The following is a 144,179-nucleotide window of genomic DNA, read 5'->3' as shown; positions in this document are numbered from 1 at the left end:
TGGCCCTGTTACACTGCAACACAGATCCCAGGTACCACAGATATGGCGGAGGGGGGGAACTCAGGAGACAACTGGGACTTAAGGGAACATATGAAACTCCTACCCACCAAGCATGAAATTGAGAAATATGTTGAAAGACTGGAAAACTTATATAAGCAAGAGTTATCCGCAATTAAAGCTAATGTGCAAGCTATAGAGGAGAAGTCATCCTTGCATGATCACAGCAGCAAAAGTTGAGGAATTGATAACTCAAGAGGAGCATAGAGACCGTCATATCAGCCATCTCTACTGCCTTCATGACGATATTGAAAATCGCAACAGAAGAAACAACATAAGAATTAGAGGGCTCCCAGAGTCCACCAAAATGGAGGACTTAATCCCTACATTGCAAGGACTATTCAGCACTATCCTAGGGAAACCTATCTCAGACCGGCTAGAGATGGATAGAGCACACAGAGCCCTAGCCCCATTAATCCGGATCCGTCCATACCAAGGGATGTGATTTGCCGTCTCCACTACTATGCAGTAAAGGAGGAGATAATGAAAAAAGCACGTAACTTCTCCACGATTGACTTTGATGGGGCTACCCTGACGATACTACAGGATCTAGACATACCTTACTCTTGGAGGTTCCCATTCCAGATAATAGTCTGCAAGAATGGTCACCGTGTGGAACTGCGAGATCCTGAAGACCTTGATATGTTTCTCACAGCACTAGAATTACCACCCATCCAGCTACCGGACTGGCAGACTATACCATTTCTCCCATCCCGTTCCACGAGTAGGAGACCCAGAAGATATCTCCCAAGGATGGCAAATCCGGAACATCCCACTTGAAACTGCCATAGGGACCGATGTATGGAAACATCTGCAATGTCCCTTGGTTAGTTCCAGAAGTGAGCAACTAGACTCCACAAATGACAATACATATGTAGTTACAAGACTTCATCTATTTACCTGTTCTATTACGGTAGGTTGAGTTTAATGCTTTTATTTTGGTAACTCCTTCTGTTCCACAGGGTTTTACTTCTCCATCAGATTCATTTGCCTCGCCATTACACTACCATCTGGTGAACTTTGGTTAAGAAAGTTTGTATTGTTAATTGATAGCTAAGGTTTTTCATGGGCTTCTCAGCCTCAGGGTGGCTTCCTCGTTCTGTCATTAGAAGTCCGTCTCCTATTGTAATTCTCATCTTAACTGTATAAGTGACAAGTTAGTCCCTTCTCTGGGGACCGGTTTCCTGATTCCTTACTTTACTTTCTCTTTCTTCTCTCTTTTGCTCTATTTCCTCCTTTCCCTAAATCCATACTTCCCTTGTTAAGCCTAGTCTAGACTGTCCACTGGTTAGGAGATCATCTTCTTTCCCCCAGAAATCATAAGCACCCTTAAAACGTATCATAATATTGGGGAACTCTTGAGCTATCTCTTAACTTCCTCCTTTCACAGCCTCTCCTAGCACATACGAGAGCAAAACACCTGAAAGTCCTTCAGTAATGAGCCCGCCTAGCGTTAAACTTGCCTCATTAAATGTTCAGGGTTTTAACAGCCCAGAGAAACTTTCTGGGGTCTTATATGGCATGCACAGAGAGAGGGTACAGATACTATTGTTGCAGGAAACACACTTCAAGCAAGACCACATACCAAAAATTTTCTCTAAATACTACACTTACTGGGTTCACAGCATCAACCCAGAATCTAAATCTAAGGGAGTTTCAATTGCTCTTCATAAATCTTTGCCTTATACTTTAGAGTCACAGACGGACTCCTCTGGACGGTTCCTGTTCCTGAAGCTGAGGATCCATGAGAGAGTGTACACCATCGGGGATGTATACCGTATTTTTCGCCCTATAAGACGCACAGGCCCATAAGACGCACCTAGGTTTTTGAGGAGGAAAATAAGAAAAAATATATTTTGAACCAAATGGTGTGCTTTTGGTGGGTTTTGAACTAATTGTGGTCTGTGGATGGCGCACTGTTATGGGGGATCTGTGGGTGATGCACTGTTATGGGGGATCTGTGAGTGACGCACTGTTATGGAGGATCTGTGGGTGACACTTATGGGGGGGGATCTGTGGGTGACACTTATGGCGGATCTGTGGGTGACACTTATGGGGGATCTGTGGGTGACTCTTATGGGGGATCTGTGGGTGACACTTATGGGGGATCTGTGGGTGACACTTATGGGGGATCTGTGGGTGGCTCTTATTGGGGTCTCTGAATGGCACTGTTATGGGGATCTGTGTATGACAGTTATGGGGGGGATCTGTGGATGACACATATATAGCATCTTATGCTATGTGTCATCCACAGATCCCCTCCATATGTGTCCCTGTAGTGAATGACCCTCAATACAGGGGGTGGGGGTCGCATCTGCTTTTATAATGACAGCGGGGCCCGTGCAGTGACTGTATTCTACTACACGGGCCCCGCTCACTGTATCGTATCTCTAATAGTTAATTGTTATGTATATACCGTAATCGCATAATCAGCGCCTGTATACTTACAACTACAAGCGCTCGGTAGGTAGCAGAGAGGAGAGAGGAGGGAGGAGGCAGGCCGGGAGGACGGGCGCTGGCAGCCTGAGTCACTACGTCACGCGCCTGTGCCGCCTGCTTCATTCATAAAGTGGGCGGCGCAGGCGCGCGACAAAGTGACTCACGCTGCCAGCGCCCGTCCTCCCGGCCTGCCTCCTCCCTCCTTTCTGCTACCTACCGAGCGCTTGTAGTTGTAAGTATACAGGCGCTGATTATGCGATTACGGTATATACATAACAATTAACTATTAGAGATATGATTATACAGTGAGCGGGGCCCGTGTAGTAGAATACAGTCACTGCATGGGCCCCGCCGTCATTATAAAAGCAGATGCCGGCCCCCAGCCCCTCCTCCCTCACAGCTGATACACCCGCCGCGTGGCATCGCGGCGGGGGTATCATTGAAAATTCGGCAAAATCAGCAGCATTCGCCCCATAAGACGCACTGCTATTTCCCCCCCACTTTTGGGGGGGGGGGGGGAGTGCGCCTTATAGGGCGAAAAATACGGTACTTACCAAACACCAGACAAAGCAAAGCTCTTTCAGGTATTCAGGCCAAATTAAACACCTTTGCTGAGGGATTGGTGTTGCTGGGTAACTATTTTAACACGATCATGGAGCCCTCATTGGATTCCTCTATGGGTAAAACGACGGTTCCTTGGTCAACAATTTCAAGAGCAAAACAAACGTTACACGCTAGACAACTTGTAGATGTCTGGCGGATACTTCATCCTAAAGATAAAGATTATACCTACTTTTCCCCGGTGCACCAATCCTAGCAGACTGGACAAGTTTCTGATTTCCCATCATGCATTATCATTCTCCCCCAGCACACACATAGGTATCCCAGTTTGGTCAGACCACTCGTCAGTCTTTCTATCACTGGAACTTCCAGGCCTGTGAGCTATAGAATAGACATGGAGATTGAATGAAACCCTTTTGAAAGATAGCGTATGCAGAGCTGATATACAGTCATAAATATTGGGACATCGACACAATTCTAACATTTTTGGCTCTATACATTACCACAATGGATTTGAAATGAAACAAACAATATGTGCTTTAACTGCAGACTGTCAGCTTTAATTTGAGGGTATTTACATCCAAATCAGGTGACCGGTGTAGGAATTACAACAGTTTGCATATGTGCCTCCCACTTGTTAAGGTCCCAAAAGTAATGGGACAATTGGCTGCTCAGCTGTTCCATGGCCAGGTGTGTGTTATTCCCTCATTTTCCCAATTACAACAAGCAGATAAAAGGTCCAGAGTTCATTTCAAGTGTGCTATTTGCATTTGGAATCTGTTGCTGTCAACTCTCAAGATGAGATCCAAAGAGCAGTCACTATCAGTGAAGCAAGCCATCATTAGGCTGAAAAAACAAAACAAACCCATCAGAGAGATAGCAAAAACATTAGGCGTGGCCAAAACAACTGCTTGGAACATTCTTAAAAAGAAGGAACGCACCGGTGAGCTCAGCAACACCAAAAGACCCGGAAGACCACAGAAAACAACTGTAGTGGATGACCGAAGAATTATTTCCCTGGTGAAGAAAACACCCTTCACAACAGTTGGCCAGATCAAGAACACTCTCCAGGAGGTAGGTGTATGTGTGTCAAAGTCAACAATCAAGAGAAGACTTCACCAGAGTGAATACAGAGGACTCACCAGAAGATGTAAACCATTGGTGAGCCTCAAAAACAGGAGGCCAGATTAGAGTTTGCCAAACGACATCTAAAAAAGCCTTCACAGTTCTGGAACAATATCCTATGGACAGATGAGACCAAGATCAACTTGTACCAGAGTGATGGGAAGAGAAGAGTATGGAGAAGGAAAGGAACTGCTAATGATCCTAAGCATACCACCTCATCAGTGAAGCATGGTGGTGGTAGTGTCATGGCGTGGGCATGTACGGCTGCCAATGGAACTGGTTGTCTTGTATTTATTGATGATGTGACTGCTGACAAAAGCAGCAGGATGAATTCTGAAGTGTTTCAGTCAATATTATCTGCTCATATTCAGTCAAATACTTCAGAACTGATTGGACGGCACTTCACAGTGCAGATGGACAATGACCCAAAGCATACTGCAAAAGCAACCAAAGAGTTTTTTAAGGGAAAGAAGTGGAATGTTATGCAATGGCCAAGTCCATAACCTGACCTATTGAGCATGCATTTCACTTGCTGAAGACAAAACTGAAAGGAAAATGCCCCAAGAACAAGCAGGAACTGAAGACAGTTGCAGTAGAGTCCTGGCAGAGCATCAGCAGGGATGAAACCCAGCGTCTGGTGATGTCTATGAGTTCTAGACTTCAGGCTGTAATTGACTGCAAAGGATTTGCAACCAAGTATTAAAAAGTGAAAGTTTGATTTATGATTATTATTCTGTCCCATTACTTTTGGGACCTTAACAAGTGGGAGGCACATATGCAAACTGTTGTAATTCCTACACCGTTCACCTGATTTGGATGTAAATACCCTCAAATTAAAGCTGACAGTCTGCAGTTAAAGCACACCTTGTTAGTTTCATTCCAAATCCATTGTGGTGGTATATAGAGCCAAAAATGTTAGAATTGTGTCGTTGTCCCAATATAATATGGACCTGAATGTAGAATCCAGCATTAAACCATTTGTTGTTGTTAAATTTCTTTTTATTATACAAACTGGATTCCAAAAAAGTTGGGACACTATACAAATCGTGAATAAAAACTGAATGCAATGATGTGGAGGTGCCAGCTTCTAATATTTTATTCAGAATAGAACATAAATCACGGAACAAAAGTTTAAACTGAGAAAATGTACCATTTTAAGGGAAAATAATGTTGAATCAGAATTTCATGGTGTCATCAAATCCCCAAAAAGTTGGGACAAGGCCATTTTCACCACTGTGTGGCATCTCCCCTTCTTCTTACAACACTCAACAGACGTCTGGGGACCGAGGAGTCCAGTTTCTCAAGTTTAGAAATAGGAATGCTCTCCCATTCTTGTCTAATACAGGCCTCTAACTGTTCAATCGTCTTGGGCCTTCTTTGTTGCACCTTCCTCTTTATGATGCGCCAAATGTTCTCTATAGGTGAAAGATCTGGACTGCAGACTGGCCATTTCAGTAACCGGATCCTTCTCCTACGCAGCCATGATGTTGTGATTGATGCAGAATGTGGTCTGGCATTATCTTGTTGAAAAATGCAGGGTCTTCCCTGAAAGAGATGACATCTGGATGGGAGCATATGTTGTTCTAGAACCTGAATATATTTTTCTGCATTGATGGTACCTTTCCAGACATGCAAGCTGCCCATGCCACACGCACTCATGCAACCCCATACCATCAGAGATGCAGGCTTCTGACCTGAGCGTTGATAACAACTTGGGTTGTCCTTGTCCTCTTTGGTCCGGATGACATGGCGTCCCAGATTTCCAAAGAGAACTTCGAATCGTGACTCGTCTGACCACAGAACAGTCTTCCATTTTGCCACACTCCATTTTAAATGATCCCTGGCCCAGTGAAAATGCCTGAGCTTGTGGATCTTGCTTAGAAATGGCTTCTTCTTTGCACTGTAGAGTTTCAGCTGGCAACAGCGGATGGCACGGTGGATTGTGTTCACTGACAATGGTTTCTGGAAGTATTCCTGAGCCCATTCTGTGATTTCCTTTACAGTAGCATTCCTGTTTGTGGTGCAGTGTCGTTTAAGGGCTCGGAGATCACGGGCATCCAGTATGGTTCGGGCTCGGAGATTGTTCCAGATTCTCTGAATCTTCGGATGATGTTATGCACAGTTGATGATGATAGATGCAAAGTCTTTGCAATTTATCGCTGGGTAACACCTTTCTGATATTGCTCCACTATCTTTCTGCGCAACATTGTGGGAATTGGTGATCCTCTACCCATCTTGGCTTCTGAGAGACACTGCCACTCTGAGAAGCTCTTTTTATACCCAATCATGTTGACAATTGACCTTATTAGTGTTAATTGGTCTTCCAGCTCTTCGTTATGCTCAAATTTACTTTTTCCAGCCTCTTATTGCTACTTGTCCCAACTTTTTTGGGATTTGTTGACACCGTGAAATTTTGAATCAACGTATTTTTCCTTTAAAATGATACATTTACTCGGAATAAACGTTTGATCTGTCATCTACGTTCTATTACAAATAAAATATTGACATTTGCCATCTCCACATCATTGCATTCAGTATTTATTCACAATTTGTTTAGTGTCCCAACTTTTTTGGAATCCGGTTTGTATATAAAGGTTAACACTAGTGTTGAGCGAACAGTTCGAGCATAGTTCGGGTCCGTACCGAATTTTGGGGTGTTCGTGACACGGACCCGAACCCGAACTTTTTCGTAAAAGTTCGGGTTCGGGTTCGTCGTTCGGCATGTATTTTGGCGCATTTTGAAAGGCTGCAAAGCAGCCAATCAACATGCATCATACTACTTGCCCTAAGATGCCATCGCAGCCACGCCTACTATTGGCAAGGCTGTGATTGGCCAAGTGCAGCATGTGACTCAGCCTCTTTATAAGCTTGTGCGCACGTCGGGACGTGCTCACTCCCGATGTGAATAGAACAGGGATAGACGCAGCTGATGCTAGGGCGAGAATAGGCAGGGATAATTGAATAACTGGAAGCAAATTTCTCTCCTCCACCTGTGATTCATCTGAACAACTGCAGCTGAGCTGCTTTTTTGATAGGGATTGGCTATTTTTAGAGTGGCCAGAGTGATTTTTCCATCCACATGTACCTGGGCTGACTGCCGGCCGCCATTTTGCGACTTGTAGTGCTGCAGCAGAAGCTGCCACAGTGTGCATTCCAAAGCTCCAAACAAGTCAGACATCTACACCTGGGATTCAGACCAATAGCGATTTAGCAGCACAGTCCAAGGCTATTTTTTTTAAAGGTTGTGCAGACCATTTTGTGGCACATGTTACTGGGCTGATAGGCGGCGGCCATCTTGGGACTAGTGCTGCAGCACAATCTCTCCCAACGTCCATTAATCACTTGTAATAGTGGTCTGTGCCATAGAAATCCTACATCAGGGACTTGGGTGTGCTTGTGTCACCCCTACTAATACCAGTCCATCTGTAATCCATACAGTCAAAAGACTGAAAGTATTCCAGTGAGGGGATTTTTTTTATTTAAAAAAGGCCAAGTTAGTTTATCTGGCGTTCAATATACTAGATACAGTTAGGCCTGCGTTTCATACATCTGGAATTAGCAAACTAATGTGCTGGGGTTGGGAAAACATATATGTACCCATACTAGAATCTGTCAAAGAAAGCGGTACTCACATATAACAGTCATTCCATCTGTAATCCATACAGTCAAAAGACTGAAAGTATTCCAGTGAGGGGATTTTTTTTATTTAAAAAAGGCCAAGTTAGTTTATCTGGCGTTCAATATACTAGATACAGTTAGGCCTGCGTTTCATACATCTGGAATTAGCAAACTAATGTGCTGGGGTTGGGAAAACATATATGTACCCATACTAGAATCTGTCAAAGAAAGCGGTACTCACATATAACAGTCATTCCATCTGTAATCCATACAGTCAAAAGACTGAAAGTATTCCAGTGAGGGGATTTTTTTTATTTAAAAAAGGCCAAGTTAGTTTATCTGGCGTTCAATATACTAGATACAGTTAGGCCTGCATTTCATACATCTGGAATTAGCAAACTAATGTGCTGGGGTTGGGAAAACATATATGTACCCATACTAGAATCTGTCAAAGAAAGCGGTACTCACATATAACAGTCATTCCATCTGTAATCCATACAGTCAAAAGACTGAAAGTATTCCAGTGAGGGGATTTTTCTTATAAAAAATAATATATTTCATTGTGGTGCGAGTTGAATCGCAACAATGAAGAAAAATACTATTAAGGGACGAGGACGCGGTCGTGGTGGTGTCCGTGGAGCCTCTGTTGCTGGTAGAGGACGTGGCCGTTCGGCCCCAGGCGCACACAGTAGGGAACGAACTCCCTCAACTAGCCGGCAGAATGTACCGCAATATCTCGTGGGGCCCAATGCCGCTCTTAGGATGGTAAGGCCTGAGCAGGTACAGGCATTAATCGATTGGGTGGCCGACAGTGCTTCCAGCACGTTCACCACATGGTCTTCCACCCAGTCTTCTGCGGAAAGCGCACAGGTGGCACCTGAAAACCAAGCCCATCAGTCTGTCACATCACCCCCAAGCATATCAGGGAAACGGTCTGAGCCACAAGTTATGCAGCAGTCTCTTCTTCTGTTTGAAGACTCTGCTTCCAGGGTTTCCCAGGGGCGTCCACCTAGCCCTTCCCCAGTGGAGGAAGACATACCATGCACTGACGCACAACCACTTATGTCTCCAGATGAAGAGGACATGGGAATACCACCACAGCAGAGTCACCGACTCTCTGATGATGACGAAACACAGGTGCCCACTGCCGCGTCTTTTTGCAGTGTGCAGACTGAACAGGAGGAGGTCAGGGAGGGAGACTGGGTGGAAGACGATGCAGAGGACGATGAGGTCTTAGACCCCACATGGACTGAAGGTCGTGGCGATGACTTTCACAGTTCAGAGGAAGAGGTAGTGGTGAGACCGAGACAACAGCGAAGCCAAAGAGGGAGCAGGGGGCCAAAGCAGACGAGCCGCCGCCCCCAGAGTTCGCCTGCTACTGGACATCGCCAACAGGGACCCAGCCCCACAAAGGCAGCTTCAAAGAGTTCCCTGGCATGGCACTTCTTTAAACAATGTCCTACCGACAAGACCCGAGTGACTTGCACGCTCTGCCATCAGAGCCTGAGGCGAGGCATTAACGTTCTGAACCTCAGCACAACCTGCATGACCAGGCATCTACATGCAAAGCATGAACTGCAGTGGGGTACACACCTTAAAAACCAGGCACTCGCTGAGGCTCCCCCTGCTCCCTCTACCGCTGCTGCCTCGGCTTCCGCCTCGAGAGGAATGTTGCCACCTGCCGAGCAGCAAACAGAGGATGTGCCACCGACACCACCACCACCGCCACCGTCAACTAGCGTCTCCACTATATCACACAGCAGCGTTCAGCTCTCAATATCTCAAACCTTAGAGAGGAAGCGCAAATTCCCCCCGAGTCACCCTCGAGCCCTTGGCCTGAACGCCAGCATTTCTAAACTGCTGGCCTTTGAAATGCTGTCATTCCGGCTGGTGGACACAGACAGCTTCAAACAGCTGATGGCCATGGCTGTCCCGCAGTATGTGGTTCCCAGCCGCCACTACTTCTCCAAGACAGCCGTGCCTTCCCTGCACATGCAAGTGTCCGATAAAATCAAGTGTGCACTGCGCAACGCCATTTGTGGCAAGGTCCACCTAACCACAGATACGTGGACCAGTAAGCACGGCCAGGGACGCTATATCTCACTAACTGCACACTGGATGAATGTAGTGGCGGCTGGGCCCCCGGCGGACAGTTCCTTGGCGCACGTCCTTCCGCCCCCTAGGATCGCAGGGCATCATTCTCTGCCTCCTGTAGCCTCCTCCTCCTACTCGGCTTCCTCCTCCACTGCTTCCACCAGCTCATCCGGTCAGCCACACACCTTCACCACCAACTTCAGCACAGCCCGGGGTAAACGTCAGCAGGCCATTCTGAAACTCATATGTTTGGGGGACAGGCCCCACAGCGCAAAGGAGTTGTGGCGGGGTATTGAACAACAGACCGACGAGTGGTTTCTGCCGGTGGGCCTCAAGCCAGGCCTGGTGGTATGCGATAATGGGCGAAATCTCGTGGCAGCTCTGGGACTAGCCGGTTTGACGCACATCCCTTGCCTGGCGCATGTGCTGAACTTGGTGGTGCAGAGGTTCATTCACCACTACCCCAACATGTCAGAGCTGCTGCATAAAGTGCGGGCCGTCTGTGCGCGCTTCCGCCGTTCACATCCTGCCGCTGCTCGCCTGTCTGCGCTACAGCGGAACTTCGGCCTTCCCGCTCACCGCCTCATATGCGACGTGCCCACCCGGTGGAACTCCACCTTGCACATGCTGGAGAGACTGTGCGAGCAGCAGCAGGCCATAGTGGAGTTTCAGCTGCAGCACGCTCGCGTCAGTCGTACTGCCGAACAGCACCACTTCACCACCAATGATTGGGCCTCCATGCGAGACCTGTGTGCCCTGCTGCGCTGTTTCGAGTACTCCACCAACATGGCCAGTGGCGATGACACTGTTATCAGCGTTACAATACCACTTCTATGTCTCCTTGAGAAAACACTTAGGGCAATGATGTTAGAGGAGGTGGCCCAGGTGGAGGAGGAGGAGGAGGATGAGGGCTCGTTTCTAACACTTTCGGGCCAGTCTGTTCGAAGTGGCTCAGAGGGAGGTTTGTTTAAGCAGCAGAGGACAGGTTCACAAGTCGCCAGCCAAGGCACTGTACTGGAGGACGAGGAGGATGAGGAGGAGGAGGTGGAGGGGGACGAGGATGACGCAAGTTCACAGCGGGGTGGCAGCCCAGGCCCATCACTGGTGCGTGGCTGGGGGGATACGGTGGACGATGACGATACGCCTCCCACAGAGGACAGCTTGTCCTTACCCATGGGTAGCCTGGCCCACATGAGCGAATATATGCTCCAATGCCTGCGCAACGACAGCAGAGTTGCCCACGTTTTAACGTGTGCAGACTACTGGGTGGCCACCCTGCTGGATCCCTGGTATAAAGACAATGTGCCCACTTTAATTCCTGAACTGGAGCGCGACCGTAAGATGCGCGAGTACAAGCGCACGCTGATAGAGGCGCTCTTGAGAGCATTCCCACATGTCACAGGGGAACAGGTGGAAGGTGAAGGCAGAGGAGTGGCAAGAGGTCGCCAACGCAGCTGTGTCACGGCCAGCTCATCTGAGGGCAGGGTTAGCATGGCAGAAATGTGGAAAAGTTTTGTCTCCACGCCACAGCTATCTGCACCGACACCTGATACGGAACGTGTTAGCAGGAGGCAGCATTTCACTAACATGGTTGAACAGTATGTCTGCACACCCCTCCACATCCTGACGGATGGTTCGGCCCCATTCAACTACTGGGTTTCGAAATTGTCCACGTGGCCAGAGTTAGCATGTTATGCCTTGGAGGTGCTTTCCTGCCCGGCGGCCAGCATTTTATCTGAACGCGTATTCAGCACGGCAGGGGGCGTCATTACTGACAAGCGCAGCCGCCTGTCCACAGCCAACGTGGACAAGCTGACCTTCATAAAGATGAACCAGGCATGGATCCCACAGGACCTGTCCCTCCCTTGTGCAGAGTAGTCCTTATTAACTGCCTAAAACATGTCTTGTTGTGCTACGGGCCACTTCTTTATTTGATACAAATTTTATGAAACCCACAGTTGAATGAAACTCTTCTCTGTCTGGGCGCCGGGGCCTAACCAGATGAAAGTGGCCGGTTAAACTAACGGGTGACATGAAGCCATAACCTCTGCCATGCTACCTCTGTCTTCTGTCTGGGTGCTGAGGCCTAAGTCAAATAAAGCGGTCTTCTGCTGTGCTGGGGGATATGAAGCTAATCTCTGACCTCTCTCCTCTGTCTGGGTCCAAAGGCCTAAATCACTGAAAGAGGCCTTCTCCTGTGGTGTGTGATATGATGCCAGAATATGTGCTGTGGGGCCTCTCTCCTCTTCCTGGGTGCAGGGGTCAAATAAACTAAATTGTGGCCTACTCCTGTGGTGGTTGATATGATGCCTGATTCTCTGATGTGGAACCTCTCTCCTCTGTTTGGGTGAAGGGGTCAAAGTAACTAAATGGTGGCTTCTCCTGTGGTGGCTGATATGATGCCAGAATATGTGCTGTGGTGCCTCTCTCCTCTTCCTGGGTGCAGGGGTCAAAGTAACTAAATGGTGGCTTCTCCTGTGGTGGCTGATATGATGCCAGAATATGTGCTGTGGGGCCTCTCTCCTCTTCCTGGGTGCAGGGGTCAAAGTAACTCAATGGTGGCTTCTCCTGTGGTGGCTGATATGATGCCAGAATATGTGCTGTGGTGCCTCTCTCCTCTTCCTGGGTGCGGGGGTCAAAGTAACTCAATGGTGGCTTCTCCTGTGGTGGCTGATATGATGCCAGAATATGTGCTGTGGGGCCTCTCTCCTCTTCCTGGGTGCAGGGGTCAAAGTAACTCAATGGTGGCTTCTCCTGTGCTGATTGATATAAAGCTGATGGTTGTGCCATCTGACATGGTTGCCAGGGTCTGATTCAATGGGGGCCTACTCCTGTGGTGGGTGATCTAAATGCCTGATTCTCTGCTGTGAAACCTCTCTCCTCCGTCTGGGTGTAGGGGTCAAAGTCTTTCAAAGTCGCCTTCTCCTGTGCTGATTGATATGAAGCTGATGGTTGTGCCATCTGACATGGTTGCCGGGGTCCCATTAAATTGTGGCCTACTCCTGTGGTGGTTGATATGATGCCTGATTCTCTGATGTGGAACCTCTCTCCTCTGTTTGGGTGAAGGGGTCAAAGTAACTAAATGGTGGCTTCTCCTGTGGTGGCTGATATGATGCCAGAATATGTGCTGTGGGGCCTCTCTCCTCTTCCTGGGTGCAGGGGTCAAAGTAACTCAACAGTGGCTTCTCCTGTGGTGGCTGATATGATGCCAGAATATGTGCTGTGGTGCCTCTCTCCTCTTCCTGGGTGCGGGGGTCAAAGTAACTCAATGGTGGCTTCTCCTGTGGTGGCTGATATGATGCCAGAATATGTGCTGTGGGGCCTCTCTCCTCTTCCTGGGTGCAGGGGTCAAAGTAACTCAATGGTGGCTTCTCCTGTGGTGGTTAGTATGATGCCAGAATATGTGCTGTGGGGCCTCTCTCCTCTTCCTGGGTGCAGGGGTCAAAGTAACTCAATGGTGGCTTCTCCTGTGGTGGCTGATATGATGCCAGAATATGTGCTGTGGTGCCTCTCTCCTCTTCCTGGGTGCGGGGGTCAAAGTAACTCAATGGTGGCTTCTCCTGTGGTGGCTGATATGATGCCAGAATATGTGCTGTGGGGCCTCTCTCCTCTTCCTGGGTGCAGGGGTCAAAGTAACTCAATGGTGGCTTCTCCTGTGCTGATTGATATAAAGCTGATGGTTGTGCCATCTGACATGGTTGCCAGGGTCTGATTCAATAGGGGCCTACTCCTGTGGTGGGTGATCTAAATGCCTGATTCTCTGCTGTGAAACCTCTCTCCTCCGTCTGGGTGTAGGGGTCAAAGTCTTTCAAAGTCGCCTTCTCCTGTGCTGATTGATATGAAGCTGATGGTTGTGCCATCTGACATGGTTGCCGGGGTCCCATTAAATTGTGGCCTACTCCTGTGGTGGTTGATATGATGCCTGATTCTCTGATGTGGAACCTCTCTCCTCTGTTTGAGTGAAGGGGTCAAAGTAACTAAATGGTGGCTTCTCCTGTGGTGGCTGATATGATGCCAGAATATGTGCTGTGGGGCCTCTCTCCTCTTCCTGGGTGCAGGGGTCAAAGTAACTCAATGGTGGCTTCTCCTGTGGTGGCTGATATGATGCCAGAATATGTGCTGTGGTTCCTCTCTCCTCTTACTGGGTGCGGGGGTCAAAGTAACTCAATGGTGGCTTCTCCTGTGGTGGCTGATATGATGCCAGAATATGTGCTGTGGTGCCTCTCTCCTCTTCCTGGGTGCGGGGGTCAAAGTAACTCAATGGTGGCTTCTCCTGTGGTGGCTGATATGATGCCAGAATATGTGCTGTGGTGCCTCTCTCCTCTTCCTGGGTGCAGGGGTCAAAGTAACTAAATGGTGGCTTCTCCTGTGGTGGTTGATATGATGCCTGATTCTCTGCTGTGAAACCTCTCTCCTCCATCTGGGTGTAGGGGTAAAAGTCTTTCAAAGTCGCCTTCTACTGTGCTGATTGATATAAAGCTGATGGTTGTGCCATCTGACATGGTTGCCAGGGTCTGATTCAATGGGGGCCTACTCCTGTGGTGGGTGATCTAAATGCCTGATTCTCTGCTGTGAAACCTCTCTCCTCCGTCTGGGTGTAGGGGTCAAAGTCTTTCAAAGTCGCCTTCTCCTGTGCTGATTGATATGAAGCTGATGGTTGTGCCATCTGACATGGTTGCCGGGGTCCCATTAAATTGGGGCCTACTCCTGTGGTGGGTGATCTAAATGCCTGATTCTCTACTTTGAAACCTCTCTCCTCCGTCCGGGTGTAGGGGTCAAAGTCTGTCAAAGTCGCCTTCTCCTGTGCTGATTGATATAAAGCTTATGCTTGTGCCATCTGACATGGTTGCCGGGGTCTGATTCAATGGTGGCCTACTCCTGTGGTGGGTGATCTAAATGCCTGATTCTCTGCTGTGTAACCTCTCTCCTCCGTCTGGGTGTAGGGGTCAAAGTAACTAAATGGTGGCCTACTCCTGTGGTGGGTGATATGATGCCTGGTTCTCTGCTGTGGGACCTCTCTCCTTTGTCTGGGTGCTGTGGTCAAAATAATAGTAAGTGACCTTCTCCATTGGTGGGTGACTTGAAGCCTGATTCTGTGCTATGGGACCTCACTCCAATTAATATTGTTTAATTTTTATTTATTTTATGTTAACTCATCATTTCCCTATCTACATTTGTTTGCAGGGGATTTAACTACATTTTGCTGCCTTTTGCAGCCCTCTAGCCCTTTCCGGGTGTGTTTTACAGCCTTTTTAGTGCCCAAAAGTTCGGGTCCCCATTGACTTCTATGGGGTTCGGGTTCGGGATGAAGTTCGGGTCGAGTTCGGATCCCGAACCCGAACATTTTTCGAAAGTTCGTCCGAACTCGTCGAACCCGAACATCCAGGTGTTCGCTCAACTCTAATCACAAGTCATCGCAGAGCATCGCAAGTCAGCGCAGAACATCGCATCATCAAGAAAAGACACGTCAACTTTAAGACTGACATTTGTTCCTGCTCTTCAGAATAAGGTCAGAGCTTTCCTTTTATTACTTATCATTGCACATCGGTTTTGGTATAAAGAGACATTTTCGTGTTCAGGAATAAAAGACAACGGACAGTTTGTAATATACGGAGTCTATTGCATTTAAAGTGAAAGTCATTTATTTCTGCATTTGTCAGTATTGCATTTAAAGTAAAATGTCTCAGCCTAGTATTACCATGCCACTGTTAGAGGATAAAAAGATAGAGTAGAAGTTGAAGAGCAAGGGAACCTGTCTGAGGTAGAAGAGTCTGATGCAACATTAGTCTTGCCTCAAACAAATATAGCCCAAATAGATTAACTAAGACGTTCATCACGTGCCAGAAAACTGACCTCAAAGATGATGGAAAATTTGGAGCAAGAAGCAGCATTAAAAGAGAAAAAAGTTTGCCCGGATGTATGATAGGTGGAAATCATACATTAAAGACATTCGTAGAAAGCTAAAGCAAGAAAGTATAAAAATGAACTTGAGTGATATGGTAGAGATGGTAGAAGAATCTGAATCAGAGCTTATGGCAGCATAATATGTCAACCTGCGGTCATTTACAACACCTTCCCAGGATATTGTAAGGAACATGGACACATGCACTGCGGTCACTATTGATTTGGTAAAGCTCATGAGAGAACTATCATCTGCAAAAAACTATGATGAAGTTAAAGCAAGAAGTAGAATGAATGAACTTTTTATGAGAGACTATACTAGGTCCTTAGGGGGAATCACAATCTCAAGTGTGACTTCCTTCGCTAGTAGAAGTGCCACCCCCATATCAGAGTCCTCAAGTAGTTCAGCCAAAAGAAAGGAATTAGCTGAACAATTTGCTGTCAATAGAGCAGAGATTGAGATGGAGGCTGCCATCGAGGCACAGCGCCAACTGATGGTTGAAAAGGAAGCTGAAGTAGATGTACAACGCCGTCAGATGGAAGCTGAAATGGAAGCACAGTGCTAACAGATGAGTCTGGAAAGGCAGAAAAAAGTTAAGATCATAGAAGCCAGACTGCCTGGTCATGCAGGTTGTGCTTAGGTTGAGAACATTTATGCCTCGCTTCAGGCTCTGATTGCACAGCTTGCAAACCACTCGTGTCTTGTCGTCAGCACATTGTCTGAAGAACTGCCAAGCCAGGGAACTCCTTGGAGCTGGCTTTGGTGTGCTCGGTCTCCTGCTGCGGTGGGCAGTAGCAGGCGTACTGTCTAGGGGACGGCCGCTCCGCTTTTGCACCATGCTCCCTCTTCTGCTGTGCTGGTGGCTCTGTGCGACCACCGCCTCTTCCTCCCAACTACACAGGTCACTCGCATTACCTTGATTCCATGTGGGGTTGAGGACCTCATCGTCCTCCACATCATCTTCCACCCAGTCTTCATACTTTCGAAAGCCACAGCAGTTGGCACCTGTGTTTTGTCATCATCCGAGATGTGCTGCGATGGTCCTCCCATGTACTCATCTTGAAACATAAGTGGTTGGGCATCGGTGCACTCAATCTCTTCCACTTCTGGGGCAGGGCTAGGTGGATGGCCCTGGGAAACCCTGATAACAGATTCATCAAAAAGCAGAAGAGACTGCTGCATGACTTGGGGCTCAGACTACTTGGCTGATTTTCAAGGAGGTGAGGTGAAAGACGGATGGACATCATCTACAGGTGCCATCTCTGATATTTCAGCAGGAGACTGGGTGGGAGACAATGTAAAGGAACTGGAGGCACTGTCAGCAACCCAATCTACTATCACCTGTACTTGTTCAGGCCTCACCATTCGTAGAGCCATATTAGGCCCCACCAAATACCGAAGGTTCTGTCGCCTACTCGCACCTGAGGAAGGTATTTCACTTGTGCGTGTAGCTGGCACAGATCGACCACATCCTCTCCTTGCAACAGGAGCTCCACCAGCAGCACCACGACCGGGGCAACGTCCCTTATTTGACGCTCTCCTCATATTTCTCATATTTAGGATCTTGCCCAAAATGGGTGTTTTTTTAATACCAGAATAGCACAGCAGTATCTAAAGCGTGTATCTCACACTTACAGATGCAGACAAGGCCGCAAATTAAGATTTTTGCCCAAAATGGGTGTTTATTTAATACCAAAATAGCACAGCATTATGTAAAGGGTGTATCTCACAATGACAGATGCAGCAAAGGCTGCAAAATTAAGATTTTTGCCCTAAATGGGTGTTTTTTTTAATAGCAGAATAGAACAACAGTATCTAAAGGGTGTATCTCACACATACAGATGCAGACAAGACTGCAAAATTAAGATTTTTTGCCCTAAATGGGTGTTTTTTTAATACCAGAATAGCACAGCAGTATCTAAAGCGTGTAACTCACACGGAGAGATGCAGACAGGGCCGCAAATTAAGTATTTAGCCAAATATATATTTTTTTAAAACCAAGAATTTTATTGAAGTATTTCAAGATTGTTTTAACAATAACAGATGCAACAAAGGCTGCAATATTAAGTACTTTGCCCAAAAAGGGTGTTTTTTTTATAACAGAATATGACAGCAGTATATAATGCTTGAATTTCACACGTACAGATGCAGACAACGCCGCAAATTAAGTATTTTGCCCAGAAAATTATAGCTGTATTTCTAGCTTAAAGGGACACTGACAGGGCCAAAAAGCATATTTAGGTATATATATGACCGTACAGGTCTTATAAAGTGTATTAGAATCATCTAAGTATCCCCCCTGTCCACCTTATAACTACAGTAATCTGAAGTTTTATAACCTGTTTGAATCGGGTTCAATCTGCCCAAGGGGCGGTGTTTCATCTCAGCTTGCGCCCAGCCAGCCTCGCCACAACTGCCGTTTGAAGCGCCGCCCAGCTCATCAATATTCACTTTGCTGGGCGGCTACTAGTGTCCCCGGCCATCTTCAGCGCATGCGCCCGGCACCCTCACTGGCCGGGATCGCATCGCGCCTGCGCACAGTCTCATTCTCAGAGGCTGCCTCTGAGAATGAGACTGTGCGCAGGCGCGATGCGATCCCGGCCAGTGAGGGTGCCGGGCGCATGCGCTGAAGATGGCCGGGGACACTAGTAGCCGCCCAGCAAAGTGAATATTGATGAGCTGGGCGGTGCTTCAAACGGCAGTTGTGGCGAGGCTGGCTGGGCGCAAGCTGAGATGAAACACCGCCCCTTGGGCAGATTGAACCCGATTCAAGCAGGTTATAAAACTTCAGATTACTGTAGTTATAAGGTGGACAGGGGGGATACTTAGATGATTCTAATACACTTTATAAGACCTGTACGGTCATATATATACCTAAATATGCTTTTTGGCCCTGTCCGTGTCCCTTTAAATTGCACACTGACTAATGCGGCAGAGGCCCAAGATGGAGGGTATTGCCAAAAATGGGTGTTTATTAAAACCCAGAAAATTATTGAAGTATTTCAAGCTTGTTTTAACAATAACAGTTGCAGCAAAGACTGCAATATTAAGTACTTTGGCCAAAAAGACTGTTTTTTTAATAACAGAATATGACAGCAGTATATAATGCTTGAATTTCACACGTACAGATGCAGACTAGGCCGCAAATTAAGTATTTTGCCCAAAATGGGTGTTATTTGAATAACAGAATATGACAGCAGTATATAACGCTTAAATTTCACACGTACAGATGCAGCAAGTGCTGTAAAATTTAGTATTTTGCCCAAAAATACTGCCAAGAAAATTATAGCTGTATTTCTAGCTTAAATTGCACACTGACTAATGCAGAAGAGGCCCCAGATGGAGAGTATTGACAAAAATGTGTGATTTTTCAAAGCCAGAAAATTATTGAAGTATCTCAAGCTTGTTTTTAACAATCACAGATGCAGCAAAGGCTGCAATATTAAGTACTTTGCCCAAAATGGGTGTTTTTTTTAACTAACAGAATATGACAGCAGTATATAACGCTTGAATTTCACACTGACAGATGCAGCAAGGGCTGTAAAATTTAGTATTTTGCCCAAAAAGGGTGTTTTTTAAAACCCAGAAAATTATAGCTGTATTTCTAGCTTAAATTGCACATTGACTAATGCGGCAGAGGCCCAAGATGGAGGGTATTGCTAAAAATGGGTGTTTTTTAAAACCAGAAAATTATTTAAGTATTTAAAGCTTGTTTTAATAATAACAGATGCAGCAAAGGCTGCAATATTAAGTACTTTGCCCAAAAAGTTTTTTTTTTTAATAACAGAATATGACAGCAGTATATAACGCTTGAATTTCACACGTACAGATGCAGACAAGGCCGCAAATTAAGTACTTTGCCCAAAATGGGTGTTATTTGAATAACAGAATATGACAATAGTATATTACGCTTGAATTTCACACGTACAGATGCAGCAAGAGCTGTAAAATTTAGTATTTTGCCCAAAAAGGGTGTTTTTTAAAACCCAGAAAATTATAGCTGTATTTCTAGCTTAAATTGCACACTGACTAATGCTGCAAAGGCACCAGATGTAGGATATTGCCAAAAATGGGTGTTTTTTTAAACCCAGATCTTTATTGCAGTATTTCAAGCTTGGATTTCAATGTCACAAAAGCACATATGCAGTGCTGGTGCACTGAGCTTGCATAAAATGGCCGCCTACCTAACTAACAGACGGATAAAAGTTTTTTTTCTCTGTCACTGGGCTCAGGGCAGGGTAAAAAGATTGTGCACTGCACCCACACAACAAAAAATCTAAGTAGATCGCTGAGTTCAATTGCAGTTCTGATTAAAGTTTATTTCCTATTCTCTCCCTCACAGCAGGAACATCCTGTCCCTACACTAAGCACAGCAGAGTGACGTGCAGCGCTACTTGACTCCAGCTTATATAGAGGCTGGGTCACATGCTGCACTGGCCAATCACAGCCATGCCATTAGTAGGCATGGCTGTGATGACTTCTAAGGGCACCGAATTAAACGCTTGTTGATTGGCTGCTCTGCAGCCTTTCAAAAAGCACCAAGAAATTGCCGAGCACCAAACCCGAACCCGAACTTTTAATGAAATGTTCGGGTCCGGGGGCCAAAAATCCTAAAGTTCGGTACTATGAGTTCTAGCTTGTAGGATGGTGATTGATGGTAGGAAAAATGAGTATTAAGAATGAGGTGGGTTGGACATTGCGTAAAAGGAAATGTGTCAGAGAATAACCTATTGTCTAAATCAATTATTTATGTTTAACATATTTTTACAGAGTTTTTGATCTTAGTTTAAATTTTTATGTCAATATAAAAAATATATATATATATATATATAAGGCTACTTTCACACTAGCGTTCGGGTGTCCGCTCGCGTGCTCCGTTTGAAGGGGCTCACGAGCGGCCCCGAACGCATCCGTCTGGCCCTAATGCATTCTCAGTGGAGGCGGATCCACTGAGAATGCATCCGCCTGCCAGCGCTCAGCCTCCGCTCCGCTCAGTGAGCGGACACCTGAACGCTGCTTGCAGCGTTCGGGTGTCCGCCTGGCCGTGTGGAGGCGAGCGGATCCGTCCAGACTTATAATAGAAGTCAATGGGGACGGATCCGCTTGAAGATGACACTATATGGCTCAATCTTCAAGCGGATCCGTTCCCCATTGACTTTCAATGTAAAGTCTGAACGGATCCGCTCAGGCTACTTTCAGACTTAGAAAATTTTCTAAGTAATAATGCAGACGGATCCGTTCTGAACGGATGCAAACGTCTGCATTATAGGAGCGGATCCGTCTGATGAAACATCAGACGTATCCGCTCCGAACGCTAGTGTGAAAGTAGCGTAACCCTGCAGTTTTTGCACTGGCCGCTAAGCCTAATAATAGGCGTCACTTCTTGGTCTGTACAGATCACTTTACTGCAGTTATCTCCTTATCATTACAGATTAGAATGACAAATTTCACTTACAACAAATGTTAGGATTTAACAGCTTTATCAGAAGCTCATTAACTGGAGCATTGACGTCAGAAAAAGTCATGTGTGGAGGAAAGGTGTTGTACTTTCATTTCATTTACAAATAGAAAGTTATCCAAATTAAAAAGGAAACAAAAGTTCACAGGGTATAAAAATAATTTTTAACAGCAACACATTTTTATCAGCAACAGATAACACATGATCTGCCATTCACAATAGAATGATATCAGAGCTTATCTACTCTCTCCTGACCTCTGCACAGGTCACAGAGCATGCCTAGAAAATTCTCCCATAGAAGTCAATGAGTCAGCTCCTGTCCATTGTATCTATGGCCCATGGTTGCCCAAGGCATATCTCTAAATGCTTTTTTTTTTTTTTTTTTTTATAAACAATTTTTTATTATTTTTGTATTTTTTTTTTTTTTTTTTTCCATACATAAATAATCCATATATACGGATAATATAAAATATCACAATATAGTGCAAAGACATTATAAGGCTTGGGTTACAATCGCAATATTTGAGTAGAGACAAAATGTGGGTCTCAAGTACAGACTTTTTTGTATACAAATATCAGAAAAACCTGAGAATGGAACAAAGAACTTCGTAACAAAGAACTTTGGAACATCCGGATACAGAGTATGAGAAATTAGGTAAAGTTTCTATATGACTTCCATAAAGACCAGATACTAAGGAAAGCACTTCTAGATTTCAATTCCCAGTGTGAGAGTTCTTCCAAGCGGTAGAATTGATCAACTTTGGCTGTCCAATGGTCTACGGTTGGGATGACTGGACTACGCCAATTGATGGGGATAAGTAGTCGCGCGGCTGAGATCAGAAAGGAGAAGAGGGCTTTTTTGTGGACGTCCACACCCTTTATGCCAAAGGACAATAGTGCGATCTCAGGGGAAGCGGGGAATTTGGTCTTACAAATACTATTGCTTAGGTCGAATATCCTTTCCCACCAGGGTTTTAACAGGGGGCATTCCCACCAGATATGGAAAAAAGAACCTTTATTTTTGTCACATCTCCAGCATGTGTCTGGGACATTCGGGTAGTACGAGGAGATCTTGTCTGGGGTTCTGTACCACCTAGATAGTACCTTGTAACCGTTCTCCTGCACTCGCACACACCTGGAGAGCTTGTGCGGAGTACAGAAGAGTCTTGTCACTTCTGCCTGAGAGAATTGTCTTCCCAGGTCCTTTTCCCATTGTACTATTGCTGTCGGCTTGGTATTTGAAGAGGAGAGGGAAAGCTTTTTATAAAGAACGGAAATTAACTTAGATGGGTAATTCGTAGACTTCAATAGATTTTCAAACCAATCTAGGGGTTTTTGCATGTTTAGGGATTTGGCTCTAAGTCTGATTTCTTTACTTATATAAGTAAGGAGAAAGGTTTGTGAGGGAGTAGCTTCCAGTCTGTTTAAAAGAGACTCCCCTGTAAGGACACACCCGTTAACATCCAGAAGATCAATCATTAATTCAGTGGAGGATCTGATCCTTAAAGGGCATGTATCTTTCAGCTCTTTTGGAGCTAGTGAGATAATATCTCCTATCTGGAGGAGAGGAGAGGGCAGAGGTAGGGCGCAACTATTGGCGGTGAACCACTTCCATACCTTTAATGAGGTGCGAACTATGGGATTCGGAATAGAGGAGAATGCAGGAAGTGGGCTGTCCGTCAGCAGCAGGGCTCTAATAGTTGAAGGAAAGAAAATATTTTCCAACGGTAACCATTGTTTATGATTTGTGGGCCTAAGCCAATCAATCACCCTAGTTAAATGAATAGCCTTCATATAAAGCTCGGGGTCTGGCAAACCTATCCCACCTAGATGTTTAGGTTTAGTTAGAGTAGCAAAGGAAATTCTAGGTTTCTTACCTTGCCAAATAAACTTCCGTATTTGGGAGTTCAAAGATCTAAAAAAGGACCTGGGGATGGCAATTGGGAGGACTTGCAGGAGATAAGTGAGTCTTGGAATCACCAGGGACATTACTAGGTTCTTTCTACCAAACCAGGACAAGTAAGGGTGGTCCAGGGAATCAAGCTGAGCAACAATGGCCTTCAGGAGGGGGGCATAGTTGAGCTGAAATAGTTCTGAGAGATGAGAGGTTATTTTAATGCCTAAGTATGTCAAATGTCTATTAGACCAGTTAAAAGGGGAATTTACTTGAAGAGCAGAAATTTGAGTCGGGGATAGTCCAATATGAAGGATCTGGGATTTGTGGGGGTTAACTTTAAAGTTGGAGAGGAAACCAAATCTATTTAGAAGGGATACTATTAGGGGCATTGATTTAGTGGGATTTGTTGTAGTGATAAGCAGGTCATCTGCAAAAGCCGCTAATTTAAATTCCTTCAGACCTAATTTTAGTCCCATGATGCCCTCTTCTTGTCTCAATGTCTGCAGAAGAGTCTCCATCACTAGAACAAATATAAGGGGGGAGAGAGGACATCCCTGACGTGTACCGTTTTTAATTAAGAAGCGGGTAGAAATAAGGTTGTTGACCAGGACTGAGGCAGAGGAATTAGTATACATTGCAAAAACCGCGTTGATGTAGGGGCTAGGGATATGAAATTTATGTAGGGTGTGTCTTATGAATGACCAGTCTATTCGGTCAAACGCTTTCTCAGCGTCGGTGCCGAGTAATACTAAGGGCCTTTTTTTATAAGAAGCATAAAAGAGGGCATCAAGAACCTTGGTGGTGTTTTCCTTTCCCTCCCGGCCTTTCACAAATCCCACTTGATCAGGGTGGATTAGATTGGGAAGAAAAGACTGAAGTCTTGTGGCTAACATTTTCGCCAAAATTTTTAGGTCTGTATTTAGTAAGGAGATCGGGCGATAATTAGCGCAAGAGGTAGGGTCCTTACCTTCTTTCGGTATTATGGTTATTAGAGCGTTAGTCATATCAGCTGATAAAGGTTGGTTGCAGAGAGAGAGGTTACAGACCGGGAGGAAGTAGGGGATCAGAGATTCTTGGAAGGTGGTATAATAAGTGGAGGGAAAACCATCCGGGCCTGGGCATTTATCTTTTGGGGAAGCTTTAAGGGCTGCCACGAGTTCAGATGAGGTAAAGGGTTTTTCTAGGGCAATTTGTTGATCTGGGGATAATATAGGCAGATTTAATGTGTCTAGAAAGGCCTTAACTGAACTTTCTCTATTCTGGGAAACAGAGTCTTCTACAGGAGGGGGTAAGTTATATAGCGTTTCATAAAAAATCCTAAATTGCTCCGCTATAGCCTCAGAGGAGAAGAGCTGCTGGCCTTGGGAAGTTTTGATGGAAGATACATGTCTAGCTAGTTTTCTACGTTTGATTCGTTGCATCATAAATTTAGAGGCCTTATTACCATGGGCAAAAAATTTATGTTGGGAGGATAAATAGTATTTAGCGGCTTTGGCATTTAGTAGATTCTTAAGCTCTGTTCTAAGAGTGGTCAGTTTTTCTAAGTGATGGATTGCAAGGGATCTCTTGTGGAGAGACTCTAACTTGTGAATCTGGTCCAAAAGAGAGGATAGGTGTTTTTCCGCTTGTTTTTTCAGATACGAGCATTTGCTAATAAAGTAGCCTCGTATATATACTTTATGGGCATCCCAAAGGGTCTGAGGGGAAATATCTGTGGTGTTTTTAAGGGAAAAATATTCCTCTAAAAGGGATTTAAAGTACTTTCTAAGGCCATCGTTGCTCAGCACGGACTCGTTCAGTCTCCAAATAGGAGTCCTACCTGGTTCAGAAGACGGTCTCATAGTACAAAATATAGGGGAGTGATCTGATATGGTGATGTTACCAATTTTTGCATCCAAAAAGAAAGGTATCTGGTCCTTCGGTACAAATATGTAGTCTATCCTGCTATAGGAATGACCTGGAGCGGAATAAAAAGTATAGTCAGTATGAGTAGGATTATGACAACGCCATATATCTATAAGTCCTAGATCATATAACCTAGAATTCAACTTTTTGAGAGATTTAGCTGAGAAGGAAGACTTTTTGGAGGACGTATCAACAAGGGGCTGTAGGGCGACGTTAAAGTCGCCTGCCAAGACGAGGGTTCCCTCCTGCAAGTCCTCTACCAGGGTCAAAAGGGAGAGGAGCCAACCAATCTGGTCAATGTTAGGGGCGTAAATATTGACAAAAGTGTACAATTTACAACCAATAGTACCCTTGAGTATTAGGTATCTGCCATCTGGGTCCTGCGTATGTGCCTTATAAGTGAAAGGAACATTTCCCTTGAAACCTATGCTCACTCCCCTGGAGGCCTCGCCTCCCGCTCCACAATGATACCAATTTGGATATTTGGAGAAGGAAAGGTCAGGATATTTGCCATGTTTATAATGGGTTTCTTGTAAAAACACGACTGAACATCTTTCCTTCCAAAGGAGAGAGAAAATTTGTGATCTCTTGGATGGGGATCTTAAGCCCTTCACGTTGAAGGACGCTAGTTTGAGGTCATTCATGGATAAGCAATTGGGCCACTGTAGCGGCCCCCAGAGAAGCGAGCACACCCTTCCCACTCAACAGACAAGTAAGTGAACTATATCCAGAAGTTCCACAAATGTAAAAACTAAAATAAAAAACATAAACAGTAAAAGAACAATATCGCGGCGATAGAACATCTAGTTGCCGCCTTAATAACAATATGAAGCTAGATGGCTTCATCAGTAAAGGGGGGGGGGAATGTGGGTTCAACCCAATTTTAGGGTCCTGCTATCAAAGGGGACAAATGAAGCATTTGAATATACACTCCAGTTACAGAAATGAGAGGAGGGGGGGGGGGAGGGGAGGGGGGGGGGGAAGAGGAGAATGGATAGAAAAAGAAAGAAAAGACCTGTGAATAAGGGGGGGGAATGAGAGATGGGTAGAAAGGTGGGTTCATTGGAGAGCAAAGACAGAGACATTACTTATGCTGTGTCAATATTATCAGAGTGGAAGAGCTATGACACAGTCCCAGTTATCCTCCTTGGGGTCAGGTTTCCGCTGCGATGCTTCGATCGTTGTCTTTTAGGGGTAGCAAACTTCTCCCAAGGGGTCAGCTTCGGAAGCTCAGGCAAAATGGAGATCTCAGACACTGTGTCCCAACTTGATATGTCCATTGGAGGAATGTCCATGATAGAAAAAGCATCCTGAAGATCCGTATAAGATGAAATCTTGATCTGCTTTCCTGCATATTTAAAGGACAGACCAAAGGGGAAAGTCCATCTATATAAGATATTTTTGTTGCGCAGGTGGTCTGTGAGGGGTTTCAGGATCTTCCTCTTGCTCAAGGTGACTGGGGAAAGGTCTTGAAATATCTTGATAGAAGAATCTCCAAAAGATATATCATTTGAGGCTCTGGCTGCATTAAAGATTTTCTCTTTGTCAGCATAATTCAAGAAACGGCAAATAATGTCTCTAGGAGGTTCTGTATCCCTAGGCTTCTGTCTGAGGGCTCTGTGGGCTCTTTCTATAATCATGTCAGACAGGTCGTCCCTTCCCAGGAGAGTTGCAGCTATTTGTTTAATGACAGAGATAAGATCCTCATTAGGCACAGACTCTGGTATGCCTCTGAATCGGAGGTTATTCCTCCTCCCCCTGTTTTCCTGGTCCTCCATGGCTGCGTGCAGCTGATTTATATGTTGCTGACAGGAGGAGAGGGATTGGGAGACTGCTGCGCTATGCTCCAGCGTGGCCTGGCTGATATTTTCCAAAGATTCAACCCGATGACCTATGTGCTGGATCTCCTGGGTGAGTACAGAGATTTCCTGCCTTAGGGGAGATAAGGCCTCAGCAAGGGCATGTTTAATGAAACGCCGTGACACAGGCAGGGAGCGGGAGCTAAGAGACTCACCCCCGTCGCTTTCTCCCTCAGACATGCCTCCTTCCGCTCCAGCTTCAGAGCGCTCGTCAGCCGGCGCCATCTTGGATTCTTTGACTGCAGGAGAAGCGGTCTGATTTTTAAGATATTTCACCATTCCCGAGCCTGGATTATGGCCTTTCGGGATCGCAGCTTGATCTGTGTTCTTCTGCCCTCCGATTTTCACCATTTTGGAAGTGTTCAGGCTAACATAAGCTAGTCCCTTTGGCAGGCAAATAACGGAGCTCAGCAGAGCATGTCTTCACAGCTCAGCCGTTAGCTCCGCCCCCCCATCTCTAAATGCTTTTAACCACTTAAGGACCACAGGTTTATACCCCCCTAAAGACCAGGCCCTTTTTTACAAATCGGCACTACACTACTTTCACCGTTTATTGCTCGGTCATGCAACTTACCACCCAAATGAATTTTACCTCCTTTTCTTCTCACTAATAGAGCTTTCATTTGGTGGTATTTCATTGCTGCTGACATTTTTACTTTTTTTGTTATTAATCGAAATTTAACGATTTTTTTGCAAAAAAATGACATTTTTCACTTTCAGTTGTAAAATTTTGCAAAAAAAAACGAGATCCATATAGAAATTTTGCTCTAAATTTATAGTTCTACATGTCTTTGATAAAAAAAAAATGTTTGGGTAAAAAAAAAATGGTTTGGGTAAAAGTTATAGCGTTTACAAACTATGGTACAAAAATGTGAATTTCCGCTTTTTGAAGCAGCTCTGACTTTCTGAGCACCTGTCATGTTTCCTGAGGTTCTACAATGCCCAGACAGTACAAACACCCCACAAATGACCCCATTTCGGAAAGTACACACCCTAAGGTATTCGCTGATGGGCATAGTGAGTTCATAGAACTTTTTATTTTTTGTCACAAGTTAGCGGAAAATGATGATTTTTTTTTATTTTATTTTTTTTCCTACAAAGTCTCATATTCCACTAACTTGTGACAAAAAATAAAAACTTCCATAAACTCATTATGCCCATCACGAAATACCTTGGGGTCTCTTCTTTCCAAAATGGGGTCACTTGTGGGGTAGTTATACTGCCCTGGCATTCTAGGGGCCCAAATGTGTGGTAAGGAGTTTGAAATCAAATTCTGTAAAAAATGACCAGTGAAATCCGAAAGGTGCTCTTTGGAATATGGGCCCCTTTGCCCACCTAGGCTGCAAAAAAGTGTCACACATCTGGTATCTACGTACTCAGGAGAAGTTGAGGAATGTGTTTTGGGGTGTCATTTTACATATACCCATGCTGGGTGAGATAAATATCTTGGTCAAATGCCAACTTTGTATAAAAAAATGGGAAAAGTTGTCTTTTGCCAAGATATTTCTCTCACCCAGCATGGGTATATGTAAAATGACACCCCAAAACACATTCCCCACCTTCTCCTGAGTACGGAGATACCAGATGTGTGACACTTTTTTGCAGCCTAGGTGGGCAAAGGGGCCCATATTCCAAAGAGCACCTTTCGGATTTCACTCGTCATTTTTTACAGAATTTGATTTCAAACTCCTTACCACACATTTGGGCCCCTAGAATGCCAGGGCAGTATAACTACCCCACAAGTGACCCCATTTTGGAAAGAAGACACCCCAAGGTATTCCGTGAGGGGCATGGCAAGTTCCTAGAATTTTTTATTTTTTGTCACAAGTTAGTGGAAAATGATGATTTTTTATTTTTTATTTTTTTTCATACAAAGTCTCATATTCCACTAACTTGTGACAAAAAATAAAAACTTCCATGAACTCACTATGCCCATCAGCGAATACCTTGGGGTCTCTTCTTTCCAAAATGGGGTCACTTGTGGGGTAGTTATACTGCCCTGGCATTCTAGGGGCCCGAATGTGTGGTAAGGAGTTTGAAATCAAATTCTGTAAAAAATGACCTGTGAAATCCGAAAGGTGCTCTTTGGAATATGGGCCCCTTTGCCCACCTAGGCTGCAAAAAAGTGTCACACATCTGGTATCTCTGTATTCAGGAGAAGTTGAGGAATGTGTTTTGGGGTGTCTTTTTACATATACCCATGCTGGGTGAGATAAATATCTTGGTCAAATGCCAACTTTGTATAAAAAAATTGGAAAAGTTGTCTTTTGCCAAGATATTTCTCTCACCCAGCAGGGGTATATGTAAAATGACACCCCAAAACACATTCCCCACCTTCTCCTGAGTACGGGGATACCAGATGTGTGACACTTTTTTGCAGCCTAGGTGGGCAAAGGGGCCCATATTCCAAAGAGCACCTTTCGGATTTCACAGGTCATTTTTTACAGAATTTGATTTCAAACTCCTTACCACACATTTGGGCCCCTAGAATGCCAGGGCAGTATAACTACCCCACAAGTGACCCCATTTTGGAAAGAAGAGACCCCAAGGTATTCGCTGATGGGCATAGTGAGTTCATGGAAGTTTTTATTTTTTGTCACAAGTTAGTGGAATATGAGACTTTGTATGAAAAAAAAAAAAAAAAAAAAATCTGCATTTTCCACTAACTTGTGACAAAAAATAAAAAATTCTAGGAACTTGCCATGCCCCTCACGGAATACCTTGGGGTGTCTTCTTTCCAAAATGGGGTCACTTGTGGGGTAGTTATACTGCCCTGGCATTTTCCAGGGGCCCTAATGTGTGGTAAGTAGGTAAATGACCTGTGAAATCCTAAAGGTGCTCTTTGGAATATGGGCCCCTTTGCCCACCTAGGCTGCAAAAAAGTGTCACACATGTGGTATCGCCGTATTCAGGAGAAGTTGGGGAATGTGTTTTGGGGTGTCATTTTACATATACCCTTGCTGGGTGAGAGAAATATCTTGGCAAAAGACAACTTTTCCCATTTTTTTATACAAAGTTGGCATTTGACCAAGATATTTCTCTCACCCAGCATGGGTATATGTAAAATGACACCCCAAAACACATTCCCCAACTTCTCCTGAGTACGGCGATACCAGATGTGTGACACTTTATTGCAGCCTAGATGCGCAAAGGTGCCCAAATTCCTTTTAGGAGGGCATTTTTAGACATTTGGATACCAGACTTCTTCTCACGCTTTGGGGCCCCTAGAATGCCAGGGCAGTATAAATACCCCACATGTGACCCCATTTTGGAAAGAAGACACCCCAAGGTATTCAATGAGGGGCATGGCGAGTTCATAGAATTTTTTTTTTTTTGGCACAAGTTAGCGGAAATTGATATTTTTAATTTTTTTCTCACAAAGTCTCCCTTTCCGCTAACTTGGGACAAAAATTTCAATCTTTCATGGACTCAATATGCCCCTCACGGAATACCTGGGGGTGTCTTCTTTCCGAAATGGGGTCACATGTGGGGTATTTATACTGCCCTGGCATTCTAGGGGCCCTAAAGCGTGAGAAGAAGTCTGGAATATAAATGTCTAAAAAATTTTACGCATTTGGTTTCCGTGAGGGGTATGGTGAGTTCATGTGAGATTTCATTTTTTGACACAAGTTAGTGGAATATGAGACTTTGTAAGAAAAAAAAAATAATAATTCCGCTAACTTGGGCCAAAAAAATGTCTGAATGGAGCCTTACAGAGGGGTGATCAATGACAGGGGGGTGATCAATGACAGGGGGGGTGATCAATGACAGGGGGGGTAATCAATGACAGGGGGGGGATCAATGACAGGGGGGGTGATCAATGACAGGGGGGGTGATCAATGACAGGGGGGGTGATCAATGACAGGGGGGGTGATCAATGACAGGGGGGTGATCAATGACAGGGGGGGTGATCAATGACAGGGGGGGTGATCAATGACAGGGGGGGTGATCAATGACAGGGGGGGTGATCAATGACAGGGGGGTGATCAATGACAGGGGGGTGATCAATGACAGGGGGGGTGATCAATGACAGGGGGGTGATCAATGACAGGGGGGTGATCAGGGAGTCTATATGGGGTGATAACCACAGTCATTGATCACGCCCGTGTAAGGCTTCATTCAGACGTCCGTATGCGTTTTGCGGATCCGATCCATCTATCAGTGCATCCGTAAAAATCATGCGGACATCTGAATGGAGCTTTACAGGGGGGTAATCAATGACAGGGGGGTGATCAGGGAGTCTATATGGGGTGATCACCACAGTCATTGATCACGCCCCTGTAAGGCTTCATTCAGACGTCCGGATGCGTTTTGCGGATCCGATCCATCTATCAGTGGATCCGTAAAAATCATGCGGACATCTGAATGGAGCTTTACAGGGGGGTAATCAATGACAGGGGGGTAATCAATGACAGGGGGGTGATCAGGGAGTCTATATGGGGTGATCACCACAGTCATTGATCACGCCCCTGTAAGGCTTCATTCAGACGCCCGGATGCGTTTTGCGGATCCGATCCATCTATCAGTGGATCCGTAAAAATCATGCGGACATCTGAATGGAGCTTTACAGGGGGGTAATCAATGACAGGGGGGTAATCAATGACAGGGGGGTGATCAGGGAGTCTATATGGGGTGATCACCACAGTCATTGATCATGCCCCTGTAAGGCTTCATTCAGACGTCCGGATGCGTTTTGCGGATCCGATCCATCTATCAGTGGATCCGTAAAAATCATGCGGACATCTGAATGGAGCTTTACAGGGGGGTGATCAATGACAGGGGTGTAATCAATGACAGGGGGGTGATCAGGGAGTCTATATGGGGTGATAACCACAGTCATTGATCACGCCCCTGTAAGGCTTCATTCAGACGTCCGGATGCGTTTTGCGGATCCGATCCATCTATCAGTGCATCCGTAAAAATCATGCGGACATCTGAATGGAGCTTGACAGGGGGGTAATCAATGACAGGGGGGTAATCAATGACAGGGGGGTGATCAGGGAGTCTATATGGGGTGATCACCACAGTCATTGATCATGCCCCTGTAAGGCTTCATTCAGACGTCCGGATGCGTTTTGCGGATCCGATCCATCTATCAGTGGATCCGTAAAAATCATGCGGACATCTGAATGGAGCTTTACAGGGGGGTGATCAATGACAGGGGTGTAATCAATGACAGGGGGGTGATCAGGGAGTCTATATGGGGTGATAACCACAGTCATTGATCACGCCCCTGTAAGGCTTCATTCAGACGTCCGGATGCGTTTTGCGGATCCGATCCATCTATCAGTGCATCCGTAAAAATCATGCGGACATCTGAATGGAGCTTTACAGGGGGGTAATCAATGACAGGGGGGTGATCACCACAGTCATTGATCATGCCCCTGTAAGGCTTCATTCAGACGTCTGTATGCGTTTTGCGGATCCGATCCATCTATCAGTGCATCCGTAAAAATCATGCGGACATCTGAATGGAGCTTTACAGGGGGGTGATCAGGGAGTCTATATGGGGTGATAACCACAGTCATTGATCATGCCCCTGTAAGGCTTCATTCAGACGTCCGGATGCGTTTTGCGGATCCGATCCATCTATCAGTGGATCCGTAAAAATCATGCGGACGTCTGAATGGAGCTTTACAGGGGGGTAATCAATGACAGGGGGGTAATCAATGACAGGGGGGTGATCAGGGAGTCTATATGGGGTGATCACCACAGTCATTGATCACGCCCCTGTAAGGCTTCATTCAGACGTCCGGATGCGTTTTGCGGATCCGATCCATCTATCAGTGGATCCGTAAAAATCATGCGGACGTCTGAATGGAGCTTTACAGGGGGGTGATCAATGACAGGGGGGTAATCAATGACAGGGGGTGATCAGGGAGTCTATATGGGGTGATCAGGGGTGATCAGGGGCTAATAAGGGGTTAATAAGTGACGGGGGGGGGGGTGTAGTGTAGTGTAGTGGTGCTTGGTGCTACTTTACTGAGCTACCTGTGTCCTCTGGTGGTCGATCCAAACAAAGGGGACCACCAGAGGACCAGGTAGCAGGTATATTAGACGCTGTTATCAAAACAGCGTCTAATATACCTGTTAGGGGTTAAAAAAAACACATCTCCAGCCTGCCAGCGAACGATCGCCGCTGGCAGACTGGAGATCAACTCTCTTACCTTCCGTTCCTGTGAGCGCGCGCGCCTGTGTGCGCGCGTTCACAGGAAGTCTCGGCTCACGCGAGATGACGCCTATTGGCGTTAGCGTAGCCTGGGGGAGCCGCCGCAATGACGCCTTTCGGCGTTACAGTTGCGGGAAGTGGTTAAACAGCTCAGGCAAGATGGCAACCCCCATAATCATGTTCAGAAAATTTCGCTATTTGGTTTTAAATGGCAGAAAAAAATTCAGTGACACAAATACTTCCAATAGCTTTGCCAACAGCTTCAAAGCCTGTCTATAAAGGATCAGCATTTCTGGCCTGTTTCCGAATGACTCTGCTTTGGTGTTTGTCCATCTCTGCACTTATTTAGTGTATGGACCGTAGTCCAGTGGCGGTTCTGCCAAGTAGTGTTTATACTTAAAGTTACTAGGGAAAGCAGGCTGGGTTCTAGGTTGGCTCTCACTGTCCATGTGAGTTCAAATGTAATATATGCTGCCCAGTAATCAGCATAATTAAAGATTTGATCGAAATCAATTAGTTTCACTTCAATTCGATCAACACTACTTTTAAAGAATGTATAAGCCATGGCAAACATTTTTTCTTTGTAACGGGGATCCAGCAGGATGGCCACCCAGTAGTCAGCACTCGTTAAAATGTGGGCAACTCTGCAGTCGTTGCGCAGGCACTGCAGCATCTAGTCACTCATGTGTGCCAGGCTGCCCAGAGGTAAGGACAAGCTGTCCTCTGTGGGAGGCGTATCGTCTGCGTCCTCCGTATCCCCCCAGCCACGCACCAGTGATGGTCCCGAGCTGCATTGGATGCCACCCCGCTGTGAACATGCTTCATCCCCATCCTCCTCCTACTCCTCCTCGTCCTCCAGTACTGGGCCCTGTCTGGCCAAATTTGTACCTGGCCTCTGCTGTTGCAAAAATCCTCTTTCTGAGACACTTCTAAAAGACTGGCCTGAAAGTGTTAGAGATGACCCCTCTTCCTCCTCCTCGTCCTGGGCCACATCCTCTTCCATCATCGCCCTAAGTGTTTTCTCAAGGAGACATAGAAGTGGTATTGTAACGCTGATAATGGCGTCATGTCCACTGGCCATGTTGGTGGAGTACTCGAAACAGCGCAACAGGGCACACAGGTCTCGCATGGAGGCCCAGTCATTGGTGGTGAAGTGGTGCTGTTCCGCAGTGCGACTCACCCATGCGTGCTGCAGCTGAAACTCCACTATGGCCTTCTGCTGCTCGCACAGTCTCTCCAGCATGTGCAAGGTGGAGTTCCACCTGGTGGGCACGTCGCATATGAGGCGGAAAGCCGAAGTTACGCTGTAGAGCAGACAGCCGAGCGGCAGCAGGATGAGAACGCCGGAAGCGCGCACAGACGGCCCGCACTTTATGCAGCAGCTCAGACATGTCGGGGTAGTTGTGAATGAATTTCTGAACCACCAAATTCAGCACATGTGCCAGGCAAGGGATGTGCGTCAAATCGGCTAGTCCCAGAGCTGCAACGAGATTTCGGCCATTATCGCACACCACCAGGCCGGGCTTGAGGCTCACTGGCAGCAACCACTCGTTGGTCTGTTGTTCTATACCCCGCCACAACTCCTGCGCGGTGTGGGGCCTGTCCCCCAAACACATTTGTTTTAGAACGACCTGCTGATGTTTACCCCTGGCTGTGCTGAAGTTGGTGGTGAAGGTCTGTCGCTGACCGGATGAGGAGGTGGTAGAAGAGGAGGAGGAAGCCGAGTAGGAAGAGGAGGCAACAGGAGACAAAGAATGATGCCCTGCGATCCTTGGCGGCGGAAGGACGTGCTCCAAACAGCTCTCCGCCTGGGGCCCAGCCGCCACTACATTTACCCAGTGTGCAGATAGGGAGATATAGTGTCCCTGGCCATGCTTACTGGTCAATGTATCTGTGGTTAGGTGGACCTTGCCACAGATGGCATTGCGCAGTGCACACTTGATTTTATCCGATACTAGGTTGTGCAGGGAGGGCACGGCTCTCCTGGAGAAGTAGTGGCGGCTGGGAACGACGTACTGTGGGATAGAGTTGTCGCGAACATAAAATTTTCCGTTCGCGAACGCGAATTGTCGCAAATGTTCGCGAACGGGCGAACTGGGCGAACTGCCATAGACTTCAATAGGCAGGCGAATTTTAAAACCCACAGGGACTCTTTCTGGCCACAATAGTGATGGAAAAGTTATTTCAAGGGATTAACACCTGGACTGTGGCATGCCGTGCTTTAAAACATCAGGTATGATGTTGTATCGATCAGTTAGTGTAAGGGTTACACCCGCTTCACAGTGACAGACCAAACTCCCCGTTTAACGCACCGCAAACAACCGCAAACAGTCCATTTGCACAACCGCAAACTCCCCATTTGCACAAGGTTGGATACCAAGCTAGCCATGTCCCGTTCCTTGTCCTCACTGACGTCATTGAAGGTCTCTTCCTCCACCCAGCCACGTACAACACCAAGGGTCCCTGAAAGGTGACAACAAGCCCCCTGGGACGCCTGCTGTGATTGGTCTTCCACCTCCTCAAAGCCACCTTCCTCCTCTGACTCCTCTTCTTCAGACTCCTCTCTCTGCATTGCCGCAGGTCCAGCAATCGACGACGACAAGGCTGCTTCTGGTGGTGATGGTGACCACAACTCTTCCTCTTCATGCTCATCTACGCCTTGATCCAGCACTCTTCGCAGGGCACGCTCCAGAAAAAACGCATATGGGATGAGGTCGATGATGTTGCCTTGAGTTTGACTGACCAGGTTTGTCACCTCCGCAAAAGGACGCATGAGCCTACAGCCATTGTGCATGAGCGTTCAGTAACGCGGCCAAAAAATACTCAGCTCCGCAGAGGCTGTCCTCTTTTTTTTTTATAAAAAAAAATCTGTTCTTAACAGTTTAATCTCTGTTTTGTCTCCTTTCAGGGGCCGGTGTATGGAATAGATTTTAGGAACCGGAAGATGGAAAAAGATGCTTGGTCGGTCCTCTTACTTCCAATTTGGGGCACTGAGCGTACGCCTTGCAATGTTCTGTGCCACCAGATATGAGTGGTGTGTTTAAGTAGTACTATTCCTATCAGTTTAATCCCTGTTACGTCCCCTATCAGGGGACGTGTATGGAATAGATTTTAGGAACTGGGAGATGGAAAAAGATGCTTGGTCGGTTCTCTTACTTCCAATTTGGGGCACTGCGCGTGTGCCGTGTAATGTACTGTGCAATCCCAATATGAGTGGTGTGTTTAAGTAGTACTATTCCTATCAGTTTAATCCCTGTTACGTCCCCTATCAGGGGCCGGTGTATGGAATAGATTTTAGGAACCGGGAGATGGAAAAGGATGCTTGGTCGGTCCTCTTACTTCCAATTTGGGGCACTGCGCGTACGCCTTGCAATGTCCTGTGCCACCAGATATGAGTGGTGTGTTAAGTAGTACTATTCCTATCAGTTTAATCCCTGTTACGTCCCCTATCAGGGGCCGGTGTATGTAATAGATTTTAGGAACCGGGAGATGGAAAAAGATGCTCGGTTGGTTCTCCTACTTCCAATTTGGGGCACTGCGCGTGCGCTGTGCATTGTACTGTGCCACCAGATATGAGTGGTGTGTTAAGTAGTACTATTCCTATCAGTTTAATCCCTGTTACGTCCCCTATCAGGGGACGTGTATGAAATAGATTTTAGACAACCGCAAAGAGTTGTCAATAGTTGATACACTCATGACATAAATTTTATTTCTCTATGCGTCAATCTTGGTGTAGTGATGACTGTGCTCGTGCGCACGCTTGGGAGATTGCAGGCGATGGGGTTTTTTCAAAGTCTATGGTCGTGCTGAGGTAGTTCAGTGACAGTTAAGTGACCCAGAAAGCAATGATTCTGCAGTGTGGGCCCATTGTTGGCCTAGTAGGCTTTAATGATCACCTTAGATGATCACAAAGAAAATTAATGTTTTTTCTATGCAAAATTATCCAGCCGATCGCTTTTGGTCTGTTCACAATGAAGCAACGACCTTATCATCTGGGGTGTGCCAACATTGCCAACACACTCATAGAGGTGGTCGCTTCATTCTGATACGCAAGCCCCTTCACCACAACAAGGTAACGATCACGAAGGGGAATTGACACATGTATGTGCCTTTTTTTTTTTTTTTTGCACCCACAGCACCAGAGGCCAGAAAAATTAGGCATGTACACATGCCTGAAAAATTAGGTATTGTTGCAGCCGCTGCTGTAGCAGCGGCCAGAAAAATTTATGTTTTCCAGGCAGAAAGTGCACTAAAACATTGCGGCTTGAACCCTAGTTGGTGGCAGATAAGTCCCTCAAGTCATCCGGCATGCAGAGATAAAATACAGCAGCGTGTGGACCATTTTTAGCCCAAGGCAGCTCATCTCATCACCAGGCCTTTTTTTGTCAAATGTATCGCCCACTGTCAGTTCCTTTGGATCCATGCCTCATTCATCTTAATAAAGGTGAGGTAATCTAGACTTTTTTGACCTAGGCGACTTCTCTTCTCAGTGACAATACTTCCTGCTGCACTGAAGGTCCTTTCTGACAGGACACTTGAAGCGGGGCAGGCCAGAAGTTCTATTGCAAATTGGGATAGCTCAGGCCACAGGTCAAGCCTGCACACCCAGTAGTCAAGGGGTTCATCGCTCCTCAGAGTGTCGATATCTGCAGTTAAGGTGAGGTAGTCTGCTACCTGTCGGTCGAGTCGAGTCATTCTCTGAGGGTGTACCCCGAAGGGCTGTGGCGATGCGTAGGACTTAAAAAGCTCCGCATGGCCTCCATCAACAACACGTCTCCTTGCCGGCGTGGTCGTGGTAGGAGGAGGATTACTTTCACCTCTTCCCCTGTTAGATTCCCGTTGTGCTGTGACATCACCCTTATACACTGTGTAAAGCATACTTTTTAATTTATTTTGGAACTGCTGCATCCTTTCCGACTTGCGGTAATTCGGTAACATTTCAAGCACTTTCTGCTTATACCGGGGGTCTAGTAGCGTGGCCACCCAGTACAGGTCGTTCTCCTTCAGCCTTTTTATACGAGGGTCCCTCAACAGGCACGACAGCATGAAAGACCCCATTTGCACAAGGTTGGATGCCGAGCTGCTCATGTCCTGTTCCTCGTCCTCACTGATCTCACTGAAAGTCTGTTCTTCCCCCCAGCCACGTACAACACCACGGGTACCAGATAGGTGACAACGAGCACCCTGGGATGCCTGCTGTGATTGGTCTTCCTCCTCCTCCTCAAAGCCACATTCCTCCTCTGACTCCTCTTCCTCACACTCCTCTTCCAGCGTTGCAGCAGGTCCAGCAAGCGATGCTGATAAGGCTGTTTCTGGTGGTGATGGTGACCACAACTCTTCCTCTTCCTCTTCACGCTCATCTACGGCCTGATCCAGCACTCTTCGCAGGGCACGCTCCAGGAAGAAAATAAATGGGATGATGTTGCTGATGGTGCCTTCGGTGCGACTGACTAGGTTTGTCACCTCCTCAAAAGGACACATGAGCCTACAGGCATTGCGCATGAGCGCCCAGTAACGTGGCAAAAAAATTCCCAGCTCCGCAGAGGCTGTCCTAGCACCCCGGTCATACAAATACTCGTTGACGGCTTTTTCTTGTTGGAGCAGGCGGTCGAACATTAGGAGTGTTGAATTCCAACGTGTCGGGCTGTCGCAAATCAGGCGCCTCGCTGACATGTTGTTTCGCCGCTGGATATCTGAAAAGTGCGCCATGGCCGTGTAGGAACGCTTGAGATGGCCACACACCTTCCTGGCCTGCTTGAGTACGTCCTGTAAGCCTGGGTACTTATGCACAAAGCGTTGTACAATCAGATTCAACACATGTGTCAACTTGCCCAAATTCAAGGGCGCCGACAAATTGCTTCCGTTGTCACACACCACTTTGCCGATCTCCAGTTGGTGCTGAGTCAGCCACTGATCCACCTGTGAGTTCAGGGCGGACAGGAGTGCTGGTCCGGTGTGACTCTGCTTTCAGGCAAGTCAACCCCAAGACAGCGTGACACTGTCGTATCCGGGATGTGGAATAGACCATGGGGAGCTGGGGGGGGGGGTGCAGTTTATTTGGAGCAAGACGCAGCAGCAGAAGAGGACTCAGCCGAGGAGGTTATAGAAGAGGATGGAGTAGGAGGAGTAGAGGAGGTGGCAGCAGGCCTGCCTGCAAGTCGTGGCGGTGTCACCAACTCCTCTGCAGAGTCACGCATTACATGCTTGGCAGCCGTCAGCAGGTTTACCCAATGCGCAGTGTACGTGATATACCTGCCCTGACTGTGCTTTGCAGACCAGGTATCAGTGGTCAGATGGACCCTTGCCCCAACGCTGTGTGCCAGGCATGCCATGACTTCCTTTTGCACAATCGAGTACAGGTTGGGGATTGCCTTTTGTGCAAAGAAATTTCGGCCGGGTACCTTCCACTGCGGTGTCCCAATAGCTGCAAATATTTTGAAGGCCTCAGACTCCACCAGCTTGTATGGTAAAAGCTGGCTGGCTAAGAGTTCCGACAAGCCAGCTGCCAGACAAGGGGGTGACTTTGTGACATTGGCTTCTTACGCTCAAACATGTCCTTGACAGACACCTGACTGTGGGCAGATGAGCAGGAACTGCTCAAGGCAAGAGACGGAGTGGCGGATGGTTGAGAGGGGGCAAGGAGGACAGCAGTGGTTGACGTGGCTGAAGATGCTGGACCAGGAGGAGGATGGCGGCTTTGAGTTTGTGTGCTGCTTGTACTCATGTGTTGATCCCATAGGCGTTAGTGATTTGAGATCATGTGCCTTCGCAAAGCAGTTGTACCTAGGTGGGTGTTGGACTTCCCACGACTCAGTTTCTTTTGGCACAGGTTGCAAATGGCATCACTGGTGTCAGAGGCAGACACACCAAAAAAATGCCACACTGATGATCTCTGCAATGACGGCATTCTGGTGGTGGCAACAGCATGCGTTGATTGGCGTGCTGTCTGTCTGACCCCGGGTGCCGATGCATGCTGTCTGACTGTGCCACTAGCTCCTTGCGACGACCTCCCCCTGCTTCCAACTCGTCTCCTCCTCCTCTCTGTCTCCCCATCTTAACTTTCTCCCTGTTGTTCTTCTCTTCGAGCGGGCACCCACGTGACATCCACGGACTCATCATCACACCGTACGTCCATGTGTGTAATGCTGCCTGACTGAGACATATCCCTGTTATCTACATCCTCTGGCAATAATGGTTGCGCATCACTCATTTCTTCCAACTGATGTGTAAATAACTCCTCTGACAGATCAAGTGAAGCGGCTGTGGTGCTAGTGTTGGTGGTGGCGGCAGGCGGGCGAGTGGTAACTTGAGAGGTGCCTGAAGCTGAGCTGGAGGAGGATAGTGCGTCAAGGTTCCGAGCGGAAGCTGTAGAAGATTGGGTGTCCTGTGTTAGCCAGTAGAGATGTCCCGAACTATTCGCCGGCGAATAGTTCCCAGCGAACATAGCTTGTTCGCCGCGGCGGGCGAACATATGCGATGTTCAGTCCGCCCCCTATTCGTCATCATTGTGTAAACTTTGACCCTGTACCTCACAGTCAGCAGACACATTCCAGCCAATCAGCAGCAGACCCTCCCTCCCAGACCCTCCCACTTCCTGAACAGCATCCATTTTAGATTCATTTGGAAGCTGCATTCTTAGTGAGAGGAGGGACAGTGTAGCTGATTTAATAGGGAAATCGATAGCTAGGCTAGTGTATTCAGTGTCCACTACAGTCCTGAAAGACTCATCTGATCTCTGCTGTAAGGACAGCACCCCAAAAATCCCTTTTTAGAGCTAGAACAACAGTCTGCTTTTTTTTTTTTTTCTCTCGGTGTAATCTAATTGCAGTTGCCTGCCAGCGTGTGTGTCAGGCTCACAGCGTATACTGTGCCCACTTGCCCTGTGCCACCACTGATATCTGGTGTCACAATAGCTTGCATTTAAAAAAAAAATATATATTTTTTTTGACTGTAATATAATAGCAGTCAGTTGCCGGCACACGCGTGTGTTTCATGCCCTGCAAGTGCATAGTGTCACCAGCGCAACCATATCTGGTGTCACATTCGATTACATTTAAAGAAAAACAACAATTTTGACTGTGAATAAATAGCAGTCAGTTGCCCTGCACGTGTTTGTGTGTTTAAGGCCCAGCTGCAAGTGCATAGTGTCACCAGCGCAACTCATATTTGGTGTCACATTCGATTACATTTAAAGATAAACAACTATTTTGACTGTGAATAAATAGCAGTCAGTTGCCCTGCACGTGTTTGTGTGTTTAAGGCCCAGCTGCAAGCAGGGGCGTAACTATAGGGGAAGCAGGGGAAGCGGTTGCTTTGGGGCCCTGACCCAGAAGGGGCCCATCCAGGAGGAGGAGGACTAAAAGATTTTGTCAGGGCCCCCTCAACAGTATTACACAATGAAATTATATACAGTGGCAGTATAGACAGTGTATAAAACGGATGGAAGAGCTGCCGGCACTGGTCTGAGAGAGCGATCTTTACTAGCCACAGGAATGGGGGCGGCAGACCAGGGGGCGGCAAAACTCTTGCTCAGGTTTTTATCGATAACATTGTGAAAGTACATGGCATTCTCTCTGATGTGGTGTCTGATAGGGGGACGCAATTTGTTTCCAGGTTTTGAAGAGCGTTCTGCTCTCATCTGGGAATTCAACTGTCTTATTCTTCGGCTTTTCATCCCCGTCGAATGGTCAGACAGAGCGCACTAACCAAAACCTGGAGACCTATTTGAGGTGTTTTGTTGCCGAGAACCAGGATGACTGGTCCTCGTTCTTGTCTCTAGCCGAATTTGCCTTGAATACCCTTAGACAGGAGTCCACTGATAAGTCGGCACATATGCTTTTCACCCACAGTTTGATACTTTTTCTGGGACTGGATCTTCTGGGATGCCAGAAGAGGAGAGATTCTCTTCTGCCTTGTCATCTATCTGGCGGAAGATCCAAGTTAATTTTAAAAAGATGGGTGAAAGATATAAACGGATGGCTGACAGGAGATAAGATATATGACTGGTCCAGAGCTGTGTGTGGGTGATTCGGTGTGGTTGTCCACTAGAAACATTAAGGTGAAGGTACCATCTTGGAAATTGGGTCCAAGATTTATTGGCCCTTACAAAATCTCTGCGATTGTCAACCCGGTGGCGTTTCGTCTGGATCTTCCACAGACCTGGAAGATCCATAATGTGTTTCACAGGTCTTTATTAAAGAAATATGTGGAACCTGTGGAACCATCTCCATTGCCACCTTCCCCTGTCCTGGTGGATGGCAATTTGGAGTTTGAAATCTCTAAGATTCTCGATTCAGTGTTCTTCGGGGTTCCCTCCAGTACCTGGTGCACTGGAAGGGATACGGTTCCAAGGAAAGAATGTGGGTTCCGGCTGCTGATGTCAGTGCTAGCCGCCTGGTGAGGGCCTTTCACAGGGCACACCCAGATAAAGTTGGTCCGGGGTGTCCGGAGGTCACCTGTAGAAGGGAGGGGGGGTACTGTCACGCCTTGCCCTGTGAATGTGCGGAGATCTGTCAGACTGGCTGCACATGTCTGACTTATTTGTTTGTTTTGATTTGGGTTTGAGCTGGATCCACCTTCCCTCATTTGTACTGGGTTTCATTTTTAGTGAGGCTATTTATCCCTCCTTCCCCCAGTGGCCTGTGAGGGTTATAGTTCTTTCCTAGGAGCTCTTGATTTGTGGTGGACTGTCTGCTCCAGCTCTGCTCAAGATAAGTCCTCTCCTTCATTTCCCTTTGTGTGTTTTATCTAGGCCTCTAGGGAGACGCTTGCTTCCTCCTGGTTTGAAGAAGCAGGTTGCCTCTTCCCTTTTCCCTGCTGCTTAGGGTTTGCCCAGGGTGTTTAGGTTTAGGCACGAGGGCATGTGCATATCCACCCTAAGGGTATGCACATGGGCACAGCAGTTTAGAAAAAGCTTTCAGGGATCGCTAGGAGGTGACCCTTTTCTCCCTAGCTTTTGGGCCTAGTCGTTTGTTCTGTTTATTTTCCTATGTTTGGTTATTTCCCTGCTTACCTACCTATTGTGACAGGTTGTCACGGATGCGACAATACCGTCAGTTTTAAATAACAAAGCATTTAAAAAAAATATATGATTCTTTAGTGTCTCTACATTCTGAAAGCCATAGTTTTATTAATTTTTTGGGCGACTGTCTCGTGTAGGGGCTATTTTTTTTTCGGAATGAGATGACAGTTTGATTGCCACTATTTTGGGGTGCGTATGACTTTTTATATGCTTGCTATTACACTTTTTGTGATGTAAATGGCTTTTTTACACCGTTCTTTTTTTTTTTTTTACGGTATTCACCTGAGGTATTAGGTCATGTGATATTTTTTATAGAGCTGGTTATTACGGACACGACGATACCTAATATGTGTAGTGCATTTAATTTTTTTAATTTTTAATCAGTGATAAATGTGTTTTTTTATAGTTCTTGAAGATCCAGTGGGTCTGATGTCTGCATAATACAATACAGTACACTATATAGTGTACTGTACTGTATTTTTACTTTACACTTAGTCTGATCCGACTTCTGCCTTTAGCAGAAGTTTGATCAGACTTAGCCTTACCATGGCTAACCGGAAGCCTGTGAAGGTGTCCGGTTGCCATGGTAACCATCACCCGCTGCCACAACAGAGCAGCGGGTGATTGGGAGGGAGGGGGGGTGATCACATCAAGAATCGGGGGCTGAAACGGCACAGCAGCCCCCGATGGGAGAGGGAGCTCCCTCCCTGTTAACCCCTTCCATACAGCGGTCCCTACGGACCGCTGCATGGAAGGGGTTGAACGGCTGACATCTGTGAGCACGGATGTCAGCCGTTTCAAGCAGAGTGTCAGCAATGTGCTGACACTCTGCTAACCGCTCGGACATCCTGAGAGAGGGGGCCGGCGGATAATCGCGCGCCCGCCCGCCCAGCACAGCCTGCCGGCACATAAGAATGAGGGCTGCATGGGTGGGTTAAAAATGAAAAGTTAGGTCATTTTGAAGTTTCTGATCCCTGCGGTCACGGACCGCGGGGATCAGAAACTTCCGAAAGAGCTGCAAACCACAGGTCTGAATTGACCAGCAGATTGCAGCGATCGCCAATACAGGGGGGGGGGGTCACAGGACCCCCCTCGGCATTATAACAGAGTGCCTTCTGAATGATTTCAGCAGGCACTCTGTTCCGATCACTGCGCGCTGCGCGGCGGTGATCATAAATACGCATTTCGTAACGGTACCTCATGTGTCCTTAAGTACCAGGGCATCATGACGTACTGGTATGTCATGTGTCCCCAACAGGTTAAGCAAGATTTTTTTCCTGCCAAAAAATGAGCCCTATAGTCTAAAAATACTGTAATTGGTTGGACCAGATCATTTTTAAGGGTTTGACAGCAAAGATGCATTTTAATTCAAGGTTGCAGCAAAACAGGAAAAACATTAAGGGGCTGAATACTTTTGCAAGGCACCATACTCCAAAGACATACTGATAGGGACCTTGATTGTGAGCCCCATTGGGGACAGTTGGATGCTAATGTCTGTAAAGCAATGCGGAATATAGTAGTGCTATATAAGTGCATAAAATAAATAAATAATACTTGCATATATCGTGCAGGAGACAGATTTTCAGATAAATACACCTGGGGCCTATGCTGCATTTGTTAGTGTGACATACAGGCTTAAAATACTGTAATAATATAATGGGTTTATTAAAACACCCATTTTTGGCTATATCCTACATCAGGGGCCTATGCTTTATCTGTCAGCGTGAGATACACACGTTAGATACTAGTGTTCTATTCTGTTATTTTTAAAAAAACACCCATTTTGGGCAAAATATAAAATTTTGCAGCCTTTGCTAAATCTGTCAGTGTGAGATACAAGCTTGAAATACTGCAATAATATTCTGGATTTAAAAAAAACACCCATTTTTGGCAATCCTGTACATCTGGGGCCTATGCTGCATTTGTTAGTGTGACATACAAGCTTGAAATACTGCAATAATATTCTGGGTTTAAAAAAACACCCATTTTTGGCAATCCCGTACATCTGGGGCCTATGCTGCATTTGTTAGTGTGACATACAATCTTGAAATACTGCAATAATATTCTGGGTTTAAAAAAACACCCATTTTTGGCAATCCCGTACATCTGGGGCCTATGCTGCATTTGTTAGTGTGACATACAAGCTTAAAATACTGCAATAATATTCTGGGTTTAAAAAAACACAAATTTTTGGCAATCCCGTACATCTGGGGCCTATGCTGCACTTGTTAGTGTGACATACAATCTTGAAATACTGCAATAATATTCTGGGTTTAAAAAAACACAAATTTTTGGCAATCCCGTACATCTGGGGCCTATGCTGCACTTGTTAGTGTGACATACAATCTTGAAATACTGCAATAATATTCTGGGTTTAAAAAAACATGCATTATTGGCAATTCAGTACATCTGGGGCCTATGCTGCATTTGTTAGTGTGACATACAAGCTTAAAATACTGCAACAATATAATGGGTTTAATAAAACACCCATTTTTGGCAATACCCTACATCAGGGGCCTATGCTTCACCTGTCAGTGTGAGATACACGCATTAGATACTGGTATTCTATTCTGTTATTAAAAAAACACCCATTTTGGGCAAAAAACTTAATTTGCAGCCTTTACTGCATCTGTCAGTGTGAGATACATCCTTTAGATACTGGTGTTCTATTCTGTTATTAAAAAAACACCCATTTTGGGTAAAAACTAAATTTGCAGCCTTTGCTGCATCTGTCAGTGTGAGATACATGGGTTAGATACTGCTGTTCTATTCTATTATAAAAAAACACAAATTTTTCCAAAATACTTATTTTTGCAGCCTTTGTTGCATCTGTCAATGTGAGAGATACATGCATTAGATACTGGTGTTCTATTCTGTTATTTAAAAAACACCCATTTTGGGCAAGATCCTAAATTTGAGAAATATGAGTAGAACGTCAAATAAGGGATGTGACCCCGGTCGTGGTGCTGCTGGTGGAGCTCCTGTTCCAGGGAGAGGACGTGGTCGATCTGTACCAGCTACACGCACAAGTGAAACACCTTTCTTAGGTGCGAGTAGGTGACAGAACCTTCAGCGTTATTTGGTTGGGCCTAAAGCGGCTCTACGAATGGTGAGGCCAGAACAAGTACAGGCGATAGTAGATTGGGTTGCTGACAGTGCCTCCAGTTCCTTTACATTGTCTCCCACCCAGTCTACTGCTGAAAGATCAGAGTTGGCACCTGCAGCCGATGTCCATCAGTCTTTCACCTCACCCCCTTGCAAATCAGCCAAGCAGTCTGAGCCCTAAGTCATGCAGCAGTCTCTTCTGCTTTTTGATGACTCTGCTTTCCCAGGGCCATCCACCTAGCCCTGCCGCAGAAGTGGAAGAGATTGAGTGCACCGATGCCCAACCACTTATGTTTCAAGATGAGTACATGGGAGGACCACCGCAGCACGTTTTGGATGATGACGAAACACAAGTGCCAACTGCTGTGGCTTTCGAAAGTGTGCAGACCGACAAGGAGGGCAGGGGTAAAGACTGGGTGGAAGATTATGTAAAGGACGATGAGGTCCTCGACCCCACATGGAATCAAGGTCATGCGAGTGACCTGTGTAGTTCAGAGGAAGAGGCGGTGGTCGCACAGAGCCACCAGCACAGCAGAAGAGGGAGCAGGGTGCAAAAGCGGAGCAGCCATCGCCTAGACAGTAGTGTTGAGCGCGAATATTCGAATTGCAAATTTTAATCGCGAATATCGCCACTTTGAGAATTCGCGAATAATTAGAATATAGTGCTATATATTCTTATTCACGAATATTCTAATCGCAAATTTATTGAGAATTTATTGCGAATATCGGCACTTAGCAACATCCCTAGCAACCAATAGGATTGCCTATAGTAGTGTTGATCGCAAATTTTCGTATTGCAAATTTTATTGCATATTTTCTGATTGCCGATTTTCACAATCATGAAAATAATGACGAGATCACGAATTCTCAAATTCGCGAATATATGACGAACATTTGCCCAAATATTTGCGAAATATCCCGAATATTGCCCCTGCCGCTTATCACTGCTAGACAGTACGCCAGCTACTGCCCACCGCAGCAAAGGACCGAGCACACCAAAGCCAGTTCCAAGGAGTTCCTGTCACGGATGGTGATGCAGAAAGCTGGAACTTATAAACATCTGACTGGCTTGATCACAAACTAAGGAGCATATGGGTGAACCCTATAAAACCCCTAGAGCTCTCCCTGACTGCTATGCCCATGCAAAGGTCTTTATGGTAGACGATTGCATGCCCACGTACCTTATACTGTGTGACACCTGAAAACCCTATAATAGTGAGGGGACATGACCACCGGCTCCCTGCACTTAATACGGACGGAGTCAGGGTCACCTAGTATCAAGCCAGTAAGGAAACACAAATAAAGGAAAAGGACTTATCTGAGGAATCAGCAGTAGGAGCCTCTAGCAGTGAACAACTCATCCAGGAAGAAGTATAAACCGCAAAGTGAGGCAGTATGGGAGGGAATATAAAGGGAGACAATTAGTGTAAATAGGTGACAGCTGGGAGAAGGAAAGGAGATGACAAAGTGAAACCAAAACAAAGAACCTCATGCAAGAGGTAGAGAAGAACGTCTAACAGACCTTCTCACAGAACTGGCGGTGACAGTTCCCTGGCGTGGCAGTTCTTCAGACAATGTGCTGACAACAAGACAAGAATGGTTTGCACGCTGTGCAATCAGAGACTGAAGCGAGGCATAAACGTTCTCAACCTGAGCACAACCTGCAAGACCAGGCATCTAAGTGCAAAGCACGAGCTGCAGTGGAGTAGACACCTCATCAAGAAAGGTCTCTGGCTCCTCCTGCTTCCTCATCTGCTGCAGTCTCGGCCTCTTCATCCACCTCTGGAGTGACAGTGCCACCTGCCACCTCGCAAACAGAGGATCTGCCAGCAACACCACCACCTGGGTCACCAAGCATCTCCACAATGCCCTACGGAAGCGTTCAGCTCTCCATCTCCCAAACACTGGAGCGGAAGAGGAAGTACCCCTCTACCCACCTGTGATCCCTGGTCTTGAAGGCCAGCATTTCAAAATTACTGTCCTTTGAAATGCTGTCATTCCGTCTGGTGGAGACAGAGAGTTTTAAAAGCCTTATGGCGGTGGTTGTCCCACAGTATGTCGTGCTCAGCCGCCACTACTTTTCTAGGCGTGCCATCCCATCCCTGCACAACCAAGTGGGGGACAAAATCAGGTGTGCACTGCTCAACGCCATCTGTGGCAAGGTCCACCTAACTATGGATACGTGGACCAGTAAGCATGGTCAGGGACGTTATATCTCCCTAACAGCACACTGGGTAAATGCAGTGGTGGCTAGGCCTGAGGCTTATAGCAGTTTGGCGCATGTCCTTCCACCACCGAGGATTGCAGGGAGCTTCAGTTTGCCTCCTATTGCTTCCTTCTCCTACTTCGCTTCCTCATTCCTTCAGCTCAACACCTTCACCACCAAATTCAGCACAGCCAGGGGTAAACGACAGCAGGCAGTTTTAAAACGTTTCTGTTTAGGGGACAAATCCCACACCGTGCAGGAGCTGTGGACGGGCCTTGAATAACAGACCGATGAGTGGTTGGTGCCAGTGCACCTCAAGCCCGGCCTGTTGATGTGCGATAATGGGCAAAATCTTGTAGCAGCTCTGGGACTAGCCAGTTTGACGCACATCCCTTGCCTGGCGCATGTGCTGAATTTGGTGGTGCAGAGGTTCCTTAAAAATTACCCTGATATGTCAGAGCTGCTGTATAAAGTGCGGGCCGTCTGTGAGCGCTTTCGGCGTTCTCACCCTGCTGCTGCTCTCCTGTCAGCGCTGCAGCGTAACTTCCGCCTTCTCGCTCACCGCCTCATATGCGACGTGCCCACAAGGTTGAAATCCACCTTGCACATGCTGGCCAGACTGTGCAAGCAGCAGAAGACGATAGTGGAGTTTCAGCTGCAGCACGCACGGGTGAGTCGCTCTGCGGAACTTCACTACTTCACCACCAATGACTGGGCCTCCATGCAAGACCTGTGTTCCTTGTTGCGCTATTTCGAGTACTCCACCAACATGGCCAGTGCCGATAACGCCGTTCTCAGCGTTACTATCTCACTTCTATGCCTCCTTGAAAAAATGCTTCTGACGATGATGGAAGAGGATGTGGCACAGGAGGAGGAGGAGGAAGAGGGATCATTTCATAGGGTTTCCGGCCAGTCATTCACAAGTGGCTCCGAGGGTGGGCTCCTGCACCCACAAACGCCAGGTAAACAATTGTCCAGCCAGGTCACAGTTCTGGAGGATGATGAGGTGAAGGATGAGGAGGAGGAGATGGAGGAGGAGGAACTGTGTTCACAGCAGGGTGGCACCCAAACCAGCTCATGGCCATCACTGGTGCGTGGCTGGGGTGATACAGAGGACACAGACGATACACCTCACACAGAGGACAGCTTTCTCGTTGCCTCTGGGCAGCCTGGCACACATGAGCGATTACATGCTGCAGTGTCTCCGCAACGACCGCCGAGTTGCCCACATTCTAACTTGTGCTGATTACTGGGTAGCCACACTGCTGGATCCCCGTTACAAGGAAAACGTACCGTCCTTATATTCATCGCTGGAGCATGATGGTAAGATGCGAGAGTACAAGCGCACTCTGGTAGATACGCTGCTGGTGGCATTCCCACCTGACAGCGGGGTCACAGTGGATGCATAAGGCGAAGGCAGAGGAGGAGGAAGAGGTCACCAACGCAGCTGTGGCACCACCAGCACCTCAGAAGGCAGGGTTAGCCTGGCCGAAATGTGGAAAAGCTTTGTCAGCACCCCACAAAAACCAGCACCACCAGCTGATATGGAACGCTTTAGCAGGAGGCAGCATTTCAGCAACATGGTGGAGCAGTATGTGTGCACACGCCTACACGTACTGAATGATGGGTCTGCCCCCTTCAACTTCTGGGTCTCCAAATTGGGCACATGGCCTGAGCTTGCCCTGTATGCCTAGGAGGTACTTGCCTGCCCTGCAGCCAGTGTATTGTCTGAACGTGTGTTTAGCACGGCAGGGGGTGTTATCACAGACAAGCGCAGCCATCTGTCCACAGCCAATGTGGACAAGCTCACGTTCATCAAAATGAACCAGGCATGGATCAAACAGGACTTGTCCATAACTGGTGCAAAATAGACATGTATACCGGCTTTACCCAGCCATTGTTATACTACAGCGCAATTGCTCATTGTATTTTGGATATTTCCCACTCTTTTGTAGTGTACCCTAATAAAATAAAAAATATGTAAAAATCAAAAACCAGTGTTGGCTACATCGTCCTCCTCCACTGCTGCTTCCACCTACACCATTACATCCACCACCTCCTCAAACTCCTACTCCATATCAACCTCCACCTCACAAATCAAAATAATTTTTTTAAATTTGTACGTATTTTATTTTATGTCATTTCACTAATTTGTCTGTTACTTTTTTAGGTGAAATTCACAATTTTTTTGGTGTGATATACCACTGCTATACCGAGTAGACAGGAGAAAAAAAATTCACTAATTTGTCTGTTACATATTCGGGTGAAATTCACCAATTTTTGGGTGTGATATACCCCTGCTGTACCTAGTAGACAGGTAAAAACATTTCCCTAATTTGTTTGCTACATATTCGGGTGAAATTCACCAATTTTTGGCTGTGATATGCCCCTGCTGTACCTAGTAGACATAGAAACATAGAAACATAGAATGTGTCGGCAGATAAGAACCATTTGGCCCATCTAGTCTGCCCAATATACTGAATACTATGGATAGCCCCCGGCCCTATCTTATATGAAGGATGGCCTTATGCCTATCCCATGCATGCTTAAACCCCTTCACTGTATTTGCAGCTACCACTTCTGCAGGAAGGCTATTCCATGCATCCACTACTCTCTCAGTAAAGTAATACTTCCTTATATTACTTTTAAACCTTTGCCCCTCTAATTTAAAACTGTGTCCTCTTGTGGTAGTTTTTCTTCTTTTAAATATTGTCTCTTCCTTTACCGAGTTGATTCCCTTTATGTATTTAAAAGTTTCTATCATATCCCCTCTGTCTCTTCTTTCTTCCAAGCTATACATATTAAGGTCCTTTAACCTTTCCTGGTAAGTTTTATCCTGCAATCCATGTACTAGTTTAGTAGCTCTTCTCTGAACTCTCTCTAGAGTATCTATATCCTTCTGGAGATATGGCCTCCAGTACTGCGCACAATACTCCAAGTGAGGTCTCACCAGTGTTCTGTACAGCGGCATAAGCACTTCACTCTTTCTACTGCTTATACCTCTCCCTATACATCCAAGCATTCTGCTGGCATTTCGTGCTGCTCTATTACATTGTTTACAAGTCTTCTGAAATAATTACTCCTAAATCCCTTTCCTCAGATACTGAGGTCAGGACTGTGTCAAATATTCTATATTCTGCCCTTGGGTTTTTACGCCCCAGGTGCATTATCTTGCACTTATCCACATTAAATTTCAGTTTCCAGAGTTCTGACCATTCTTCTAGTTTTCCTAAATCCTTTTCCATTTGGCGTTTCCCTCCAGGAACATCAACCCTGTTACATATCTTTGTGTCATCAGCAAAAAGACAAACCTTACCAGCGAGGCCTTTTGCAATATCACTTATGAAGATATTAAACAAAATCGGTCCCAATACAGATCCCTGTGGAACCCCACTGGTAACATTACCTTGTTTTGAATGTTCTCCATTGACTACAACCCTCTGTTGTCTGTCACTCAGCCACTGCCTAATCCACTCAACAATATGGGAGTCCATGCTCAATGACTGCAGTTTATTGATAAGTCTTCTATGTGGGACAGTGTCAAAAGCCTTACTAAAATCTAGATATGCGATGTCTACTGCACCTCCACCGTCTATTATTTTATTCACCCAGTCAAAAAAATCTATAAGATTTGTTTGACATGATCTCCCTGAAGTAAACCCATGTTGTTTTTCATCTTGCAATCCATGGGATTTTAGATGTTCCACAATCCTATCCTTTAATAGGGTTTCCATTAATTTGCCTACTATTGATGTCAGACTCACTGGTCTATAGTTGCTCGATTCCTCCCTACTACCTTTCTTGTGAATGGGCACGACATTTGCCAATTTCCAATCTTCCGGGACGACTCCTGTTACTAATGATTGGTAAGACAGGTAAAAACATTTCACTAATTTGTCCGTTACATATTCAGGTGAACTTCACCAATTTTTGGGTGTGATATACCCCTGCTCTATCTAGTAGACAGGTAACATTTCACTAATTTGTCTGTTACATATTCGGGTGAAATTCACCAATTTTTGGGTGTGATATACCCATGCTCTACCTAGTAGACAGGTAACATTTCACTAATTTGTCTGTTACATATTCAGGTAAAATTCACCAATTTTTGGGTGTGATATACCCCTGCTCTACCTAGTAGACAGGTAACATTTCACTAATTTGTCTGTTACATTTTCTGATCAAATTCACCAATTTTTCGCTGTGATATACCAATGCTATACCTAGTAGACAGGTAAAAATTTATTCTCTAATTTGTCTGTTACTTATTTGGGTGAAAATCACCAATTTTTGGCTGTGATATACCCCTGCTATACCTATTAGGCAGTTAAAAAAAAATCACTAATTTGTTTGTTACATTTTCGGGTGAAATTCACAAATTTTTGGGTGTGATATACCACTGCTATACCTAGTAGACAGGAAAAAAAATTCACTAATTTGTCTGTTACATATTCGGGTGAAATTCACCAATATTTGGGTGTGATATACCCCTGCTGTACCTAGTAGACAGGTAAAAACATTTCACTAATTTGTCTGTTGCATATTCAGGTGAACTTCACCAATTTTTGGGTGTGATATACCCTTGCTCTATCTAGTAGACAGGTAACATTTCACTAATTTGTCTGTTACATATTCGGGTGAAATTCACCAATGTTTGGGTGTGATATACCCCTGCTGTACCTAGAAAGACCTATAAACGAACACTGAGAATTGATAAGCTATAAAAACATTGTTTATTGAAGTACATGGTTAAAACATACAAAAAGAGATGACAGACATATCTATGATTGAAAAAAGTGCAGTACAATCCTGGGAGAATTAATGAAGTACAAAAGTATGGTAAAATAAGTGACCTAACAATGGAGCCTACAGACAAAATTCTGCTGCATAAAACATATATGTGCATATAGATGTCTTAATCAATGAGAGTAAAAGGTGCCATCAATTATAAAATGCAAGTGCAAACTGCGGAAATGAGCAGTAAGAGATAGCAGCTCTGCAAATACGCAGATCATTGATTAAATAGACATCTACAGTCATGTGAAAAAATTAGGACACCCTTTGAAAGCATGTGGTTTTTTGTAACATTTTTAATAAATGGTTATTTCATCTCCGTTTCAACAATACAGAGAGATTAAAGTAATCCGACTAAACAAAGAAAACTGAAGAAAAGTCTTTTCAAGATCTTCTGTAAATGTCATTCTACAAAAATGCCTATTCTAACTGAGGAAAAAGATAGGACACCCTTGCCCCTAATAGCGAGTGTTACCTCCTTTGGCTGAAATAACTGCAGTGAGACGGTTCTTGTAGCCATCTACCAGTCTTCGACATCGGTCTGAGGAAATTTTACCCCACTCCTCAATGCAGAACTTTTTCAGCTGTGAGATGTTTGAGGGGTTTCTTGCACGTACAGCCCTTTTCAAGTCACCCCACAGCATCTCAATGGGATTCAAATCTGGACTTTGACTTGGCCATTCCAGGACTCTCCATTTCTTCTTTTTCAGCCAATCTTTGGTTGATTTACTAGTATGTTTTGGGTCATTGTCATGTTGCATGGTCCAGTTCCGCTTCAGCTTTAATTTTCTAACTGATGGTCTCACATGTTCTTCAAGCACCTTCTGATACACAGTAGAATTCATCGTGGATTCTATGATGGTGAGCTGACCAGGTCCTGCTGCAGCAAAGCAGCCCCAAACCATGACACTTCCACCTCCATGCTTCACAGTTGGTATGAGGTTCTTTTCTTGGAATGCTGTGTTTGGTTTACGCCAAACATGTCCTCTGCTGTTGTGTCCAAATAATTCAATTTTGGACTCATCTGTCCAAAGAACATTATTCCAGAAGTCCTGGTCTTTGTCAACTTTATCGCTGGCAAATGTCAGTCTGGCCTCGATGTTTCTCTTGGAAAGCAAAGGTTTCCTCCTTGCACACCTCCCATGCAAGTTAAACTTGTACAGTCTCTTTCTGATTGTAGAGGCATGTACTTCTACATCAACAGTAGCCAGAGCCTGCTGTAGTTCTCGAGATGACACTTTAGGGTTTTTGGATACCTCTTTTAGCATCTTGCGGTCTGCTCTTGGGGTGAACTTGCTGGGGCGACCAGTCCTGGGCATGTTGGCAGTTGTTTTGAAAGCCCTCCACTTGTAGACTATCTTCCGGACAGTGGAATGGCTGATTTCAAAATCTTTTGAGATCTTTTTAAATCCCTTCCCAGACTCATAGGCTGCTACAATCTTTTTTCTGAAGTCCTCTGACAGCTCTTTTGCTCTCACCATGGTGCTCACTCTCACTTCAACAGTCAGGAGCACACCAAACTAAATGTCTGAGGTTTAAATAGGGCAAGCCTCATTCAACATGCAGAGTAACGATCTACTAATTATGTGCACCTGGTGTGATATACCTGTGTGAGATCTGAGCCAATTTAAGAGGGAATACATGTGAGGGTGTCCTATCTTTTTCCTCAGTTAGAATAGGCATTTTTGTAGAATGACATTTACAGAAGATCTTGAAAAGACTTTTCTTCAGTTTTCTTTGTTTAGTTGGATTACTTTAATCTCTCTGTATTGTTGAAACGGAGATGAAATAACCATTTATTAAAAATGTTACAAAAAACCACATGCTTTCAAAGGGTGTCCTAATTTTTTCACATGACTGTATTTGGTCAAAGTGCAGCAGATACCATAATAAAGTGCATGTGCAAGCCACAACCAAGTGGCGAAAAAATGGTAAAAGCTTATTCAGAAGGCTCAGCAAAAAGTGGTATATACCAAGTAAACTAAAAGAGGTCACTCATTGATTAAGACATCTATATGCACATACTGTATATGTTTTATGCAGCAGAATTTTGTCTGTAGGCTCCATTGTTAGGTCACTTGTTTTACCATACTTTTGTACTTCATTAATTCTCCCAGGATTGTACCGCACTTTTTTCAATCATGGATATGTCTGTCATGTCTTTTTGTATGTTTTAACCATGTACTTCAATAAACAATATTTTTATAGCTTATCAATTCTCAGTCTTCGTTTATAGGTCTTTCTAGTTATTTCTGAGTTAGCTCTTGTTGAGGGGCTCTTTTGCCACGCTGTTGCTTTAAGTATTTCTTTTGTAACCTATTTTGTATCTAACTAGTTTATTCACTGTGGTTCCCACAGCCTTTGTTTGGTTGCAGGCCCCATGGATTTTAGAACGAGAGAACGTACCTGGCAGTCTCGTCTCATGGAGGTTTTTAGAGATGACAGCTCATCTGTTGATTTTAATACACACAGGGATGTGGGCGTTTTGCAGGGCACATTGAGGTCTCAACTCCGCCGTAAATTAAAAACTTGGTGGAACAAGGCCTCTCTAGAAAATTATGTACAGAGGGGTTTAGTCCCTAGGGGTCTTCGCATTCAAGTCTTTCCGTCCTTTCCAATAGAGGATGAACTATTTATAGATAAATGGGAGGAGATTTGCACTAATATTTCCATGAAGTTCATGGAATTATTGATTGGCCTAAATGCCAATACTCTTCTAATATTGGATAAAGAAATTGAGACAACACAGAATCATTTACAGGCGGCCATTTCGAATGAGGAATGGACCTCCTTTAATCTCCAATTAGAGGCACAATTTGAGAAGTGGGAAAGGGACATTCAACAATTGAAGTCCAAGAAATTTAATAGGGACCTTATAGATGCACAGAATAAAAAGATGTATCGGTGGCGACGTGTCCAACGATCCGACACACTTGTTCGGTCCTCGTCCATCTATCACTATCTGCAGCAAGTAATACAGGCAGTCAGGCGAGTGGCCATACTAGCCCTGGGATGATGACTAGGTGGAGAGGTCAAAACAAAAGGAAGTGAGAACACAGAACTCAGCCTTATAAGAGGAGACAGAGAAATGATCCACATCAGGACAAGAATTTAAAGGTAATTAACCTTTCTGACCATCATCTATCTAATGTGGAAATCTCTGTCTTACAAAAAGGACTTACCTTCTCACCTTCTACCCCTCTTGACACCTTTACAGCGATAAAAGATCTTCATTGGTTCGGTCGATCACTTATTTTAAAGAGGTGGTTCTTCAAACCTGAGGAAGAAAATCCCTCAGGTTTACCCACAGAAGAAGAAACTTTGAATATTTTGGAGAGTTTACTGGAGGAACAGAGAGAAACTTCGGGTAAGGTTCCTATGATTATCAGAAAACGCTCTGAGAAATTCCCCTCCCTGTCACTATGTCCAGCAGTAGACCTTTTTGTGAGATCGGTATCTAAGGAACTTTCACAATTGACTGACAAAAGAACTCACGATAATTTGACGTTTGATCAACGTAAAAGTTCGAAGAATCTACGGTCCTGGAAGGACGTAGTCTTCAAACCGGCGGATAAGGGGGGGAATATCGTCATCTGGCCCCGTAAAATGTACGAGACGGAAGCCTATCACCAATTGAGGGATATGGCGTGTTACAAAAAGTTAACTTTTAACCCCCTTTCCTCCTACAGTCAACTACTGCTGGACTTATTGGAAGCAGTAACTGATGATGTTATATCTCGACAACTATGTGAGGCATTAACCGTACGACATCCTTCAATACCCACCCTATATTTCTTGCGCAAGATCCACAAGAGCCCTACAAAACCAACAGGTAGGCCGATTATATCAGGTTGTGGGGGTTTTCTGGAGAATGTATGTAAATTTTTAGATTATAACTTAAAGCCTCTGGTAGAAGGCTTACCATCATACACTCGGGACACCGCAGATCTGCTCCAGAAGATCGATGGTATTCACCTCGATTCTGATATGCTGCTGGTGACGTGTGATGTCGAATCACTGTACACCAGCATCAATCACAGGGATGGGATACGAGCCGCGTCTTACTTCTTGTCTATGACGATCGGTGATAAGAACTTCTCTACCTGCCTTATTGATTTACTACAGTTTGCCCTCACGCACAACTTCTTTACTTTCAACGGCTCCTTCTACCTGCAGCTCCGGGGGACGGCAATGGGGGCGGCTTGTGCGCCCTCATATGCCAACCTCTTCCTGGGGCTGTGGGAGAGGGAGCTTTTCATGTCTGAGGGGCATACATCGATGGACCGGGTCATATTTTGGGCCCGGTACATCGACGATATCTATTTAATATGGCAGGGTACCTCTGACACTCTTGGCTGTTTCATGGACAGTCTTAATGACAACAAATACAATATCCGTTTGACCTATAAACATGACAGGGAACAAATAGAATTTCTGGATGTTCTAATTAAACGTGACTCTTCGGGCCTTTTGCAAACCGACATATATAGAAAAGAGACTGCTGTTAATGCATCATCCTCTCACTCTCCCCAGACAATTGAAGCAATACCTACCGATCAATTTATTAGGATCAGAAGAGTGTGTTCCACCAATGAGGATTTTGAGGCCCAGTCAAACATCTTACGACAACGGTTCCTAGAAAGAGGATACAGCAAGAGATCAGTGAAGAAAGCATACAATCGGGCCAAGCACTCAGTGCGACAAGATCTCATCCATCCTAAACCAAAGAAGGTAACAACTGATACAGTAAGATACATCACCCCTTACCACTCGCAGTGGCAACACATGCGAGGAATATCAGAGAGATTTTGGCCGATACTGAGGGCGGATCCAATTTTGGACAAGATTTTGCCTTCATATCCATCTGTAGTGGCTAGGAGGGCGAAGAATTTGGGTGACCATCTGGTGAGATCTTATTATGCCCCTCAAGTGCAGGGCACAATTTTTGGCTCTAAGGGGCCAAAATGGGGGTGCTCCCCCTGTGGTAAATGTGTAGCCTGTGACAACATCTTGAGGACTACCGAGTTTATGAATTCCATGCAGACCAAAACATACAAAATTACGCACTGCATCTCATGTACCACCAAAGGGGTAATTTACCATGCCACCTGTCCATGCCCAAAAATCTATGTTGGTTTGACAAGCAGGGAACTAAAGATACGAGTCCGCGAACACATCCGAGACATCGTGAAATCAAAAGATTCCACTGATGTGAATGACCTCAAACCTATTGCTAGACATTTCAAGAGTTTTCATGACAGCGATCCCTTACTCTTGAAGGTCTGTGGAATAGACCATATAGACTTGGGGATGCAAGGTGGTAATCTGATGAAACGTCTGGCTCAATTAGAGACAAAGTGGATTTGGACTTTGGATACCACGCAACCTAAAGCCCTCAATGATGCCCTATCTTACGCCCCTTTCCTGCAGTGAACATGTGGATACACTTTTAATTTATATAGAATTTTTTCTGTCATTTTGTTTGTTCTTTTAACAGGCTTCATGTTCTTGTGTTTTTTCTGCGTCTTCTTACTAGAGATTTCTTACTAACGCTGTCTTTCTGCATATAGGTTAACATATCTGCTTTCACTCCCCCATAAGGACCTCGGGTACATCTGACCGGATCATCTGCGCCATCAAGATAAAAATTGAAGATGAAAATGCCATATCACGTCCTCCCTCCCCTTCTTTAACCAATTTATGGTCTTATTTATTTAGATAGCATCACCATTGTTTATATATAATATCCTTTTTTCAGCACTCTTATATCGTATCTTATTAATTACTTTCACCAACACATGTCATAATATATTCCTTTCGTTTATGTCACTGAGCATATTTTTGCAACTGATCTATTTAACATAGATTGTTTTATTTATTTAATCACTTATTTGGTTGTAGCTTCACTCAATCACTCATTCGACCTCCGATTCACTTATAACGTTACGTTATAATACTATGATTATCCACATTTGTGTTAGGTGCTTACGGTAGTACAGAGAAGAGCCCTGGAATGCAGGGAAAGAAATGCAGTCGGTTGTGGTGTGCCAAAACCGAGGATGAGGTAGGCCTAAGAAAGAAGAGGGCCCACCCAAGGAAAAGACATGAAAGAAATGAGTTGTAAATGAGTGGAGTGGTGGGAGGGACAAAGCTCAGACCTCAGACGGTGCAGGAGCCAGGTAAGGGGGGTGCCCTAAATAGGCTGGAGGCGGACCTCAGCCCCTCCTACAAATCCAGGCAAATTCCTTAATACTTGTGTTAGGTGCTTACGGTAGTAGAGAGAAGAGCCCTGGAATGCAGGGAAAGAAATGCAGTCGGTTGTGGTGTGCCGAAAACCGAGGATGAGGTAGGCCTAAGAAAGAAGAGGGCAAAAATGGAAATAAACCAGTTTATTTGTAGCCAATAAAACACGTGAATAGCTCAACCCGACATGCTTTGGAAAGCCACTCTTAACTCTTGTGCTGGATTGGGAATGTATCGTGCGTAAGCGGATGACTTCCTGCGCCCCAATTTCTTGATAACATGGGTAGGGATGTTGGCACTGGAGGCCGTGGATGCCGCTCCGATGCGAAAGGAGTGCCCTGAGTAGTTGGCAGCGTTGAGGCCCAGTTGGGTGAGAAATGACCTGACATGGATCATGAAGGTGGTCGTGGTGAGCACCGACCCATGAAGTTGGAGTAGCGGTTGAGAGGGTAGGAACTTGTGAAGCTGACTGTAGGTGTCCAGAACCCTCACCGGACACCATTTGTTGTGCGTGGGGTAATATGAGATGTTGACGGGTGAATGCTGACTACTCTTGGAGTGAGGTATGGTCAGGATGTAGTGATCCAGGTGTTTAGATAAGTGGGAGACAAGAAGACAAGGTGAGGTTTGGGACGTGGAGGTTGTAGTGAATTCACCGGGCCTCAGGAACCCATAGAAGGCTAAGTAAATTGCAGTTTTGATGACGGCGTTGGTATTTGTATCAAAAGGCGTGGCGTCCAGCAAGTCGGATAATGCCTTGAAAACATGACTGTCGATGGGCAGCCTCTGGGCTGGACGTGCGGGTTCCGTCTTCTGAATGCCTCTGAGTATTGTTTTGATTTGGTGGGAGGCCATGAAGCTGGTGTAGTTGGGATGCAAGATTAGCATATGATGTTGAATGCCAGTAAGATATAGTTTGATGGTGTTGTATGACATTTTGAGTTTGAGGTGGCAGTAAGAAGCAAATCCCAAAAGAGACGTCATGATAAAAGGGTGCGTGATGTTGTGTTCTACCAGGAACCTGTTGAATAGCGTGAATGCTCTGTTGTACGTTCTATGTGTATTGACTGATAGTGAAAAGTGGGACAAAGACTGGCTATGCCGCATGATGGCCTCTAGTCCAGAATGAGTTGTTGAAATGACGGGGTGCTGGAGGCAGTGGGTGATGCTGATGGGAGAGCCTGATGAAATGCCTGAAATTTGAAGCGAGACAAATTGTCAGCAGCCGAATTGCACACCCCCGGGACATGGAAACAATGCAAGAAAAAATTATTGCAGGCGGCCAGCCAAGTGAGTCTTCGCATGAACCTCATGATTGTGAGGGATTTAGAACGACCTTTGTTGATGATCTGGCAGGTTGCTTGGTTGTCTGAGTAGCAGCGGACCGACATGTTTGCCCATAAATGACCCCACGCCAAGGCAGCCGCTACGATGGGATAGATCTCAAAAAGCGCTGAGGTAGTGGAGAATCCTTCCAGACCCTGGACCGCAGGAGGCCATCTGCCCCACAGCCAATTGTCCCCAAATATGGCCGCAAAGCCTGTGGTAGATGCCGCATCTGACCAGATAGAGGGGGAAGAGTCCGACAGCTGAGGGAGAAACAAGCTCCTGCCATTCCAGGTGGACAGAAATCTCCTCCACATTCCCAGATCAGCCGCAGCGTGGGCATCCAGGGACAATCTGTGCGAGTCGTGTAGGAACAAGGGGAAGAGGTGCAGAAGCCGTGAAATAAATGAGCGACCCTGGGGTATGATGCGCATGGCAAAGTTCAGGGAGCCCAGCAGGGACTGTAGTTCTCTGCGGTTGCAGGTGCCGAGTTGAAGATAGCCGTCTATGTGGGTGAGAATGTCCTGGATCTTCCCGGACGGCAAACTGGCTTGCATTGAAGCTGAATCCAACTGGATACCCAGGAAGGTGATGATCGTGTCCGGCCCCTCTGTCTTGTTGGTGGAGAGGGGTACCCCCAGTTCCTTGAACAGCTTGATGGTGGCTCTGAGGCTGGAAGGGGGGGAAGTGTTTTCTTCCACCAATAGGAAGTCATCAAGGTAATGTAAAACCAGCGGGCACCTTGCTACATTCAAAAGCAACCAGCATAATGCTTCTGCAAACACGTCGAAGATGGCTGCTTTTGGACCCGAAGGTCAACCGGGAGAAAAAATAATAATCCCAAGACCACTTGATGCCGTGCAGGTGCCACAGTGTAGGGTGAATCGGTAGCAATTTGAAGGCGTTGGCGATGTCGGTTTTGCTGAGCCATGCCCCCACCCCTGCTTGTCTGATGGCCGTGATGGCGTGATCTATGGTGGTGTACTGCAGAGAGAATTCCTCCGAGGGAATGAGGGAGTTGAGACTGGGGTTGCCTGACCCGTGAGGCGCCGATAGGTCGATGATGAGCCTCTGCTTCTGGGAAGATTTTCCAGTGACGATGCCAATGGGGTTGGTGCGCCATGTGGCGAATGGGGGAGTCTTGAAAGGACCTAGCACAAAGCCCTCCGCTACTTCTTGAGCTATGAGGGCGTCAATGGCGGTGGAGTTGTGTAGAGCGGATAAAAGATTGGGACATTCCAGGGTGCCAGTTGGCATATACAGGATGCCCGTGTGGAATCCTTCTGTCAACCCTGAAACGAGGAAATCTGAGAGATGCCTGGACGGGTGTTGCGACATGAGCGCGGTAAAAACTGGCATGTTGATGGTTGTTAGATACGGTTTTGGCATGTGCCCGGAAACATTTGGTGCATATATGTAACAACTTACACCCGCTGTAATTACAGGACCCCTCATTGAAATTATTGCAAATCATGGATTTGCCTAGAAATTTGATCGGCCGACCCAGCTTGTCCCGGGCCAGTCTCTCCGGGACCCCGGAGGGACCAGCTGCCTGGGAGAGACGTGTTCGGGCAGAAATTGGTGGTGTGGGCCGTGGAGGAGCAGTGCGCACAGGCTGGGGTCCTAAGGCCTGCGAAGTGGCGACAGAATATGACCGTGTCGATCCTCGCCCAGTTGGAGCGGACTCCGTACTGGGAGAAAGCCCCCGCCACTTTCGCCGAAAAAGACCTGTGATAGTCATAAAACGCTGACCCTCCGTATTTGTTGCCCAAGTCCACCAGTTTGTGTAAGTAGAGGTCGAATTCCTCCCTTCTGTTGGGGTAGACCGCACAGATGACCTCTCTATAGATTCCGAAAGCCAACACGAATTCGGGAATGGTCAATTTCCTATTGAGCCGGGCATCCCTGGACTTGACCACAACTGAAACCTCGTCATAGGCATAAGTCGTGTTTTCGACCACATCCTGGGAGGCAATCAGCAGGGAGGCCAGGTTTACATCCTTACCTTCCAGGATATCCCGTTTCAAGTGCTCTGGAATCATATGTGCCGGGTTGACTTCCTGGTCCTCCACGCTCATGGATGGCGTGATCACCGGTAATCCGGCCGGTGCCGGTGATGCTACCGGTGGCGGACCTGCCAAGGAAAGGGTCGTGGTGACCGATTCTAGCCTCTCCAACCTGGCGTTGACTGTCGACATGGATGTCATCAGAGAGGCCAGCATGGCATGGATGTCCCTGGTGCCGGACTGGCTGGGTCCTTCCCCTGCATCCCTATTACTGGTTGATGCGCGCAGCAGCCGGAACAGTTCCGCTTTCCTTGCCGTGGCGGGGAAGGGAGCATGCCGTTTCCTCAACTCCGCTGTGATGCGTGGAATTGTCCAGGACCGGATGGACGCTGGACTGGCTAGATCGTCTCCCGGGGTAGCAGTGACAGATCTAGCAGGGGTGCCAGGTAGGGAGAAGTTTTCTGACCCATCCAGCGACATACTAAAAATAAAATAGTTGATTAGTTTGAGGACACGCGGGATCGTGCTGGCTAGCTTGGCCGTACGGCGAAAAAATTACACTTGCATGGTGACAGATGAGGCCCTGCTAATTGCCAAGCGGCTTGAGAGGCTCTACCTATGATTTGGCGCGAGGGGATAATGAGGCCACTCGTGGTAGTGGCAGGAGCGTTGGCCTCTCGGTGACTGTAAGACAGGACTAGGGGAAGGGAGTGACAGGTGAGGCCCTCTCTATGCAACACGCGAGGCGGCTTACTAACGAGGTGGCGCGTTGGGCAGGTGCCTCTGTACGTTTGAGGCGGGGTGTCGGCCTCGCGGGACCACTAACTGCTGGCGAAGCCAAGAAGAAGGTACCTAGTGGGATGATAGTGCCCCTAAAGCCAGCACGCTGACCCTAACGGGACCATCCAAAATGTAAGGAAGAGTTTTGTAAATGAGCAGGTGAACGTACCTGGTAGTAAGAAAAAAATTCCCTGGATACACGGTAGTGTAAAATACAGTATAGGTTGACCGCCTGAAAAAGGGGGAGGGTAGACATAACATAGTGTGATGAAATGTGCAAATGCATATGGTACATATGCATGACCCGAAGGATCATGACGATTGTTCATGAAATGATAGCTTGCGCCTGGTGTGAAAAGACCAGCGCGTGCCGCATGGCCAAGCCCAAGTGGGAATGTGCGGTTTGCAATCCCATGGAACGTTTTGGTCTGTGTCCTGTAATTCCCTCTTATTTTTTTTTATTTATTTATTTTTTTTATTATTTTTTATTTTTTATTTTTTTTTGTGTGGGGCTGCTGGTATGATATTTGACTTGGAGGGGCGTGCTGGAAGCCCCCCCTGCAACCTGCGCAGGAGGGGCCCCCTGTGTGACCGGCGCCCCCTGAGCTCAGCCGACCAGCTGGGCCGGACCGTCCGACGGCGGCCCCCCGCATCAGATGCGGCGCGCACGGCTGCCGGGACACCGCGCATGCGCCGACGGAATCGCCGCGCATGCGCAGAACCCCGGCCGCGCATGCGCAGACCAGCACCAGGACGCGGCCGGGCGCCATCGGCAGGAGGAGTGGCAAACAGGCAGGAGGTGGTGGGGAAGGGATGTCTGTGCAGCGGTAAGCCCCGTAGAGGTTGAAATGAATAGGGGGTGTGCCGGGTGCACCGCAGCAGCCCCTGTAGCTGCGCACATGAATACGAGGAGGGGGGGGGCATGAATGTTGCTGGCGAAGTTATGTGAATCATGTGGATCCTGCTTTATATGAATTGTTTATGAGAGTAACATCTTAAGAGCATATGAGAGTGAAGTGCCATTCATTACTGTACCCCTCCGTCAGGAGTCCCACCAAGGCCGCCGGGACACCGCGCCGACAGAATCGCCGCGCATGCGCAGAACCCCGACCGCGCATGCGCAGACCAGGCACCAGTACGCGGCCGGGCGCCATCGGCCGCGCGGCAGGAGGAGCGGCAAAACAGGCAGGAGGCGGTGGGGAGGGGATGTCTGTGCAGCGGTATGCCCAGTGGAGATTGAATTGAATAGGGGGTGTGCCGGGTGCACCGCAGCTGGCCCCTGTAGCTGCGCACATGAATGCGAGGAGGGGGGGGGGAAGGCATGAATGTTGGATGTGTAGGGGTTAAATGAACCCAGAAAATGGTGAATGGGGCCGGAACCAGCAGGGTGCTGACCAGAGTGTTGGTCCTGTGTGGAGACGCCAGCATAGGCATGAGCGATGAGCTGCCGGTGATTGCTGCGAGAAGCCGTGACATGGGTGCAGCGTGTGTGATATGAGCAAACAGAAATGGGGGATTTAAACCAGGAACCATTGGCCTCATGCTGCCAGAGCTGTTGATCGGAATGGTGGTGCGGTTTGTGACACAAATGCGCATGAACAGGTGTGACAGAAATGAATGCTGGTGACTTTGTATGAAAACCGTGACATAGGTGCGCATTGATGAAATGAGATGAACCGGTACAGGGGCAACCGTGAGGCCCTGCTGTCCCGTATGAAATAACTCACAGTTTGACGGGCAAACGCGACCCACAGTGAACCGAATGAAGCTGGGAAAAGAACAGCAATGCTCCAAATCCAGAAACAGACGGCGACGAAAAAAGCTCTCCGAAATTCAGCGGCTCGCAGGTAAATTCTTCAGAACTCCAACAAGAAACTTCCTCTCACAAAGCTCAGTCCTCAGACGGTGCAGGAGCAAGGTAAGGGGGGTGCCCTAAATAGGCTGGAGGCGGACCTCAGCCCCTCCCACAAATCCAGGCAAATGCCTTAATACATGTCTCTTATTCCCTTATCGGGGACATTTTCACCATCCGATTTATGTTGATCATTAGATCGCGACTCGCGATCATGTGATCCCTCCTTCTTGCATTCCATTTTCTGGTCTGAGCGCTGGCGTGGATCATGTGATCGCGGCTTGCGATCATGTGATCCATCCCCTTTGACTTCGCCGGCCGCGTGACAGACCATCACGTAGCCGCCGAATATCTCGCAGGATTATGATGTCACCGAAGGTCCTTGACTGGTGAACGCAGCTGTACTCGTGCGATTGGCCACCTGTGTCTCCACCCCTTAGAAGGATGGCGATAGGGCAGAGGGTTCCATTGATACCATATGCCTGCATTTTACACTGATTGGTATACTCTGATTGGAGGAGTATTCATTTAAATATAGCCTCTCTAGTAGGAAGATTGTACCCCCAGAGGAAGGTTTCTACCGAAACGTGCGTTGGGGTGTACGGTCTTCCTGTGGAGTCATTACTTTAAAATTACGGTATGTGACCTCTTTTTGTTTACTTGGTATATACCACTTTTGCTGAGCCTTCTGAATAAGCTTTTACCATTGTTTCGCCACTTGGTTGTGGCTTGCACATGCACTTTATTATGGTATCTGCTGCACTTTGACCAAATAGATGTCTATTTAATCAATGATCTGCGTATTTGCAGAGCTGCTATCTCTTACTGCTCATTTCCGCAGTTTGCACTTGCATTTTATAATTGATGGCACCTTTTACTCTCATTGATTAAGACATCTATATGCACATATATGTTTTATGCAGCAGAATTTTGTCTGTAGGCTCCATTGTTAGGTCACTTGTTTTACCATACTTTTGTACTTCATTAATTCTCCCAGGATTGTACCGCACTTGTTTCAATCATAGATATGTCTGTCATCTCTTTTTGTATGTTTTAACCATGTACTTCAATAAACAATATTTTTATAGCTTATCAATTCTCAGTGTTCGTTTATAGGTCTTTCTAGTTATTTCTGAGTTAGCTCTTGTTGAGGGGCTCTTTTGCCACGCTGTTGCTTTACGTATTTCTTTTGTAACCTATTTTGTATCTAATCCTGCTGTACCTAGTAGACAGGTAAAAACATTTCACTAATTTGTCTGTTACATATTCAGGTAAAATTCACCAATTTTTGGGTGTGATATACCCCTGCTCTACCTAGTAGACAGGTAACATTTCACTAATTTGTCTATTACATATTGGGCTGAAATTCACCAATTTTTGGATGTGATATACCCTTGCTAAACCTAGTAGACAGGTAAAAACATTTCACTAATTTGTCTGTTACATTTTCGGGTCAAATTCACCAATTTTTCGCTGTGATATACCACTGCTATACCTAGTAGACAGGTAAAAAAAATTCTCTAATTTGTCTGTTACATATTTGGGTAAAAATCAACAATTTTTGGCTGTGATATACCCCTGCTATACCTATTAGACAGTTGAAAAAAATTCACTAATTTGTTTGTTACATTTTCGGGTGAAATTCACCAATTTTTAGGTGTGATATACCACTGCTATACCAAGTAGACAGGAAAAAAAATTCACTAATTTGTCTGTTACATATTCGAGGGAAATTCACAAATTTTTGGGTGTGATATACCCCTGCTGTACCTAGAGTTGAGCGAACACCTGGATGTTCGGGTTCGAGAAGTTCGGCCGAACTTCCCGGAAATGTTCGGGTTCGGGATCCGAACTCGACCCGAACTTCGTCCTGAACCCGAACCCCATTGAAGTCAATGGGGACCCGAACTTTTCGGCACTAAAAAGGCTGTAAAACAGCCCAGGAAAGGGCTAGAGGGCTGCAAAAGGCAGCAAAATGTAGGTAAATCCCATGCAAACAAATGGATAGGGAAATGAATAAAAATAAAATAAAAATTAACCAATATCAATTGGAGAGAGGTCCCATAGCAGAGAATCAGGTTTCATGTCATAGCAGAGAATCATGCTTCATGTCACCCACCACTGGAACAGGCCATTGTCAGATATTTTTAGGCCCCGGCACCCAGACAGAGGAGAGAGGTCCCATAGCAGAGATTCAGGCTTGGGTGTGTCTGGTGTCTGCAGCTGAGGTGAAAGGGTGTGTCTGCTGCAGCTCCTGAACCTCCACAGCACAGGCCTCTCCGGGGAGTTTCCTACCATCTGCTCCCCAGGAGGAGTTCCAGGCTTGCGGGGGAGTGTGACACCTTTTCCCCCAGCCCAGGCCCTGCCTCTCCCTAGGGAGCTGGTGGGGTCCTGTGGCCATGAGTTCCCGGAAGGGTGCCCCTGCTCCCCGGCGTGGGTCGGAGGGGAGTATGGACGGGCGGCGACCGACTCTGAGCGATGGCGGCGAGGGGGTGAAAACATCTGGACGCGGTGGTAGCCAAGTCCCCCCTGAGGACCCGAGGACATCAGGAGGAAAAAGACTACCAGCAGGAAGCCGAGAGGTGTCGTCCCAGGTAGGTTGGGGGTCTCGGTGGGAGGGAGAGAGTACCCTCACCTACAGCTCTCGTATAGCTGCCCACCTGCGAGAATACGATGAGCTGGGACGGCACCTCAAAGCCGTAAGAAAGGATCTAAAGGAGACGAGGGCCAGGTCCACTATCTCCTCCAGGTCAAAGAGGCCCCCCCTCAGGGAGAAAATTGGGGTACTTAAAGAGGACCTGGAGGCCTCCCTGAAGCGGCAAGACCAGTTGCTGGAGGGCAGTGGGCCCTTCAGAGAAAAGTTGCTAAATGGGGAGCGATTTAAGGAGATGGAGGCTGCGAGGAGAGGGGAGCCGTGCGGGGGTGCAGAGAGCGAGGTGGAGGAGTTGGAAGACTCCGAATCTCTGGCATCCCAGGCAGGGCCCCAAACCTCGCAGTCTGAACCAGCCCTCCCGGTAACCCCAGTAATGGAGGCATATAGTGGCATTCCGCCCGAACAGGAGCATGTGCAGTTACCAGCGTTGCCATCTTCGGATGCGGAGTCAGCTATGGAGGGAAGCGATGAAGATGGTGGTCTACTGAGAGAGATCAAAATGTTGGAGTCACCTGTGGTAGACTTTCAGGGTTTTGCGTTTGGAGAAGACCTGCTGGATGAGGACGAGAGCAGTGGCAAGAAAAAGAGGAAGAGCAAGAAGGAAAAAAAAAACATCCAGACACGTTATGTCTATACACGCTTGGTGGAGGCTGAAAAGTCTTCACCAGGCGTGTATCCCGCTAAACTCCCTGGCTCGGCATCTGAGGTGGTGCCTGAGCGGAGGAGCGGGGAGATTGTGCAGCCCAAAATGGCGCAGGACGCCGTCCCTGCATGCGGAGGCAGGGAGGAGGTGCCGGCAGAAAGCGGGATCCGGCAGTCATCTGTTGAAAGTGGAGGGGGCGGGCAAAAACATCAGGAGGCCCCGCCCACCACTCTGCCAGCCGCTCCGTCCACTGCTCTGGCTACCGCCCTGGCTGCCGTTCAGGTATGTGGGGTGGTGCTGGAGCGGTGTGACGATGAGGTCACCGTCCCTCCTACCCACGGCGGTGATAGTTCTGGGTCCCCGCCTGCAGCTGCCAACGTGCGGCGGGGATCAAGGGAGGCGGCGGCGGTGAATGAAGAAGGAGGCGTGGCCAGGGGTGTGTCTGGACGCGCTCCCGAAGCTGGGAGTACAGGTGCAGGCAGTAAGCGCCTGCGTATTGAAGAGTCGGGGGCCGGAGCTGCCGGGGAGGATATGACTACGGTGCTCCGGTCCACTAAGAAAGGTTGTGTTGCACCAGAACAGGTGGCCATGTACATTGCCACTGGACACGCCCCCTCTGTCTCGGCCTCCTCCTCCAGCGCTGAATTAAGTGCTGGGGAGGGGAGGAGTGTGATGATCACTGCCCAGGTCTCAAGGGCAGCAGGGGGGGGCTTGACCAGTGGCAATGAGGGTGGCAAGGAGCATAGTAGAGGAAAAAATAAGGCAAATAATAATAAAAAAAATAAAGGTAAAATGACACCTGCTGCACCATCTGTCCCAGCAGAGAGAAAGGGTGCATGTGAGCAGGGTAGTGGTAGGGGTGTTGGTGGAGGTGTTGCATCTGGTCCCAAAGGTGGGATGGATGCTGGGAGTCAGCGGACTGTCGCTGAGAAAGCGATGGCTGCGGCTCCTGGTGTCCGCCCTCCGGAGGGGTCCGGTGTGGTGTCTAGTGCTAGTGTAGTGGGGGGGGGGGCGGTTCGGTTGCCCCTCCTGCGGCCGTAACACCTGGCAGAAGTTATGCCAGTGTGGCTGCGGCCGTGGGGGGGGGAGGGGCTATCCTCGTTGGCTTCCTCATTCCCAGGAGTCGCGGTTGGTGACTTGCAGCGGCGGCTCCTGGAGGCCCTGAAAAAGGGGGAGAGTTCAATGACAGTAGAGGGTGAGAAGGTGGACCTATCCTTATGGATAGACAGGCACGGCCTGCGAGCTTTCCGAGAGGAAAGGGGGGGCGAGACCACCTGGTCCCTGCCCACAACCGGCCCTGGGACCAGACGGAATGTAGTCTGTCTCAAGTGGAGAAGCAATGATGCCTGCCCTACGAGAAAGAGGGTGGTGGAGCTCCTGCTTGAGATGGGTTTCAGGGTGGCTGACATCTTCGCCCTGATACATCCCTATGGTTCCAGGGAGTTTGACATCAGCTTTGCCCGGCCGGAGGGCCTAGAGCTTTTCTGGTCCGGGTATGAGCTGGTAAAGAACTTACCGGATTGGAAGGGTTTTTTCGCTCAGGCGATAACCCGGCAGAACAACGTCAAGAAAGTGACCGTTTTGACCCGTAATGAATCGCTTTCTTGCGTTGATATTCTGACGTGGCTAAGTAGGTATGGGGACGTCCAGGGTGTACCATCGAAAAACCTGGACGAATTTGGCATTTGGTCGGGAGCCTGGACTTTCAATGTGAAGTTGAAATGTCTAGGAAGCACGGTTTCCCACATTCCATCCTCTGCCTTCATCGGCCGGGATAGGATTCTCGTTTTCTACAGGGGGCAGCCTAAGCTCTGTCACAAGTGTGGCAGCCCTTCACACTTCAGCGCCAGCTGCCAAGTGCAGAAGTGCGCGTTGTGTGGAGGGACAGGTCACCTTGCCGCATCTTGTGTGGAAATTAGGTGCAACTTGTGTGGTGTGCTCGGACACCCATTTAGTCGCTGTCCCCTCTCAGAGGTCAATGCGGCCCGAGCTCACGCAGGAGTGGGCCGGGAGGTCTCTTCGGCTGAGGCGGGTGCTGGCGGAGACAGTCGAGTTAAGGGGTCAGTGAAGACCAAGAGCGGTCCGTCCCGGCAGAGGCGGAGGGAGAGGCGCCAGGCGGAGAGGGAACAGAAGGAACCCCACCAAAATGGGGTGATGTCTGCCCCTCCCCAAGTGGCGGGCTCCCGTAGTTCGGAGACCCTAGGGGACAGGGAGCTAAGTGTGGAGATCAGGAGACTAGACCGGGCCGATGAGACCCAGTCTTCAAACTACGAAAGTGCAGAGGGTTGTGAGACTGGGTCTAATATCAATAGACGGAAACGGTTCTCAAAAAAAAAGAGCCCGACCAAAGTAGCCAGGGAAGGCGTAACTGGCTCCCCTCTTGAGCTCTCCAACCGGTATCTCACTTTGGATGAGACCTCTGCCTCCTCTTCATGCGGGGAGGAGGTAAGAAGTGGGGTACCGGGGGCGAAGGTGGGAGGGCTTCCAGGAGGCCCCGTGCCCCTCTCTGGTGTGGATGTAAGGTCCCCAGAAGAGGAGGCAAATCTGATTCCTGGAACTGAGAAAGACAGGGGCGGTACGCAAGAGGGAGCGGTGGTGACAGATGGAATGGACACCACCGTCTCTCTCAAAAGAGGACGCGCCGCCTTAGAGGATAGCCCCGGGAGGGGTAAGAGGGTCGGGAAGGAAGGAGGACATTCAGCTTAAACACCAAGTATGGCGGTACCCACTCAGCTGACACTGGCGACCATTAATGTCGCCAGCGTTAAATCTGATGCGGCTCGCTACACAGCCTTTGATTTTTTCAGCCGAGTTGAAGCTGATGTTTTATTTTTGCAGGAGACCAGACTGTCAAACTTGGCAGAAGTCCACAAGGCGAAGAGGGAGTGGAGATCTGGGCCCTCCTTCTGGTCTCTTGCGGCTGAGTCGTATAGCGGAGTGGCGGTTCTTTTCACCGTACCGGTAGAATGCCGACGGGTGGTTGAGCTGGAAATGGGGAGGTGTTTGATCTTGGATATCCTCATGAAGGGACAGGAACTGCGCCTGATCAATATCTATGGGCCCCAGTCCAGGTGGGACAGGAAATGTCTCTTTATGAGGATCAAGCCTTTCCTTTTTACAAGCCGGCAAGTGGTCTTTGGTGGGGACTTTAACACCATCATAAGGTCCCAAGATAGGGGAGGCACCAGAAACCCGCTGGCTTATGATAGTATAGCTTTAAATAGCATAGCTAGTGAGGCTTGTCTGGTGGATGTCCACATTAGGCACACCCCAGACCACGGGGGTTTCACTTTCTATAGAGGAGATAGGATTAGGTCTAGAATAGACAGGTTTTTTTTGAAGGAGGAGGCTACTTTCTCGCCCTTGAGGGTTGTGGAGGTAGAATTCTCCGACCACTGTCTGATTATGTTCTCTCTGAATATTTCAGAATCCCCCCAAATGGGAAGAGGTTATTGGAAGCTGAATGCGGGAGTCCTGGAGGAAGCAGAGGTAAGACAATCCTTTGAGGACTTTCTTCAGAGTCAGGTAGCTTTGCTGGATCTCTGTGACACTAAGTCAGAGTGGTGGGAGATATTCAAAGACCGGGCCGCAAAATTCTTCCGCCAGCTCTCGAGCCTCAGGTCCCTGGACAGGTACCGCCTGTATCAGGGTCTGAGGAGGAAACTCGAAGATCTGGTCTCGACTGGAGGTAGCCGCGAGGATATCTCCAGGGTGAAATCTTTGCTCAAGAGGTGCCAGTATGATAGGCACACATCTTTAGTTTTTGAGAGGGACTTCGGGAGGTACCGCTCGCCCGACCCCTACAGAAACTGTAAGATGTCAGTGAAGAGTAAGTTAGTGACAGGACTGGTTGACAGTACGGGTTCCCTGAACAGGTCCAGATCAGGGATCCTGGAAGTCGTCAGATCCTTTTACTCGTGCCTCTTGGGAAAGAGGGATCTGGATCGGGACAAGATGTCGGATTTCCTGGCTGAAATCACCCCTGAGTCAGAAGCTCACCTCTCTTTTGACGGTTTGGTAGAAGAGATCAGGAAGGAGGAAGTTATCCTGGCGGTGGAAGGGTTAGCTCTGAAGAAGTCGCCAGGCCCGGATGGCTTAACATCCGAGTTTTATAAGACCTTTAAGGACTCTTTATGTCCCCTCTTGACTGAGGTATTCAATGAGTGTCTATCCTCGGGCACTCTGCCTCAGTCAATGAGGAGGTCAGCCCTGATCCTCCTATCAAAAGGTAAAGATCCGAGCCGTATTGAGAACTGGCGTCCCATAGCACTTCTCAATACGGACAGAAAGATTCTGGCCAAGATACTGTTTAACAGGCTGGTGAAATTTGCGCCTCAACTCCTTTCGGTGGCTCAGCATTGCTCGGTTCCAGGCCGCAGCACTTTTAGTGCTGTGCTCGGTGTCCGAGAGGCAGTGGAACAGAGTAGAGCAGGCCACTGGAGGGGGTACATGCTGTCCTTAGATCAAGCAAAGGCATTTGATCGGGTGAACCATGAGTACCTCTGGTCGGTCCTTTTGAAGTATGGCCTGCCGGGGGGGTTTGTCGATTGGTTAAAGATCTTGTATGCGGGGGCGGAGAGTTTCCCGCTTGTGAACGGTTGGTCTGGCTGCCCTTTTGAGGTTGGGTCCGGCGTTCGCCAGGGTTGTCCTTTGAGCCCGCTTTTATACGTGTTCGCGATTGATCCCTTTCTTAAGAGGGTCAATCGTGGATCGTTGGCGGGAGTCGGGATGGATCCGGCGCCGCCGGAAGCCACTCTGAGGTCAGTAGCGTACGCCGACGATGTCACCATTTTCGTGTCCTCGAAAGGGGAGGCGGAATATGTGATGTCTGAGGTGGATCGCTACTCGGAAGCATCCGGGTCCATGATCAACCGGGATAAGTGTGAGAGTCTCTGGCTGGGAGGGGGTGATCCAGCTTTTGATCTCCCGGACACCCTCCCAGGGCCCCAGTCGTCAGCCAAAGTCCTAGGCATCCATTTCGGTCATGGGGATTATCCCACTCAAAATTGGGACGACAGGCTTAAGATCGCCGCTCAGAAGGTCGACCAGTGGAAGGGCTGGTCTTTGACCCTCAGGGAAAGGGTGCACCTGATCAAGGCTTTCCTGCTCCCTCTGCTTATCTATTTGGGCAGTGTGTGTATCTTGCCAGAGCCTCTCTGGACTCGGGTTTACAGTCTGTTCTTCCAGCTCTTATGGGGGAATAGACTGAACCTGATCAAGAGGGAGGTGACTTACCGCACGAGGAGATTAGGGGGGTTATCTATGGTCAACCCCGTGGTGTTTCTTGTAAACACATTTGTTAAAGTAAATCTGGCGAACCTCTGGATGGAGAGGGCTTCTCCGTGGGTAGTCTCCTGCCGGGGGTGGTTTCGGCCTTTCTTCCAGGAATGGGAGACAGGAGGGCAAGTGAAGGACTTGCGTACGCCTCACGGATATCTTCCGGCTTACGTCACCCCGATTCTGAAGGTAATCCGCCGGTGGGGTTTGGAGGTAGGGGAAATCAGGACTCTGTCAAGGAGGTCCCTTGACGAGAGGGTCTTGTTGTCCCACTTCCAGAAGCCCCTGGCCCTCAAGGATTGCCCAAGCCGGGATCTAGACAAGGGGTTACAGTTGCTAAATTCTGCAAGGATCCCCTTGAAGTTTTGGGACTTGGCTTGGCGCTGCTTTCACGGGAGGCTGTATGTAAGGGACAATCTGAAGTACAGGAACTCTGATGAAAGGGGTTGTCCCCGGGAGGAGTGCGGCTCCATACTGGAAAGTATGGAGCACTTCCTGCTCCAGTGTCCCTTTAATACAGAGGTGTACAAACGGGTGGGAGCTTCCATTGGCTGGCCTAGGCTAGCCAGCCTCTCCTATGCGGAGTGGGCCTATGGAGTGCTCAGAGACCTGGGCAGAAGGGACCTGTGCACATGTTTTTTAGTTAGCATAGTGGTTAGGTACTACACGTGGAACGCACGGTGTTTAGTTTCAACAAGGCAGAAAGTCCTCCCAGTGGATGAGGTGTGTAGGAACATTCTGGGAGACATGGTGAAGGTACGTTCTCTCGAGTACGAAAGACTGGGTACCAGCAGGGCCTCTCTCCTCTGGAGAGGTTTTGCTTTTAGCGTACCATAGCCTAGTAGTACTCTTCCTGGTGGTGGGCTGATACTCTCACCCTAGATTTTTGTTTTGGATAAAGTGTATGGTTTTTAAAAGGCTTGCAAAGGCTGAACTTGGTCCTTCGGGAGTGGTTATGTGTGGTTATAGTAATGTTTATTGTATGGTATATTGTATATATTGTGTATATTATGTTGAAGGATAGGGTAAGCGGGGGTTAGTTAGTTAGGTTGGGTGGGTTAGGGTGAGGGGGGGGACACTTACAAAGTGTGGGGAGGCCTACATCCAGTCCTGGACTACGCGGACATGGGAGGACATGGGGCGAGGGCTGGATGTGGGTGGTGGAGGTAGGGCTGGCCTCGGACTATGCGGACATGCAGAGATCATGAGGCGGAGGTCAGTCCTGGGGGTTTTAGTTTTAGTTTAGGATAGGGAATGGCTAGGGACAGGTTAGGTTAGGGTAAGTTTGTAGTTTGTAGTGTTGTTTATATATATATATAAAAAAAAAAAAAAAAAAAAATTAAAATTAAAAAAATATATATATTTTTTTGCTTAGGGGCAAGTTGCCTGGAGTTGAGTTACGGCGAAGTAGCCATATTTTCGTTTGAGTTTGATTTTATTCTGTGTTTTATTTCAATTTCTTTGGGTTAGGTTATTTCGGCCGAACCAGCTGGGTAAGTTTTATTTATTTTAGGTTATTTATTGTAGGTTATTTATTGTAGATTGTAGGTTTGTAGTTTTATGTGTAGGTATGAATGTGTGTGTGAATGTGGCTGGGGCAGCTGGAATGCTGTCTATGTTTAAGTTTTGTATGTCTGTACTTGTAATTATTTATGTAGCGTTTTGTAATTTTATAATAAAAAAGAGTTCCCATAGCAGAGATTCAGGCTTCATGTCATAGCAGAGAATCAGGCTTCATGTCACCCACCACTGGAACAGGCCATTGTCAGAAATTTTTAGGCCCCGGCACCCAGACAGAGGATAGAGGTCCCATAGCAGAGATTCAGGCTTCATGTCATAGCAGAGAATCATGCTTCATGTCACCCAACACTGGAACAGGCCACTGTCAGATATTTTTAGGCCACGGCACCCAGACAGAGGAGAGGTTCATTCAACTTTGGGTTGCCCCGCAATATAATGGTAAAATGAAAATAAAAAGAGGATTGAATGAGGAAGTGCCCTGGAGTAAAATAATATATGGTTATGGGGAGGTAGTTATAAATGTCTAATCTGCACAAGGGATGGACAGGTCCTGTGGGATCCATGCCTGGTTCATTTTTATGAACGTCAGCTTGTCCACATTGGCTGTAGACAGGCGGCTGCGTTTGTCTGTAATGACGCCCCCTGCCGTGCTGAATACACGTTCAGAAAAAACACTGGCCGCCGGGCAGGCCAGCACCTCCAAGGTATAAAAGGCTAGCTCTGGCCACGTGAACAATTTGGAGACCCAGAAGTTAAATGGGGCCGAACCATCAGTCAGTACGTGGAGGGGTGTGCACATGTACTGTTCCACCATGTTAGTGAAATGTTGCCTCCTGCTAGCACGTTCCGTATCAGGTGGTGGTGCAGTTAGCTGTGGCGTGTTGACAAAACTTTTCCACATCTCTGCCATGCTAACCTTGCCCTCAGAGGAGCTGGCCGTGACACAGCTGCGTTGGCGACCTCTTGCTCCTCCTCAGTCTTCGCCTTGGGCTTCCACTTGTTCCCCTGTGACATTTGGGAATGCTCTCAGTAGCGCGTCTAACAACGTGCGCTTGTACTCGCGCATCTTCCTATCACGCTCCAGTGCAGGAAGTAAGGTGGGCACATTGTCTTTGTACCGGGGATGCAGCAGGGTGGCAACCCAGTAGTCTGCACACGTTAAAATGTGGGTAACTCTGCTGTCGTTGCGCAGGCACTGCAGCATGTAGTCGCTCATGTGTGCCAGGCTGCCCAGAGGTAAGGACAAGCTGTCCTCTGTGGGAGGCGTATCGTCATCGTTCTGCGTTTCCCCCCAGCCACGCACCAGTGATGGGCCCGAGCTGCGTTGGGTGCCACCCCCCTGTGAACATGCTTCATCCTCATCCTCCTCTACCTCCTCCTCATCCTCGTCCTCCAGTAGTGAGCCCTGTCTGGCCACATTTGTACCTGGCCTCTGCTGTTGCAAAAAAACTCCCTCTGAGTCACTTCTAAGAGACTGGCCTGAAAGTGCTAAAAATGACCCCTCCTCCTCCTCCTCCTCCTGGGCCACCTCCTCTTCCATCATCGCCCTAAGTGTTTTCTCAAGGAGACATAGAAGTGGTATTGTAACGCTGATAACGGCGTCATCGCCACTGGCCATTTTGGTGGAGTACTCGAAACAGCGCAACAGGGCACACAGGTCTCTCATGGAGGCCCAGTCATTGGTGGTGAAGTGGTGCTGTTCCGCAGTGCGACTGACCCGTGCGTGCTGCAGCTGAAACTCCACTATGGCCTGCTGCTGCTCGCACAGTCTGTCCAGAATGTGCAAGGTGGAGTTCCACCTGGTGGGCACATCGCATAAGAGGCGGTGAGCGGGAAGGCCGAAGTTACGCTCTAGCGCAAACAGGCGAGCAGCGGCAGGATGTGAACGCCGGAAGCGCGCACAGACGGACCGCACTTTATGCAGCAGCTCTGACATGTCGGGGTAGTTGTGAATAACCTTCTGCACCACCAAATTCAGCACATGCGCCAGGCAAGGGATGTGTGTCAAACCGGCTAGTCCCAGAGCTGCAACGAGATTTCGCCCATTATCGCACACCACCAGGCCGGGCTTGAGGCTCACCGGAGGCAACCACTCGTCGGTCTGTTGTTCAATACCCCGCCACAAATCCTGCGCGGTGTGGGTCCTGTCCCCCAAACATATGAGTTTCAGAATGGCCTGCTGACGTTTACCCCGGGCTGTGCTGAAGTTGGTGGTGAAGGTGTGTGGCTGACTGGATGAGCAGGTGGAAGAAGAGGAGGAGGAAGCCGAGTAGGAGGAGGAGGCTACAGGAGGCAAAGAATGCTGCCCTGCGATCCTTGGCGGCGGAAGGACGTGCGCCAAACTGCTCTCCGCCTGGGGCCCAGCCGCCACTATATTTACCCAGTGTGCAGTTAGGGAGATATAGCGTCCCTGGCCGTGCTTACTGGTCCACGTATCTGTGGTTAGGTGGACCTTGCCACAGATGGCATTCCGCAGTGCACACTTGATTTTATCGGATACTTGGTTGTGCAGGGAAGGCACGGCTCTCTTGGAGAAGTAGTGGCGGCTGGGAACAACATACTGTGGGACAGCAAGTGACATGAGCTGTTTGAAGCTGTCTGTGTCCACCAGCCTGAATGACAGCATTTCATAGGCCAGTAGTTTAGAAATGATGACATTCAGGCCAGGGATCGAGGGTGGCTAGGTGGGAATTTACGCTTTCTCTCAAATGTTTGTGAGGTGGAGAGCTAAACGCTGCCGTGTAACATGGTTGAGATGCTTGGTGACAGAGGTGGTTGGGGCTACATCCTCTGTTTGCTGGGCGGCATGTGCCAACGTTCCTCCAGAGGCGGAGGAAGAGGCCAAGGCGGCAGCAGCAGAAGAGGTAGCAGGGGGAGCCTGAGTGAGTTCCTTGTTTTTAAGGTGTTTACTCCACTGCAGTTCATGCTTTGCATGCAAATGCCTGGTCATGCAGGTTGTGCTAAGGTTCAGAACGTTAATGCCTCGCTTCAGGCTCTGATGGCACAGCGTGCAAACCACTCGGGTCTTGTCGTCAGCACATTGTTTGAAGAACTGCCACGCCAGGGAACTCCTTGAAGCTGCCTTTGGGGTGCTCGGTCCCAGATGGCGGTGGCCAGTAGCAGGCGGACTCTGTTGGCGGCGGGTGTTCTGCTTTTGCACACTGCTCCCTCTTTTGCTACGCTGTTGGCTCAGTCTCACCACTGCCTCTTCCTCCGAACTCTGAAAGTCAGTGGCACGACCTTCATTCCATGTAGGGTCTAGGACCTTATCGTCCCCTGCATCGTCTTCCACCCAGTCTTCCTCCCTGACATCCTGTTCAGTCTGCACACTGCAGAAAGACGCAGCATACAGCCAAAAAATGGGATATCTTTAAAAACATCCTAAAATCTCATTGTGAGAGGTACATACCGTATGGGAATAAAAGGTTAAGGAACAAAAAGAAACCAATGTGGATAAACAGAACTGTAAAGAAAGCAATAAATGACAAAAAGAAAGCATATAAAACCCTAAAACAGGAGGGTAGCACGGAAGCACTGAAAAACTATAAGGAAAAAAACAGAACATGTAAAAAACAAATAAAAGCGGCCAAACTAGAGACCGAGAGATTAATTGCCAAACAGAGTAAAACTAACCCTAAAATGTTCTTCAATTATATAAATGTTAAAAAGTATAAATCTGAAGGTGTCGGCCCTTTAAAGAGTAATGAATGGGGAAGTCGCAGAGAGCGACGAGGAGAAAGCAAAGCTGTTAAATATTTTTTTCTCCAATGTATTCACTGAGGAAAATAAACTGTCAGATGAAATGCTGAATGCTGAAATAAATTCGCCATTAAAAGTGTCCTGTCTGACCCAGGAAGAAGTACAACAGCGACTTAAAAAGATCAAAATAGACAAATCGCCAGGACCGGATGGCATACACCCCCGTATCCTAAGGGAATTAAGTAATGTCATAGCCAGACCCTTATTTCTGATATTTGCGGACTCTGTACTGACAGGGAATGTCCCACAGGATTGGCGCATGGCAAATGTGGTGCCAATATTCAAAAAGGGTCCAAAAACAGAGCCTGGAAACTATAGGCCGGTAAGTTTAACATCTGTTGTGGGTAAACTGTTTGAAGGTTTTCTGAGAGATGCTATGTTAGAGCATCTTATGGGAAATAAGCAAATAACGCCATATCAGCATGGCTTCGTGAGGGATCGGTCATGTCAAACTAATTTAATCAGTTTCTATGAGGAGGTAAGTACTAGACTTGACAGCGGCGAATCAATGGATGTCGTGTATCTGGACTTCTCCAAAGCATTTGACACTGTACCTCATAAAAGGTTAGTATATAAAATGAGAATGCTCGGACTCGGAGAAAACGTCTGTAAGTGGGTAAGTAACTGGCTCAATGATAGAAAACAGAGGGTGGTTATTAACGGTACATACTCAGATTGGGTCACTGTCACTAGTGGAGTACCTCAGGGGTCAGTATTGGGCCCTATTCTCTTCAATATATTTATTAATGATCTTGTAGAAGGCTTGCATAGTAAAATATCAATTTTCGCAGATGACACTAAACTGTGTAAAGTAATTAACACTGAAGAGGACAGTATACTACTACAGAGGGATCTGGATAGATTGGAGGCTTGGGCAGATAAGTGGCAGATGAGGTTTAACACTGAGAAATGTAAAGTTATGCACATGGGAAGGAATAATGCAAGTCACCCGTACATACTAAATGGTAAAACACTCGGTAACACTGACATGGAAAAGGATCTAGGAATTTTAATAAACAGCAAACTAAGCTGCAAAAAACAGTGTCAGGCAGCGGCTGCCAAGGCCAATAAGATAATGGGTTGCATCAAAAGGGGCATAGATGCCCGTGATGAGAACATATTCCTACTACTTTACAAATCACTGGTCAGACCACACATGGAGTACTGTGTACAGTTCTGGGCTCCTGTAAACAAGGCAGACATAGCAGAGCTGGAGAGGGTCCAGAGGAGGGCAACTAAAGTAATAACTGGAATGGGGCAACTACAGTACCCTGAAAGATTATCAAAATTAGGGTTATTCACGTTAGAAAAAAGACGACTGAGGGGAGATCTAATTACTATGTATAAATATATCAGGGGGCAGTACAGAGATCTATCCCATCATCTATTTATCCCCAGGACTGTGACTGTGACGAGGGGACATCCTCTGCGTTTGGAGGAAAGAAGGTTTGTACACAAACATAGAAAAGGGTTCTTTACGGTAAGAGCAGTGAGACTATGGAACTCTCTGCCTGAGGAGGTGGTGATGGTGAGTACAATAAAGGAATTCAAGAGGGGCCTGGATGTATTTCTGGAGTGTAATAATATTACAGGCTATAGCTACTAGAGAGGGGTCGTTGATCCAGGGAGTTATTCTGATTGCCTGATTGGAGTCGGGAAGGAATTTTTTATTCCCCTAAAGTGAGGAAAATTGGCTTCTACCTCACAGGGTTTTTTTTTGCCTTCCTCTGGATCAACTTGTAGGATGACAGGCCGAACTGGATGGACAAATGTCTTTTTTCGGCCTTATGTACTATGTTACTATGTTACTATGTTAGTTGGCACCTGTGTTTCATCATCAGAGACGTGCTGAGGTGGTATTTCCATCTCCTCATCATCAGGAAACATAAGTGGTTGTGCGTCAGTGCATTCTACGTCTTCCACCGCTGGGTAAGGGCTAGGTGGATGCCCTTGGGAAACCCTGTCAGCAGAGTCTTCAAACAGCATAAGAGACTGCTGCATAAGTTGAGTCTCAGACAGTTTCCCTGATATGCATGGTGGTGATGTGACAGACTGATGGGCTTGGTTTTCAGGCTCCATCTGTGCGCTTTCTGCAGAAGACTGGGTGGGAGATAATGTGAACGTGCTGGATCCACTGTCGGCCACCCAATTGACTAATGCCTGTACCTGCTCAGGCCTTACCATCCTTAGAACGGCATTGGGCCCCACCAAATATCGCTGTAAATTCTGGCGTCTACTGGGACCTGAGGTAGTTGGTACACTAGGACGTGTGGCTGTGGCAGACCGGCCACGTCCTCTCCCAGCACCAGAGGGTCCACTAACACCACCACGACCATGTCCGCGTCCGCGTCCCTTACTAGATGTTTTCCTCATTGTTACCGTTCACCACAATAAGAAAAAAATTATTTGGCCCAATGTATTGAATTCAAATTCAGGCCTTTTTTTACAGGCACCTAACACTATCTAGCTATCTACTTAGGTACCGTATTACACTAATACAGGCACAGCAGTAACCACAGATTTAGCTGAATATAAATTGTAATCCTAGTATTTAGGCGGTGGATGACAGGTATACGTTTACAGACAGAATTAGACTTGGTGATGCACGGTAGCGTTTGAAGTTATTGAGAATGACCCTATCCGCACCTTCAATCTAATATACCCTTTTATGGATAGATTTAAACTTTGCCTGATACAACAGAAATCAATTATTTAGGGAATTGCTAAGTTGGGAACTGTATTCAACCCAGAAAAAAAACTGTGCTTTGGCAGACAGCAGACAGTATTACAATTGGCTAGCCACAGCTGAAACACCAGATTTAGGGTACTGCTATTTTGGCAATTGTATTTTACCTCTCAATAAAATAGAAAGCACAGCCAAGCCCCTGATGTAGGATATAGCAAAAAAAACTAAACACTATTGATGGTTAAAAATGGACTTGGTGGCAGCTTGTGCTGGCGCACCACAAGACACAAAATGGCCGCCAATCACCACAGAAAAAAGTGACTGAAAAACGCTCTGGGCAGCCTTAAAACAGTGAGCAATTTAATAACAGAGGTTATATGATACACAGCTGTAGATCGATCACTTCAGTAAGTAAATCACTGCCTAATCTGGCCCTAACAGCAGCAGCTGCATCCTATCCCTACACTGATCAGAGCAGAGGGACGTGCGGCGCTACGTGACTCCAGCTTAAATAGAGGCTGGGTCACATGCTGCACTGGCCAATCACAGCCATGCCAGTAGTAGGCATGGCTGTGATGACCTCTTGGGGCAAGTAGTATGACGCTTGTTGATTGGCTGCTTTGCAGCCTTTCAAAAAGCGCCAAGAAAGCGCCGAACACCGAACCCGAACCCGGACTTTTACGAAAATGTTCGGGTTCGTGTCACGAACACCCCAAAATTCGGTACGAACCCGAACTATACAGTTCGGGTTCGCTCATCCCTACCTGCTATACCTAGTAGACAGGTAAAAACATTTCACTAATTTGTCTGTTACATTCTTGGGTGACATTTGACCATTTTTGCTGTGATTAAACCCCTGCTCTGCATAGGTGACAGGGAATAAAATTTCTAAAATTCTTCTTTAATTGACACGCGCCCTTTCATTCAATGCTTAAACTTTAACAACTTGTCCTACATTTGCGATTCAAAATTTCCCACTTTTCCACTCCATCATATTTAATTTCAAACTATTAACTTCCCTTGGATGTTGTATCCCTTTCTCACGCACCCTCTCCGGCGTGGAACCCTGATTCGCTGCTAACCGTGATCAACATGGTAGGCGCAGAAAAGTGCATCGAAAGTTGATAGAGCAGATATCCAATTTGATCGTGAACATCACGGGGACGTGCGACCTGGTGGAGCAGTATGTGTGCACACGCCTACACGTACTGACTGATGGGTCTGCCCTCTTCAACTTCTGGGTCTCCAAATTGGGCACATTGCCTGAGCTTGCCCTTTACGCCTTAGAGATGCTGGCCTGCCCTGCAGCCAGTGTATTGTCTGAATATTTGTTTAGCACGACTGGAGGGGTTATCGCAGGTTATATTTCCCAATGCTTTGGGGTGTATCCTAATTTAAAAAATAAATAAATAAATTTAAAACCAAAAACCAGTGTAGGCCTCCTCCTCCTCCACCGCCGCTTCCACCTGCACCGCCACATCCACTGCCTCCTCAACCTCCTACTCCATATGGATCTGGTCCTCCTAGATCAAGATTATTATAATTTTATTTTAACGTATTTTATGTTATTTTAAGTCATTTCCCTATCCACATTTGTTTGCAGAGCACTTGCCATGCTCTTAACCACATTTTGCTGGCATTTGCAGCCCTCTAGCCCTTTCCATGACATTTTTAGAGCCATTTTAGTGCTCAAAAGTTCGGGTCCCCATTGACTTCAATGGGGTTTGGGTCCGGGGTCAGGTTCAGGTCAAGTTCGGGTCCCGAACTCGATCTTTTTTGTGAAGTTTTGCCGAACCTGTCGAACCCGAACATCCAGGTGTCTGCTCAACTCTATTTAGAACCTAAGTGGCCATCTGTTTGATACTGTATGATACATGTAAGGGTAGGGCTCACCACAGTGAGATCGCTATGATGTCCATAAGCAAATCGGAAAGGGTGGCACTAATGAGACAATTCCTTTAACTATGGATTAAAAAAACAGAAGCAGAGGGAATATGACATACTTGCAGACTGCAAACACAAAAATGTTATAAATGCCCCAAGTGCATATGAGCAGAGCTAAATAATTTGAAAGTTAATTTGTAAGCGCTTAAATTAAACGTATTTGCTTAAACTTCTTAGTTGCTTAATTTGCTTCAAAATTATTGCAGGACACTAATTGAACTCAGATATGTAGTCTCGTTTTTCAGTATCAACACTCAACATATTGCAAGTCAATTAGATTTACTGAGAATTGGGGAAACAACTACTTCATAGTGTATTAAAAAACTTGACCAACTCAATTAGATTTTATTGAGAAATTGAAGCACAGCACAAACAACTATTGTAATCAGAGTAATTGATGTTGAATGATAATTGTGCTTCAGAATTAAATGAGAACTAGTGACTAAAGAATTACAGTTCAAGAAGAATTATAGCTGGGCTGAATAATTGTCTAACTCGATACAGAAAATGTAGAGAGGCCAGCCATACTACCTAGGGGATATCCATAATAGTAAGTCATATACACAAGGTTACATCTCATGCACATGACCATATAGGTCTCCCATAGATGTGTATGGGGCCTATAATTTATGATACTGTTATGTGTAATTACAGCGAGCTCCCAAGGAGCCTGTGCAGAGAATGGGAGTGGTAGCGGTCCTGATGAGATGAGGTGTCATGGTTTACTGCTTTCCGCTGCATACAGTTAAATTATCCACGCCGCATCTCCTGTTTAAAGTGTTCGCACGCCTAAAATATCAATGACATCCAGTGTACATTTTTCTGTAAAGACTGCGAACAGTGACATTACCTGTGGTACCTATCCTGTATAAAGTTTCCTAATCATAAATACCTTTGTAAAAAAATTTTGCACATACACTTCCAAATTCTACGCTACTGCACATGTGACATACTTTGAAGCATATATCACATTTAAAATGAAGAAGGCGAGCAGTAAGGAACGGGGAAGTGAAGTTTGCAGGGCGGCGCAGGACACCACTCTTGAAGTCAGACTAGTGCGACCAGATCGTCGGTTGGATTGCAGCGGATAATGCTTCCAGTTGGTTAAGCACCACCCTGATCCTCCTTCCTCGCACCATGTACAGTCTGGCCAAACAAGTGATCCCACACTTGAATATTCCGAGGACCTCTTTTCATCGCCATTACTTGATTTGGTCCTTTCGCCAAGCATGCTTGAAGAGGGACATGAGATCTTGTGCCCTGATTCCCAACCTCTTGAGCATCCACAGTCACAAGAACATGACGGTGGGGAACGGCAATTAGTGTCTAATGAGGTGGATGATGATGAGACACAGTTGCCAATGAGTCAACCGCAATTACTGTCTCAAGAGGTTGATGAGACACAGTTGTCAATCACTGAGGTTGTGGTTAGGTCATCAAATCAGGAGGATGATCAGAGTGAGGAAGTGGTAGAGGAGGTGGTGGATGTTAAGGTCACTGACCCAACCTGGGAAGGTGGAAAGCCGAGCGAGGACAGCAGTACAGAGGGTGAGGGATCTGCAGCACCGCAACAGGCTGGAAGAGGCAGTGGGGTGGCAAAAGGGAGAAGGCGGGACACACCAAACAGGCCCTCAACTGTTCCACGGAGCACCCCTTGCGGAAATCTACTATGCCAAGAGGTAGATGTTCTGCAGTTTGGCGATTTTTTGAGTAAAGTGCGGACAACAAAAGAATAGTAGCTTGCAACCTGTGCCATACGAAAATGAGCCGGGGCGTGAACACTAGCAACCTTACCACCACCAGCATGATCCTCCACATGGCATCAAAGCACCGTAATAAGCGGGACTAATGCCTGGATCTACAATCTGTGTCTGCGGGTCACACAAGTGCCTCCTCTTCCCCTATGTTACATGCTGGCCAATCCCCTGTCAAAGGCGCAGGCACAGATGCCTCCCGCCCTGCTCCTAGACCTTTGCAAGCACCATCAGCGACCACATCCACTTCCGTGTCCCAGCGCAGCGTCCAAATGTCCTTACCCCAGGCCTTTGAACGCAAGCAAAAATACTCAGCCACCCATCCACAACCCATAGCACTAAATGCGCAGCTTTCCAAATTATTGACCCTGGAAATGTTGCCAGTTAGGCTTGTGGACACTGAGGCCTTCCGCAGCCTGATGTCGGCAGCCGTCCCACGTTACGCAGTCCCCATCCGCCACTATTTTTCAAGGTGTGCCGTGCCCGCCTTACACCAATATGTGTCCCGTAACATCATACGTGCCCTGACCAACGCAGTTACTGGGAATGTCCACTTAACCACAGACACATGGACAAGTGCATTCGGCCAGGGACGCTACATTTACCTGACGGCACACTGGGTGAATGTTGTGGAGGCCGGGAGCAAGTCGTACCCTGGGATGGCACAGGTGCCATTGACGCCAAGGATTGCGGGCCCTACGTCGATCAGGGTTTCTGCCAGCACCTACATTAGTGGCTCCAAACCAGGCATGGTTGTGTCTGATAATGGCCGTAACTTGGTGGTGGCTTTGGAGCTCGGCAAGCTCAGACACATCCCATGCCTAGCCCACGTGTTCAACCTTGTGGTTCAGCGGTTTCTCAATACCTACCCCAAGTTGCCTGAGCTACTGGTAAAGGTGCGCCGTGTGTGTGCACATTTCCGACAGCTTCAGATGGTCTGTCAACTCTGCAGCAGCGCTTGAAATTGCCAGCTCACCGGCTGTTGTGCAACGTGAGCATGCACTGGAACTCTACATTCCACATGTTGGCCAGGCTTTGTGAGCAGCAGAGGGCAGTAGTGGAATACCAGCTGCAACATGGTTGTCGCCTTTCCAGTCAGCTTCCGCTATTCACAAGCGAGGATGTCTGACCTCTGTGAGGTTTTAAGAAACTTTGAGGTATCAACACAGATGGTGAGCGGCGATAACGCTATTATCAGCGTAACCATCCCACTTCTGTGTCTACTCAAATGCTAGCTGCTCACAATTAAGGACGACGCTTTGCATGTTGAAGAGGTGGAAATGGGGGAAGATAAAGAGGAGGAGGAGGAGGAGCAGGAGACGGTTGCCTCCGCTACTGAGGGTAGTACCCATGAAAGTTTAATTCCATATTTTCTACGTGGGTCGGCAGAAGAGTAAAAAGAGGATGAGGAGATTGAGAGGGATCCTCCCGATGACTGCAAAGTATTGCCTGTTGGTACTCTGGCACACATGGCTGACTTCATGTTAAGATAAACCAACACTGTTTCCTTATTTCAAATAAGTAAATGATCCACAATCATTCATTACAAAACCAATAAAAGATATATGGATCTATAAGTATCAAATCACAACTCAAGCAACAAAGTTTTATACAAAATCACAGATCTTTTTATTGGTACAAAATTAGAGTTGTGACCACTGGCCACACAGACATTTAAGAACACTTAAAATGCCATACAGACCGCAGATATGTGGTAGTTACAATGATAATGCGTAAAGTGCAAGTGCTAAAAAACTTTACAGCTGTTCATGTTAGGCTGCCTTTCCCGGGACCCACGCGTTATACGCATTTTAGACAACATGGATTACTGGTTGTTCACCCTTCTCAACCCCCGCTACAAAGAAGAGAACTTCTCATCTCTCATTCTTCGGTGGAGAGGACGAGCAAAACGGTGCAATACCAGAAGATCCTTGTTGAAAAATTGCCGTAGTTCCTTGGCCAACCGAGTAGGGGAGACAAGGGGAACACACAGCATTTCCAACAAAGGCAGGGCAACACTCTCCAAAGCCTGGGACAGGTTCATGACACCCCTCCAGCACCCTCACCCTGATGCGCGGCCTAGTGTCACAAGGTGTGAAAATTTTTGGAAGATAGTGAAGGAGTACATAGCAGACCGTGTCAGCGTCCTCAATGATCCCTCAGTGCCTTACAACTACTGGGTGTCCAAGCTGGACACATGGCATGAACTGGCGCTCTACGCCTTGGAGGTGCTAGCCTGCCCTGCATTTTGTCTGAGCGGGTATTTAGTGCTGGTGGCATTATAACAGATAAGCTTACAAAAATGAACAAGGCCTGGAATGAGCATGACTTCTCGACTCCACCTGAGGAAAGCTGATGAACATAAAGGCACTTTAAAAGTGTTGTTTGTATATAATGCCCTCGCATGTATGCCCTTCGCATATAATTTTTTAAAGGTTAAGCTCACCAGCAGGCCCTCGCATATAATTTTTTAGATGGTCAGCTCATCAGCAGGCCCTTGCATATAATGTTTTACAGGGTCAGCTCACCAGCAGGCCCTCGCATATAATTTTTTACAGGGTCAGCTCACCAGCAGGCCCTCGCATATAATGTTTTACAGGGACAGCTCACCAACAGGTCCTCGCATATAATTTTTTACAGGGTCAGCTCACCAGCCGGCCCTAGCATATAATGGTTACAGGGTCAGCTCATCAGCAGGCCCTCGCATATAATTTTTTAGAGGGTCAGCTCACCAGCCGGCCCTCACATATGATGTTTTACAGGTTCAGCTCACCAGCAGGCCCTTGCTTTTAATATTTTAGAGGGTCAGCTCACAAGCAGGCCCTTGCATATAATGTTTTACAGGGTCAGCTCACCAGCAGGCCTTTAACTGAACGCTGAATAAAATTTATTTTTCCACCAAAATACATCAATAAAGTTTTTACCACATATAAAGGAGCACAGAGATGGAAAGGGTCTTCGTATCCCCCCTCCCCCTGCACTATACGGATGTCTCAGAAATGAACCGCTGCTCCCGACAGCAGCTCCTGGTAAGGTCATGGAGCTTCCCGGCCATCCAGCATGTATTTGCTCCACTAAAGGATTATTTTGAAAGTGTGTAGAAGCCACACGGGGCCCCCACGTTGCAGATTTATCATGGAGATTTAACCGGATATAACCGCAGCGCTGACCGCTGAATACATTTTGTTTTTCGAACAAAATACTTCAATAAAGATTTTACCACATATAACCGCCGCACTGACTGACTGCTACTGCCCCTACTTCCATAAACCCCTGCTATTTCCCGGGTAGGTAGGCTGCTGCGAAGCAAGTGCTCTATCCCAGGCACGTTTGGTTCCCAACCTCCCACTGCTGCCACCCTGCTGAATCCCAGCCATGCTTTCAACACATATAACCGCCACCGACGTGAACTGAAAAAGCACTTTTCTGTTTGTACTGAAATAGGCCACTAAACGCTTTCAACACATATAACCGCCGCCGACGTGAACTGGGAATGTATTTTTCTTTTTGTACTATAATACAAAATAACACATATAACCGCCGCACTGACTGCTACCGCCGCTACTTCCGTGAACCCTTGCATCACTACTTCACGGGTAGGTAGGCTGCTGCAAAGCAGGTGCTCTACCCCGGGCACATTTGGCTCCCGACCTCCCACTGCTGCCACCCTGATGACTCCCAGCCACACTTTCAACACATAACAGCTGACGTGAACTGAGAATATATTTTTCTTTTTGTACTGAAATAGGCCAGTAAACGCTTTCAGCAGAAATAAATGCCCCAGTGAAATGCTTATATTTTTTCCTTAAGGTACTGAAACAGGCTACTGAACGCTTTTGCCACAAATAAGTGCACCAGTGAAATGCGTATACAGTGGATATAAAAAATCTGCACACCCCTGTTAAAATGTCAGGTTTCTGTGATGTAAAAAAAAAATGACAAAGATAAATAATTTCAGAACTTTTTCCACCTTTAATGTGACCTATAAACTGTACCACTCAATTGAAAAACAAACTGAAATCTTTTAGGTAGAGGGAAGAAAAAATATAAAAATAAAATAATATGGTTGCATAAGTGTGCACACCCTTAAACTAATACTTTGTTGAAGCACCTTTTGATTTTATTACAGCCCTCAGTCTGTTGGGGTATGAGTCTATCAGCATGGCATATTTTGACTTGGCAAGATTTGCCCACTCTTCTCTGCAAAACACTCCAAATCTGTCAGATTGTGAGGGCATCTCCTGTGTATAGTCCTCTTCAGATCACCCCACAGATTTTCAATCGAATTCAGGTCTGGGCTCTGGCTGGGCCATTGCAAAACTTTAATCTTCTTCTGGTGAAGCCATTCCATTGCTGATTTGGATGTATGCTTTGGGTCGTTGTCATACTGAAAGATGAAGTTCCTCTTCATGTTCAGCTTTCTAGCAGAAGCCTGAAGGTTTTGTGCCAATATTGACTGGTATTGGGAACTGTTCATAATTCCCTCTAGCTTAACTAAGGCCCCAGTTCCAGCTGAAGAAAAACAGCCCCAAAGCATGATGCTGCCACCACCATGCTTCACTGTGGGTATGGTGTTCTTTTGATGATATGCAGTGTTGTTTTTGCACCAAACATATCTTTTGGAATTATGGCCAAAAAGTTCAACCTTGGTTTCATCAGACCATAACACTTTTTCCCACATCCATTTGGGAGACTTCAGATATGTTTTTTCAAAATGTAGCCTGGCTTGGATGTTTTTCTTCATAAGAAAAGGCTTTCGTCTTACCACTCTACCCCATAGCCCAGATATATGAAGAATATGGGAGATTGTTGTCACATATACCACACAGCCAGTACTTGCCAGATATTCCTGTAGCTCCTTTAATGTTGCTGTAGGCCTCTTGGTAGCCTCCCAGACAGGTTTTCTTCTCGTCTTTTCATCAATTTTGGAGGGACGTCCGGTTCTTGGTAATGTCACTGTTGTGCCATATTTTCTCCACTTGATGACTGTCTTCACTGTGTTCCATGATATATCTAATGCCTTGGAAATTCTTTTGTACCCCTCTCCTGACTGATACCTTTTAACAATGAGATCCCTCTGATGCTTTGGAAGCTCTCTGTGGACCATGGCTTTTGCTGTGGGATGCGACTAAGAAAATTTCAGGAAAGACCAACTAGAGCAGCTGAACTTTATTTGGGGTTAATCAGAGGCACTTTAAATGATGGCAGGTGTATGCTGATTCCTATTTAACATGATTTTGATTGTGATTGCTTAATTCTAAACACAGCTACATCCCCAGTTATAAGAGGGTGTGCACACTTATGCAACCACATTATTTTAGTTTTTTTTTGTTTTCTTCTCTCCACCTAAAAGATTTCAGTTTGTTTTTCAATTGAGTGGTACAGTTTATAGGTCGCATTAAAGGTGGAAAAAATTCTGAGATTATTTATCTTTGTCTCATTTTTTTACAGCACAGGAACCTGACATTTTAACCACCTCCGGACCGCCTAACGCAGGATTGCGTTCCGGAGGTGGCAGCGCTGCGCAGAGTCACGCATATACGCGTCATCTCGCGAGACGCGAGATTTCGCTCAAAGCCGGCCCGCGCATGCGCATCGCGGGCCGGCAAAATTAAAAGAAGTATTTCGTCACCAGCCTGCCAGCAACGATCATTGGCTGGCAGGCTGGCGATTTTCAAAAAATCCAATCCAAAGTCATATAACAGATCATATTAGTAAATATGATCTGTTATATGGCTTGTCTGCTCCTGTGCTGGTCCTTTTCGTCGGTTGGATCCAGCACAGGAGCAGACTGAACTGTGAGTAGCACCAACACTACACCTTAGCCCCAGATCACCCACCTGCACCCCAATTAACCCTTTGATCACCCCTTTGATCGCCCCTGTCAATCACTAGTGAAAGGAAAAAAAGTGATCAGTGTAAACTGTCACTTTTTTTTTTTCACTGGTATTGGCTGTTAGGTTTTAGGGATAGTTTAGGCCCCTTGGTTAGGTAGTTAGCGTCAGTTAGCGCCCACCCCACCGCACCACAATCACTTTTATTCGCTGTTTAGCGTATCGCTAATCAGCATTTGTACTTTTATAGTATCTGTAAGTGATCAAAACTGATCACGGTCAGATCTATAATAGTATTAGTGTCACTTTAGTTTGCCCTCCACCCAAAACGCAGTGTTTGCCCGATCAGGCCTGATCGGTCGCCCACACGTGCGTTCACCCACGCCCGCCCCACCGCAGTGACAAAAAATTATTATTTTTTGATCACTGCACATTCATTTTACACGCACTGCGGCGATAAAAAAATCAGTTTTGATATTTTTTATCAACCGCAGCAGCCTCCGGTACTTCGCTAGCCTCCCCTTTGTAAGACAGGTTTGCTTTTTTTCTTGGGTAGTCTCAGGGAATACCCCTAAATTTAGTAGTCCAAAATGTCAAACAGGGGGTATTCTTCTGAAGAGGCCTACAGGATTCTGACCCAGTCGGATGAGGAGTGGGAACCCTCATCTGACGAATCTAGCGGGTCAGAATATGAACCTGTGGAAAGCAGTGGCTCTCTGACCCAAAGTTCGGACGAGGAGGTGGAGGTCCCTGGCAGCACCAGGCGTACCCGGCCCCATGTCGCTAGACCACAGGTTACGCAGGATCCGCTTCAAGAGCAGCAGAGTGGGGCTGTCGCTGCCGGATCACGTGGTGAGGCATACACCAGCAGCGCAGCCCTTCCTGGACCTAGTACCAGCACTGCCGTACAACATGGTGAAGTAGCGAGCACCAGAAGGGCAGTTGAAGCTGGTACGGTGGCACGTGCAATAGTTACCCCGTCGCAGCCACCGCAAAGACAGGCCCGTAGAGCCCCTAGAGTCCCTGAGGTGCTGGCAAATCCTGATTGGCAGTCACCAACTTCAGCCGCACCAGTAGTTCCCCCTTTCACCGCCCAGTCTGGAGTTCGGGTTGAGACGGCTCAAATCGGTTCGGCCCTGGGATTTTTTGAGCTGTTCTTGACTGCGGAGCTCTTGGACTTAGTCGTGGCAGAGACCAACCAATATGCCACACAATTTATAACCGCTAACCCGGGAAGCTATTATGCCCAGCCTTTCCGGTGGAAACCAGTCCAAGTTTCCGAACTTAAAATTTTTTTGGGCCTTCTCCTCAACATGGGCCTGACAAAAAAGCATGAATTGCGGTCATATTGGTCAACGCACCCAATTCATCACATGCCCATGTTCTCTGCTGCTATGTCCAGGACACGATTTGAGACCATCCTACGTTTTCTGCATTTTAGCGACAATACCACCTCCCGTCCCAGAGGCCACCCTGCTTTTGACCGGCTCCACAAAATTCGGCCCCTCATAGACCATTTCAACCTGAAATTTGCAGATTTGTATACCCCTGAGCAAAACATCTGCGTAGACGAGTCCCTAATACATTTTACCGGGCGCCTTGGCTTCAAACAATACATCCCAAGCAAGCGTGCCCGGTATGGGGTCAAATTGTATAAGCTCTGTGAAAGGGCCACAGGCTATACCCACAAATTTCGGATCTATGAGGGAAAAGATCAGACCCTGGAGCCGGTCGGTTGCCCTGACTACCTGGGGAGCAGTGGGAAGACAGTCTGGGACTTGGTGTCACCCTTATTCGGCAAGGGGTACCATCTTTATGTGGACAATTTCTACACAAGTGTGGCCCTCTTTAGGCATTTGTTTATAGAACGGATTTGCGCCTGTGGCACCGCGCGAACTAGTCGCGTGGGCTTCCCCCAACGGCTTGTAACCACCCGTCTTGCAAGGGGGCAGAGGGCTGCTTTGTGTAACGAAGAACTGCTCGCGGTGAAATGGAGAGACAAGCGTGACGTTTACATGCTCTCCTCCATTCAATCCAAATTGAGCGAGCAACCCGTGTCATTGAAAAGCCCCTCTGTGTCCACGACTATAATGCGCTCATGGGAGGGGTGGACTTCAATGACCAGATGTTGTCTCCGTATTTAGTTTCCCGCAGAACCAGACGCTGGTATAAGAAGGTGTCTGTATATTTAATTCAATTGGCGCTCTACAATAGTTTTGTTCTCTACAGTAAGGCTGGGAGAACAGGATCCTTCCTCAAATTCCAGGAAGAGATCATCGAGAACCTCCTTTACCCAGGAGGTTCCGTGGCCCCATCCACCAGTGTAGTTAGCCGTCTACACGAGCGACATTTCCCCAGTGTCGTTCCTGGTACCTCAACCCAACCGTCACCCCGAAAAAGATGTCGTGTCTGTAGCAGGAGTGGAATAAGGCGTGACACCCGCTATTTCTGTCCTGACTGTGCTGACCACCCTGCCCTATGCTATGGAGAGTGTTTCCGGAAGTACCACACACAGGTACACCTAGCATAGGGATCACATCTCACCAGGACAGGCACACAGGGCTATTAGGGCCCATTCACTCACAGCTGCTGCAAACCTCTCCTTTCACCTGGGATAAAGTGCATAACGTACTTCGCCACATCTTTGGGCGATTTGCGCTTTGCACATTGTCCCATGGGGAAGGAGAGGTTTGTTCTATAAAAGGTAAAAAAAACTAAACAAAAAAAAAAATACCGGTAAGTAAAAAAGTTAAATGTTCAGTTAAAAAAGTTTAAAAAAAGTTTCTATGTTCTGTTGAACAGTTAATAAAGTTATTGCTTTGCGGCCTGGTTTTTTCTTTTTTGTTTTGTTTTTTTTACCTTTCAGGTGGACCAACCGATCGACTAGCTGCAGCACTGATGTGCATTCGGACAGAAGCATTGCGCTGCTGTCAGATTACACGCAAGTCGGTGTATGCGGCGCTGCAAGACGAGATTTCTCCTCTGCAGTAAAAGATACGTTTGCCGAGGCATATGAGCTGAGGAGGTGGTGGTGTTCATATACTTTGGCAAACACTTTGTATATATAAAAAAAAAAATCCCGGCAATGATTTATTCATCCACATCGATTGATGTGAATGGAGAAATCTGGTTTGCCAGGGCATACGAGCTGAAGTGGGTATGGATGTTGGGCGGAGCTCCTATGTCCTGGCAGACGCCTTTCCCCTCCTTTTTCTTTTTTTGGCAGAGATTTTTTCATCCACATTGATCGATGCGAATGAAGAAATCTGTGCCGTTCATTTTTTTCTTTCAGCCCAGAGGCTGAACGGAAAAAAAAAATCTCATTACCCGTATGCTCAATATAAGGAGAATAGCAGAAACTCCTAATGCTGGGCATACATGTAATGATTGCGGAGACCCTCAAATGCCAGGGCAGTACAAACACCCCACAAATAACACCATTTTGGAAAGAAGACACCCCAAGGTATTCGCTGAGGGGCATATTGAGTCCATGAAAGATTGAAATTTTTGTCCCAAGTTAGCGGAAAGGGAGACTTTGTGAGAACAAAATCAAAAAAATCTATTTCCGCTAACTTGTGCCAAAATTTTTTTTTTCAATGAACTCGCCATGCCCCTCATTGAATACCTTGGGGTGTCTTCTTTCCAAAATGGGGTCACATGTGGGGTATTTATACTGCCCTGGCATTTTAGGGGCCCCAAAGCGTGAGAAGAAGTCTGGTATCCAAATGTCTAAAAATGCCCTCCTAAAAGGAATTTGGGCACCTTTGCCCACCTAGGCTGCAAAAAAGTGTCACACATGTGGTATCTCCGTATTCAGCAGAAGTTGGGGAATATGTTTTGGGGTGTCATTTTACATATACCCATGCTGGGTGAGATAAATATCTTGGTCAAATGCCAACTTTGTATAAAAAAAATGGGAAAAGTTGTCTTTTGCCAAGATATTTCTCTCACCCAGCATGGGTATATGTAAAATGACACCCCAAAACACATTCCCCACCTTCTCCTGAGTACGGAGATACCAGATGTGTGACACTTTTTTGCAGCCTAGGTGGGCAAAGGGGCCCACATTCCAAAGAGCACCTTTCGGATTTCACAGGTCATTTACCTACTTACCAGACATTAGGGCCCCTGGAAAATGCCAGGGCAGTATAACTACCCCACAAGTGACCCCATTTTGGAAAGAAGACACCCCAAGGTATTCCGTGAGGGGCATGGCAAGTTCCTAGAATTTTTTATTTTTTGTCACAAGTTAGTGGAAAATGATGATTTTTTTTTTTTTTTTTTTCATACAAAGTCTCATATTCCACTAACTTGTGACAAAAAATAAAAATTTCCATGAACTCACTATGCCCATCAGCGAATACCTTGGGGTCTCTTCTTTCCAAAATGGGGTCACTTGTGGGGTAGTTATACTGCCCTGGCATTCTAGGGGCCCAAATGTGTGGTAAGGAGTTTGAAATCAAATTCTGAAAAAAATGACCTGTCAAATCCGAAAGGTGCTCTTTGGAATATGGGCCCCTTTGCCCACCTAGGCTGCAAAAAAGTGTCACACATCTGGTATCTCCGTACTCAGGAGAAGGTGGGGAATGTGTTTTGGGGTGTCATTTTACATATAACCATGCTGGGTGAGAGAAATATCTTGGCAAAAGACAACTATTCCCATTTTTTTATACAAAGTTGGCATTTGACCAAGATATTTATCTCACCCAGCATGGGTATATGTAAAAAGACACCCCAAAACACATTCCTCAACTTCTCCTGAGTACGGGGATACCAGATGTGTGACACTTTTTTGCAGCCTAGGTGGGCAAAGGGGCCCACATTCCAAAGAGCACCTTTTGGATTTCATAGGTCATTTTTTACTGAATTTGATTTCAAACTCCTTACCACACATTTGGGCCCCTAGAATGCCAGGGCAGTATAACTACCCCACAAGTGACCCCATTTTGGAAAGAAGAGACCCCAAGGTATTCGCTGATGGGCATAGTGAGTTCATGGAAGTTTTTATTTTTTGTCACAAGTTAGTGGAATATGAGACTTTGTATGAAAAAAAAAAAAAAAAAAAAAATCATCATTTTCCACTAACTTGTGACAAAAAATAAAAAATTCTAGGAACTCGCCATGCCCCTCACGGAATACCTTGGGGTGTCTTCTTTCCAAAATGGGGTCACTTGTGGGGTAGTTATACTGCCCTGGCATTCTAGGGGCCCAAATGTGTGGTAAGGAGTTTGAAATCAAATTCTGAAAAAAATGACCTGTCAAATCCGAAAGGTGCTCTTTGGAATATGGGCCCCTTTGCCCACCTAGGCTGCAAAAAAGTGTCACACATCTGGTATCTCCGTACTCAGGAGAAGGTGGGGAATGTGTTTTGGGGTGTCATTTTATATATACCCATGCTGGGTGAGATAAATATCTTGGTCAAATGCCAACTTTGTATAAAAAAATGGGAAAAGTTGTCTTTTGCCAAGATATTTCTCTCACCCAGCATGGGTATATATAAAATGACACCCCAAAACACATTCCCCACCTTCTCCTGAGTACGGAGATACCAGATGTGTGACACTTTTTTGCAGCCTAGGTGGGCAAAGGGGCCCATATTCCAAAGAGCACCTTTCGGATTTGACAGGTCATTTTTTTCAGAATTTGATTTCAAACTCCTTACCACTCATTTGGGCCCCTAGAATGCCAGGGCAGTATAACTACCCCACAAGTGACCCCATTTTCGAAAGAAGAGACCCCAAGGTATTTCGTGATGGGCATAGTGAGTTCATAGAAGTTTTTATTTTTTGTCACAAGTTAGTGGAATATGAGACTTTGTAAGAAAAAAAAAAAAAAAAATCATCATTTTCCGCTAACTTGTGACAAAAAATAAAAAGTTCGATGAACTCACTATGCCCATCAGCGAATACCTTAGGGTGTGTACTTTCCGAAATGGGGTCATTTGTGGGGTGTTTGTACTGTCTGGCCATTGTAGAACCTCAGGAAACATGACAGGTGCTCAGAAAGTCAGAGCTGCTTCAAAAAGCGGAAATTCACATTTTTGTACCATAGTTTGTAAACGCTATAACTTTTACCCAAACCATTTTTTTTTTACCCAAACATTTTTTTTTTATCAAAGACATGTAGAACTATAAATTTAGAGCAAAATTTCTATATGGATCTCGTTTTTTTTTGCAAAATTTTACAACTGAAAGTGAAAAATGTCATTTTTTTGCAAAAAAATCGTTAAATTTCGATTAATAACAAAAAAAGTAAAAATGTCAGCAGCAATGAAATACCACCAAATGAAAGCTCTATTAGTGAGAAGAAAAGGAGGTAAAATTCATTTGGGTGGTAAGTTGCATGACCGAGCAATAAACGGTGAAAGTAGTGTAGGTCAGAAGTGTAAAAAGTGGCCTGGTCTTTCAGGGTGTTTAAGCACTGGGGGCTGAAATGGTTAACAGGGGTGTGTAGACTTTTTATATCCACTGTATATTTTTCAACAGAAATAACTGCAAAATTGAACTGAGCATATATTTTTCTTGTTGGACTGAAATAGACCATTATACGCTTTGACCAGAATTAACTGCAGAAATGTACTGAGAATATATTTTTCTTGTAGTTCTGAAATATGCCCCTATATGCTTTCACCAGAATTAACTGCAACAGTGCAGTGCGTTTATATTTTTCTTATTTTAATTAAATACGCACCTATACACTTTCACCAGAAATAACTGCAACAGTGCAGTGCGTATATATTTTTCACTGTAATACACCTCTGTACGCTTTCACCAGAAATAACTGCAACAGTGCAGTGCGTATATATTTTTCTTATTTTAATTAAATACGCCCCTATACGCTTTCACCAGAAATAACTGCAACAGTGCAGTGCGTATATATTTTTCTTATTTTAATTAAATAAGCCCTTATACGCTTTCACCAGAAATAACTGCAACAGTGCAGTGCGTATATATTTTTTCACTGAAATACGCCCCTATACGCTTTCACCAGAAATGACTGCTGATTGGCTGCATGCAGGCATGTCAATCTGGGTGATCCCTCCTTCCCAGAGTTCCTTGCCCCATGTCCTTAGTCCTCACACGTGTAGCCGCCATTTTAGAAAAATTGTGATTCGTTACCACGAAGTGCAAGGAAATTCGCATTCGTTACGAATCAAAATTTTCGATTCGCTAATCTCTACTAGCAATAACTATAGAAATAACCTCTCCATGATTTTCTTAACAATAGCATACTATCGTTTGTAATCCTACATTGTTAGATACAGGACCTGCTAATATGATGCACTCCCACCAGCTTGGCCTGACACATGCACCTATCTGTGATCAGTATGCTTTCCACTCCCATCTGAGAGTTTGTCAGTAAGACTGAAAAGAAATGTGGGACTGTTGCTCTTAAAAATTGTGTTAATCTGGTGTGATATAATACAATTGTCCATTTACAAGTCTACATCCTAGTTAACAATAGTGATGAGCGGCAGGGGCAATATTCGAATTCGCGAATATTTGGTAGAATATTCATCATATATTTGAGAATTCACGAATTCGAGATTATTTTCTTGATCGCAAAAAATCGGCAATGTAATATTGGTGTAATGTGCTCGAAATACAGGCGTGGGTCACTATAGCTACCGTACATTTTTCAAGCTGTTACAAGTTTCCTGAGACTGGAGAAAATGGTTGGCACGGCAGAACATTACAATAGCTTTATATGCAGATAGAGTGCTCCAATATATTCGCGGTTGCGAAATAGACACCAATGATGAAAATATTTTGGCGCAATACGTGCAACTTCACATTTTAACAGGTCTGACTACTTATTAGTGATTGGTGTTATGGGACGCAGGCAGCGGGCTTGTGTTCCCCTGCGCTGCCGGCGTTCCCCGATTTCAGCTGGGCACCCGGCGCTCGGCTACAGGCAGGGAGGATGGGTCATGTGACGCTGGCCACGTCACATGATCCCTTTCCTCCACTATTTAAACAGGCAACCTGCTGGCCACAGGTTGCCTGTGATTGCGTCACTTAGGCTGAGTACATACCTTCGTTACTGCATTGCTTGACCTCTTGGATTTGACCTTTGTCCGTCTTCTGACCTGCCTACTGCCTGCTCCGTTAGTATTGTCGCTACCTCCTGGATTTGACCTCGGCTCGTTCTCTGATTAGTCTCCTGCCTTTCACTTTGTACTGACGCAACCTCACGGACTGACCTCGGCTAGTTGACCCACCATTGCCTTCCCCATCAGGGGGTACCTCCGCCTTTGTTTATCTCCCTGTCCCACCATCCGGATTCGGCACGCGTTTGCCTTTCTCTGCCTCAGCTGTTTGTTTTCTTCTCTGTCTCTGTCCTCTCCACTCTGCACTTACGTAGGTCAGGAACCACCGCCCAGTTGCGCCCCGTCTCTTAGGGCGGGTAGTGAAAGTAGGCAGGGACAGAGTTGGGGGTGGCAGTCAGGGGGCGCACTTCCTCTCTACTTTTCCCTAGCGTGACAGATTGGTGCACTAAGTATTGTTGTGAACTTGTGAATCACAGCACTATGTATGTATGTATGTATGTAGCATACATACTGTAGGAAAGCGCAAGGGGCCGTCATTGACGTAAGATATGGTAAGAGCCAGTAATTGTAAGTGTCAGCGGCAGCTAGTGCTGACTGACACTATTGATTATTTAGTGTGGCTGTAAAGCCGATCCGGGCCGGCTCTTACTGGGAGCAGCCAAAGTGCAGGGTGGGTGGCTGTTCCCCATGTTCCAGGTTGGGTTTTTGTTTGGGATAAAAACCCATCCAGCAGTCTCAGCTGTGTGGATTATCCTCTATCTGATAGTGGAGCTTTGTCAGTCTGGGTGTTGGAGCCTGAGAGTTTGGGCCAGGACTACGGCCTGCTATATTGTTTGGGAAAAAGCATGTGGACTTCTGCTTCCCCCAAGGACTTATGTGCTGCAGCCTGGTGTGAACAAACACCAGACTCAAGGTGACTGTTTTTCCCTGAAACTGCCTTTTTTGTTGTCACTTTACGTATGTGTGAATAAAACACTGCACTGTTTAAGTCAAAGACTTTGTCATTGCCTCTGTACTGCATCCGCAAGCCTGTCTACCAGAGCGAATCCCCACAATTGGTGGAGCATGCTTGCAAACACAGTGAGGCAGGCCTGAAGGCCGAAAAATGTTTGCTTTTCCCCGGCACAAGTGCATGTCCTACATTAAGCCGGCAAGGTTACGACCTGTGTCCCCTGACAAAATGGAGGCGGTCGTGAAGGCCCCTGTGGAGGCTAACTTGCAGCAGGGGTAGGCTAACAAGCAGCAACAAGAAACTAACCAGAGGCTATTGCAACATGTAATAACATTGCAGGCGGCAGGAGCGTCCCAGAATGTCCATGATACCCGGAAAGCTGTCCGCGCAGCGATTCAGAAGATGACCCGCTCGGATGACGTCGAGACCTATCTGGCGGTCTTTGAAAAAGAGGCCGTGAGGGAAAAGTTACCCCGAGACCAGTGGCTGAGGTCGTTGCTCCGTTCCTGGCGTCTGGTCCCCAGCAAGTAGTATTGTTTGATCTCCCCGATGATCAAGCGACCGACTATTCGACAGTAAAAGGTGTGATCCTCGCGAGACTCAGGGTGAATGTATTGGTCCGGGCCCAGAGGGTGCATCAGTGGGAATTTAACCCGGCTGAACCCGCCAGACCACAATATTACGATCTGCTGCACCGATTGCAAAAATGGCTGCAGCCTGACATGTTGACTCCCACTGCTATGTTGGATTTGCTGTTGGCGAATGTGTTTTGGAGGGCTTTTCCGTACCCTCTCCAGCACTGGATCAGCGAGGTGTCTCCGAATAATGCCTTGTAGATGGTCGACCTGGTGGAGCGCTATGAGGCCACCAGAAATCTGCAGGGGGGTTCTTTTGGGAGGGGGCCAGCTAAACCCCGGAAATTTCCACTCCAAACCAGGCGGCTGGTGCCAGCCAAACCCGCCCGGGACGTACCCCCTGCAGACCCAGCCCCGGTGGTCTGCTGGCGGTGTAACAAAACTGGACATATAAGAGCAAACTGTCCCCATTGGGGTGAACCCATGGATACCAACTATGGCTACCGCCACTCATTGTATGCCAGGAATCTGTGTGCCACACGTACCTCCAAGACTGTAAACAATAGTCACCTGTGCCAGGTGGAAGTGGGGGACACTCTAGCGGTGGCACTGCTGGATTCAGGGAGCCTGGTGTCTCTGGCAAGAGCTGCTCTGGTGCGGCCCGCCGAGTATACTGGCCGAAAAGTCAGTATTGTCTGCATAAATGGGGACTTAAAGGAGTATCCCACCGCCCTGGTCTCTCTGTCATCGGTAGCCGGCAGGCTGATGCATTAGGTGGCCATCGCCACAAAGTTACCGTATGAATTGATAATTGGGAGAAACTTCCCCAGTTTCCCAGCACTCTGACCGGACACGAAAGTTACCGATACCCGGGAGACAGATGTAACCCTAGCAGAGTGGCCTGGCTCAGGGGGGAGGCCACAACCTTAGAAACCTGAGTCAGGAGGGCCAGCAGTAGGGGTGACTGCCACTTCGGTGGAAGAGGGGGAGACAACCCCGCTAAGTGTGGTGGTGGGAGACGTGGAGGACTTGCCGCCGGGTCCTGAGCTGACCTCAATGTCTCTGGGGATAATTTTGGTACAGCACCAGGACCCGACTCTATCCCAAGCCTGGGAGAATGTGGTAGTAGTTGAGGGTGAGCCGCAACAACCGCGGGCCGAGTCTATGTTCCCCCGTTTTGTGGTTCAACAGGAGATGCTGTAACGGGTAAATAAACTACATCTGATAGTGGAGCTTTGTCAGTCTGGGTGTTGGAGCCTGAGAGTTTGGGCCGGGACTAAGGCCTGCTATATTGTTTGGCAAAAAGCACGTGGACTTCTGCTTCACCCAAGGACTTATGTGCTGCAGCCTAGTGTGAACAAACACCAGACTCAAAGTGACAGTTTTTCCCTGAAACTGCCTTTTTTGTTGTCACTTTTCATATGTGTGAATAAAACACTGCACTGTTTTAGTTAAAGACGTTGTCATTTCCTCTGTACTGTGTCCGCAAGCATGTCTACCAGAGCGAATCCCCACAATACATACATACATACATACATACATACATACATACATACATACATACAGCACTATGTATGTAGCATGTATGTATGGACAGCAGAACCTGTATTACTATCTAACCTACACTGACTATCTCCCACTAACTATATGTATTTTATATATATATATATATATATATATATATATATATATAAAGTAGAAACACGGACAGCACTCCAAGTAGAAAAGTGGTATTTAATCACCCATGCAGATGGCAACGTTTCAGCTCAAACAAGAGCCTTTTTCAAGCAATGAACACAGTGTATGCTGGGGGATATATAGTCCAACCCCCATTACATCATCATAAAATCAATCAACAGTAAAATTTACAGAATTAAAGTGCATAAGTGCATATGCAATATCAAAATATCAATACATATGTGTCATAACAATAAGCGATTAGATCGCTGCAGTGATATATCAAAAATATAATACTAGGTGTATGTATTATGACCTCCAAAGAGGTAATTGGTGATTAGGGACAGGTGTACACAAAAGGTGGGAGGGACAAGAAATGATAATGCTGCACAAAACGAGGGAAAGCGGTGACCTACCCAGCGCTGTTCATCGTGTCCAACATGTCACATGCCGCTGGATCTGGCGTCCGGATACACACAATGCGCAGACGCTAGAGAGCGTCCAATCGCGGCATGACGTCACCGGTAGAAACGGAGACATTCGCACTGACATGCGCACTACTGTTAAAAGTCTTGGTCGGCCATTTTGCTAGAGGTAATAACACTGTGAATGCGCATGTCCATGTAAGAATAGACAGGGCAGCGCAACACGGAAAAATAAGCCGTGCTATATGATATGAGTACATGGGGGCAAAACGAGCTGCTGTAGCTCAAATTGGAAACATCATCAATGGGCGACAGGTGCAATGGAGATCGCAACAGAATATGCCGCGGTCCTCACACATATCGCTCATAGATCCCCCATGAACCCATCATGAATCTATATCCTGCAGTGTGGACTGACACTGAATGCCACACAGACACCACAATGGGCTAACCGAACCAGAACCGTGTAGAGCACAAAAACCACTCATATAAATAGGTGGAGACATGTAGACACAATGTGTATGCACCGGGTACGTCCCACTTCTCATTCAGCAGCGACATTCTTATCTGTGAATATAAAGAAAGAGAAACCAGAATTAAGAAGAATGGCTTAATAGTGTTCAAAATACACTATGTAACACAAGAAAAAGAGGCGCATATCACATATAAAACCATCAGGGGCAAACCGCTCATCTAAACGTAAATCCCCGGATTGTAATCCACATTGAGCCCATTGGGTCTCAAACTTTTAAGAGTGTAGATCCAAAAAAGCTCTCTCTTTCTAAGGATCAGCACCCTATTACCCCCACGTCTAGGCATGGGTACGTGATCAATAGCCCAACATTTAAGATCTTTTTCGGAATGTTTAAATTCCGTAAAATGTTTGGCAACAGGGAGGTCTTTTCTTTTTTTGCGTATAGATAATCGATGATTATTGAGCCGCGTCTTAAGATCGGTTGACGTTTCACCCACATATAATAACTTACACGGACAAATCAAGACATAGATCACGTAATTAGAACTACATGTCAGGTGAAAGCGGATGGGATGTGAAACTCCAGTGACAGGATGGATAAACGCACTGCCCCTGCCCATGTACTTGCAATCAGTGCAGCATAGGCAAGGGAAACTGCCCTTACCATGCGAGGTGAGAGCGGTTTGTATAGACCTGGATCTGGGGCCAATATCTGCTCTGACAAGCTGATCTCGTAGGCTTCTAGACCTGCAATATGAGAATAAGGGGGGAGATCTAAATTCCTGGATCTCGCTATGGCAACCTCCCAAGATACCCCAATGCCGCTTGATGATGCGGTTGATCTCTTCACTCTGTTCCGTGAATTTGGAAATAAAGGGGATCCGAGTCAAGGACCCCTCAGATGACTTCCTTTTCAGGAGACTGTTTCTATCCAGATCCCGGACCTTATTGATATGGGAATCTAGTAATTGGGTAGGGTACCCCCTTTTTTTAAATTTGCTGGCCATATTGTCTAGAGAAGAGTCTAGCTTGTCAGGTTCAGAGACAATCCGTTTGACCCTAAGAAATTGTGAAAAGGGTAAGTACTTCAGTGTATTGCGTGGATGGCCACTATTGTAACAGAGAAGGGTATTTTTGTCGGTTGGCTTGGTGTAAAGCTGGGTATGTAGTTTACCCTCATTAAATGTGACAGTGGTGTCCAGAAACTGCAATTCAGTGTCCGAATGGACCAAAGTAAATTGCAGATCCCTGTTTACGCTGTTTAAAAATTGGTGGAACTCAAACAACTGAGCAACACTACCAGTCCATATGAGGAAGATGTCGTCCATGTGTCACACCACCGCAGCCATTTGCTGCGGTGGTGGAGATACATCGACGACATCTTCCTCAAAGCACCTCATGAAGATATTGGCGTAGGTGGGTGCTACGTTAGACCCCATTGCCACGCCTCTTTTTTGTTGGAAAAACGTATCCTGGAACAGGAAGTAGTTATGTCGTAAGATAATCTGTAATAAATCAATGATAAATAGCCTAGCAGCGAGTGTGTAGGGTGAAGAATCAAGCATGCGAGAAATGGCGTCAACACCTAAATCATGGTTGATGGAGGTATAAAGCGAAGTGACGTCAAAGGATGCCAGATGGACCTCATGGACACCGGTAAAGTCAATCTCATTTAATTTGCATAGGAAGTCAGTCGTATCTTGTACATACGACTCAGCCCCTATTGCAAATTGATGTAGAACCTTATCCAGAAAAATGGCAATGCAACTAAAGATGGAGTCCGAGCCGGAGACAATAGGTCGTCCGGGAGGATCAATGAGGGACTTGTGCACCTTCGGTAGTATATATAGAACCGGAGTCACCGGATGGTCTACAGTGAGAAAGGTGCACAAGTCCTCATCAATAGTACCCGCCAACATGGCGTCTGCCAAACATTTCCGGATAAGTCTAGCGATCTCAAATTTAGGATCAATCTGTAAAACAGAATAAACATTAGCGTCATCCAACTGACGCTGGATCTCAGCCACATATTTACCGGTGTCCATGATGACCACTGCGCCACCCTTGTCTGCAGGCTTGATTGTTAATGAAGAATCTTTTCTTAGTTGATCTAATGCTTCAATTTCAAACCTAGATAGGTTTGGATGTTTAAAAGCAACATTATTACATCTCAATCTGTAAGCAGAAACATCAGATTTAACAGCCGTGATAAATGCATCAATAGAAGCCTCATTAGTGCATGGGGTAAAGTTACTCTTCAGAGACAGATCGAGGCGTCTCAGGGAGAACTCGCTAGCCTGAGGCGCCGCGATCTGTGTCCTGGAGTTGAACCACACTTTTAATTTGATTCTGCGAAAAAAAGCATAAAGGTCAGCATCCAATTCAAACCAGTTGGGAACAGACATAGGACAAAACGAAAGTCCTTTGTTTAGGACACTCACTTGAGCCGAAGTGAGCGTCCTAGATGACAAGTTGATCACCGTCACTTCCTCTTGTTGGTCAGTGACTTGCTGGTCTGTGCTCTGGTTTTGTTGTTTTTGGGCTTGACCGGTTCTGCGATGTCGACGACCCCCTCTTCTGGTCCGCCCATGTCTTTCCTTACTGAGTCCGTGTTGTTCCCTAAAAAAGGGGAAGATAGGGTGGAGGTAACAGGTGTATTCCTTTTCTTCTTCCTGGGATCCTTGTAGTTGAAGTTGCCACTATCAGACTGCCAGGTGTATACAGCATCTTTTTTATAATCTTCGGAGTCACGGTTCCACTTGGACCTTTTACCTTCCTCTAGCTCCAATTTAGCTCGTGTCACATGAGCATCAACATTATCACTAAACAATGAATACTCCTCAGCAGACATGGATGACCGTAGTGTGAGGTCAATATCCGCCGTATCGGAGGCAATAGTGATTAATTCATGCTGAAGGTACTGAATGTTCAATAGAATAAAATCAAGGGAATATCTGTTCGATAATGCTTCAAATTTTTTGCTAAACAATGCGTTGTGGGCAAACAGGTTAGGTCTCAAATTGGACCTCATACCACGTGGGATCCTTTGTACTTTGAAGTATTCCCCAAGTGTGGTCATATGTAGGCGAAGTGAAGCCGACTTTTTCGACAGGAACTCATATCTTTTCTTGAGCTCAAGGATAGAGGGGGTGTTTAAAAAAGCAGCATCTCCCCCAATGTCATGCAATATGCGATCCGTCTCCTCCTGGGAGTACATAGAGCCACATGGAAAATCGATCTCAGCCATGATAGAAAATAACGTTCAAGGTAAAATGCCGTGCTCAGCCACTGAAGCGGTATATCAAAAAGAAAAAATAATGGCGGCACTGGAAACAGGTAGTATGGGTGCTACGTCCAGGGATATAGCTGCTTACCCCAAATAGACAAAGTAGAAACACGGACAGCACTCCAAGTAGAAAAGTGGTATTTAATCACCCATGCAGATGGCAACGTTTCAGCTCAAACAAGAGCCTTTTTCAAGCAATGAACACAGTGTATGCTGGGGGATATATAGTCCAACCCCCATTACATCATCATAAAATCAATCAACAGTAAAATTTACAGAATTAAAGTGCATAAGTGCATATGCAATATCAAAATATCAATACATATGTGTCATAACAATAAGCGATTAGATCGCTGCAGTGATATATCAAAAATATAATACTAGGTGTATGTATTATGACCTCCAAAGAGGTAATTGGTGATTAGGGACAGGTGTACACAAAAGGTGGGAGGGACAAGAAATGATAATGCTGCACAAAACGAGGGAAAGCGGTGACCTACCCAGCGCTGTTCATCGTGTCCAACATGTCACATGCCGCTGGATCTGGCGTCCGGATACACACAATGCGCAGACGCTAGAGAGCGTCCAATCGCGGCATGACGTCACCGGTAGAAACGGAGACATTCGCACTGACATGCGCACTACTGTTAAAAGTCTTGGTCGGCCATTTTGCTAGAGGTAATAACACTGTGAATGCGCATGTCCATGTAAGAATAGACAGGGCAGCGCAACACGGAAAAATAAGCCGTGCTATATGATATGAGTACATGGGGGCAAAACGAGCTGCTGTAGCTCAAATTGGAAACATCATCAATGGGCGACAGGTGCAATGGAGATCGCAACAGAATATGCCGCGGTCCTCACACATATCGCTCATAGATCCCCCATGAACCCATCATGAATCTATATCCTGCAGTGTGGACTGACACTGAATGCCACACAGACACCACAATGGGCTAACCGAACCAGAACCGTGTAGAGCACAAAAACCACTCATATAAATAGGTGGAGACATGTAGACACAATGTGTATGCACCGGGTACGTCCCACTTCTCATTCAGCAGCGACATTCTTATCTGTGAATATAAAGAAAGAGAAACCAGAATTAAGAAGAATGGCTTAATAGTGTTCAAAATACACTATGTAACACAAGAAAAAGAGGCGCATATCACATATAAAACCATCAGGGGCAAACCGCTCATCTAAACGTAAATCCCCGGATTGTAATCCACATTGAGCCCATTGGGTCTCAAACTTTTAAGAGTGTAGATCCAAAAAAGCTCTCTCTTTCTAAGGATCAGCACCCTATTACCCCCACGTCTAGGCATGGGTACGTGATCAATAGCCCAACATTTAAGATCTTTTTCGGAATGTTTAAATTCCGTAAAATGTTTGGCAACAGGGAGGTCTTTTCTTTTTTTGCGTATAGATAATCGATGATTATTGAGCCGCGTCTTAAGATCGGTTGAAAAAGATGCTGTATACACCTGGCAGTCTGATAGTGGCAACTTCAACTACAAGGATCCCAGGAAGAAGAAAAGGAATACACCTGTTACCTCCACCCTATCTTCCCCTTTTTTAGGGAACAACACGGACTCAGTAAGGAAAGACATGGGCGGACCAGAAGAGGGGGTCGTCGACATCGCAGAACCGGTCAAGCCCAAAAACAACAAAACCAGAGCACAGACCAGCAAGTCACTGACCAACAAGAGGAAGTGACGGTGATCAACTTGTCATCTAGGACGCTCACTTCGGCTCAAGTGAGTGTCCTAAACAAAGGACTTTCGTTTTGTCCTATGTCTGTTCCCAACTGGTTTGAATTGGATGCTGACCTTTATGCTTTTTTTCGCAGAATCAAATTAAAAGTGTGGTTCAACTCCAGGACACAGATCGCGGCGCCTCAGGCTAGCGAGTTCTCCCTGAGACGCCTCGATCTGTCTCTGAAGAGTAACTTTACCCCATGCACTAATGAGGCTTCTATTGATGCATTTATCACGGCTGTTAAATCTGATGTTTCTGCTTACAGATTGAGATGTAATAATGTTGCTTTTAAACATCCAAACCTATCTAGGTTTGAAATTGAAGCATTAGATCAACTAAGAAAAGATTCTTCATTAACAATCAAGCCTGCAGACAAGGGTGGCGCAGTGGTCATCATGGACACCGGTAAATATGTGGCTGAGATCCAGCGTCAGTTGGATGACGCTAATGTTTATTCTGTTTTACAGATTGATCCTAAATTTGAGATCGCTAGACTTATCCGGAAATGTTTGGCAGACGCCATGTTGGCGGGTACTATTGATGAGGACTTGTGCACCTTTCTCACTGTAGACCATCCGGTGACTCCGGTTCTATATATACTACCGAAGGTGCACAAGTCCCTCATTGATCCTCCCGGACGACCTATTGTCTCCGGCTCGGACTCCATCTTTAGTTGCATTGCCATTTTTCTGGATAAGGTTCTACATCAATTTGCAATAGGGGCTGAGTCGTATGTACAAGATACGACTGACTTCCTATGCAAATTAAATGAGATTGACTTTACCGGTGTCCATGAGGTCCATCTGGCATCCTTTGACGTCACTTCGCTTTATACCTCCATCAACCATGATTTAGGTGTTGACGCCATTTCTCGCATGCTTGATTCTTCACCCTACACACTCGCTGCTAGGCTATTTATCATTGATTTATTACAGATTATCTTACGACATAACTACTTCCTGTTCCAGGATACGTTTTTCCAACAAAAAAGAGGCGTGGCAATGGGGTCTAACGTAGCACCCACCTACGCCAATATCTTTATGAGGTGCTTTGAGGAAGATGTCGTCGATGTATCTCCACCACCGCAGCAAATGGCTGCGGTGGTGGAGATACATCGACGACATCTTCCTCATATGGACTGGTAGTGTTGCTCAGTTGTTTGAGTTCCACCAATTTTTAAACAGCGTAAACAGGGATCTGCAATTTACTTTGGTCCATTCGGACACTGAATTGCAGTTTCTGGACACCACTGTCACATTTAATGAGGGTAAACTACATACCCAGCTTTACACCAAGCCAACCGACAAAAATACCCTTCTCTGTTACAATAGTGGCCATCCACGCAATACACTGAAGTACTTACCCTTTTCACAATTTCTTAGGGTCAAACGGATTGTCTCTGAACCTGACAAGCTAGACTCTTCTCTAGACAATATGGCCAGCAAATTTAAAAAAAGGGGGTACCCTACCCAATTACTAGATTCCCATATCAATAAGGTCCGGGATCTGGATAGAAACAGTCTCCTGAAAAGGAAGTCATCTGAGGGGTCCTTGACTCGGATCCCCTTTATTTCCAAATTCACGGAACAGAGTGAAGAGATCAACCGCATCATCAAGCGGCATTGGGGTATCTTGGGAGGTTGCCATAGCGAGATCCAGGAATTTAGATCTCCCCCCTTATTCTCATATTGCAGGTCTAGAAGCCTACGAGATCAGCTTGTCAGAGCAGATATTGGCCCCAGATCCAGGTCTATACAAACCGCTCTCACCTCGCATGGTAAGGGCAGTTTCCCTTGCCTATGCTGCACTGATTGCAAGTACATGGGCAGGGGCAGTGCGTTTATCCATCCTGTCACTGGAGTTTCACATCCCATCCGCTTTCACCTGACATGTAGTTCTAATTACGTGATCTATGTCTTGATTTGTCCGTGTAAGTTATTATATGTGGGTGAAACGTCAACCGATCTTAAGACGCGGCTCAATAATCATCGATTATCTATACGCAAAAAAAGAAAAGACCTCCCTGTTGCCAAACATTTTACGGAATTTAAACATTCCGAAAAAGATCTTAAATGTTGGGCTATTGATCACGTACCCATGCCTAGACGTGGGGGTAATAGGGTGCTGATCCTTAGAAAGAGAGAGCTTTTTTGGATCTACACTCTTAAAAGTTTGAGACCCAATGGGCTCAATGTGGATTACAATCCGGGGATTTACGTTTAGATGAGCGGTTTGCCCCTGATGGTTTTATATGTGATATGCGCCTCTTTTTCTTGTGTTACATAGTGTATTTTGAACACTATTAAGCCATTCTTCTTAATTCTGGTTTCTCTTTCTTTATATTCACAGATAAGAATGTCGCTGCTGAATGAGAAGTGGGACGTACCCGGTGCATACACATTGTGTCTACATGTCTCCACCTATTTATATGAGTGGTTTTTGTGCTCTACACGGTTCTGGTTCGGTTAGCCCATTGTGGTGTCTGTGTGGCATTCAGTGTCAGTCCACACTGCAGGATATAGATTCATGATGGGTTCATGGGGGATCTATGAGCGATATGTGTGAGGACCGCGGCATATTCTGTTGCGATCTCCATTGCACCTGTCGCCCATTGATGATGTTTCCAATTTGAGCTACAGCAGCTCGTTTTGCCCCCATGTACTCATATCATATAGCACGGCTTATTTTTCCGTGTTGCGCTGCCCTGTCTATTCTTACATGGACATGCGCATTCACAGTGTTATTACCTCTAGCAAAATGGCCGACCAAGACTTTTAACAGTAGTGCGCATGTCAGTGCGAATGTCTCCGTTTCTACCGGTGACGTCATGCCGCGATTGGACGCTCTCTAGCGTCTGCGCATTGTGTGTATCCGGACGCCAGATCCAGCGGCATGTGACATGTTGGACACGATGAACAGCGCTGGGTAGGTCACCGCTTTCCCTCGTTTTGTGCAGCATTATCATTTCTTGTCCCTCCCACCTTTTGTGTACACCTGTCCCTAATCACCAATTACCTCTTTGGAGGTCATAATACATACACCTAGTATTATATTTTTGATATATCACTGCAGCGATCTAATCGCTTATTGTTATGACACATATGTATTGATATTTTGATATTGCATATGCACTTATGCACTTTAATTCTGTAAATTTTACTGTTGATTGATTTTATGATGATGTAATGGGGGTTGGACTATATATCCCCCAGCATACACTGTGTTCATTGCTTGAAAAAGGCTCTTGTTTGAGCTGAAACGTTGCCATCTGCATGGGTGATTAAATACCACTTTTCTACTTGGAGTGCTGTCCGTGTTTCTACTTTGTCTATTTGGGGTAAGCAGCTATATCCCTGGACGTAGCACCCATACTACCTGTTTCCAGTGCCGCCATTATTTTTTCTTTTTTCTTTTTTATATATATATATATATATAAGCTAACTAACTATCTAATGTAATGCACAGGAAAGCAGAGAGCACATAAATAACACTGCTGTCTCTCTCAGATCTGCAAAACACTGCATACAATGGCTGCTGGGGAGGTTCTTATATAGTAAGGGGTAGGCAACTTTCCTATTGGTTACTAGGGATCTTGCTAAGCTCAGACAGACATCTCAGCCTTCTCATTGGCCCACAAGCAAGAAGGGAGGTTACTGTTGAAAAAAAAACTAGAATATTCGAAATTACGAATATATATCACTATATTCAAAATATTTGCAAATTCTCGAAGTGCCAATATTCGCGAATAATATTCACTATTCGAATATTTGAGCCCAACACTAGTTAACAATGACTACTTAATTTGTAAACACTCTTTAATTAGTATTAAAAAAATCACAAATTATGAGTATATAAGTTGAAAAAATATACTGTTTGTTTGCCTAGGGATCTGTATAAGAAGGAGCAAATTGGAATTACTGGGCACATCAGTACTGTTACTGGACCCAGCCCTTTTATTGCTTTCTCTGAAGATGTAGAAGGGATTGTGCCAATTTTATAAATGATCCCCTATCCACAGTATAACTAACTGAATGCTGGTGGTCCAACCGCTGGGACCCACACCAATCCCGAGAACTGGTTCCTGGCTCTAATGGAGGGGCAGGTCGTGCATGGCCACTGCCGCTCCATTCATTCTATATGGGAGCACTGTGCTGTAAAGAGGAACTAATAAACAACCATGAAGGAATTTTACCTGAGAAACAAACCTATTGATTGAGTCTGAGGCATTGCATGTTGAGTCTCTTTCCACTTACTATTGCCCAGGAAAGATCCTTGTATGTTGAAAGTATTGTATCCTAAGACCATTGTATCTTGAGGAACCACTTTTATTTCATTTTCAATGGTATAGTACTGTCAAAATAAAAAATAAATAAAAAAACTGTCAAATTCTAATTTATTGTCTTCTATGATATTTAAAAAAAATAACCAATTTCTGAAGGAAGTGTCCTTTCAATATCTGATTGCTTCGTGCTTTGTATATTTCTGGCTCTGCTCCCACAAAAGTCCATAGCATTTGGCATTCTCCCTTTAACCTTCTCTTCATGGAGTGTTAGGTAATGAGAATTTATATATATGTAGAGGCTACCTACAGGTGTGGTAGATAAACATACTGTATTTTGTGCCGGCTATCAGACTATATGTTTGACTAACCTGCTGTGCTATTGAAGTTCCTTCCTGCTGAGGAGAACAGAATTAGAGGATATTCTGTGCACTGGATTTTGATGAGATGCTGAATTCTGTTCCACTTTGTCAACTAGCTTGGAAAAAGGAAAACATATACTAACTAAATTCACAAAAAGTAGTTTCCAGAATATCTGGGCATACAGTTGTGTTCAAAATAATAGCAGTGTGTTTAAAAAAGTGAATAAAGATCAAAATCCTTCTAATAGCTTTTATTTCCATACACACAAATGCATTGGAAACACTACACATTCTATTCCAAATTAAAACATAAAGAAAAATACACTCACCTAAAGAATTATTAGGAACACCATACTAATATGGTGTTGGACCCCCTTTTGCCTTCATAACTGCCTTAATTCTATGTGGCATTGATTCAACAAGGTGCTGATAGCATTCTTTAGAAATGTTGGCCCATATTGATAGGATAGCATCTTGCAGTTGATGGAGATTTGAGGGATGCACATCCAGGGCACGAAGCTCCTGTTCCACCACATCCCAAAGATGCTCTATTGGGTTAAGATCTAGTGACTGTGTGGGCCATTTTATACAGTGAACTCATTGTCATGTTCAAGAAACCAATTTGAAATGATTCGAGCTTTGTGACATGGTGCATTATCCTGCTGGAAGTAGCCATCAGAGGATGGGTACATGGTGGTCATGAAGGGATGGACATGGTCAGAAACAATGCTCAGGTAGCTCGTGGCATTTAAACGATGCCCAATTGGCACTAAGGGGCCTAAAGTGTGCCCAGAAAACATCCCCCACACCATTACACCACCACCACCAGCCTGCACAGTGGTAACAAGGCATGATGGATACATGTTCTCATTCTGTTTACGCCAAATTCGGACTCTACCATTTGAATGTCTCAACAGAAATTGAGACTCATCAGACCAGGCAACATTTTTCCAGACTTCAACAATCCAATTTTGGTGAGCTCGTGCAAATTGTAGCCTCTTTTTCCTATTTGTAGTGGAGATGAGTGGTACCCGGAGGGGTCTTCTGCTGTTGTAGCCCATCCGCCTCAAGGTTGTGCGTGTTGTGGCTTCACAAATGCTTTGCTGCATACCTCGGTTGTAACGAGTGGTTATTTCAGTCAACGTTGCTCTTCTATCAGCTTGAATCAGTCGGCCCATTCTCCTCTGACCTCTAGCATCCACAAGGCATTTTTGCCCACAGGACTGCCGCATACTGGATGTTTTTCCCTTTTCACACCATTCTTTGTAAACCCTAGAAATGGTTGTGCGTGAAAATCCCAGTAACTGAGCAGATTGTGAAATACTCAGACCAGCCCGTCTGGCACCAACAACCATGCCACGCTCAAAATTGCTTAAATCACCTTTCTTTCCCATTCTGACATTCAGTTTGGAGTTCAGGAGATTGTCTTGACCAGGACCACACCCCTAAATGCATTGAAGCAACTGCCATGTGATTGGTTGACTAGATAATTGCATTAATGAGAAATAGAACAGGTGTTCCTAATAATTCTTTAGGTGAGTGTATATCAAATTTGTGTTGTTCCTCTAGGGGCCGCACAGAATGGTATCAAAGGGTCGCATATGGCCCCCGTGCCACAGGTTGTGTACCCCTGCTCTAAATAAATTGAAGAAAAGTGAATATTAGACTGTTCAAAAAAATAGCAGTGCTTGTATTCTTCTTTAAAAACTCAAACATTCACTATATAAACTGAAAAATGTTTGACGATTTTGCTTTCCTTTGAGTCACTTAACTAATATTTAGTTGTATAACCCCTGTTTCTGAGAACTGCTGTACATCTGTGTTGCATGGAGTCAACCAACTTCTGGCCCCTGTGAACAGGTATTCCAGCCCAGGATGATTGGACTACATTCCATAGTTCTTCTCTATTTCTTGGTTTTCCCTCAGAAACTGCATTTTTGATGTCACCCCACAAGTTTTCTATTGGATTAAGATCCGGGAATTGGACTGGCCACTCCATAACGTCAATCTTGTTGGCCTAGAACCAAGATGTTGCACGTTTACTGGTGTGTTTGGGGTCGTTGTCTTGTTAGAACACCCATTTGAAGGGCATTTCCTCTTCAGCATAAGGCAGAATGGCCTTTTTGGGTATTCTGATGTATTTAAACTGATCCATGATCCCTGGTATGCAATAAATAGGCCCAACACCTTAGTATGAGAAACATCCCCATATCATAATGCTTGTGCCACCATGTTTCATTGTCTTCACAGTGTACTGTGGCTTGAATTCAGTGTTTGGGGGTCATCTGACAAACTGTCTCCAGCCACTAGACCCAAAAAGAACAATCTTACTTTCATCAGTCCACAAAATGTCTCTTTAGGTCAATCAATGTGCTCTTTGGCAAATTGTAACCTCTTCAGCACATGTCTTTTTTTCAACAGTGGGACTTTGCGGGGGCTTCTTGCAGATAGCTTGGCTTCACATAGGCGTCTTTTAATTGTAACAGTACTCACAGGTAACTTTAGACCTTCTTTGATCTTCCTGGAGCTGATTGTTGGCTGAGTCCTTGCCATTTTGGTTATACTTCTATCCATTCGAATGGTAGTTTTTCGCTTTCTTCCACGTCTTTCAGATTTTGGTTGCCATTCTAAAGCATTTGCGATCATTTTAGCTGAGCAGCCTATCATTTTCTGCACTTCTTTATATGTTTTCCCCTCTCCAATCAACTTTTTAATTAAGGTACGCTGTACCACTAAACAATGTATGGAACAACCCATTTTCCTCAGAATTTCTGAGAGAAATGCACTGTAACTAGCATGTACAACATTTGCTGCCTTCCTTCCTTAAATAAGGGCAATATTCACCACCTGTTTTTCAAAGAATGAATGACCTCACTTATTGAACTCCACACTGCTATTATTTTGAACATATCCCTTTCAATAAGTGATTGAATTACAGAGAATCAGCAGCATGCATGTCATGACTGTTGGGTCTGTAGGGTTTCTATTACTCTACTATACCTGTTAGTAAATTATTTGCCATGTAGAAATATAATTTCTACCAAAAACAGTGATTGATCAGGTTAGTGATATATAAGTCTATATATCCTATATCAGTGTTTCCCAACCAGTGTGCCTCCAGCTGTTGCAAAACTAAAACTCCCAGCATGCCCGCACAGCCTTTGGCTGTGTGGGCATGATGGGAGTTGTAGTTTTGCAACAGCTGGAGGCACACTGGTTGGGAAAAACTGTCCTATATAATGCATACTTATTGATTACATGGAAGGATTTAGATTAGGGAAATTAAACTTTTAAAGGGGTTGGCTTTTTATAAAAACTATTCTTAAATCTAATCTATGAAAGAAAGATTGTTGGGTTACAAGTACCCATCCCTCATTCTGCCAAAGCCACCCTCTTTGCTGCGCTTTTACAGGCTGCAGGCTCTTCCGTCTGGGTGCCAACTGGATGTGAGGGCTTCTTTTTCTGTTTGGCTCCAAATACTATTATGAAGAAGAAGAGCCCGCAGCCTGCATGAGTACAGCAGGGACGGAGACATTGGCGGAGTAATGGATGGGTTAAAGGAGTATTCCCATCTTAGACAATGGGGGCATATGGCTAGGATGCCCCCATTGTCTGATAGGTGCGGGTCCCACCGCTGGGAACCGCACCTATATCGAGAGAAGAGCGGGGAGCGCTGTGGCTGGAGGACCCCAGATTTCCCAGGGTCCATCCACAACCATGCGCTAATCCCCGCCTCTCCCATAGAAGTGAATGGTAGCGTGCCGTGCATGTGCGGCCCATGCTGCCATTCATTTCTATGGGGCAGAGGGCAATAGCCGAGCTCGGCTATTTTCGGCGGCCCCATAGAAATGAATGGAGGGTGGCTGCGCATGCGCAGTGTGCTCTCCTTCACTTTAGGGGCTCCGTTCTCGATATAGGTGCGGGTCCCAGCGGTGGGACCCGCACATATAGGACAATGGGGGCATATCTTAGCGATATGCCCCCATTGTCTGAGATGAGAAAACCCCTTTAAGTATTAACCAATAGTAATGATCGAGCATGCTCGACCGAACACCTGTTTGGCTCGAGCATCTCGATGCTCGGCACATGGAGGTACTCGGCCGAGTACCGCATGTGCTCGAGCACCATGCTCGAGACTCCTCCCCGCACATTTCTTGGCTGCTATGCAGCCAATAAACATGCAGGTAAGTACTGCCCTCATTGTAATGCCAGTAGCCATGTTGGTTACTGGCATTACAGTGATTGGCTGGCTGGAACGCGTCATCAGGTGCTATATAGCACCCAATGACGCATGTTCGGCTCATTTGTAGTCAGGGAGAGCTGAGCATAGGAAGGGACAGAGAGTCTAGGGGGTGTAATTGAATATTTTTTTGGTACCAAAACATTTCAGAGACCCAAAAGTTCTTGTAAGGACTATTGTGTGTGACAGCAGCAATATATGTTTGTAGCGCAACCTGCTCTAAATTGCTCAGTGTTAGGGAGAGCTGTGCATAGGAAGGGACAGACAGTGTAGGGAGTGTAATAGGAAGATTTCCTGCACATGTAATAAGCCACTGTGGAGAGTTAAATTATTTGCGCCACATCTCCTGTGTAAAGTGTGCGCATCCCTAAAATATCAGTGACATCCAGTACACTTTTTCCGTAGACGGCGTCCGCTGCGGACAGTTAAATTATCCGCGCCACATCTCCTGTTTAAAGTGTACGCATCCCTAAAATATCAGTTACATCCAGTGCACTTTTTTTGTAGACGGTGTCCGCTGCGGAAGTTAAATTATTTGCGCCAAATATCCTTGTTTAATGTGTGTGCATCCCTAAAATATCAGTGACATCCAGTGCACTTTTTCAGTAGATAGTGTCCGCTGCGGACAGTTAAATTATCTGCGCCACATCTCCTGTTTAAAGTGTGTGCATCCCTAAAATATCAAAAGGGAGAAGGCGGGCCACACCAAACAGGCCCGCAACAGTTCCGCGGAGCACCCCCTTTTGGAAATGTCCCTTTTTTAAGGGGTAGATGTTCCGCAGTATGGCGCTTTTTTGAGGAAAGTGCGGACGACAAAATAATAGTAGTTTGCAACCTGTGCCATACGAAAATGAGCCGGGGCGTGAACACTAGCAACCTCACCACCACCAGCATGATCCGCCACATGGTATCCAAGTACCATAATTAGTGGGTCGAACGCCTGGGTCCACAGTCTGTGTCTGTGGGTCACACCACTGCCTCCTCTTCCCCTATTATACGTGCTGGCCAATCCCCTGTCGAAGGCACAGGCCCGGATGCCTACCGCCCTGCACCTAGACCTTCGAAAGCACCATCAGCGACCACATCCACTTCTGTTTTTGAGCGCAAGCGAAAATACCCAGCCACCCACCCACAGGCCATAGCACTAAATGCACAGCTTTCCAAATTACTGGCCCTGGAAATGTTGCCATTTAGGCTTGTGGACACTGAGGCCTTCTGCAGCCTGATGTCGGCGGCTTTTCCACGTTACGCAGTCCCCAGCCGCCACTATTTTTCAAGGTGTGCCTTGCCCGCCTCACACCAACATGTGTCCCGTAACATCACACGTGCCCTGACCAACACAGTTACTGGGAAGGTCCACTTAACTACAGACACATGGACAAGTGCATTCAGTCAGGGACGCTACATTTCCCTGACGGCACACTGGGTGAATGTTGTGGAGGCCGGGAGCAAGTCGTACCCTGGGACGTTAGTGGCTCCGAACCCCACTTCTCCTCCTCCGCCTTCTTCTCTAATTCCACCTCTGATTTATCCGCGTGCAGCACCAGTCAGTCATCAGTCGGGAGCTGGAAGCAGTGTAGCACTGCAGTGGGGAAGCAGCAACAGGCCGCGCTGAAACTGATATGCTTAGGAGACAAACAGCACACCGCCGCAGAGCTGTGGCAGGTGATAAGAGACTAGACTGAGCTGTGGATTTTGCAACTCAACCTACAACCAGGCATGGTTGTGTCTGATAATGGCCATAACTTGGTGGCGGCTTTGGAGCTCGGCAAGCTCAGACACATCCTATGCCTATCCCATGTGTTCAACCTTGTGGTTCAGCGGTTTCTCAAAACCTACACCAATTTGCCTGAGCTACTTGTGAAGGTGCGCCGCGTGTGTGCACATTTCCGCAAGTCATCAACAGATTCAGCCGGTCTGTCAATGCTGCAGCAGCGCTTGAAATTGCCAGCTCACCGGCTGTTGTGCAACGTGAGCACGCGCTGGAACTCCACATTCCGCATGTTGGCCAGGCTTTGTGAGCAGCAGAGGGCAGTAGTAGAATACCAGCTGCAACATGATCGTCGCCTTTCCAGTCAGCTTCTGCTATTCACAAGCGAGGAGTGGGAATGGATGTCTGAACTCTGTGAAATTTATAGAAACTTTGTGGAATCAACACAGATGGTGAACGGCGATAACGCAATTATCAGCACAACCATCCCATTTCTGTGTCTACTCAAACGCTCACAGCTCACAATTAAGGATGATGCTTTGCATGTGGAAGAGGTGGAAATGTCTTCTCAGTCTTCTCAGCGCAAATTGGACGATGAAGAGGGGGAGGAGCAGCGGACGGTTGCCTCCGCTACAGAGGGTAGTACCCATGGAAGTTTAATTCCATCTGTTCTGCGTGGGTGGGCAGAAGAGAAGGAAGAGGATGTGGAGATTTGAGTGATCCTCCTGATGATGACAGAGAAGTCTTGCCTGTTGGTACTCTGGCACACATGGCTGACTTCATGTTAGGCTGCCTTTCCTGCGACCAGCGCGTTATCTGCATTTTAGACAACACGGATTACTGGTTGTTCACCCTTCTCGACCCCTGCTACAAAGAGAACTTCTCATCTCTCATTTCTCTGGTGGAGAGGATAAGCAAAACGGTGCAATAACAGAAGATCCTTGTTGAAAAATTCCTCCAAAAATTTTCATCTGACAACGCTGGTGGCAGAGTCCGTAATTCCTTGGCCAACCGAGGAGGGGAGACAAGGGGAACACACAGCATTTCCAACAGAGGCAGGGCAACACTCTCAAATGCCTGGGACAGTTTCATGACACCCCGCCAGCACCCTCACCCTGATGCATGGCCTAGTGTCACAAGGAGGGAAAAATTTGGGAAGATGGTGAAGGAGTACATAGCAGACCGTGTCCTCAATGATCCCTCAGTGCCTTACAACTACTGGTTGTCCAAGCTGGACACGTGGCACAAACTGGCGCTCTACGCCTTGGAGGTGCTAGCCTGCCCTGCCGCCAGCGTTTTGTCTGAGCGGGTATTTAGTGCTGCTGGTGGCATTATAACAGATAAGCGTATCCGCCTGTCAACTGAAAATGCTGACAGGTTGAATCTTATAAAAATGAACAAGGCCTGGATTGACCATGACTTCTCGACTCCACCAGAGGAAAGCTGCTGAACATAAAGGCACTTTAAAAGTGTTGTTTGTAATGTACTGAATACACTGTATTCCCATGCACCCCTTCCACCACAAACAAGGGTATATGGTGGAATCTTCCTTTTCTCATCCTTCTCCTCCTCTTCCATCATATCAACATGCTTATTAGTCTCATATAATGCCCTTGCATATATGCCCTTCGCATATAATGTTTTACAGGGTCAGCTCACCTGCAGGCCCGCACCTAAAATATTTTACAGGGTCACCTCACCTGCAGGCCCTCACCTACAATCTTTTACAGTGTCAGCTCATCTACAGGCCCTCGCATATAATGTTTTACAGGGTCATCTCACCAGCAGGCCCACAGCAAAAATATTTTACAGGGTCAGCTCACCTGCAGGCCCTCGCATATAATTTTTTAGAGGGTCATCTCACCAGCAGGCCTTTACCTAAAATCTTTTATAGGGTCAGCTCACCTGCACGCCGCACCAAGAATCTTTTACAGGGTCAGCTCACCAGCAGGCCTTCACCTAAAATCTTTTTCAGGGTCAGCTCACCTGCAGGCCCTCGCTTATAATTTTTTAGAGGGTCAGCTTACCAGCAGGCCATCATTTATAATTTATCAAGGGTGTATGATGCCCTCCTTTATGTGTAATCAAGGGTGTATTGGAGCACCTCTTCCTTGTAATTTTTGGCAGCACTTGCACTTTATTTACAAGTAAATATACAGGAAAGAATGTTTCCTAACAATTTTTCCTCCATCTAAAATCGATTTTATCTTCGGTTTGGTGCGTATTATTGTCAGTCTGTAAAAGTCCAAGATGCATCCAGACATCCTCCCCATGCTGTTCCCGAACCATTTCAGTGGTGTTTCTATCAATTTAGGAACTTTTCGTATGAACCAGGCACCCTCCCCTCTTCAGAGCAGGGGGTGACTGGTGTAATGCTCGGGTTCTCCCATCGACTTCCATTGTGCTCGGGTGCTTGGTAGAGCACCCGAGCATCCTGAGGTGTTCGGCCTGAGCACCTGAGCACTATGGTGCTCGATCATCACTAGTCTGCAGGTGTTATCTTAAGGATCGCTGCACTGACTGTTTTCGGGGCATCGTGGACGCTTGGGGTTGCTCCTGCTGTCTGCAAAGCCATCACGTGTTGTAGCAGCAACTGATTGGTCTCTTGCTGCTTCTTATTAGCCTCCCGTTGTTGCAGGTTGGTCTCTCGCTGCTGCAAATTTGCCTCCATGAGGTCCTTCACAACAGCCTCCATTTTGTCGTGGGGCACGGGTTGAAATATAGCTGGTTTGATGTACGACATACAACTGTGCCTAAAAATGAAAACCCAAAGATATATCAGTGTTTACGCCAGCTTCACTGCACTGGCCCGCATCCTCCACCAATTTTGGGGATTCACACTGGTAGTTAGGACTAGCAGATGCAGTATAGATGCAAAGTACACCGTTTTTTAATCAAACAGCGGTGTTTATTCACACATTGGTGTATAACAAAATCCAGATAAGGTGTATCACAAAACGCAGGTGGCTTAGTATTTGTTCACATACAAGGAATACAAGGAAAGTCACCTTTTCTCCTGGGTGTTAATTCACACCCTGTTAGCCGTTCAGCCTCATCAAGTCCATAGGCGGCCTGTTTGCCTTTAGGGTCGGAGTCCTCCAGCCCAGCTCAAACCTCAAATCCCAGCACAGCCCTCAGTTCACAACACACAGACTCCTGAGCTCCACTGTCAGAGGGAGGTAAATACACCCACCTGGAAGTGCTGGCTGGTTTTTATGCCTGGCAAAACCTGGCCTGGAACATGGGGAGTAGTCACGCACCCAGCACTTTTGTTACTCCCAGTAAGAGCCATCCCGGATCAGCTATAACAGCCATGCTAAATCTTTAGGTGTCAATTAGCAATAGCTGTTGCTGACACATAAAATACCGGCTCTTACTTCACCAAGGCCAGGAACCTCGGTGACACATACTTTCCATTCTCGATGATTCCAGGTACCTTCTTACAGTAAAAAAGAATATATACGCACTGCACTGTTGCAGGTAATTCTGGTAAAAGCGTATAGGGGCATATTTCATTAAAATAAGAAAAATATATACGCCCTGCAGTATTGCAGTTATTTCTGGTAAAGGCATATATGGGCGTATTTCCGTCCAACAAGAAAAATATATACGCACTGCAATGTTGCAGTTATTTCTGGTGAAAGTGTATAGGGGGTATTATAGTAAAATAATAAAAATATATACGCACTGCACTGTTGCAGTTATTTCTGTTGAAAGCGTATAGGGGCGTATTTCAGTAAAAAATACTAATATATATGCACTGCACTGTTGCAGTTATTTCTGGTGAAAGCGTATAGGGGCGTATTTCAGTAAAAAAAGAAAAATATATACGCACTGCACTGTTGCTGTTATTTCTGTTGAAAGCGTATAGGGGCGTATATCAGTAAAAAAAAGATAAATATATAAACAAACTGCACTGTTGCAGTTATTTCTGGTGAAAGCGTATAAGGGCGTATTTCAGTACTACAAGAAATATATATACTCACTTCACTCTTTAATTTTTTTCTGGTCAAAGCGTAAAGTGGCCTAATTCAGTCCAACAACAAATATATATTCTCAGTTCACTGCTGCAGTTACGGTATTTCTGTTGAAACCTTATAGGGGCATATTTCAGTGGTGCAAGAAATATATATACGCACTTCACTCTTCAATTTCTTTCTGGTCAATGCGTATAGTGGCTAATTTCAATGCAACAAGAAATATATATTCTCAGTTCACTGCTGCAGTTATTTCTGGTGAAAGCGTATAGTGGCATATTTCAGTACTTCAAGATATATATATACTCAGTACACTCCAATTTTTTTCTGATCAAAGCGTTTAGGGTCGTATTTTAGTACAACAAGAAAAATATATTCTCAGTACATTTCAGCAGCTTATTGTGGTGAAAGCGTTTAGTGGCCTATTTCAGTACAAAAAAAAAAAGATATTCGTCGCTTTTAGGGGTGTTTTAATTTCCATTTTATTTGTTTAGTTCAGCTACAAGTATGTAAGGCAGAGAAGTGCCAGGCTATGCACAAAGGAGTGGCAGAGGCCTGAATGTTCTGGCGCAAGCAGAGGTCGCAGCAGAGTAAGGGGTCGTGGCAGCAGTAGTCGCAGCGAAAGGCCTGAGCTCCCTGTGTCATCTAGCGGTCATGTCTTGACCTGCAACCCTGCGGCTCTTGATTGGTTAACTCGGTCATCCTCGTCATTCCGAGTGACATCAAACACCCCCAGCCAACAGTTGGTGGGTTCGTCAGACACAACCTTTTGTTGGCATGGCCCAGGAGCAGGCCCTGTGCCCTCACCTGTCCTCAACCTGCCTCTGGCTTTTTCTGTTCCATCACTGCAAGAAGTACTACATGCAGTGGGCTCAGCTTCACTTTCAGTCAGGATGAGCTACTAGAGGACAGTCAGCAGCTACTGCGCAGCCAAAATGTGGAGGAGACTTCCTCGACTTCGTCCTCTAGGTGGGCAAGTAGTGATGAGGAGAGTGGCATGGCAGCTTGTGTTGCGAGTGGTCAGGCTCCTGACCCAGAGGCCATTAAGGAGGACACCAGTGATGTGCAGACACTACTCGATGATGATGAAGCTGATCGCACTTGGGAGCTGGGTGAAGAAAGGGCTTCGTAATCATCAGGAGAAGAGGGTGGCAGCTTGCCCGTCAGGCAACGGCTGAGCCAGCAAGTCGCTAGCGTGGCCGGGAGTCAGCAGGGTGGCAGCAGTGGGATGCCAGGAGCCAAACTTGCCGAGGGTAGACCACCTGCTTTGCAGCAGCCCACCTGCCCGGGAAGTAGTGGTGCAGGGGTTCACGGAGGTGGTAGAAATCAGTCAGTGCAGACTGTTGGGGGGAAAATCACCTACTCGGCGGTGTGGCACTTTTTTTTTTTTAATGCACCAGAGGAGGGGAACGTGGCCATATGTCGCATCTGTGGGCAGAAGGTGAAGCGTGGCCAGGGTGCCAATGTTGGCACTATGGACGACCTTCGTCGACATATAAAGCGTCGCCATACAGTGGCCTGGGAGAACCGTGGCTCTGATGTTGTGGTCCATGGTGGTGGTGCTGCATCAGCCAGTAGTATGCGTTAGGTTTCATGTAGTCAAGGCTCTACCACCTCAGCCGAAGGGAACTATCTGTCTGGTCCAGATGCTCCTGCTTCTACTACTCCTCGACAGTCATTCCGTCATCAGTCGATCACCAAAGCGATTTCCAAGAGACAGCAGTATGCGTGCATGCATCCAACAGCACAGAAGCTGGACATTCTTCTGTCCAAGTTGCTGGTGCCGTAGTCCCTCCCTTTCCAAGTGGTGGACTCTGCACCTTTCAGAGAACTGATGGCTTGTGCCGAGGTGGAGAGTCCCAAGCCATAATTTCTTTGCCAAAAAGACAATACCAGCCCTGCACACACATAAAGAACAGAAGGTGGGCCAGTCCTTGAGCCTGTCGGTGTCGGTGCACGGTAGCGCCAATGTGTGGAGCTGTAACTACGGTTAGGGACAGTATACTGTATGTACTTGACAGCCCACTGAGGGAATTTGGTTCCTGCACAGCTACACCAGCAACTTTGCAAGGTGACGCTGCTTCCCCCTCCACGTTGTCACACCGTTGGTCCTGCGACAATGTGTGCCTCTGCCCCCTCATCCTCCACCGTGTCCTCAGCCTCCACTGCAGGTACAATTCACAAGGGCCCTCCAGCATACCACATGTGCAGGGCACAGCGGTGTCACGCTGTTCTGCACCTAGTTTGTCTGTGCAAACGGAGTCACACAAAGGAGGAACTGCTCCGTGTCCTTCATCAAGAAATCGAATCCAGGCTTTCTCTGCGACAACTGAAAAGCGGAACCATGCTGACCGACAACGGGAAGAACATGGTGTCGGCGCTGCATCAAGGAAGGCTGAGCCATGCGTCCTGCGTGGCACATGTGTTTAATCTGGTTGTTATGTTTAATGGTATACAAACAGAATACTGGAAAATTTTGAATAACTACAATATGCAAATTCATTATCTCCAAATGTGTCATTTGTTGCCAATCCATTAATATGGAAATTACTTTCTCCATCTGTAGTAGTAAAGCAGTCAATTATCGAGGTCTAAGGTTAAGGTAGTCAAAGTTCGTTAGATATTGACATTTTGGCATTTGATGCGAGCATCAGTTCCTGCTGTTTTGTGAAATAAAAAACTAAATCATTGTTTTCCTCAAAAAGAAACTAAAAAAACTTAAAATGCATAATAAAGGAGCCAAGTAGAGGACTTTAAAGGTCGTTTAGATTATTGTACTTTTTTTGTTTAATTTCTGAATGGAAAGGCAATTTTAAAGGGAACTGATTACAATAAATCGGAAGGCACTGTGGCGAAACCAAACTCGCCACTGGGTTTTGGAGGGGCCTGGCTGCTGGCCTCTTGCCCCAGGATTATGGGCCCTCTCATCAGCCAGGCCTCATTTGCTCACAAAGGACTTGAACTAACCTGAACTCCTGGTCTAATTCGTGCCATGTTGGGATGTTAAATGTCTGTGTCTTGAAAAGGGTTGTGACATTGTATGTTTAAATGGTGATTTCTGTTCTGTTGTCCCCACATGTGTATTGGTGATTTCTCTTTGTCTTGAGAGATAATTGGATTACTCCTTGGGTGTCTCCAGGGCAGAGAGGAAGAAACCATGATGCATTGTGGGGATGTATTGTCTCTGTATATCCTGCAGTGCTGCATATCTGTCCTGTGTCCCAGTCTTCCTTCTGGTCCCCTAGGGGCGTATACAGCAGATGGGCTTGGTTGTTTTATACCTCCCTGTGGGCGGACCTGTATTTGCAACAACTGTAATAAAAACCAGGCTGGGTGTTACAGCACCTCAGACCACTGCTTGACCCTCAACACGGAGCCTTGTCTCATTATTGGGGGGATCCACTGTATGCTGTTAGAGACTGATTGCCAGGAGTGTAAGCTGATTCCTGTTCGTCTGCTAGCAGCTATTCGTGAGGTTCCAGTTTGGAGTACTATTCTGTATCCAGTTCGGGAGTTTGGTGTTCTGCAGTAGCTGTGCCTGTCTCTCAGAAAGGGGCATATCGCCTAAACGGATTTTAACCCCTTGTCTGCTAAAACGGTCCGTTACATTGGTGGCAAGCAGCGGGATCGCTCCTACAGCCAGAAGGACAGCTACAGGAGACACCATTTCTGTGGATTCTACAATTTAAGGGCAACACATGTCCCAGTACAGCGACCCTAAAAGCAACAGGATGGAACCAGCAGTGTTATACGAGGAGGAGGACCTGGATGGCCGGGATGCATTAAGGAAAGGCATCTGGTACCAGGCCCTGGGTAATGTACAATACCAGCGGGGTGAGAGTCTCCCCAGTGAAGAGCAGCGGTTGCAGAAGCAAGTGGCCCTGCAGATGCCCTTCCTGGGAGAGCAGCCCCTGGAGGAATGGGTGAAGGAACTAGAGCACCGGGTATGGCAGGAGCTATGGCTGGAGAATGCCTACCAGGCACTTTGGTGGTATATGGCACAGTATATACCCTGGACAGCCGAACATGACAAGCCAGAGGGAGAGGAGTTTGATGGTCCTGGCTTGTTATGGGAGTCCTTTGCAGAGCCGGACTTCGGGAGCCCTGCACAGTCAAGACTTCAGGACATTTTCTATGAGAGGGAGGCTAGGCAGGATTGGGATGACCCCCATGAGGTAGAGCAAGACCTGGCTCACCTAGCAATCCTGGAGTGGGAACTGGAGCAGGATTTAGGCCCAGGCACCCAGGCAGAGGAGAGAGGTCCCGTAACAGAGAATCTGGCTTCATGTCAGCAGAGAATCAGTCTTCATGTCATAGCAGAGAATCAGGCTTCACGTCACCCACCACTGGAACAGGCCACTGTCAGATATTTTTAGGCCCCGGCACCCAGACAGAGGAGAGAGGTCCCATAACAGAGATTCAGGCTTCATGTCAGCAGAGAATCAGTCTTCATGTCATAGCAGAGAATCAGGCTTCACGTCACCCACCACTGGAACAGTCCATTGTCACATATTTAGGCCCAGGCACCCAGGCAGAGGAGAGAGGTCCCATAACAGAGATTCAGGCTTCATGTCAGCAGAGAATCAGTCTTCATGTCATAGCAGAGAATCAGGCTTCACGTAACCCACCACTGGAACAGGCCACTGTCACATATTTAAGCCCAGGCACCCAGGCAGAGGAGAGAGGTCCCGTAACAGAGAATCTGGCTTCATGTCAGCAGAGAATCAGTCTTCATGTCATAGCAGAGAATCAGGCTTCATGTCACCCACCACTGGAACAGGCCACTGTCAGATATTTTTAGGCCCCGGCACCCAGACAGAGGAGAGGTTCATTCAACTTTGGGTTGCCCCGCAATATAATGGTAAAATGAAAATAAAAATAGGATTGAATGAGGAAGTGCCCTGGAGTACAATAATATATTGTTAAGGGGAGGTAGTTAATGTCTAATCTGCACAAGGGATGGACAGGTCCTGTGGGATCCATGCCTGGTTCATTTTTATGAACGTCAGCTTGTCCACATTGGCTGTAGACAGGCGGCTGCGTTTGTCTGTAATGACGCCCCCTGCCGTGCTTAATACACGTTCAGACAAAACGCTGGCCGCCGGGCAGGCCAGCACCTCCAAGGCATAAAAGGCTAGCTCTGGCCACGTGGACAATTTGGAGACCCAGAAGTTGAATGGGGCCGAACCATCAGTCAGTACGTGGAGGGGTGTGCACAGGTACTGTTCCACCATGTTATTGAAATGTTGCAGTTAGCTGTGGCGTGGTGACAAAACTTTTCCACATTTCTGCCATGCTAACCCTGCCCTCAGAGGAGCTGGCCGTGACACAGCTGCGTTGGCGACCTCTTGCTCCTCCTCTGCCTTCGCCTTGGGCATCCACTTATTCCCCTGTGACATTTGGGAATGCTCTCAGTAGCGCGTCTACCAACGTGCGCTTGTACTCGCGCATCTTACTATCACGCTCCAGTGCATGAAGTAAGGTGGGCACATTGTCTTTGTACCGTGGATCCAGCAGGGTGGCAACCCAGTAGTCCGCACACGATAAAATGTGGGCAACTCTGCTGTCGTTGCGCAGGCACTGCAGCATGTAGTCGCTCATGTGTGCCAGGCTGCCCAGAGGTAAGGACAAGCTGTCCTCTGTGGGAGGCGTATCGTCATCGTCCTGCGTTTTCCCCCAGCCATGCACCAGTGATGGGCCCGAGCTGCGTTGGGTGCCAGCCCGCTGTGAACCTGCTTCATCCTCATCCTCCTCTACCTCCTCCTCATCCTCGTCCTCCTCGTCCTCCAGTAGTGGGGCCTATCTGGCCACATTTGTACCTGGCCTCTGCTGTTGCAAAAACCTCCCTCTGATTCACTTCGAAGAGACTGGCCTGAAAGTGCTAAAAATGACCCCTCTTCCTCCTCTTCCTCCTGGGCCACCTCCTCTTCCATCATCGCCTTAAGTGTTTTCTCAAGGAGACATAGAAGTGGTATTGTAACGCTGATAACGGCGTCATCGTCACTGGCCATGTTGGTGGAGTACTCGAAACAGCGCAACAGGGCACACAGGTCTAGCATGGAGGCCCAGTCATTGGTGGGGAAGTGGTGCTGTTCCGCAGTGCGACTGACCCGTGCGTGCTGCAGCTGAAACTCCACTATGGCCTGCTGCTGCTCGCACAGTCTGTCCAGCATGTGCAAGGTGGAGTTCCACCTGGTGGGCACGTCGCATAGGAGGCGGTGAGCGGGAAGGCCGAAGTTACGCTGTAGCGCAGACAGGCGAGCAGCGGCAGGATGTGAATGCCGGAAGCGCGAACAGACGGCCCGCACTTTATGCAGCAGCTCTGACATGTCGGGGTAGTTGTGAATGAACTTCTGCACCACCAAATTCAGCACATGCGCCAGGCAAGGGATGTGCGTCAAACCGGCTAGTCCCAGAGCTGCAACGAGATTTCGCCCATTATCGCACACCACCAGGCCGGGCTTGAGGCTCACCGGCAGCAACCACTCGTCGGTCTGTTGTTCTCTACCCCCCCCACAACTCCTGTGCGGTGTGGGGCCTGTCCCCCAAACATATGAGTTTCAGAACGGCCTGCTGACGTTTACCCCGGGCTTTGCTAAAGTTGGTGGTGAAGGTGTGTGGCTGACTGGATGAGCAGGTGGAAGAAGAGGAGGAGGAAGCTGAGTAGGAGGAGGAGGAGACAGGAGGCAAAGAATGTTGCCCTGCGATCCTTGGCGGCGGAAGGACGTGCGCCAAACAGCTCTCCACCTGGGGCCCAGCTGCCACTACATTTACCCAGTGTGCAGTTAGGGAGATATAGCGTCCCTGGCCGTGCTTACTGGTCCACGTATCTGTGGTTAGGTGGACCTTGCCACAGATGGCGTTGCGCAGTGCACACTTGATTTTATCGGATACTTGGTTGTGCAGGGAAGGCACGGCTCTCTTGGAGAAGTAGTGCCGGCTGGGAACAACATACTGTGGGACAGCAAGCGACATGAGCTGTTTGAAGCTGTCTGTGTCCACCAGCCTAAATGACAGCATTTCATAGGCCAGTAGTTTAGAAATGCTGGCATTCAGGGCCAGGGATCGAGGGTGGCTAGGTGGGAATTTACGCTTTCTCTCAAATGTTTGTGAGATGGAGAGCTGAACGCTGCCGTGTGACATGGTTCAGATGCTTGGTGACGCAGGTGGTGGTGTTGGTGGTACATCCCATGTTTGCTGGGCGGCAGGTGCCAACGTTCCTCCAGAGGCGGAGGAAGAGGTCGAGGCGGCGGCAGCAGCAATAGAGGCCGAGGCGTCAGCAGCAGAAGAGGTAGCAGGGGGAGCCTGAGTGACTTCCTTGTTTTTAGGTGTTTACTCCACTGCAGTTCATGCTTTGCATGCAGGTGCCTGGTCATGCAGGTTGTGCTAAGGTTCAGAACGTTAATGCCTCGCTTCAGGCTCTGATGGCACAGCGTGCAAACCACTCGGGTCTTGTCGTCAGCACATTGTTTAAAGAAGTGCCATGCCAGGGAACTCCTTGAAGCTGCCTTTGGGGTGCTCGGTCCCAGATGGCGGCGGTCAGTAGCAGGCAGAGTCTCTTGGCGGCGGGTGTTCTTCTTTTGCCCACTGCTCCCTCTTTGTCTTTTGCTACGCTATTGGCTCGGTCTCACCACTGCCTCTTCCTCCAAACTGTGAAAGTCAGTGGCATGACCTTCATTCCATGTGGGGTCTAGGACCTCATCGTCCCCTGAATCGTCTTCCACCCAGTCTTGATCCCTGACCTCCTGTTCAGTCTGCACACTGCAGAAAGACGCAGCAGTTGGCACCTGTGTTTCGTCATCATCAGAGACGTGCTGAGGTGGTATTCCCATGTCCTCATCATCAGGAAACATAAGTGGTTGTGCGTTAGTGCATTCTATCTCTTCCACCCCTGGGGAAGGGCTAGGTGGATGCCCTTGGGAAACCCTGCCAGCAGAGTCTTCAAACAGCATAAGAGACTGCTGCATAACTTGAGGCTCAGACAGTTTCCCTGATATGCATAGGGGTGATGTGACAGACTGATGGGCTTGGTTTTCATGTGCCATATGTGTGCTTTCTGCAGAAGACTGGGTGGGAGATAATGTGAACGTGCTGGATGCACTGTCGGCCACCCAATTGACTAATGCCTATACCTGCTCAGGCCTTACCATCCTTAGAACAGCATTGGGCCCCACCAAATATCCCTGTAAATTCTGGCGGCTACTGGGACCTGAGGTAGTTGGTACACTAGGACGTGTGGCTGTGGCAGACCGGCCACGTCCTCTCCCAGCACCAGAGGGTCCACTAACACCACCACGACCATGTCCGCGTCCCTTACTAGATGTTTTCCTCATTGTTACCGTTCACCACAATAAGAAAAATATTATTCGGGCCAATGTATTGAATTGAAATTCAAGCCTTTTTTTTACAGACACCTAACACTATCTGGCTATCTATTTTGGTACCGTATTACACTAATACAGGCACACCAGTAATGACAGATTTAGCTGAATATAAATTTGAGGCCTATTATTTAGGCGCTGGATGACAGGTATACGTTTACGGACAGAATTAGACTTGGATCTGCAAAGTAGCGTGTGTGTGAAGCTATTGAGAATTACCCTATCAGCACCTTGAATCTAATATACCCTTTTAGGGATAGATTTAAAGTAGGCCTGATACAGCAGAAACCACTAATTTTGAGAATTGCAAAATTGGGAATTGTATTTCAACCCAGAACAAAAACTGTGCTTTGACGGACACTAAATAACTTGACCAGCTAAAGTAGTAATGACAGATTTGGATGAATATAAATGTGAGGCCTATTTTTTAGGCGCTGGGTGACAGGCATACTTTTAATCACAGAATTAGACTTGGATCTGCACTGTAGCGTGTGTGTGAAGTTATTGAGAACTACCCTATCAGCACCTTGAATCTAATATACCCTTTTAGGGATAGATTTAAAGTAGGCCTGATACAGCAGAAACCACTAATTTAGAGAATTGCAAAATTGGGAATTGTATTTCAACCCAGAACAAAAACTGTGCTTTGACGGACACTAAATAACTTGACCAGCTAAAGCAGTAATGACAGATTTGGATGAATATAAATGTGAGGCCTATTTTTTTAGGCGCTGGGTGACAGGTATACGTTTAATCACAGAATTAGACTTGGATCTGCACTGTAGCGTGTGTGTGAAGTTATTGAGAATAACTTGTGACAGGCTCAGCTTGACCCTGATTTAGGATATAGCCAAAAAATAACCACACTATTGATGGTTAAATGCACTTGGGTGACAGGCTCAGCTTGCCCCTGATGTAGTATATGGCCAAAAAATAACCACACTATTGATGGTTAAATGCACTTGATGACAGCTTGACCCTGATGTAGGATGTAGCCAAAAAATAACCACACTATTGATGGTTAAATGCACTTGAGTGACAGGCTCAGCTTGCCCCTGATGTAGTATATGGCCAAAAAATAACCACACTATTGATGGTTAAATGCACTTGATGACAGCTTGACCCTGATGTAGGATATAGCAAAAAATAACCACACTATTGATGGTTAAATGCACTTGGGTGACAGGCTCAGCTTGCCCCTGATGTAGTATATGGCCAAAAAATAACCACACTATTGATGGTTAAATGCACTTGGGTGACAGCTTGACCCTGATGTAGGATATAGCAAAAAATAACCACACTATTGATGGTTAAATGCACTTGGGTGACAGGCTCAGCTTGCCCCTGATGTAGTATATGGCCAAAAAATAACCACACTATTGATGGTTAAATGCACTTGATGACAGCTTGACCCTGATGTAGGATATAGCAAAAAATAACCACACTATTGATGGTTAAATGCACTTGGGTGACAGGCTCAGCTTGCCCCTGATGTAGTATATGGCCAAAAAATAACCACACTATTGATGGTTAAATGCACTTGATGACAGCTTGACCCTGATGTAGGATATAGCAAAAAATAACCACACTATTGATGGTTAAATGCACTTGGGTAACAGGCTCAGCTTGCCCCTGATGTAGTATATGGCCAAAAAATAACCACACTATTGATGGTTAAATGCACTTGATGACAGCTTGACCCTGATGTAGGATATAGCCAAAAAATAACCACACTATTGATGGTTAAATGCACTTGGGTGACAGGCTCAGCTTGCCCCTGATGTAGTATATGGCCAAAAAATAACCACACTATTGATGGTTAAATGCACTTGATGACCGCTTGACCCTGATGTAGGATATAGCAAAAAATAACCACACTATTGATGGTTAAATGCACTTGGGGACAGACTCAGCTTGCCCCTGATGTAGTATATGGCCAAAAAATAACCACACTATTGATGGTTAAATGCACTTGATGACAGCTTGACCCTTATGTAGGATATAGCAAACAATAACCACACTATTGATGGTTAAATGCACTTGATGACAGCTTGACCCTGATGTAGGATATAGCAAAAAATAACCACACTATTGATGGTTAAATGTACTTGGTGGCAGCTTGTGCTGGCGCACCACAAGCCACAAAATGGCCGCCGATCACCCCAGAAAAAAGTGACTGAAAAACGCTCTGGGCAGCCTAAAAACAGTGAGCAATTGAATAGCAGCAGTTCAATAATCCACAGCTGTAGATCGATCACTGAATGAAGTCTTTTGGAGGAGTTAATCACTGCCTAATCTCGCCCTAACGTCGCAGCTGCAACCTCTCCCTACACTTGTATCAGCAGAGTGACGTGCAGCGCTACGTGACCCAAGCTTATATAGAGGCTGGGTCACATGCTGCACTGGCCAATCACAGCCATGCCAATAGTAGGCATGGCTGTGATGGCCTCTTGGGGCAAGTAGTATGATGCTTGTTGATTGGCTGCTTTGCAGCCTTTCAAAAAGCGCCAAGAAAGCGCCGAACACCGAACCCGAACCCGGACTTTTACGAAAATGTTCGGGTTCGGGTCCGTGTCACGGACTCCCCAAAATTCGGTACGAACCCGAACTATACAGTTCGGGTTCGCTCATCCCTACAAGCGATCAAAAAGTCATATAGCCCCCAAAATAGTGCCAATAAAACCGTCCACTCATCCCGCAAAAAATTAGCCCCCACATAAGATAATCAGATAAAAATAAAATAAAAAAAATGACACTTAGACTTTAGAGATACCAAATTTCTTTTTGTATCAAAAAGGATAATATAGTCAAAAACTTAAGTAATTGTAAAAAGAAGTAGACTTATTAGGCATCGCCGCATCCGTAAGAATCTCCTCTATAAAAATATGCCATGACCTATCCCTGCCCTCAATCAGTAATTTGTGGAAGCAGGCATATCAATCCCCTTAATCAGTATTTTGTGGTAGCAGGTATCTCAATGGCCTCAATCAATATTTGGTGGAAGCAGGTATATCAATCCCCTTAATCATTAGTTTGTTGAAGAAGGTATATCAGAGGCCTCAATCAATATTTGGTGGAAGCAGGTATATCAAACCCTTTAATCAGTATTTTGTGGAAGCAGATATATCGCAGGCCTCAATCAATATTTGGTTAAAAAATGTATATCGAACCCCTCAATCAGTATTTTGTGGAAGCAGGTATTTTGCAGGCCTCAATCAATATTTGGTGGAAACAGGTATATCGAACCCCTTAATCAGTATTTGTTGAAGCAGGTATATCGTAGGACTCAATCAATGTTTGGTGAAAAAAGGTATATAGAACCCCTTAATCAGTATTTGGTGAAAGTTAGTATATCGCAGCCCTCAATAAGTATTTTGTGGAAGCAGGTATATCAAACCCCTTAATCAGTATTTTGTGGAAGCAGGTATATCATAGGCCTCAATTTATGTTTGGTGGAAAAAGTTATATCGAACCACTTAATCTGTATTTTGTGGAAGCAGGTATATCGTAGCTCTCAATCAGTACTTTGTGGAATTAGGTATATCACACCCCTTAATCAGTATTTTGTGGAAGCAGGTGTATCCCAGGTGGCCTTGCATATTTGGTGGAAACAGGTATATCGAACTCCTTAATCAGTATTTTGTGGAAGCAGGTATATCCCTGCCCTCAATCAGTATTTTGTGGAAGCAGGCATATCAATCCCCTTAATCAGTATTTTGTGGTAGCAGGTATCTCAAAGGACTCAATCAATATTTGGTGGAAGCAGGTATATCAAACCCCTTAATCAGTATTTTGTGGAAGCAGGTATATAGCAGCCCTCAATCAGTATTTTATGGAAGCAGATATATCGCAGGCTTCAATCAATATTTGGTTGAAAAATGTATATCGAGCTCCTCAATCAGTATTTTGTGGAAGCAGGTATATTGCAGGCCTCAATCAATATTTGGTGGAAACAGGTATATCGAACCCCTTAATCAGTATTTTGTGGAAGCAGGTATATCAAATCGAATAATCATTATTTTGTGGAAACAGGTATATCGTAGCCCTCAATCAGTATTTTGTGGAAGCAGGTATATCATAGGCCTCAATCAGTATTTTGTGGAAGCAGGTATATCAATCCCCTTAATCAATATTTTGTGGAAGCAGGTATATCATAGGCCTCAATCAATATTTGGTGAAAGCAGGTATATTAATCCCCTTAATCAGTATTTTGTGGAAGCTGGTATCTCGCATCCCTCAATCAATATTTGGTGGAAACAGGTATATCAAACCTCTTAATCAGTATTTTGTGGAAGCATGTATCTCGCAGGCCTCAATCAATATTTAGTGAAAGCAGGCATATCAAACCCCTTAATCAGTATTTTGTGGAAGCAGGTATATCGCAGGCCTCAATCAATATTTGGTGGAAACAGGTATATCAAACCCCTTAATCATTATTTTTTGGAAGCAGGTATATCGTAGGCCTCAATCAATATTTGGTGGAAGCAGGTATTTCAAACCCCTTAATCAGTATTTTATGGAAGCAGGTATATTGCAGCCCTCAATCATTATTTTGTGGAAGCAGGTATATCAAACACCTTAATCAGTATTTTGTGGAAGCAGGTATATCGCAGGCCTCAATCAATATTTGGTGGAAACAGGTTTATCAAACCCCTTAATCAGTATTTTGTGGAAGCAGGTATCTCATACCCCTCAATTATTTTTTTTTGCCACAACAGTTATATCACACCACCTTGTTTATTTGGGGCAACAGTTATATCGCAGCCATCAATCAGTATTTTGTGGAAGCAGGTATATCACACCCCTCAATCACTTTTTTATTGGGAAACAGGTTTATCGCACCCCTTGCAAATAGTTGTTCCAATAGCGCTTGTCCCTTTATATAGCTGCGATATCACAGCAGAACCACACACAACTGCTGCACAAAAAAAATGCACTATAATACACTTTCTATGTTAGAAAATATATTATAAGTATATCACACCCCTCAGTGTATTACACCTATTGATAGCACACCTATACCTTAAAAGGACTATTGTGGCCCTATTAGCTAGCATTTGGTGTCCCTAACAGCCTGTCCCTGCACTACAAAGCAACCTCTCCCTACACTGGCAAAACACAGAATGTAAAATGGCTGCCAGATCGGGCTCTGTTATAGTGTGGGGTGTGTCCATGTGCTGAAACATCTTAATTGGATGTCCTGTCCCACCTGATGGATGTGTCATGCTTCAAAGTTTGTCGCAATGCAAAAAAATATGGTGCCGGCGGACATCACCATATATTCACATGTTCCGCGAATCGTGAACGGGCAAAGTTTGCCGCAAAACGACCACCGGGCGAACCGCAAGGCCATCTCTAAAGATTGTAATAAATACTGTTTTGTTATGTTAGCATTGAGAGAGGGCTGCCTTTATAAAGGTGATTAAAGTAATCTGGAATGGTAGATTTCGGCCATTCTGTCTGACTGTTGTTTAATAAACTAGCGTAGACAATTATTCACAATGGCTGATGGCAGAATCTTTTTTGTCAAAAATGTAATCCGCCAAGCTGTAAACCTTCTGCAATTCATTGTCCAAAACTGCATGTTGATGGTGCATGTTGCATGTTGAATTCAACCGATCACTTGCTATTCTCCTCAAGTACCAGGGAGTCCATTTTTTAAGCAGTTTAATAGGTGAGATTATTGTACGAATGATTGCATGGGGGACTAGCTCAAATGTACGGCCAGCAAAAAGGGGTAATCCATAATATATAATGATGGCCTATCCTTATGATAGGTCATTATTATCAGATCGGCGGGGACAGAGTCCCGGCGCCCCCACCGATCAGCTGTTACAGGAAGCTGCTATGCACGCTGGAGCTCTGGTGAGTGCAGACAGCCCCTGGCAAATCTCCCAAGCAAACGACTGAACATAGTACAGCAGCTGTGCTTGGTAGTGCAGCGCAGGCCCATTCACCTCAATGGGGTTGAGCTGCAACTTGGCCATTTGACTGTAACATGGCCTAGGAAGAGGCTGCGGTGCTCATGGAGTGTCAGCCTCTTCTAACAGCTGATCTAACTACAAAATGCATCATCTATCCACTGGATAGGCTTCCGACTGCTAATATCTCTAGTGATTGCTAGACCAGCAATTCTTTTAAAGTACTTATTGTTGAAGTCAGTAGGAGTCCCATTGGTTGAATACCCATTAATATCAGTAACTTATATCACCTACTCAGTAGACAGATGAAAAATATTTCAGGCTAGAATACCTCTTTAACGTATGCTAATACATTACAGTTAAAAAAAAAGTTTAAATATGAATATGAGTTAAATCAATGTAAAAAAGTAAGTGATATTAACATTTCATTAAAAAAATTGTTACCACAATTTTCTCTAAAGGAAATGTATCATTTGATGAAGATAAAATGTAATTCTTTAGATAACATTTATTTGGTATGCATCTCCAGTCACTTCCATATGTAATACACATTCTACTTTAATTTACTTTAATTAGAGTTTTTTTCCCCATCATGTGACACATTGTTATGCCTTCTGCTTAAGTTATATAAATGTAACCTATTTCCTTTAGCATGATATTCATTTTCTTTATAATGTCTACTTTACTTTATTTTTATGTTACATTTTTATTATTAATAGCAAGCCTGAAAGCAACTAACACATTGTAATAAATTTACATAGTTATGAACATAGTTCATTTATTCATGAAGATGCCATAGAGAATGAATGTATTGGCATTAATGTGGCGGACATTGTTTTGCTCCCTTAGCTCAACTTAAAAGCTGTCAGTTTGTTTTATTTTGTAATAATAATGTCATAAGACAGATTTGTTTCAGTGCGAAGTTTTGTGTAAGATTCGGTTAAAGAACATGACAATGGGCTTTGTATCACATGATTTAGAAAAATAACAGAGTGAACAGTGTGAGAAAGATTAAATCTATCATATATTGTGCAATTAGATTAGCACCACCTCAACATATGATGGAAACCTCATCATATCAGAACACAGCCTATAGCTATAGACATGTAATACTGTGGAATCATAATAAACTATCATCAACATATACAGAAATAAGCTACTGTGACATTATAAATAAATAATGCAATAGTATAATTCCAAGTAGTCACAGCAGCACTCAATAATAACCTGGCATATTTGGGGGTGCGCGTCACGGTTATGTTCCTTGCTCCACCTCAGGAACCACACTCGTAGTATTTGTATAATTAGACAGCACTCAGTTTGATTGATGTGATGATAAGTGATATTTATTCAGCCGGACATAATGATGCACAATGTACAGTTATGGCAACGTTTCTGGCTAAATGAAAGCCCTTCATCAGGCCCAAATCAGGCCACACATGACCAGCACCAGTGTTTCATGTGTGACTTGATTTGGGCCTGATGAAGGGCTTTCATTGAGCCCGAAACGTTGCTATAACTGTAAAATGGTCCATCATTATGCCCGGCTGAATAATTATCCCTTATCATCACATCAATCAAACGGAGTGCTGTCTAATTATACAAATACCAGAAAATGCAATGCAATCTGAAAGCACCAAGTTATAGAGCAGATATATTTTAGTGGGAAAATATTCAGTAAAACCTATAATTTATACAGTTATATATTTGCTTTTTCCACTTCCTGTGAACACCTATTGGTACAGGAGGAAGGGGTTATCTGTGATTGATAACACTGTGCGTATAAGTGTATATACAGAGATAGCTATCGGCTACTGGTAACTCCTCCTCCCTGTACCGATAGCACTTCACAGGGATGCAAATGTAAAAATGACAAGTTTTACTGAATATTTCCCCAAAAAACTATATATCAATCTGCTCAGCTCCTCCTGCTCTATAACATGGTGCTTTCAAATTGCATTGCATTTTGTGGTGACAGGTCCTCTTTAACATAGCCTGAAAATATAAAAAACAAACTATGATATAATTTCAAAATAACATATACAGTAGCAAACACACACTGCAATGACTTTATCTCAGCAGAATAAAGCATCTGAACACAGTGGATTAATGGAACACTGCTAGTGTCTACACTGCGTGCAGAATTATTAGGCAAATGAGTATTTTGACCACATCATCCTCTTTATGCATGTTGTCTTACCCCAAGCTGTATAGGCTCGAAAGCCTACTACCAATTAAGCATATTAGGTGATGTGCATCTCTGTAATGAGAAGGGGTGTGGTCTAATGACATCAACACTGGGTGTGCATAATTATTAGGCAACTTCCTTTCCTTTGGCAAAATGGGTCAAAAGAAGGACTTGACAGGCTCAGAAAAGTCAAAAATAGTGAGATATCTTGCAGAGGGATGCAGCACTCTTAAAATTGCAAAGCTTCTGAAGCGTGATCATCGAACAATCAAGCGTTTCATTCAAAATAGTCAACAGGGTCGCAAGAAGCGTGTGGAAAAACCAAGGCGCAAAATAACTGCCCATGAACTGAGAAAAGTCAAGCGTGCAGCTGCCAAGATGCCACTTGCCACCAGTTTGGCCATATTTCTGAGCTGCAACATCACTGGAGTGCCCAAAAGCACAAGGTGTGCAATACTCAGAGACATGGCCAAGGTAAGAAAGGCTGAAAGACGACCACCACTGAACAAGACACACAAGCTGAAACGTCAAGACTGGGCCAAGAAATATCTCAAGACTGATTTTTCTAAGGTTTTATGGACTGATGAAATGAGAGTGAGTCTTGATGGGCCAGATGGATGGGCCCGTGGCTGGATTGGTAAAGGGCAGAGAGCTCCAGTCCGACTCAGACTCCAGCAAGGTGGAGGTGGAGTACTGGTTTGGGCTGGTATCATCAAAGATGAGCTTGTGGGGCCTTTTCGGGTTGAGGATGGAGTCAAGCTCAACTCCCAGTCCTACTGCCAGTTTCTGGAAGACACCTTCTTCAAGCAGTTGTACAGGAAGAAGTCTGCATCCTTCAAGAAAAACATGATTTTCATGCAGGACAATACTCCATCACACGCGTCCAAGTACTCCACAGCGTGGCTGGCAAGAAAGGGTATAAAAGAAGAAAATATAATGACATGGCCTCCTTGTTCACCTGATCTGAACCCCATTGAGAACCTGTGGTCCATCATCAAATGTGAGATTTACAAGGAGGGAAAACAGTACACCTCTCTGAACAGTGTCTGGGAGGCTGTGGTTGCTGCTGCACGCAATGTTGATGGTGAACAGATCAAAACACTGTCAGAATCCATGGATGGCAGGCTTTTGAGTGTCCTTGCAAAGAAAGGTGGCTATATTGGTCACTGATTTGTTTTTGTTTTGTTTTTGATTGTCAGAAATGTGAATTTGTGAATGTTGAGATGTTATATTGGTTTCACTGGTAAAAATAAATAATTGAAATGGGTATATATTTGTTTTTTGTTAAGTTGCCTAATAATTATGCACAGTAATAGTCACCTGCACACACAGATATCCCCCTAAAATAGCTAAAACTAAAAACAAACTAAAAACTACTTCCAAAAATATTCAGCTTTGATATTAATGAGTTTTTTGGGTTTATTGAGAACATGGTTGTTGTTCAATAATAAAATTAATCCTCAAAAATACAACTTGCCTAATAATTCTGCACTCCCTGTATAGAACAATCTAATATGACATTATATGATTATAACATTAGAACTGAGGCTATAAAGAAGTAAAGACACATTATCACTAAAGAAAATATTTTAAAAAATTAGATAAATCGTATTGTGACATCATCATATCATAACGTTAATCACAATAGAATACAGCCTTTATATGCAGATACACACTACTGTGACATTGTCACAATATAGAGTACTGTCAATGAAAACAGACAAAAAGTGCCCAGACATTATAAAAAAGCACATCTTTTGAACACAACAGAACAACAGGCACAAACTATTGTGACATTATTACAATAGAGCACAGTTGAATGACATAGACACACACTAATGAGATATCGTAACAGAACAATCACATAGCTACAGATAAAAGTTACCACAACATTGTTACATTAAAACACAGCCAATAAAATCCCTCTGCTACTGTATATATTTTGATGTAATCACAAATGAACAAAGCCTAGAAACATCCTTTGATATCATCTCAATAGAATATTGGCACTAACACAAGCTACTACAAAATAATAATAGAGCACTATGTTTGAATTCCAGCACTATGGCATAATCAGAATAGAACTGTGCCAGCACATACAGACACAGACTACAACGGCATTATCAAAGTGCCCCACTGATAAGGAACAGACACAAATTACCTTAATATCATTACAAAAGAACACAGCCTATAAACATATAAACGCAAACTAATGTGACATCACCGAAAAGATACACGCTACTGCAATATCATAACAGAATAAGACTGATAACTAAGATTACAAAATATACACATTTTTGTGATATCATTTTTGCCAGATGCATGTATACAAAATACCAGTATATTCCACAATACTGAAATATTTTTATGTGGTATGCATGACCCCAGTGAGATACATACCTATAGCCTAAGATTACCATATAAAACCATACCTGACTGGCCCTCTGCCAAATGAATGTACAGTATGAAATTGCAGTATATAAATCCTCCACACCATCTGCATAGTATTGTTGCTGGGACATTCAAGTTCAAAAGCAATAGAAGAAATACCTGTTCCAAATACACAGTGATAGGTTATAGGGGTTAGGAAATTGCCCCATGCATTATATGTGTGTCACCAAGATAACTTGCAGGATGACAGGCCGAACTGGATGGACAAATGTCTTTTATCGGCCTTATGTACTATGTTACTACTATGTTACTATGTAAGATAGGGAGAGCAGATTTGTAGTGTCACTGGGGACAGGGCTGGTGTGAATAAATGTAAGCTATGCAGATACTATATAACTAACTAATTAGCTAACTAAATTTTATAGGTGTATTCAGACAGTACAATTTCCTGATATTACTAATTAATAGAGATGGCCTTTCGGTTCGCCCGGCAGTTGTTTCGCGGCAAACTTGGAGCATTCGCGATTCACCGAAAATGCAAACATATTGCGATATTCAATATTCTTTTACATAGTGAAGAACTTTGACCCATGACACATCCATCAGGTGGTACAGGACAGCCAATTGAGACGTTTCAGCACATGGACATACCCCCTACCTTATAAATAAACCTGATCTGGCCGCCATTTTACATTCAGTGTTTTGCCAGTGTAGGGAGAGGTTGCTGTGTGGAGCAGGGACAGACTGTTACGGACACCAAACGCTAGCTAATAGGGCCACAAAAGTCCTTTTAAGGAATGGCATAGGTGTGCTATCGATAGGTGTGACTTACTGAGGGGTGTGATATACTTATAATATACTTTCTAACATAGAAAGTATATTATAGTGCAATTGTATTGTGCAGCAGTTGCGTGCGTTTCCGCTGCGATAATGCAGCTATACAGAGGGACATACGCTATTGGAACAAATAATTTCTACTGGTGTGATATACCAGTTGCCCCCCCCCCCCCCCCCAAAAAACTGATTGAGGCAGGGGTGTTTTATACCAATAATATACTTTCTATATAGTGCATTTGGGTAGTGCAGCATCTGTTTTTCAGTTTTGCTGCGTTACCTCAGCTACAGATAGTGACAAACACTATTGGAACACATAATTTCTTATGGTGTGACTTACCAATTGCCCCCCAAAAAAACTTATTGAGGCAGGGGTGTTATATACCAATAATATACTTTCTATATAGTGCATTGATGTGCATTTAGGTAGTGCAGCATTTGTTTGCAGTTTTGCTGCGTTACCGCATCTACACAGAGTGACAAACGCTATTGGAACCAATAATTTCTACTTGTGTGATTTACCAGTTGCCCCTCAAGTTCTCACAACCAAATTTAGTGCAACAATCACTAATATCTCATGAGACCTTATGAAATGTGAAGTTGTGTGTACCGCAGAAAAAAAAATCGCATCATTAGGGATTTTCAAAATGGCGCATAGGGATATGCATATACAGCGATTGTTCTAACATGCATGTGAAATGTAATCAAATACACTGCTTTAATGTCAAATTACTTACATTGATCAGAGGTTCTTCGTCAACGTTGCGAAAATTGTTGCCAACCATCTTTTCTGATCGCATCCAACTTCGGTCTGGTGGAAACCAGTTGATGTAGTAGGCGCATAAGCGAAAATTACATTGCCGATATTTCGCATTGAAAAAAATAATGAATGGAGATCGCAAATTCGAATAATACATCTGGTATGTCACTGTCCATGTTGTGGGGCTATTTGTGCACTTCTAGTAAGTATTTGGTGGCTGCAAATATGACCTGAAGGTTTTTCAGGTTCGCCTGCCATTCAAGTCTATGGGGCCCGCTGCAAACACACGGTTCGCGAACCGTCCCGGCCAATGTTCGTCCATCACTACTAATTAATCCTAACCAGAGACTGGTTGCCAGATTAAAACTGAAGGTAGACTGGTCAGTGTAGGGTTCTGCTTATGATTTTACAATTGACACTCTGATAACTCAGTCTTTATGAAATGT

Source organism: Bufo bufo, chromosome 7 (genome assembly GCF_905171765.1).
Source record: "Bufo bufo chromosome 7, aBufBuf1.1, whole genome shotgun sequence".
In the NCBI taxonomy this organism is placed as follows: domain Eukaryota; kingdom Metazoa; phylum Chordata; class Amphibia; order Anura; family Bufonidae; genus Bufo; species Bufo bufo.
This window is presented reverse-complemented; position numbering follows the sequence as displayed.